Source organism: Ranitomeya variabilis, chromosome 4, assembly GCF_051348905.1.
Source record: "Ranitomeya variabilis isolate aRanVar5 chromosome 4, aRanVar5.hap1, whole genome shotgun sequence".
In the NCBI taxonomy this organism is placed as follows: domain Eukaryota; kingdom Metazoa; phylum Chordata; class Amphibia; order Anura; family Dendrobatidae; genus Ranitomeya; species Ranitomeya variabilis.
In genome coordinates, this window is record NC_135235.1 from 630,357,201 (window position 1) to 630,501,379 (window position 144,179).

The 144,179-nt window shown below is 43.6% G+C and overlaps 3 protein-coding genes across 9 annotated transcripts in view; 2 read left to right on the forward strand and 1 right to left on the reverse strand.

The window, feature by feature from the left end:
- Positions 1-2,032: 2,032 nt before the first annotated feature.
- LOC143767305 (gastrula zinc finger protein XlCGF66.1-like) lies at positions 2,033-62,974 on the forward strand. 4 transcript variants are annotated; one of them, XM_077255538.1, is made up of 8 exons: positions 2,033-2,143; positions 30,586-30,735; positions 30,865-31,044; positions 31,133-31,256; positions 31,340-31,437; positions 32,122-32,157; positions 37,214-37,304; positions 59,962-62,974. In XM_077255538.1, exons 2-8 carry the CDS (start codon positions 30,658-30,660, stop codon positions 60,549-60,551), a joined length of 1,197 nt encoding a protein of 398 aa, XP_077111653.1. In that variant the 5' UTR covers positions 2,033-2,143; positions 30,586-30,657; the 3' UTR covers positions 60,552-62,974. The 4 variants fall into 4 exon arrangements, with proteins under 4 accessions (XP_077111653.1, XP_077111655.1, XP_077111656.1 ...); XM_077255540.1 differs by having other exon boundaries at positions 2,072-2,143; positions 30,581-30,735; XM_077255541.1 differs by having other exon boundaries at positions 2,123-2,248; positions 30,581-30,735.
- LOC143767303 (uncharacterized) lies at positions 20,811-22,797 on the forward strand. The gene is made up of 2 exons (XM_077255536.1): positions 20,811-21,560; positions 21,859-22,797. The coding sequence occupies exons 1-2, from the start codon at positions 20,952-20,954 to the stop codon at positions 22,489-22,491; spliced, it is 1,242 nt and encodes a 413-aa protein (XP_077111651.1). The 5' UTR covers positions 20,811-20,951; the 3' UTR covers positions 22,492-22,797.
- A 42,986-nt stretch (positions 62,975-105,960) lies between the features above and the next one.
- Positions 105,961-144,179, reverse strand: part of LOC143767295 (uncharacterized) — a 50,538-nt gene continuing 12,319 nt past the window's right edge. For 2 of the 4 annotated variants that reach the window (XM_077255517.1, XM_077255518.1), the window contains exons 2-8: positions 137,637-137,783; positions 137,331-137,507; positions 137,116-137,239; positions 136,939-137,036; positions 136,222-136,257; positions 133,530-133,620; positions 105,961-107,342 (exon numbers count right to left, since the gene is read on the reverse strand). In XM_077255517.1, coding sequence (XP_077111632.1) covers positions 106,591-107,342; positions 133,530-133,620; positions 136,222-136,257; positions 136,939-137,036; positions 137,116-137,239; positions 137,331-137,507; positions 137,637-137,714 — 1,356 coding nt within the window. In that variant the 5' untranslated portion in view covers positions 137,715-137,783 and the 3' untranslated portion in view covers positions 105,961-106,590. Of the gene's footprint in view, positions 107,343-133,529; positions 133,621-136,221; positions 136,258-136,938; positions 137,037-137,115; positions 137,240-137,330; positions 137,508-137,564; positions 137,784-144,179 lie in introns of all 4 variants that reach the window. The other 2 variants (XM_077255519.1, XM_077255520.1) reach the window with 2 other exon arrangements.

Genomic DNA, 144,179 nt, shown 5'->3' on the forward strand with positions numbered 1-144,179 from the left:
TGCACATTTAGATCCAGTATCTGGGTTTCCAAATGCACAACGTGCTCACATCTCGCACAGCAGTATGCACCCTCGACCGGCTGATCAAGGACTGCATACATGTGGCAAGATGTGCACTGGATGGCATTAACAATTGTGGAGCACATTTCCTAATGGGGATTGCACCAGACAGAAACGTTAATGGATGGAGAAGTCTGTAATTTTTATCATAGGTACAATTCAACTGTAAAAGACAGAATATAAAAATGAAAAAAAAAAACTGAAAATCACATTGTATGATTTTTAAATAATTAGATTGCATTTTATTGCATGAAATAAGTATTTGATCACCTACCATCAGCAAGAATTCTGGCTCTCACAGACCTGTTAATTTTTCTAAAAGGGAACCTGTCACCCCCAAAATCAAAGGTGAGCTAAGCCCACCGGCATCAGGGGCTTTTGTAATGCTGTAGATAAGCCCCCGATGTATCCTGAAAGATGAGAAAAAGAGGTTAGATTATACTCACCCAGGGACGGTCCAGCTGCGGTCCGGTCCGATGGGCATCGCGGTCCGGGTCCTCCCATCTTCTTACGATGACGTCCTCTTCTTGTCTTCATGCTACGGCTCCGGCGCAGGCGTACTTTGTCTGCCCTGTTGAGGGCAGAGCAAAGTACTGCAATGTGCAGGCGTTGGGAAAGGTCAGAGAGACCCTGCGGCCTGTGCACTGCCGTATGAAGATGGGAGGCCCCGGACTGGACCGTGACGCCCATCGGATTGGACCGCCCCTGGGTGAGTATAATATAACCTCTTTTTCTCATCATTCAGGATACATCGGGGGCTTATCTACAGCAATACAGAAGGCTGTAGATAAGCCCCTGATGCCGGTGGGCTTAGCTCACCTTCGATTTTGGGGGTGACAGGTTCCCTTTAAATGAGCCTCCTACTCTGCACTCATTACCTGTATTAATTATACCTGTTTGAACTGCAAAATCTCACCTTGTGGGGTAAGGATGATTCTGAAAAAGGTCAGGAATCAGCCCAGAACTACATGGAAGGACCTGGTCAGTGACCTGAAGAGAACTGGGACCACAGTCTCAAACATTACCGTAAGTAACACACTATGCCATCATGGATTAAACTCCTGCAGGGCACGTAAGGTAGGTCTGCTCATGCCAGCACATGTGAAGTTCACCAATGACCATCTGGATGATCCGGAGGCATGAGAGAATGTCATGTGGTCAGATGAGGCCTAAATAGAACTTTTTGGTATCAACTCCACTTGTCGTGTTTGGAGGAAGAAGGATGAGGACAACCTCAAGGACACCATCCCAAACCTGAAGAATGGTAGGGAAACATCATACTTCGTGGGTGCTTTTCTGCAAAGGGGGCAGGACGACTGCACTGTATTGAAGGGAGAATAGATGGGTTTATGTACAGCGAGATTTTGGCCAACAACCTCCTTCCCTCAGCAAGAACATTGAAGATGGATTGTGGCTGGGTCTTCCAACATGACAATGACCCAAAACACACAGCCATAGCAACTAAGGAGTGGTTCTGTAAGAATCATTTCAAGGTCTTGGAGTAGCCTAGCCATTCTCCAGACCTGAATTGAATAGAAAATCTTTGGAGGGAGCTGAGACTCAATGTCACCCAGCGACGACACCTGAAATCTGAAAGATCTGGAGAAGATGTGTATGGAGGAGTGGGCCAAAATCCCTGCTGCAGTGTGTGCAAATGTGGTCAAGAACTACAGGAAATATCTGACCTCTGTAATTGCAAACAAAGGTTTCTGTACCAAATATTAAGGTCTGCTTTTCTATTTTATCAAGTATGTATTTCATGCAATAAAATGCAAATTAATTATGTAAGAATCATACAATGTGATTTTCTGGATGATTTTTTTAGATTCTGCCTCTCACAGTTGAAGTGTACCTATGATAAACATTACAGCCCTCTCCATTCTTTGTAGGTGGGAAAACTCGTAAAATCGTTAGTGTATCAAATACTCATTTTCCCCACTGTATGACTGTTTTGTGCTTCCAGGACCTGTGATGATGTCACAGTCATGTGATCAGTCACATGGAGGGGGAGGAGACAGTCTCCATTTTGCAGGAAGTGTAGGACACAGCTCCATGTAAGAGAAGACGTCTGCACTGGTGACAGGTAATGAGGGAGCAGGGAGCGTGTGATGGGGGAACAGGACTAAACCCTAATGGGCTGAAGGTCGGGGTCTCTCTGATCCCTAGAATATACAGCGGAGCCTGAAAGGTCAGGAACTGTTTAGAAATATTTATGAATTAATTTGACCTAAAACTTCATCAGATTCCCACACAAGTCTTAAATGTATTAACCCTTTTACCCCCAAACCTTTTTTCACTTTCCTGACTAGGCCATTTTATGAGGTAATAACTCTTTATGAGGTAATAACTCTGGAACACTTTAACGGATCCCACTGATACTGAGAATGTTTTCTTACGACATAGTGTACTTCATGATAGTTGTAAAATTTGTTCAATATAACTTTTGTTTATTTGTGAAAATATCAGAAATTTGCCGAAAATTAGCATTTTTCAAACTTTTAATCTTTATGCCCTTAAACCAGAGAGTTATGCCACACAACATAGTTAACTAGATGGGTATTTCCTGAAGGAACTACAGATAGTGCTTTGGAATGGTGCCAGGGCTGCCCCTGCAAGACTTTCACACTTCGGTGCCCATCAGGCGCTGGTTTGGTAGTTGTAGCCCCTCAGGGTTGAGGCCACTCTGGGTCCGATTTGGCGGGCGGCGCCACTCTGGGTCCGATTTGGCGGGCGGCGCCACTCTGGGTCCGATTTTGCGGGCGGCGCCACTCTGGGTCCGATTTTGCGGGCGGCGCCACTCTGGGTCCGATTTGGCGGGCGGCGCCACTCTGGGTCCGATTTGGCGGGCCGCGCCACTCTGGGTCCGATTTGGCGGGCGGCGCCACTCTGGGTCCGATTTGGTGAGCGGGGCAATAATTATAATAAGACTACAGATAGTGCTTTGAAATTGTGCTGTGCTATCACTTTAAGAGCTGATATTATCTGGCAAAACTGTGCTGGTCATGTACAGTTCGCAGGCGTTGGCATAGTAACTGGGCCTGACTGCACATATCAATGAGCTAATCAGCCAGGTGGCAAGTGGCAGGTACATTTCAAATTGCCTCAGAAACCCAGCCATTATAACCTATGGGAAAATTTCCCTATTGAAATGCATTAGGCCGGCGTCACACTGGCGAGTTTTACGGACGTAAGAGCGCAGAAACTACGTCCGTAAAACTCGCATTACATACGGCACAATTATTCTCAATGGGGCTGCTCCTATCAGCCGTATATTACGGTTCAGTATTATACGGCTTTCTACGGCCGTACAAAATCGCACCATGCTGCGTTTGTCACCGTATTGCGCAAATAATACGCCAATGAAAGTCTATGGGGGCGAGAAAAATACGGATTCCACACGGACCAGCAGTGTGACCTGCAAGAAATACGCAGCGGTGTTAGTGAAAAGTCGGTAATTCAATTGCCGGCTTTTTCCTTCTCCTTCACAAACCCGACATGATATGAGACATGGTTTACATACAGTAAACCATCTCATATCCCCATTTTTTTTGCATATTCCACACTACTAATGTTAGTAGTGTGTATGTGCAAAATTTGTGCGCTGTAGCTGCTAAAATAAAGGGTTAAATGGCGGAAAAAATTGGCGTGGGCTCCCGCGCAATTTCCTCCGCCAGAATGGTAAAGCCAGTGACTGAGGGCAGATATTAATAGCCAGGAGAGGGTCCATGGTTATTGGCCCCCCCGTGGCTAAAAACATCTGCCCCCAGCCACCCCAGAAAAGGCACATCTGGAAGATGCGCCTATTCTGGCACTTGGCCACTCTCTTCCCACTCCCTGTAGCGGTGGGATATGGGGTAATGAAGGGTTAATGCCACCTTGCTATTGGAAGGTGACATTAAGCCAGATTAATAATGGAGAGGCGTCAATTATGACACCTATCCATTATTAATCCAATTGTAGGAAAGGGTTAAAAAACACACACACACATGATTAAAAAGGATTTTAATGAAATAAACACAGCGGTTGTTGTAATAATTTATTGTTCTCGCAATCCATCAGGAACACCCTCGCTTGGCAAAATAATAAACGCACAAGATACATACCTTCTGATGTCAGATCACGTCCAACGAGGTAATCCATCTGAAGGGGTTAACTAATATTACAGGCACGAGCTGCGATAAACCACTCGCTCGTGCCTGTAATCCCCGGGTGCTGAAAGGAAAGCAGGATCTGTACTTACATTGAGTCGCGGTGAGGCGCCCTCTGGTGGATATTCTCATGAACTGCAGCCTGGGAACTTTTTCCCACGCTCCAGGTCATATGAGGACATCCACCAGGGGGCGCATCACTGCGACTGAAGGAAATGTAGGTCATTGACCTACATTTCATTCATTCGCCGGGGATTACAGGCACGGAGCACAGCTGCATTTAGCAGGGCTCCAGCCTGTAATATTAGTTAACCCCTTCAGATGGATTACCTCGTGGGACGAGACGGTTCACCAGAAGGTATGTATCTTGTGCGTTTATTATTTTTCCAAGCGAGGGTGTTCCTGATGGATTGAGAGAACAATAAATTATTACAACAACCGCTGTTTATTTCATTAAACTACTTTTAAATCATGTGTGTGTGTGTTTTTTAACCCTTTCCAACAATTGGATTAATAATGGATAGGTGTCATAATTGACGCCTCTCCATTATTAATCTGGCTTAATGTCACCTTCCAATAGCAAGGTGGCATTAACCCTTCATTACCCCATATCCCACCGCTACAGGGAGTGGGAAGAGAGTGGCCAAGTGCCAGAATAGGCGCATCTTCCAGATGTGCCTTTTCTGGGGTGGCTGGGGGCAGATGTTTTTAGCCACGGGGGGGCCAATAACCATGGACCCTCTCCTGGCTATTAATATCTGCCCTCAGTCACTGGCTTTACCACTCTGGCGGAGAAAATTGCGCGGGAGCCCACGCCAATTTTTTCCGCAATGTAACGCTTTATTTCAGCAGCTACAGCGCTGAAATTTTGCACATACACACTACTAACATTAGTAGTGTGGAATATGCAAAAAAAATGGGGATATGAGATGGTTTACTGTATGTAAACCATGTCTCATATCATGTCGGGTTTGTGCAGGAGAAATGAGAAGCCGGCAATTGAATTACCGGCTTTTAACACATATCGCGCTGAATGAAATCTAAATACAGAATATATATATATGTGTCTCAATGACATATATATATATATATATATATATATATATATATATATATATATATATATATATATATATATATATATACTGTATATATGTTTTCCCGAACATTTGAGCACATAAATCCATTAGATGTCGGTTTTGCAAGCCTGCGCGAAAATCTCGCAGTACGGATGCCATACGGATTACATACGGAGGATGCCATGCGCAAAATACGCTGACACACCCTGACTACGGATCAATATTTTGGGAACATTTCTCCGTATTACGGCCGTAGTACGGACGTATAATACGTGGCGTATTGTCTTACGCCCAGTGTGAGGCCGGCCTTACAATGAGGGGAAAAAACATTTTCAAACGCAAATTGCGCCAAAACTACAAATCCGATCGACACGAAAAATACTTAGCACACCTCTTGGGGATGCTGGCTTCGAAATGACACCTCACTGGAGTCTGTGAGTGAAGCGGTTCGGGCCGCATTACGTGCGGACTGAATAATAATAAGAAGAACTAGATGGGTATTTCCTGAAGGAACTACAGATAGTGCTTTGGAATGGTGCACGGGCTGCCCCTGCAAGACTTTCACACTTGGGTGCCCCTCAGGCGCTGGTTTGGTAGTTGTAGCCCCTCAGGGTTGAGGCCACTCTGGGTCCGATTTTGCGGGCGGCGCCACTCTGGGTCCGATTTTGCGGGCGGCGCCACTCTGGGTCCGATTTTGCGGGCGGCGCCACTCTGGGTCCGATTTTGCGGGCGGCGCCACTCTGGGTCCGATTTGGCGGGCGGCGCCACTCTGGGTCCGATTTTGCGGGCGGCGCCACTCTGGGTCCGATTTGGCGGGCGGCGCCACTCTGGGTCCGATTTGGCGGGCGGCGCCACTCTGGGTCCGATTTGGCGGGCGGCGCCACTCTGGGTCCGATTTGGCGGGCGGCGCCACTCGGTCCGATTTGGTGAGCGGGGCAATAATTATAATAAGACTACAGATAGTGCTTTGAAATTGTGCTGTGCTATCACTTTAAGAGCTGATATTATCTGGCAAAACTGTGCTGGGGTCATGTACAGTTCGCAGGCGTTGGCATAGTAACTGGGCCTGACTGCACATATCAATGAGCTAATCAGCCAGGTGGCAGGTACATTTCAAATTGCCTCAGAAACCCGGCCATTATAACCTATGGGAAAATTTCCCTATTGAAATGCATTACAATGAGGGGAAAAAACATTTTCAAACGCAAATTGCGCCAAAACTACAAATCCGATCGACACGAAAAATACTTAGCACACCTCTTGGGGACGCTGGCTTCGAAATGACACCTCACTGGAGTCTGTGAGTGAAGCGGTTCGGGCCGCATTACGTGCGGACTGAATAATAATAAGAACTAGATAGGTATTTCCTGAAGGAACTACAGATAGTGCTTTGGAATGGTGCCCGGGCTGCCCCTGCAAGACTTTCACACTTGGGTGCCCCTCAGGCGCTGGTTTGGTAGTTGTAGCCCCTCAGGGTTGAGGCCACTCTGGGTCCGATTTGGTGGGCCGGGTCACTCTGGGCCCGATTTGGTGGCCCGGGTCACTCTGGGTCCGATTTGGTGGCCCGGGTCACTCTGGGTCCGATTTGGTGGCCCGGGTCACTCTGGGTCCGATTTGGTGGCCCGGGTCACTCTGGGTCCGATTTGTTGGCCCGGGTCACTCTGGGTCCGATTTGTTGGCCCGGGTCACTCTGGGTCCGATTTGGTGGGCCGGGTCACTCTGGGTCCGATTTGGTGGGCCGGGTCACTCTGGGTCCGATTTGGTGGCCCGGGTCACTCTGGGTCCGATTTGGTGGGCCGGGTCACTCTGGGTCCGATTTGGTGGGCCGGGTCACTTTGGGTCCGATTTGATGGCCCGGGTCACTCTGGGTCCGATTTGGTGGCCCGGGTCACTCTGGGTCCGATTTGGTGGGCCGGGTCACTCTGGGTCCGACTTGGCGGGCGGCGCCACTCTGGGTCCGACTTGGCGGGCGGTGCCACCCTGGGTTCGATTTGGCGGGCGGCGCCACTCTGGGTCCGATTTGGCGGGCGGCGCCACTCTGGGTCCGATTTGGCGGGCGGCGCCACTCTGGGTCCGATTTGGGGGGCGGCGCCACTCTGGGTCCGATTTGGCAAGAGGGGGCACTCTGGTCCGATTTGGTGGGCTGGGTCCGAATTGGTGAGCGGGGCAATAATTATAAGACTACAGATAGTGTTTTGGAATTGTGCTCTACTGTCACTTTAAGAGCGGACATTATCTGACAAAACTTGTGACCTGGTGGGCTGGTAGAGTTTATAGGCGTTGGCATAGTAACTGGGTCTCACTGCGCATATCAATGAGCTAATCAGCCAGGTGGCAGTTATTTTTAGAAATTGCCTCAGAAATCAGGCCCATTATAAACGTATTGGAAAATTTCCCTATTGAAACGCATTGAGACACTTTTTTCAAACGCAAATTGCGCCAAAATTACAAATCCGATCGACACGAAAAATACTTAGCACACCTCTCAGGGACGCTGGCTTCGAAATGACACCTCACTGGAGTCTGTGAGTTTAGCGGTTCGGGCCGCATTACGTGCGGACTTAATAATAATAAGAATAATAATAACTAGATGGGTATTTCCTGAAGGAACTACAGATAGTGCTTTGGAATGGTGCCCGGGCTGCCCCTGCAAGACTTTCACACTTGGGTGCCCCTCAGGCGCTGGTTTGGTAGTTGTAGCCCCTCAGGGTTGAGGCCACTCTTGGTCCGATTTGGTGGGCCGGGTCACTCTGGGTCCGATTTGGTGGGCCGGGTCACTCTGGGTCCGATTTGGTGGGCCGGGTCACTCTGGGTCCGATTTGGTGGGCCGGGTCACTCTGGGTCCGATTTGGTGGCCCGGGTCACTCTGGGTCCGATTTGGCGGGCGGCGCCACTCTGGGCCCGATTTGGCGGGCGGCGCCACTCTGGGTCCGATTTGGCGGGCGGCGCCACTCTGGGTTCGATTTGGCGGGCGGCGCCACACTGGGTCCGATTTGGCGGGCGGCGCCACTCTGGGTCCGATTTGGCGGGCGGCGCCACTCTGGGTCCGATTTGGCGGGCGGCGCCACTCTGGGTCCGATTTGGCGGGCGGCGCCACTCTGGGTCCGATTTGGCGGGCGGCGCCACTCTGGGTCCGATTTTGCGGGCGGCGCCACTCTGGGTACGATTTGGCGGGCGGCGCCACACTGGGTCCGATTTGGCGGGCGGCGCCACACTGGGTCCGATTTGGCGGGCGGCGCCACTCTGGGTCCGATTTGGCGGGCGGCGCCACTCTGGGTCCGATTTGGCGGGCGGCGCCACTCTGGGTCCGATTTGGCGGGCGGCGCCACTCTGGGTCCGATTTGGTGAGCGGGGCAATAATTATAATAAGACTACAGATAGTGTTTTGAAATTGTGCTGTGCTATCACTTTAAGAGCTGATATTATCTGGCAAAACTGTGCTGGGGTCATGTACAGTTCGCAGGCGTTGGCATAGTAACTGGGCCTGACTGCACATATCAATGAGCTAATCAGCCAGGTGGCAGGTACATTTCAAATTGCCTCAGAAACCCGGCCATTATAACCTATGGGAAAATTTCCCTATTGAAATGCATTCCAATGAGGGGAAAAAACATTTTCAAACGCAAATTGCGCCAAAACTACAAATCCGATCGACACGAAAAATACTTAGCACACCTCTTGGGGACACTGGCTTCGAAATGACACCTCACTGGAGTCTGTGAGTGAAGCGGTTCGGGCCGCATTACGTGCGGACTGAATAATAATAAGAACTAGATGGGTATTTCCTGAAGGAACTACAGATAGTGCTTTGGAATGGTGCCCGGGCTGCCCCTGCAAGACTTTCACACTTGGGTGCCCCTCAGGAGCTGGTTTGGTAGTTGTAGCCCCTCAGGGTTGAGGCCACTCTGGGTCCGATTTGGTGGGCCGGGTCACTCTGGGTCCGATTTGGTGGGCCGGGTCACTCTGGGTCCGATTTGGTGGGCCGGGTCACTCTGGGTCCGATTTGGTGGGCCGGGTCACTCTGGGTCCGATTTGGTGGGCCGGGTCACTCTGGGTCCGATTTGGTGGGCCGGGTCACTCTGGGTCCGATTTGGTGGCCCGGGTCACTCTGGGTCCGATTTGGTGGCCCGGGTCACTCTGGGTCCGAGTTAGGTGGCCCGGGTCACTCTGGGTCCGATTTGGCGGGCGGCGCCACTCTGGGTCCGATTTGGCGGGCGGCGCCACACTGGGTCCGATTTGGCGGGCGGCGCCACTCTGGGTCCGATTTGGCGGGCGGCGCCACTCTGGGTCCGATTTGGCGGGCGGCGCCACTCTGGGTCCGATTTGGCGGGCGGCGCCACTCTGGGTCCGATTTGGCGGGCGGCGCCACTCTGGGTCCGATTTGGCGGGCGGCGCCACTCGGTCCGATTTGGTGAGCGGGGCAATAATTATAATAAGACTACAGATAGTGCTTTGAAATTGTGCTGTGCTATCACTTTAAGAGCTGATATTATCTGGCAAAACTGTGCTGGGGTCATGTACAGTTCGCAGGCGTTGGCATAGTAACTGGGCCTGACTGCACATATCAATGAGCTAATCAGCCAGGTGGCAGGTACATTTCAAATTGCCTCAGAAACCCGGCCATTATAACCTATGGGAAAATTTCCCTATTGAAATGCATTACAATGAGGGGAAAAAACATTTTCAAACGCAAATTGCGCCAAAACTACAAATCCGATCGACACGAAAAATACTTAGCACACCTCTTGGGGACGCTGGCTTCGAAATGACACCTCACTGGAGTCTGTGAGTGAAGCGGTTCGGGCCGCATTACGTGTGGACTGAATAATAATAAGAACTAGATGGGTATTTCCTGAAGGAACTACAGATAGTGCTTTGGAATGGTGCCCGGGCTGCCCCTGCAAGACTTTCACACTTGGGTGCCCCTCAGGCGCTGGTTTGGTAGTTGTAGCCCCTCAGGGTTGAGGCCACTCTGGGTCCGATTTGGTGGGCCGGGTCACTCTGGGTCCGATTTGGTGGGCCGGGTCACTCTGGGTCCGATTTGGTGGGCTGGGTCCGATTTGGTGAGCGGGGCAATAATTATAAGACTACAGATAGTGTTTTGGAATTGTGCTCTACTGTCACTTTAAGAGCGGACATTATCTGACAAAACTTGTGACCTGGTGGGCTGGTAGAGTTTATAGGCGTTGGCATAGTAACTGGGTCTCACTGCGCATATCAATGAGCTAATCAGCCAGGTGGCAGTTATTTTTAGAAATTGCCTCAGAAATCAGGCCCATTATAAACGTATTGGAAAATTTCCCTATTGAAACGCATTGAGACACTTTTTTCAAACGCAAATTGCGCCAAAACTACAAATCCGATCGACACGAAAAATACTTAGCACACCTCTCAGGGACGCTGGCTTCGAAATGACACCTCACTGGAGTCTGTGAGTTTAGCGGTTCAGGCCGCATTACGTGCGGACTGAATAATAATAAGAATAATAATAACTAGATGGGTATTTCCTGAAGGAACTACAGATAGTGCTTTGGAATGGTGCCCGGGCTGCCCCTGCAAGACTTTCACACTTGGGTGCCCCTCAGGCGCTGGTTTGGTAGTTGTAGCCCCTCAGGGTTGAGGCCACTCTGGGTCCGATTTGGTGGGCCGGGTCACTCTGGGTCCGATTTGGTGGGCCGGGTCACTCTGGGTCCGATTTGGTGGGCCGGGTCACTCTGGGTCCGATTTGGTGGGCCGGGTCACTCTGGGTCCGATTTGGTGGCCCGGGTCACTCTGGGTCCGATTTGGTGGCCCGGGTCACTCTGGGTCCGATTTGGTGGCCCGGGTCACTCTGGGCCCGATTTGGTGGCCCGGGTCACTCGGGGTCCGATTTGGTGGCCCGGGTCACTCTGGGTCCGATTTGGTGGCCCGGGTCACTCTGGGTCCGATTTGGTGGCCCGGGTCACTCTGGGTCCGATTTGGTGGCCCGGGTCACTCTGGGTCCGATTTGGTGGCCCGGGTCACTCTGGGTCCGATTTGGTGGCCCGGGTCACTCTGGGTCCGATTTGGTGGCCCGGGTCACTCTGGGTCCGATTTGGTGGCCCGGGTCACTCTGGGTCCGATTTGGTGGCCCGGGTCACTCTGGGTCCGATTTGGAGGCCCGGGTCACTCTGGGTCCGATTTGGCGGCCCGGGTCACTCTGGGTCCGATTTGGCGGCCCGGGTCACTCTGGGTCCGATTTGGCGGCCCGGGTCACTCTGGGTCCGACTTGGCGGGCCGGGTCACTCTGGGTCCGACTTGGCGGGCGGCGCCACTCTGGGTCCGACTTGGCGGGCGGCGCCACCCTGGGTCCGATTTGGCGGGCGGCGCCACTCTGGGTCCGATTTGGCGGGCGGCTCCACTCTGGGTCCGATTTGGCGGGCGGCGCCACTCTGGGTCCGATTTGGCGGGCGGCGCCACTCTGGGTCCGATTTGGCAAGAGGGGGCACTCTGGTCCGATTTGGTGGGCTGGGTCCGATTTGGTGAGCGGGGCAATAATTATAAGACTACAGATAGTGTTTTGGAATTGTGCTCTACTGTCACTTTAAGAGCGGACATTATCTGACAAAACTTGTGACCTGGTGGGCTGGTAGAGTTTATAGGCGTTGGCATAGTACCTGGGTCTCACTGCGCATATCAATGAGCTAATCAGCCAGGTGGCAGTTATTTTTAGAAATTGCCTCAGAAATCAGGCCCATTATAAACGTATTGGAAAATTTCCCTATTGAAACGCATTGAGACACTTTTTTCAAACGCAAATTGCGCCAAAACTACAAATCCGATCGACACGAAAAATACTTAGCACACCTCTCAGGGACGCTGGCTTCGAAATGACACCTCACTGGAGTCTGTGAGTTTAGCGGTTCGGGCCGCATTACGTGCGGACTGAATAATAATAAGAATAATAACTAGATGGGTATTTCCTGAAGGAACTACAGATAGTGCTTTGGAATGGTGCCCGGTTTGCCCCAGCAAGACTTTCACACTTGGGTGCCCCTCAGGCGCTGGTTTGGTAGTTGTAGCCACTCTGGGTCCGATTTGGCGGGCGGCGCCACTCTGGGTCCGATTTGGTGGGCGGCGCCACTCTGGGTCCGATTTGGCGGGCGGCGCTACTCTGGGTCCGATTTGGCGCGCGGTACCACACTGGGTCCGATTTGGCGGGCGGCGCCACCCTGTGTCTGATTTGGTGGGCGGAGCCACCCTGGGTACGATTTGGTGGGCGGCGCCACCCCGGGTACAATTTGGCGGGCGGCGCCACCCTGGGTCCGATTTGGCGGGCAGCGCCACCCTGGGTCCGATTTGGCGGGCAGCGCCACTCTGGGTCCGATTTGGAGGGCGGCGCCACTCTGGGTCCGATTTGGTGGGCGGAGCCACTCTGGGTCCGATTTGGTGGGCGGAGCCACTCTAGGTCTGATTTGGTGGGCGGGGCACCTCAGGTTCCGATTTGGTGGGCGTGGTCACTCGGGGTCCGAATTGGTGAGCGGGGCAATAATTATAATATGACTACAGATAGTGCTTTGGAATTGTGCTGTGCTATCACTTTAAGAGCTGATATTATCTGACAAAACTTGTGTGCTGGGCTCATGTAGAGTTCGTAGGCATTGGCATAGTAACTGGGTCTGTCTGTGCTGTATACTGCGGGGCTCTGCGCTGTATACTGCGCGGCTCTGCGCTGTATAATGCGCGGCTCTGCGCTGTATGCTGCGCGGCTCTGCGCTGTATACTGCGGGGCTCTGCGCTGTATGCTGCGGGGCTCTGCGCTGTATGCTGCGGGGCTCTGCGCTGTATGCTGCGGGGCTCTGCGCTGTATGCTGCGGGGCTCTGCGCTGTATGCTGCGGGGCTCTGCGCTGTATTCTGCGCGGCTCTGCGCTGTATACTGCGGGGCTCTGCGCTGTATACTGCGCGGCTCTGCGCTGTATGCTGCGCGGCTCCGCGCTGTATGCTGCGTGGCTCTGCGCTGTATAATGCGCGGCTCTGCGCTGTATGCTGCGCGGCTCTGCGCTGTATACTGCGGGGCTCTGCGCTGTATGCTGCGGGGCTCTGCGCTGTATGCTGCGGGGCTCTGCGCTGTATGCTGCGGGGCTCTGCGCTGTATGCTGCGGGGCTCTGCGCTGTATGCTGCGGGGCTCTGCGCTGTATGCTTCGGGGCTCTGCGCTGTATGCTGCGGGGCTCTGCGCTGTATTCTGCGCGGCTCTGCGCTGTATACTGCGGGGCTCTGCGCTGTATACTGCGCGGCTCTGCGCTGTATGCTGCGCGGCTCCGCGCTGTATGCTGCGTGGCTCTGCGCTGTATAATGCGCGGCTCTGCGCTGTATGCTGCGCGGCTCCGCGCTGTATGCTGCGCGGCTCCGTGCTGTATAATGCGCGGCTCCGCGCTGTATACTGCGCGACTCTGCGCTGTATGCTGCGCGGCTCTGCGCTGTATGCTGCGCGGCTCTGCGCTGTATGCTGCGGGGCTCTGCGCTGTATACTGTAATAATAATAAGACTACAGATAGTGCTTTGAAATTGTGCTGTGCTGTCACTTTAAGAGCTGATATTATCTGACAAAACTGTGACCTGGTGGAGTTGATAGGCGTTGGCATAGTAACTGTGTCTGACTGCGCATATCAATGAGCTAATCAGCCAGGTGGCATTTGGCAGTTAAGTTATTTTTAGAAATTGCCTCAGAAACCAGCCCATTTTAAACGTATAGGAAAATTTCCCTATTGAAATGCATTGAAACAATGCTTTCCAATGAGGGGGAAACAATTTTCAAATGCAAATTGCACCAAAACTACAAATCCGATCGACATGAAAATAACTTAGCACACCTCTCGTGGACGCTGGCTTCGAAATGACACCTCAATGGAGTCTGTGCGTTCAGCGGTTCGGGCCGCATTAACTGCGAAAAAAAGCCTAATAATAATAATAATAACTAAATGGGTATTTCCTGAAGGAACTACAGATAGTGCTTTGGAATGGTGCCCGGGCTGCCCCTGCAAGACTTTCACACTTGGGTGCCCCTCATGCGCTGGCTTGGTAGTTGTAGCCCCTAAAGGGGTGAGGCCACTCTGGGTCCGATTTGGTGGGCGGGGTCACTCTGGGACCAATTTGGTGGGCGGGGTCACTCTGGGACCGATTTGGCGGGCGGCGCCACTCTGGGTCCGATTTGGCGGGCGGCACCACTCTGGGTCCGATTTGGCGGGCGGCGCCACTCTGGGTCCGATTTGGTGGGCGGCGCCACTCTGGGTCCGATTTGGCGGGCGGCGCCACTCTGGGTCCGATTTGGTGGGTGGCGCCACTCTGGGTCCGATTTGGCTGGCGGCGCCACTCTGGGTCCGATTTGGCGGCCCGGGTCACTCTGGGTCCGATTTGGCGGCCCGGGTCACTCTGGGTCCGATTTGGCGGCCCGGGTCACTCTGGGTCCGATTTGGCGGGCCGGGTCACTCTGGGTCCGATTTGGCGGGCCGGGCCGCTCTGGGTCCGATTTGGTGGGCCGGGCCGCTCTGGGTCCGATTTGGTGGGCCGGGTCGCTCTGGGTCCGATTTGGTGGGCCGGGTCGCTCTGGGTCCGATTTGGTGGCCCGGGTCACTCTGGGTCCGATTTGGTGGCCCGGGTCACTCTGGGTCCGATTTGGTGGCCCGGGTCACTCTGGGTCCGATTTGGTGGCCCGGGTCACTCTGGGTCCGGCTCTGCGCTGTATTCTGCGCGGCTCTGCGCTGTATACTGCGGGGCTCTGCGCTGTATGCTGCGCGGCTCCGCGCTGTATGCTGCGTGGCTCTGCGCTGTATAATGCGCGGCTCTGCGCTGTATGCTGCGCGGCTCCGTGCTGTATGCTGCGCGGCTCCGTGCTGTATAATGCGCGGCTCCGCGCTGTATGCTGCGCGACTCTGCGCTGTATGCTGCGCGGCTCTGCGCTGTATGCTGCGGGGCTCTGCGCTGTATACTGTAATAATAATAAGACTACAGATAGTGCTTTGAAATTGTGCTGTGCTGTCACTTTAAGAGCTGATATTATCTGACAAAACTGTGACCTGGTGGAGTTGATAGGCGTTGACTGGGTCCGATTTGGTGGCCCGGGTCACTCTGGGTCCGATTTGGCGTTCGGCGCCACTCTGGGTCCGATTTGGCGGGCGGTGCCACTCTGGGTCCGATTTGGCGGGCGGCGCCACTCTGGGTCCGATTTGGTGGGCGGCGCCACTCTGGGTCCGATTTGGCGGGCGGCGCCACTCTGGGTCCGATTTGGCGGGCGGCGCCACTCTGGGTCCGATTTGGTGAGCAGGGCAATAATTATAATAAGACTACAGATAGTGCTTTGAAATTGTGCTGTGCTATCACTTTAAGAGCTGATATTATCTGGCAAAACTGTGCTGGTCATGTACAGTTCGCAGGCGTTGGCATAGTAACTGGGCCTGACTGCACATATCAATGAGCTAATCAGCCAGGTGGCAAGTGGCAGGTACATTTCAAATTGCCTCAGAAACCCGGCCATTATAACCTATGGGAAAATTTCCCTATTGAAATGCATTACAATGAGGGGAAAAAACATTTTCAAACGCAAATTGCGCCAAAACTACAAATCCGATCGACACGAAAAATACTTAGCACACCTCTTGGGGATGCTGGCTTCAAAATGACACCTCACTGGAGTCTGTGAGTGAAGCGGTTCGGGCCGCATTACGTGCGGACTGAATAATAATAAGAAGAATAAGAAGAAGTTATCCACGATGGAATAACAGTATAGTGCTTTGTTCCAAAGCACTATAATAATAAGAAGTTTACCACGGTGGAATAACAGTATAGTGCTTTGTTCCAAAGCACTATAATAAGAAGTTTACCACGGTGGAATAACAGTATAGTGCTTTGTTCCAAAGCACTATAATAATAAGAATAAGAAGAAGTTATCCACGATGGAATAACAGTATAGTGCTTTGTTCCAAAGCACTATAATAAATAATGTTTCCCACATGTCTGTTTTATATCAGAACAATTTTTGTAGCATATTTTTTTTTTACTAGGAAGTTATAAGACTTAAAACTGGACCAGCGATTTCTGATTTTTCCAACAAAATTTACAAAACCATTTTTTTAGGGACCACATCACATTTGAAGAGACTTTGAGGGGTCTATATGACAGAAAATACCCAAAAGTGACACCATTCTAAAAAGTGCACCCCTCAAGATCATCAAAACCACATTCAAGAGGTCTTTTAACCCTTCAGGTGCTTCATAGGAATTTTTGAAATGTGGAAGAAAAAGTAAACATTTAAATTTTTTCAAACATTTTTTACTTTAGCTCTGTTTTTTTAATTTTCATAAGGGTAACTGGAGATAATGGACCCTAAAATTTGTTTGCAGTTTCTCTTGAGTACGCCGATGCCCCATATGTGGTGGGAAACTACTGCTTTGGCGCACAGAAGGGCTCGGAAGGGAAGGAGCACCAACTGATTTTTGGAATGCAAAATTGTTTGGAATAATTAGCAGACGTCATGTCGCGTGTGCACAGCCCCCAATGTGCCTAAACAGTGAAAAAAAAACGTGACCCAATTTTGAAAACTAAACCCCTCAGGGAACATATCTAAAGGTGTGATGAGCAGCTTTATCCCACAGGTGCTTCATAGAATTTTATATCGTTGAACCGTGAAAATGGACAAATACACTTTTCCCACAAAAATGTTGCTTTAGGCGCAAATTTTTCATTTTCACACTTTTAACATGAGAAAATTAACCATACAATTTGTGGATCAATTTGTTCTGAGTACAAAGATATCCCATATGTGATGGAAAACTACTGTTTGGGCACACGGCAGACCTTGGAAGGGATCGAGGGCCAATTGAATCCTGGACTGAAATTTTGTCTGGAACAGATTGCGATTGATCCTAACATGCCAAAACCGTAGAAACCCCCAAAGGTCACCCTAATTTGGAAACTACACACATTGAGGAATTCATCTAGCAGTGTAGTGAGCATTTTTAACACTCAAGCAATTCACAGAATTGTATAACATCGGGCTGAGTCAATAGAAAATTAAATTTTTCCTACTAAAATGTTACTTTGGCCTCAAGCTTTCAATTTCAAAAGGGATAATAGGAGAAAATGGACCACAAAATATAAAATGCAATTTCTTCTGGCTGCTCCAATACTTCATATGTGGTCGAAAACTACTTTTAAGGCACAGTGCAAAGCTCCAAAGGGAAGGAGCACCATATTGTAGTGCACATTTTGCTGGAATGATTTGAGGGTGCCATGTGTTAGGCATTGGGATAAATCCCAAGCCTTATCTGCCTCTGCGGTCTCCCATTCAGCTTCGGCTGCTATGAGTGCTGCTGAGCATAGACATTCATCTTGCTCAGGCTCGTTGTGTTCACTTGGTTACTGCTGGCTCTTCAGCCAAGTCTATAATAACCAGCTATAAGCAGCGGCGACCTGATGCTCTGGACTCTTAAGTCCAGAAATCACCTTACTGAGCATGTTCATGATGTGATGTCCTCCTATTAGTGGATGGACGTCAGCTGTTCTGATGATGTGGCAGCTCCGGTTTGGTCCACGAGCAAGGTCCTTTCCGACTGGACATGAGCCTAGTGGATAAAAGGCTCTCAGGGGTGCACACTGGTGCGCTAGTGTCATTTATGTGTGGTCATTGCCAGTGCATACTCTACCACTCTGTCTGCATGTGTTGTGTGTCTGTCTAGCTTGGTAGACTGTACATGTAGGCAGGCAGCTAGTGTCAGTGGTGGCAATTATCCGTTGGCTTAGCAGCTGGTTCCTATATGTGTGCAGTTAGCACAGTGAAGTTCCAGAGCAAGCACAACCCTAGTCAGGGTATTAAGCTCAGAGCATCTGTTCCGTTTCTGTGTGTGAGTGAAACAGCTCAGTTGCAGAGCATCTTTATCGGTCGTCCATGACAGCACTACGGAGAGAGGGGATCCGCCCTTCAGGAACAGGAAACCTACAGATACATAAGGGCGGCACCTCTCCCACGCATCAGTTGGTTTCCTGTTCCTGGAGGACAGGATTCCCTGCAGATACGACTTCGTTTCTCCTATCAATACCCAGGCCGGCTGTCCGACCCAGGTAGCGAGGGGGTCTCCTACCTCGGGCAGTGCGGGTCCCTGGAAGCGCCACGGTGGGTCCGGTAGGGCTCCACGACAGTGAGCGGTGCAGTGTGGAGCGACGTCCGGAGGAGGTCCATCCCCAGTGGTCAGCGAGGTGAGTATGTCCCCCCCCCCCCCCGGGGTCCGCTCGCCCCCCTGGGCCTCGGTCTTCCCCACTCTGATCCCCGTTGGTGCGGTGCGGCGTCCTGTGTGCTCCTTTCGATTCGGGACCGGAGCTGGGGGTCGGACGCCGGCCTCTGCTGCGGTCACCGTTGGGCTGCGGCCGCGAAAGCGGCGGGGGCGTAGCGGGGGGGCGGCTGGGTGGTCCGGCGGCACCGTTCCCCGGCTTCCGGGCACGTTCCTAAGCGCTCTGCCCGAAACCGGAAGTGACGCGCAGGGGGCGGGGCCAGGACCGGAAGTCAAACGCCGGCCAGTTTTTTTCTAAAAACGCCGCTGTCCTGCATGCGACGGGGGCGGGGGGGGGGGGGGAATGGGGCGTTTGGGGGCAGGGGGGGGGGTGGAGCAGTGACCTGCAAGTCGGGGAGGGGGTTGGATTTGGCCGCACACCTGCACTGATTCCGGATCCGGGGGAAGGGCTATTTATAGCCAAACAGAATGCTGCAGCGCTGCTTGTGAGCCCATCTGCAGCTATGGATGAGCCGGAAGCTGCCGTCGGTCTGCTGGAGCAGGAGCAGGACAGATCCTCGGAGAAGTCCCATGTGAACCCCCAGCTGAAGACCCGCGGACGCAGTAACCAGACCAGTCGCAGATCTAAACAGAAGGATCTGGACCGACCCCCCAGTAATCCGGTACCTACCGCTATTACCTGGGTGAGAGATCTTCGTGAATGTACCCTGATGCAGTCTTTTCCTATGTTTATTTCCGTAGGGGAGAAAATGCGCTGGTAAGGCAAAAAACAAGGAGTGCGCGCTATGCGCTTGCCCTTTGCCAGACGCCTACCCTAAGAGACTTTGTCAGTCGTGTGTACGGCAGACGGTAGGAAATAAATTGATGGGAACACTGATAGCGGTAGCGCCAGATAAATTACATAGCCTTTTTCTCCGCTCCCATAGGTGGCGGAAGAATCTCCTGATTTCACATCAAACCTTAGGGAGATTATCAGGAAGGAGGTGAAGGATTCCCTGAAATCCCTGTCCCGGGGGGAGTCTTCCAAAAGAAGAAGGGAGCCTAGCGCCTCAGATTCGGATTTGTCCGCTGGCCCTAGTAGAGAGAATGAGTCAGACGCCTCTGTCTCCTCAGCGTCCTCTTTGGAAGAGGAGTCTAACCGATTCTGTTTCCCATTTTACCAAATGGATAAACTAATTAAATCAGTCAGATCCACCATGGGGGTGGCTGACGAAAGGCCAGAACTCTCAGCACAGGACCTAATGTTTGGCGGTCTAGACCCTAAAAAGCGTAGGTCTTTTCCGCTCAATGACAAGGTCCAGAACCTCATCAAAAGGGAATGGAAAAAAACAGAGAAAAAAGGCTCTTTTCCACCTGCCTTTAAACGCAGATATCCCTTTGAGGACCCCATGGTGAACACATGGGATAAGGCGCCGAAATTGGACGCAGCGGTGTCTAAGGCGTCTAAAAAATCATCTATCCCCTTCGATGACATGGCTTCCCTAAAGGACCCTCTCGATAAGAAGGCTGACTCATTCCTTAAAGGGACATGGGAGATGTCGGCGGGTGCCCTGAGACCTGCTGTAGCTGCGACTTGTGCAGCCAGATCGATGATGGTCTGGCTGGATCAGCTAGGGTCTAAGTTGGAAGGGGGTGTTTCCAGAGATTCTATGTTGAAATTCCTGCCAACAATTCAGAATGCCGCTGCCTTTCTCGCGGACGCATCTGTGGATTCGGCAAGAATGGCGGCTAGGGCGGCCGGACTATCAAACGCAGCACGCAGGGCCCTATGGCTGAAATGTTGGCCGGGTGACCTTCAATCCAGATCCCGTCTGTGCTCTATCCCATGCGAAGGGGAATACCTGTTTGGTCCAGTCCTAGACGAACTGCTGGAGAAAGCCGGAGACGAGAAGAAGAAGTTTCCCAATCTACCAACTACCTCTTACAGGCGTCCCTTCGCAGGGAAGAGGTTCTTTCGGAGGTGACCAGCCAGAGACCAGAGCAGATGGGATGAGAAAAAGAAGAAAGGTACTGGATTTATGTTTGGAGGTGGAGGACGTCAGGAGCCATCCCGTGAGGTAAAAAAACCACCCCAATGACTAGTCGCCCCGGTGGGAGGTAGACTATCTGCCTTCTACCCAGCCTGGTCCAAAATCTCCTGTAGTGATTGGATTTTGGGGTTAATAGCTACGGGTCTGCGGCTAGAGTTCTCTTCTATCCCTCGGAACTTCTTCAGAATTACCCCACTCAGGTCCTCTCCAGCAGAACAGGCGGCCCTGGAAACAGAAGTTCACGACCTGCTCAATAAGAATGTCCTGTCAGAGGTTCCGGAAGGAGAACAGGGTAGAGGATTCTACTCTCCTCTATTCCTAATAAGTAAACCTGATGGCTCCTTCAGAACAATTATTAACCTTAATAATTTCCTGACCGTCCAATCATTTAAGATGGAAACTATTAACACCGCAATAAAGCTGCTGTTTAAAAACTGCTTTATGGTAGTATTGGATTTGAAGGACGCCTATTACCATATCCCTATTTATGCAGGTCACCAACGATACCTGAGGGTGGCGGTAAGGTTGGATGGGGTAATCAGACACTTCCAGTATAGGGCCCTCCCCTTTGGTATATCAGTCGCCCCTCGAGTGTTTACCAAAGTTATGGCGGAAGTTATGGCACACCTGCATGAGTCCAACATTCTAATAATCCCCTACCTGGACGATCTCCTTATCGTAGGTAAAACAGCGGATCACTGTCTGGAACAGTTACATAAAGTGATGTCTGCTCTGGAGCGTCTGGGGTGGATGCTAAATGTTAAAAAATCACGCTTACAGCCCATGACGGTGCAGCGATTTTTAGGCCTGACCCTGGATTCCCAGGTTCAGGAATGCCGGTTGCCTCAAGAGAAAATTGATCGCCTGCACCTTCAGGTGCTGAATGCCTCTAAAAACCCCACCATGTCCCTTAGAAGAGCCATGTCTCTGTTGGGCTCTCTCTCGTCCTGTATTCCAGCGGTCCGATGGGCCCAGTATCATACGAGGATACTTCAGGGCGAGGTGTTGTTACAACAAAAAAGGTTGGGGGGATGTCTGGAGAGCCTGATGACCCTATCCCAAGATGCTATTATGTCCCTCGGATGGTGGCTAGACCAAGAGAACCTGTCCACAGGGGTCCCCTGGGAATATAATGTAACTCGTATAGTCACCTCGGACACTAGCCCTTCTGGGTGGGGGGCTCACATGGGGGATACGTTGGTCCAGGGGCTTTGGGATCGGGATCAGATAGAAATGTCTTCCAACCTAAAGGAGAACGGCTGTGGAACAGGCAGTTAAATCACTCCTTGTCTATCTACAGGGCCACCACGTGCGGGTATTCTCGGACAATCGGGTCACCGTGGCATACATAAATCACCAAGGCGGGACTCGTTCCAAATCCCTAATGTGCGTAGCAGATCGTCTATTCCATCTAGCAGAGCAACATCTTCTCTCATTGACGGCTCTTCACATAAGAGGGGCAGAAAACACTACGGCGGATTTCTTAAGCCGCAACACATTGAGGCAGGGAGAGTGGTCCCTGAACGGCTCCATCTTCAACCTCATCGTGGAAAGATGGGGACAACCAGAGGTAGACCTGTTTGCCACAAAAGAAAACAGGAAAGTGGCACAATTCTGCTCTCTCAACCCCAGAGAAAATCCTCTGTCAGTAGACGCCCTCCTCATAGACTGGAACTTCAGGCTAGCCTACGCCTTTCCTCCCCTGTCTCTACTCCCTCTGGTGGTGAGGAAAATCAGGAAGGACAAAGCCACAGTGATAATAATTGCCCCCTTCTGGCCCAGAAGAACGTGGTTTCCATGCCTGAGGGCTATGTCGATATCCGACCCATGGGTCTTGCCAGACATCCCGGATCTCCTATCCCAGGGCCCAGTCTACCATCCTCGGGCGGTTGGCCTTCATCTGACGGCGTGGATTTTGAGCGGGCGCTGTTAAAGGATAGGAGGTTCTCTCCGGGCCTCATTAACACTCTGCTGAAGAGCAGAAAAATAATCACCACAAAGATTTATGTTAGGATCTGGAAGAAGTTCCTTCAAAACTCGGGGGTAATAGCTGGTCAGTCAATACCAATAGACCAGATTTTAGAATTCTTACAGAAGGGGTTGGATATGGGGTTATCCCCAAATACACTTAAAGTGCAGGTATCAGCCTTAGGGGCCCTCTTTGGCTGCAACATTGCTGAGAATCACTGGGTCAGCAGATTCATCAGAGCGACAAAACGGTCTAGGCCAATGGTGAAGAATAGGGTTATGCCATGGGACCTGAACCTAGTCCTCTCAGCCATGACAGAGGCCCCATTTGAGCCAATTGCATCAGCCTCTTTTAAAAATTTATCCCTTAAAGTAGCCTTCCTGGTGGCCCTAACATTGGAGCCGCGTAGGCTAGGCGACATCCAAGCATTATCCAGGGTTCCCCCTTACATGCAGCTTAGGGATGATAGAGTGATACTATCCCCTGATCCAGCATATCTTCCTAAAGTAGTGTCCAGGTTCCACAGAACACAGGAAATAGTTCTTCCATCTTTCCTCCCCAATCCTACTAACGATAAGGAAAGGAAGCTACACACTTTAGATGTAAAAAGATGTATCCTGGAATATCTGGCAGTAACTGATCCCTGGAAGATAGATAACGCCCTATTCGTGTCCTATCAGGGTAGTAGGAAGGGTCATAGGGCATCGAAATCTACTTTAGCTAGATGGATCAGGGAGGCTATCTCGCTGGCATACATCTCAAAGGGCAAGCCGGGGCCTGAAGGTCTGAAAGCGCATTCCACTAGAGCTATGGCGGCTTCGTGGGCGGAAAGATTGGAGGTGTCGATCGACCAAATTTGTAAGGCTGCTACTTGGTCTTCCCCAAACACATTCTATAATCATTATAGATTGAACTTGGGTGCCTCTTCTGACCTATCTTTTGGTGTAAGGGTGCTGCAAGCTGTAGTCCCTCCCTAGTTAGTTACTCTCTGTAATTCTCTCCGTAGTGCTGTCATGGACGACCGATAAAGTCTTAGTTACTCACCGGTTAATGGTGTTTTTCGGAGTCCATGACAGCACCTGTACATACCCTCCCGTCTTTTTAAGTTCTGGGTGTACACCTCTTCCTTTATTTATATAATTCACGGGTAGTGAATAGTTAGTTATTGTATCATTGTTTATTATGTATGCTATTAACCTTGGTGGTCCTCTTGTGCTCTGTAAACCAACTGATGCGTGGGAGAGGTGCCGCCCTTATGTATCTGTAGGTTTCCTGTTTCTGAAGGGCGGATCCCCTCTCTCCGTAGTGCTGTCATGGACTCCGAAAAACACCGTTAACCGGTGAGTAACAGACTTTCTTTTCTGTGTGAGTGACACAGTTCAGTTGCAGAGCAGCTCTTTCTTTTCTGTGTGCGAATGACACAGCTCATTTGCAGAGCTGCTTTTTCATTTCTGTGTGCGAGTGACACGCTTCTGTTGCAGTGTGAGGTCAGTCCATGTGCTTATTCATTGATGTTTAACTGGACACAGTACTCAGTACTTGTTTGTGCTGTTCTCTGCGGAGTAAAGGTACCTTCACACGAAGCGACGCTGCAGCGATAGCGACAACGATGTCGATCGCTGCAGCGTCGCTGTTTGGTCGCTGGAGAGCTGTCACACAGACCGCTCTCCAGCGATCAACTATGCCGAGGTCCCCTGGTAACCAGGGTAAACATCGGGTAACTAAGCGCAGGGCCGCGCTTAGTAACCCGATGTTTACCCTGGTTACCAGCGTAAAATCTAAAAAAAACAAACAGCACATACTTACATTCACGTCCCCCTGCGTCCACTTCCTGACTGACTGAGCGCCGTACAGTGAGAGCAGAGCGGTGACGTCACCGCTGTGCTGCTTTCACTTTCACTTTGCGGCGCTGAGTCAGAGGAGGAAGCAGACTGCAGGGGACGCAATGTGAGTATGTGCTGTTTGTTTTTTTTACATTTTACGCTAGTAACCAGGGTAAACATCGGGTAACTAAGCGCGGCCCTGCGCTTAGTAACCCGATGTTTACCCTGGTTACCAGTGTAAAATATCGCTGGTATCGTTGCTTTTGCTTTCAAACACAACGATACACAGCGATCGGACGACCAAATAAAGTTCTGGACTTTATTCAGCGACCAGCGACATCACAGCAGGATCCTGATCGCTGCTGCGTGTCAAACGAAACGATATCGCTAGCGAGGACGCTGCAACGTCACGGATTGCTAGCGATATCGTTATAATGTCGTTTCGTGTGAAGGTACCTTAACAGAGCTTGGGAACTCAATCTCCTGTTCACACTGAGTGGCGTTAACTTTGTGTGTACAAGCAATCTCTCGCTGTGTGTTTCATCATTGTTCTCTAGCAGCAGTTATTCATCTCTGCATGGTGGACCCCGAGTTGCGATTGCACCTTTTTATTAATTTTATTTAGTGCAATCCGCCAACCCTAACACCATGTCACATTTGGCAGAGCCCCTATGGTGAACAGCAGAACTCCCCATTTGTCACCTCATTTTACAAACTACTCATCTCAATTAATTAATCTAGGGGTGCAGTAATCACAATGACACCACAGATGTGTCAAAGAACCTTACACCGTTGGGTGGTGAAGAAAAAATAATTACATTTTTACTACAAAAATTTAGTTTAAGCAACATATTTTACATTGTCACACAGGGAAATGGGCAAAAATGGCACCAATATTTGTCACACAATTTCTCCTGAACGTGGCAATACGCCATATGTGGTTTTACAGTATTGCCTAGCCACACGTCAAGGTTTGGGAGGGAAGGAGCGCAATTTGACTCTTGGTGAAAAATTATCATAGAATAGTTTCCGGGCTTCATTTACAGATCCCCTAAGTGCCAGAGGAGCAGAATCCCCCTCAACTGTCCCCACTTTGGAAACTACACCCCTCTGAGAATGTATCTACAGGTGTAGTGATGATTTTGACTCTATGGGTGTTTTCCAAAAACATGCATCAGTGCATGTAGCTGTGTGAAAATTGCAAATCTGCCAGTGTAGTGCCCATATATTGTAGTGCCCAGTATGCTGCAGTCACCAGTACTTTGTTGTGACCGGACATTGCGCCCAGCTCGTTCTTCTGGAGACATGCACCCGTAAATTACGCGGTCACGCTGTCATCACTACAGAAATGCCAAACGTGGATGCTAACGATGATTTATGCACACTTTGGGGCTCAGAAGGGAGGGAGGCATTTGGATTTGAGAACACATCCTAGATATCACTGAATTAAATATTCCAGTTGTAAATCTTTGTTCATTACATAGTGGAATGTATTGAGAACAATAAAACCTAAAAATGATCAACATAAATCACAACTAATATCCCACAGATGTCTGGAGTTGTAATGATGCTCAAAATAAAAGTTACAGAATGAAGTTACAGGCTGATCCAACCAGTGGAAATGCCTCAAGACAAGGAAATGATGCTCAGTAATGTGTGTGGCCTCCACGTGCCTGTTTGATCTTCCTACAACGCCTGGGCATGCTCCTGATGAGGCAGCGGATGGTCTCCTGAAGAATCTCCTCCCAGACCTGGACTAAAGCATTCGCCAACTCCTGGACAGTCTGTAGTGCAACGTGACGTTGGTGGATGGTGCGAGACATTATGTTCCAGATGTGTTCAATCGGATTCAAGTCTGGGGAACAAGTGGGTCAGTTCAAAGCTTCAATGCCTTCATCTTGCAGAAACTGCTGACACATTCCAGCCACATGAGGTCTGGTATTGTCCTGCATTAGGAGGAACCCAGGGCCAACCACACCAGCATATGGTCTCACAAGGGGTCTGAGGATCTCATCTCGGTACCTAATGGCAGTCAAGCTACCTCTGGTGAGCACATGGAGGGCTGTGCGGCCCTTCAAAGAAATGCCACCCCACACCATTACTGACCCACTGCAAAACCGGTCATGCCGAAGGATGTTGCAGGCAGCAGATCGCTCTCCACGGCATCTCCAGACTCTGTCACATCTGTCACATGTACTCAGTGCGAACCTGCTTTTATCTGTGAAGAGCACAGGGTGCCAGTGGCGAATTTGCCAATCCTGGTGTTCTGTGGCAAATGCCAAGCTTCCTGTACGGTGTTGGGCTGTGAGCACAACCCCCATCTGTGGACGTTGGGCACTCAGACCATCCTTATGGAATCAGTTTCTAACCATTTATGCAGACACATGCACATTTGTGGCCTGCTGGAGGTCATTTTGCAGGGCTCTGGCAGTCCTCCTCCTGTTCCTCCTTGCACAAAGGCTAAGGTAGCGGTCCTGCTGCTGGGTTGTTGCCCTCCTTCGGCCCCCTCCACGTCTCCTGGTGTACTGGCCAGTCTCCTGGAAGCGCAACCAGCCTCTGGACACTACGCTGACAGACACAGTAAACCTTGCCACAGGTCGCATTGATGTGCCATCCTGGATGAGCTGCACTACCTGAGCCACTTGTGTAGGTTGTAGAGCCTGTCTCATGCTACCACATGTGTGAAAGCACAACCAACATTCAAAAGTGACCAAAACATCAGCCAGAAAGCATTGATACTGAGATGTGGTCTGTAGTCCCCACCTGCAGAACCACTCCTTTATTGAGTGTGTCTTGATAATTGACAATAATTTCCATCTATTGTCTATTCCATTTCCACAACAGCATGTGAAATTGATTGTCTAACAGTGTTGCTTCCTAAGTGGACAGTTTGATTTCACAGAAGTTTGATTTACTTGGAGTTATATTCTGTTGTTTATGTTCCCTTTATTTTTTTGAGGACTGTATATTTACTTTAACAGATGACGAACCTGAGTGGGGACCCGCTTTGTTTGTGGATTGAGTAGACGCTTTTGTTGGGAACATTTTACATAACATTAGGGATCACATTTATCCTGCGCTATACGCTGAGCACTTACTTTGTGGTTTCCATCTAAATCTACAAGTGATGTGATTCAGATGAAACCCTTGAGGGATCCATTCACTACAATGAGGCACCGACAAAGTACAGAAAACCGAGATATGGTTAAAGAAGTACGTTTCCAGCACTAGTATGAATTTGCTACCCTTTACACTACCTTGGTGTTACATACCCTAAAACACCTTTGCTAGCATTTACCTTTGTATTCTCATGATATATGTCTGTATAATACTTTTTCATCCTTTGTGGATTTCACATGCTCCCTTTGACATCATACTGTATGTGAAGTGATATATCCCCTTTTGCATTACCATTTATACAGTTAGGTCCATATATAATTGGACAGAGACAATATTTTTCTCATTTTGGTTATAGACATTACCACAATGAATTTTAAACAAAACAATTCAGATGCAGTTGAAGTTCAGACTTTCAGCTTTTATTTGAGGGTATCCACATTAAAATTGGATGAAGGGTTTAGGAGTTTCAGCTCCTTAACATGTGCCACTCTGTTTTTAAGGGGACCAAAAATAATTGGACAATTGACTCCAAGGCTATTTCATGGACAGGTGTGGGCAATCCCTTCGTTATGTCATTCTCAATTAAGCAGATAAAAGGCCTGGAGTTGATTTGAGGTGTGGTGTAGCATTTGGAAGGTTTTGCTGTGAAGTAAACATGCGGTCAAAGGAGCTCTCCATGCAAGTGAAACAAGCCATCCTTAAGCTGCGAAAACAAAAAAAAAACATCCGAGAAATTGCTACAATATTAGGAGTGGCAAAATCTACAATTTGGTACATCCTGAGAAAGAAAGAAAGCACTGGTGAACTCATCAGTGCAAAAAGACCTGGGCGCCCACGGAAGACAACAGTGGTGGATGATCGCAGAATAATCTCCATAGTGAAGAGAAACCCCTTCACAACATCCAACCAAGTGAACAACACTCTCCAGGAGGTCGGCGTATCAATATCCAAATCTACCATAAAGAGAAGACTGCATGAAAGTAAATACAGAGGGTTCACTGCACGGTGCAAGCCACTCATAAGCATCAAGAATAAAAAGGCTAGACTTGACTTTGCTAAAAAACATCTAAAAAAGCCAGCACAGTTCTGGAAGAACATTCTTTGGACAGATGAAACCAAGATCAACCTCTACCAGAATGATGGAAAGAGAAAAGTATGGCGAAGGAGTGGTACAGCTCATGATCCAAAGCATACCACATCATCTGTAAAACACGGCGGAGGCAGTGTGATGGCTTGGGCATGCATGGCTGCCAGTGGCACTGGGTCACTAGTGTTTATTGATGATGTGACACAGGACAGAAGCAGCCAAATGATTCTGAGGTATTCAGAGACATACTGTACGCTCAGATCCAGCCAAATGCAGCCAAACTGATTGGTCGTCGTTTCATACTACAGATGGACGATGACCCAAAACATAAAGCCAAAGCAACCCAGGAGTTTATTAAAGCAAAGAAGTGGAATATTCTTGAATGGCCAAGTCAGTCACCTGATCTCAACCCAATTGAGCATGCATTTCACTTGTTAAAGACTAAACTTCAGACAGAAAGGCCCACAAACAAACAGCAGCTGAAAACCACCGCAGTGAAGGCCTGACAGAGCATCAAAAAGGAGGAAACACAGCGTCTGGTGATGTCCATGAGTTCAAGACTTCAGGCAGTCATTGCCAACAAAGGGTTTTCAACCAAGTACTAAAAATTAACATTTTATTTAAAATTATTGAATCTGTCCAATTACTTTTGGTCCCTTTAAAAACAGGGTGGCACATGTTAAGGAGCTGAAACTCCTAAATCCTTCATCCAATTTTAATGTGGATACCCTCAAATGAAAGCTGAAAGTCTGAACTTCAACTGCATCTGAATTGTTTTGTTTAAAATTCATTGTGGTAATGTCTATAACCAAAATTAGAAAAATGTTGTCTCTGTCCAAATATATATGGACTTATCAGTATTTCCTAATCAAAATCGCGTGGGCTAATATTGGCATGCAGGCACACTATCTCACCAAATAAATACTGACTGTTAATTTAGTGACAGGTGACTGACAGGTCTGGGCATAGAGTTGTGAAACAGCGGGATAAAAGCGACAAAATGTACATCCAACATGAGTGGGGAAAAAGCGAGGTCGTGGTGGAAGGGGGAATAAACTTGGTGTTCGACATGTACGTGGGTTAGGTGGTAATGTTTCTGAAAGCTCAGCTGAACAAATAACATCTCATCCTATCCAAAGACAGTTGACAACATCTGTTAAGGGACGGGCAATTCGTCCCCTTTCTTTGGCAGCCACAAAGCGATATGCCTTGTAGATGAGGGCCAGAAAGAGCATGTGCTCCAGAGGATGGCAAGTGCTGAGTCAAATGGCCTCTCCTCATCTTCCCCAACCTTAACATCACACACAACACAATCCTCAGAGGTGGCTCGCCAATTACTATTGTTTCTTCCTACGTCCAAACTCTCCAACTGAACCACTGACTGTGGTGAACCACAGATGGGACCACCAGAGATGATCCAACTTACATTATCTGCCAACTTTGCAAAAAACTATTCAGTAGATGCAAAAATTGCATGCATGAATCGGCACATGCGCAATCAACATACGTCAGTGTGGGAACTTCACTATGCAAAAATGCAGACTAGTGGGCCTCCCCACCCACCGGCCGTCCCATCAACCATATCTGCTGCTTGTTCGTCCTCCGTCACCTTGGCAAGTGTTCTCACACAGGTCTCTAGCCACAGAAACTCCACTTGTTTACTCCCTACAGGATCCTAAATCAAGTGTGATACTGTTTGGACTCCCAATAATCAGGAATTTCTCCCATATAACACAGTTAGGTGATCATTTTCAAACTTGAGAATACCCCTTTGATGGTCGGGATTAGCCTGTGTAAAGAAGACATTATTGAGCTATTTGAGTGGCAGTATTTACTGTAGTTACCATGTGACGTAAGAGGCTAAGTGAGGGACTGACCATGACAGTGATTATAATTTGATTTTGTGTTATACTGGAGGCAGGACAGGCCCATGAGTGTTTGTAGTGATTATGTGAAGCCGGTAAAAGCTCTGGAGATTTCTTACATGGGATCTTTATAATGTTACATTGTCATCTTCTCCCAGTTCAGGTCCTTACAACATCAGACCCTCTCAGTGGAGATCTTCTATATAACAGAATTCTCCCGAGTGACCCTACAAGGATGGAACGGAACAGGGACAAGATGGCGGAGAGGATATTACACCTCACCCTAGAGATCCTCTTCCGGCTTACTGGACAGGTGAGAGATTCTGATGATGTCACAAAACATCATTCTTATCTATGGGAATAACAGATGGACAGAACTGCAGAGGTGAGGACTCTGGGAATGTCTGTAGTGAGATTTATTTGTGTGTCTTTCCATAACCAGGATTACACAGTAGTGAAGAAGACCTCTAGTGAGCGCTGTCAGGACCCTGTGTCTGAGGGATGGGGAAGACCCATGAGCCCAATCACAGGGCCTCCACCTCACCCCCTGATACATGAGGACATCAATGACCAGAAGATCCTAGAACTCGCCTACAAGATGATTGAGCTGCTGACTGGAGAGGTGACACTCCTGGGAATGCTGGGACATTATACAGTAACACTATGAAGAGATATTGTATAAGAGATGACTCTATCATTGTATGTATTAGGTTCCTATAAGGTGTCAGGATGTCACCGTCTATTTCTCCATGGAGGAGTGGGAGTATTTAGAAGGGCACAAAGATCTCTACAAGGACGTCATGATGGAGGTTCCCGATCCCCTCACATCACCAGGTAATATACAGGACTAGATACACACGGCCTATAATTATCTGTATGTAAAGAATGAATTCAGTCCCTGTATGTGTGTCCTACAGATCAATCCAGTGAGAGGACAACACCAGAGAGATGTCCCCATCCTCTTCTTCCACAGGACTGTAAACAAGAAAATTCCAGTGTTCCTCAGGATTATAAGGTAGATGGAGAGAAGGTGTCATGAAATCTTGCCCATGATGTATAGAAGGCTGTGAAGGTCTTGTTTTATCCATCAGTATTATGCAATGAGCGGCCAATTTATTAGAGATATCTGCTCTTTCCCAACTGGAGGTTGAAAGCGTGGAAATTAGGCAGCAGCCCTTTTCCATCGGTGACTTATTAGACACATGACACCGACTTGTAGTATGAAATCAGTTTTTAAAATTTTTCTATTAAGCAATCTGCAGGACTTTGCACAAGGTGATCACTGCTAGATTATGAGGTATTTATGTGTAAGGATGTCAAAAGTATAATGGGGATAATGTGATAAAAGAAAAACTTCTAGTGTTATTAGATCTTATAGATATAAGCAACTCATCAACAAAGACATCAAGAATTGTTCTGAAAACAGGTGCACAGTCAAGCAAATTGCAGATGAATGCTAATGTGTCTGGATGCATTCTTTAGCACAATTGGGCTATAGCAGCAGATGACCAGTTCCAGTGCCATTGCTTTCCAGCAAAACAGTAAGAAAACAAATTTAATTGGGCAAAAGAAAGTAACAGTTATTTCTGAGCAGTGGAAAACATCTTCAGCTCGGATAAGTTTTCTGCTGCACAGTACTGATGGGAGGGTCAGAATTTTATTTATACAGCAGCATGAATCCATGTTTCCTTCTTGTCAGGTGTCAACATTTCTGGCTGATGAAGGTGGATTAAAGGTATGGAAAATATTGTGTGAGCACATCCTTTGTACTCTGACACTTGTGGATGGATGTTTAGATACTAAAGGCTTAGCTGAGTATTGTTTCTGACCAAATTCATCCCTTCATGTCAACTATTGAGTCTACTGTATAAGTACAATGATCCATGTCACAAGGGTCATGTAGTTATGAATTGCTTCCATTACAAGGGTCTTGTAACGTGGAGTGGGCTGGTACCTGTGGACGAGGTACTTGTATCTGACACCTCGGCAAGCTACTTGAAATTGGAGGTCCTGGCTAAGTGTGTGACTAGGGTTATCCCTTGCTGGCCACATGTTATTGATTGCTTTGGTTGGCCAGGAACAGATCGTGGACAGTTCAATGAGGGAGACCACCAGTCAAAAATAAACTTTTTACTAAACAATAATTTGGTGGCGATCATATACAATAGATAGCGGGAATATAACTTTATGAAGTTTTCCTTTGCAATACAGAGCATTTTCCAAACTCAGTTCTAATTCTTTCACTTGTCCTATATCTTCACAGTTCCTCTATACTTCACCACAACCCAGCACAGTATTACGGTCCAGTTAGCAAGAGTCCTATTCTCAACCTGTATTTCCGCGTCTTGTTTCATCTCCAGTATTGACGGTACTTAACTTCTGTCACCGATGCCTTGGCCGGTTGTAGCCTCCGACTCCATCTTCTTTCACCGTCCATCCTCTTTCATTCTCTTGAGAATGCAGAGATGATTCCTCTTCTTTTCTTCCTTGTGCCTGCTCCGGATATGATACTGCCTCTAAGACCCCCGAGTTCCAGACATGTGAACATGAGTCAAGGCTCCAGCCATAACCTGGACGATGATCAGATCCCTCTATGCTCCACCAATGCAATGCTTGTTGTACCCCCAAACTAACTGGCCTCCATTTTTCTTTCACACTCCCACTCTAGTTCTTATATACATACAGAAATGTATGTACCCTCGTGCACCACACTGGCCACAAACCATCCACAGGGGCATCCATCTTGAGTAAGGTCACTCGCGTACCTGGTGTGAGGTCCTGCAACCTCTGTGGAAAGTGACTAGTCTCTAACTTTTTTTCTGCATGTCGATATGATAGCCGATCCCAAATTCATAGATGAACCCATGTTCGCGCTGCAGATCATAGCTATATACTTCCCCTCAGGAGACTAATTCTTCATAACTTTCAGAGAACGGGGCCTACAAACATATTTCCGGCTCAGATTTAGGCCAGCCTCTTCTCCGCAATTGACCATCCCAGGCCTCTCAGGCCACTGACAAGCTGCTGGACCCTCATTCTTCTTTCCTCAGTTCTTGGGAAGCCCGGAGGCGTAGGCCACATCCTTCTTTCAGGCCCCATCCTACTTTTGGAGCCACCTTGCTCCTGTCCAAACCCCCGTAGTAAGATGCTGCTTCACCCGCAGGAGAACTATCCAGCTCTGGGTCCTTGGCACCTCTTTCTGACCCTTGGGCTGAGGAGTCTGGCTCTTTGATTCCATATCTGACTGTATTCTCTTCCACTTCCAACCGATAAATGGCACCATCTCTTTCGACGCTAGTCATCCTACGTCACGGCTCAGACTTTTGCTGGGTGGGGTTCTCTTCAGCTAATTTAAATAAAAAAAGTATACCCAAGGAAATTAAATCAAATGTGTAAACATAAATTCCCTTTAAAATCAATCTTTAATAATTAAAATATTAAAAAAAACCTACCCAGTGGAAAAAAGTTAGATACCAAAAAAATAAACTGACCAACAATAATTTGCCTACAGACACCCTGCAATAGGCCTCAATATGTCCCTACCTGACTGTGGAGGTTTTCACCCTAAAGAACGATCTGGCGCCCCCACTAAATGTGGTCTATCCCTCACTCTCCTATTACAGCCCTATTAATATAGGTGGGAAAACAATATCTCATAGAGCAGGGATGAAGAGAGCCTTTTGATATACACAAATTCTATACAAATTCCTTGCAGGTATCTTGTAAGGCAACTAGATAATATATATCATCCAAAATCATGACTAATACTCCACAATGCAACACATAATATATTCTACTTGGCAAAATGAATTAAATACCAGTCAGATATATAGCTGAATAAACAGTGTTAACCATAGCAGATAGTGGAGTTAAAAGATAGCATGAGTGAGATGCCCCCTGCTAATACTCCACAATACAACACATCATGTAGCATGCTTGGCATATAGATTGGATACAGGCCAAGTAAATACATAATAAAAATTATAGATAGTTAGGAGTAAACTTTACATGAGTCGGATGCATGCTGACGCGTTTCCCTTCAACACGGCTCATCAGGAGGTAATGTAGATGCTAGAGAAGCTGGATGCCATGATGATTGATAACAAGCACCGGCGGTCAAAAAGTGGACTTAAATAACCCCCATAATTATCACTACTACAATGCGCTCCTCCTCAAATGGTCAGCTGATAAAAATATCGGGTCATAACTACATACTTCATAATGCTTAATACCAAGGAAAAAATGGAGTTCTATACAAAATATTAAAACCAATATTTTATTACAACAATATAAAAAGACAATGTTACAAAAAATGTAAAGAAAAAAAGGGGAGACCCTAGTACAAAAACATCCACGTCACAGACACATAATTATGTATATCACCATGGTATAAATATCAAGAGAAATGTCAGTATTAGCACACAATGGTAGAGCATAGTTCTTCGAGAAAGCTACGCGAAACGCGCGTCAGGGGGTCTCCAGAGTCCCAGGCACTGGTCACTTTATTCTACCATGGGTAAGAAACCGTTTATTTAATATGCATTACAAATGGTGTTCCTGCGTACTTTGCATGGAGGACACTGGTCCATATGAATAATTAGAACTATGCTCTACCATTGTGTGCTAATACTGACATTTCTCTAGATATTTATACCATGGTGATATACATAATTATGTGTCTGTGACGTGGATGTTTTTGTACTAGGGTCTCCCCTTTTTTTCTTTACATTTTTTGTAACATTGTCTTTTTATATTGTTGTAATAAAATATTGGTTTTAATATTTCGTATAGAACTCCATTTTTTCCTTGGTATTAATGATTACCCGAAGTATACGGTACTGTCCTTATATATACATGGGTAGAGTTAAACAACTTTCTACAACTACACACGGTGTGTGTGGGATCCATGTTATTTCTGTAGGTGTGTTTTCAATACTTCATAATGCTGATAGAACCTTACCCATCACAGCGTGCGTTCCAGTAAAAGGAAGTGATAGAGCTTCCGGCAGCCAAACAAGATATGCATTCCACTGTATGAAATGCAAACGTTATATCCGGCTGCGCCTCTTGGTTTCCGGCCAGCCAATATATTACAATGTGCGTTCCAGCATATGGAACGCACATGTCGATGATGTATATCCGGCCACGTCCCCACTATGTAAGATATGGCAGCGCTACACTATGTACAAGCAAAGCATCATTTCCGGCTGCACCTCTTGATATCTGGGAAGCCGATATGTTACATAGTGCGTTCCAGCACGTTGACCGCAAATGCCGGTGACGTATATACGGCCACGCCCCCCGCCATACAAAATAAAGCGGCGCTGCGCTTCACGCCCCTGGAACGCACAGAATAGCCATATATGGGAGGTAAATGGCGGAATAAATCCCAGCACACTTTACACCATATCACACAATATGGATATATAGATATACAAATGGGACAATTGCTTTTCTAATTCCACCGTCTATTACATTAAGGCGTTCATAACGGCATTAAAGTAAGATAGAGGGAAGAAGCATGAAATAATAATATAATTCATAACAAAAAAAAATAAGAGAAATAAGACATAGCAATGTATTAGTCCTCAATGTGGACCACGTAGAAACATGTATTAATATGGAGTCTAAACAGCATATCCCAATCAATTATCTTGGCGCCAGATCCAAGAGGTTTTATAGAGGGCCATAGGACCAAATCCATAATTATTAATCAGATAAAGCACGCATAGGACAAACGTTCATTCAGTCCTTTCGGGGAGAGGGATTGTAATCTGAAAATGCACTCTGCCTCCCGTCTCAGAAAACTTTTATGTAAGTCCCCTACTCTAATATCTTCTCTTCAGCTAGCCATCCTAGGAGTTACATCTTACTGGGCAGGGCTTTTCCTTCCACGTCGTTTTACTGCAGTGGCCACTCCTCATTGTAAGCTGGTTCATGGAGTCCTGATATTCCCTCCGATAGGCGTAACCTCTGGAGGGCTGGACCGTTCTTTATGCCCCCTTTTGTTTGTTTTGTGCTAAAACCATACTGGTATTTTATTCCCAAAATCCATAAATATATAGGCAATCCACCTGTACGTCCTGTAATAGCGGGACGGGGTTCAGTTACTTCTTTACAGATGTTTGAACTGGATGTTATGCCAATTGGTTAAGAAAACCCCCTTGTAAATAAAGGACACATGAATTTGTTTACAAATACTGGGCCAGCTTGGTTGGCAAGAAGGATTCCAGATGGCAAGGATTGATATCGAGACCTGTATAAACACATCCTACAGGATTAATGAAGAATAATAACACTGAAGGTTAACTGTTGGGATTTATGTGTAAATGTATATATATTCTTTCAGAACATTATTCCTTTCAATTTGCGGATCACTGGTATACCCAGGCAGCTGGTACCGCAATGGGTACACCAGTGGCCCCGACATTTGCAAATATATTTTTGTGGTATTTTGAAATTTGACCGTATGACCTTGGATAAAAAAAATAAAATAATGCATTATTAGTGAGTGCCACTCATTTTACTTCTACTTTCGTAATTTTTGAAGATTGTATTGCTGTACTGTTGAGCACCTCCATGTCTGCTGTTCTCTTTTAACCAGCATTGCATATCCCAGTGGTATATACTTGCAACATTACTGGTCTCCTGATCTTTTGAATTGGACGTAAAGCTGATCATAGATATGTTATCTTCTCACAATTATCATGTTAAATGATCTTTTCTGTTCTCCTAAATCATTCCACACGTCTTCTCCATCTGTCTGTGACTTTTACAATTTTTTGTTTCAGAGTGAAGATCTGCTCCTTATTAATACTACAGGGACATATGTGGGGGGTGATGAGTTGTGTAAAGAGGAGATTTCTACAGATTTCTATCCAGGCGAGTAGTCAATGGCTTTTAGAATTTGTGTTAAATGTTTTTATGGTTTTTATTCAGAACTTTACATGTGGATCTTACACGTAAAGATTTAGTGTTTAAAAACAAAAATCACCCTTTGACACTATTTTTGCCATAATCACTTCTGAGCTGCTGTAGAGGAGATCGTTCTGTATTCACAGTCCTGGCCATCACAGGACACTGTGCTCAGTGGATGCCTCTAAATATACTTTTGAAGATTTAGTGTTGGGAAGCTCAGAACAATATAGAAGAAAATGGAGGACGGGCGCTGCAGATAATGATCATCCAAAGAATAAAAGATGCAGCCATTAAAGCATAAGACATTCAGTCTACCCATCACAATACCGAATTGGCATCTTCATCAGGCCAAATACCAGTTCAGTATCAAAACATGTAGCCTTAATGTGTTACCAATAAAGGAACCTACTTCATCTTCTATTATTTGGATGGTCGTTATCAGCAGCACCAATGTCTTTCATTTTTTTCCATATCGTTATGTATCCTATGGTGTTGTTTCCTTGACATCACTCTGGAAAGGAGCGGCAGCTGACAGACCATAATTCTACTGTAATGTCAGTAGATGCACAACTCCAGAAGGTGAGCTCTTCCTCCACTAATCTGCCTATGTCTCCACCTATTTTGAGTTTACAGCACGTAGGAGGCACCGTGCCAGTTTAAAAAAAAAAAAACAAATTTAAAGCCTGCACTGTTATATACTAGAGAATATTCTCAGCCGAAAAACCTCAATGGCATTTTTTACAAGCAGAATATATTGGTCTATAATAATAATAATAATAAATATTATTATTAATCATTGCTTATGTAGCGCTATCAGATTCTGTAGCGCTTTACATACATTATCATCACTGTCTCAATGGGGCTCTTAATCTAAATTCCCTATCAGTATGTCTTTGGAATGTGAGTGGAAACTGGAGAACCTGGAGAAAACCCACGCAAACACGGAGAGAACATACAAACTCCTTGAAGATGTTGCCCATGGTGGGATTTGAAACCAGGACCCAGTGCTGCAAAGCAACAGTACTAACCAATGAGCCACCGTGCTGCCCAATCTAATATATAAAGCTGAATGTGTGTATGTATGTGTGTATGTATGTCCGGGATTGGCATCTGAACCGTCGCAGCTACAGCCACAAAATTTTGCACAGTCACACGTCTGGACCCTGAGAGCGTCAAAGCTATGTTGTGAGGTGAAATTTTAACCCCGCGCTTTCCAATTCACCAAACAATTTTGCCCCTATCTACATAATGGGGAAAAAATGAAAGGAAAAGTGTTGGAGGCAAATTAACAGCTGCCAGATGTGAACAAGGGGGACTTAAAGAATGAGAGCGATGGCACCAAAGAGTATATACTGTACAGTTGCTAAGGTGGGGCCTCGACATGGGATAATCACCACACCACCACGGGGATATGAACACACACACAAAATGCGCCACACACTACCACGTGCTCAAACACATATACCACCCTCAGCGCACATTTCACCACACATACACCAACCTCGCCACATAAAAGTTGAAACACAAAAGTCGCCGCTCAAAACTCGCCACACGCAAAACTCTCCACATGTGCAAAACTCACCTCATGGAAAACTCGCCACACGCAAAACTTGCACACGCGGAAAAATTGCCACATGCACAAAAGTTGCAACACATGCAAAAGTTGCCTCATACAAAACTTGCACATACTCAAAAGGCACCACACATAAAACTCGCCACGCGCAAAACTCGCCATGCGCAAAACTTGCTGCACACAACTTGCTACACTAACCTGTCACATGCAACTCGACACACAAAAAGTTGCTACACGCATGTCGCCACACAAAACTCATCTCACAAAAGTCGCTACATGCATGTCGCCACACGCAACTCAACACACACAACTTGACACACGAAACTCGCCCTAAAACACACACAAGTCTGGTATTATCCTTCAAAAATAAAAATCTGATTAATAAGCTGAAAAACTACAAGAGCAACAAATGTACCATATAGGAATCCGGCAGCTGTCAGTCACATGACCAGTCTATTATGTGTATGTGTGAGCTAATATATACTGCCAGGGGGTGGGCTTACTGTTGGCTGGGGATTTATCAGGCTGCCAATTTAGCTTACAAATACTGAGGTAAAAATACTGACCAAATAACGTGTGAACGAGGTCTAATACAGAAGGAGATGACATACAGATATATACTATATACAGGAGGAGATGACACACAGGTATATACTATTTACAGGGGAGATGACACACAGGTATATACTATATGCAGGAGGAGATGACACACAGATATATACTATATACAGGAGAGATGACACACAGGTATATACTATATAGAGGAGGAGATGACATACAGGTACATACTACATACAGCAGGAGATGACATACAGGTATATACTATATACAGAAGGAGATGACACATAGGTATATACTATATACAGGAGCAGATTACTTACAGGTATATAGTATATACAGGAGGAGATGACATACAGGTATATGCTACGTATAGGAGGAGATGACATACAGGTATATACTATATACAGGAGGAGATGACACACAGATATATATATATATGGGAAATGACAAACATGTATATACCGAGGTGAAAATGAGAGGTGTGAGGTGAAAATGAAAAGGTGTGAGCGCAAAATGAGAGGATTGAGGGAAAATAGTGGAGTGATCGGAAAATGACAGATGTGAGGTCGAAATGACAAGTGTTAGGGGGGAATGAGAGGAGTGAGGGGGAAAATAAAAGGAGTGAGGGGGAAAATGAGAGGTGTGAGGGGGAAAATGAAAGATGTGATGGGGAAAATGAGAGGCGTGATGGGAAAATAAGAGAAGTGAGGTGCTATAACTAACCACAGATATTTACTATGCCCAGGCAACGCCGGGCTCTTCAGCTAGCTTAGATTTACAATCTCCATGCTTTTCTCATGGTCAACTTTATGTGGCCTGTTCAAGAGTTGGAACAGCCAAAAATCTGTTTGTCTTTACACCTGAAGGAAAAACTAAGAATGTCGTTTATCAAAAGGCTCTCGAATAAGTAATAGAAGATTACTTCACATTACTTGGCCAATTTAGTTAAATCTGTGTGGAATATCTCTGGTGTTGAAATATATGTTGTAAAATGCTTCTATTAGCTTAGTTTTTGCCTTTTAATAATTACATTTCTATCTATTTGTTTTGTGTTTTTTTTTGTGCAGAATAAATTTTTGTTAACACATTCTATTTTGCTAACAGCAGTTATTACCCCGGGCGAAGCCGGGTAGTACAGCTAGTATCATTATATAGGCCATATATACGATGAAGTAGAGATGCAAAATAATTACAATCACCATGGACATAGTTTGTGCAATCGTAACAACCTGTGCAATATAGTGAGTACATGATTTATGGTGAGGGGTAAATGGTGTGACCATAGTGGATGAATTCTTTTTATCCATGTCCATTGTCATAATGGTAAAAAAAATGCATCAGGCAGAACTTTGCTTTCCGTTCTAAATATGGATATAATTTTGAATACTTACGAACCACATAATAATCAATTGTGCCACTTTGCTTTATTTAACCCCTTTCTGTCATTGGATGTACTATTCCGTCCATGTGGGGTGGGCCCTACTTCCCAAGGACAGAATAGTATGTCCAGCGCGATCGGCCACGCTCACGGGGGAGTGCGGCCGGGTGTCAGCTGACTGTCGCAGCTGACATCCGGCACTATGTGCCAGAAGCAGTCACGGACCGCCCCCAGCACATTAACCCCCGGCACACTGCTATCAAACATGATCGCAGTGTTCCGGCGGTACAGGGAAGTATCGTGCAGGGAGGGGGCTCCCTGCATGCTCCCCTGAGACGAACGGTACAAGGCGATGTGCTCACCTTGTACCGAGCGTCTCCTCCCTGCAAGCCCCGGATCCAAAATGGCCGCGGGGCTGCATCCGGGTCCAGCAGGGAGGTGGCTTCACTGCGCCTGCTCAGAGCAGGCGCCGGGAAGCCTCCCTTCTGTGCACGTCAGATCGCCGATCTGACACAGTGCACAGCAAAGTGTCAGATCGGCGATCTGTCACTTTACTGTGATGCCCCCCCCCCGGGGCAAAGTAAAAATGTAAAAAAAAATAAAAAAAATTTCCTAAATAAATAATAATAAAAAATATATATATTGTTACAATAAATATTTTCCTTTAGCGAAATAAAAAAAAAAAAAACAATAAAAGTACACATATTTAGTATTGCCGCGTCCGTAATGACCCGACCTATAAAACTGTCCCACTAGTTAACCCCTTCAGTGAACACCTAAAAAAAAAAAAAAAAAAAAAGGCAAAAAACAACGCTTTATTCTCATACCGCCGAACAAAAAGTGGAATAACACGCGATCAAACAGACGGAAATAAGTAACCATGGTACCGCTGAAAATGTCATCTTGTCCCGCAAAAAACGAGCTGCCATACAGCATCATCAGCAAAAAAATAAAAAAGTTATAGTCCTCAGAATAAAGCGATGCAAAAATAATTATTTTTTCTATAAAACAGCTTTAATCGTATAAAAGCGCCAAAACATAAAAAAATTATATAAATGAGGTATCGCTGTAATCGTACCGACCCGAAGAATAAAACTGCTTTATCCATTTTACCAAACACGGAACGGTATAAACGCCCCCCCCCCCCCCCCCCCAAAAAAAAAAAAAAAAAAGAAATTCATGAATTGCTGGGTTTTGGTCATTCTGCCTCACAAAAATTGGAATAAAAAGCGATCAAAAAATGTCATGTGCTCGAAAATGTTACAAATAAAAACATCAACTTGTCCCGCAAAAAACAAGACCTCACATGACTCTGTGGACCAAAATATGGAAAAATTATAGCACTCAAAATGTGGTAATGCAAAAAACATTTTTTGCAATAAAAAGCGTCTTTTACTGTGTGACGGCTGCCAATCAAAAATCCACTAGAAAACGCGCTATAAATAGTAAATGAAACCCCCCTTCATCACCCCCTTAGTTATGAAAAATTAAAAAATTGTATTTATTTCCTTTTTCGGGTTAGGGTTAGGGCTAGGATTAGGGCTTGGGTTAGGGTTGGGGCTAAAGTTAGGGTTGAGGCTAAAGCTAGGGTTGGGGCTAAAGTTAGGGTTAGGGTTTGGATTACATTTACAGTTGGGAATAGGGTTGGGATTAGGGTTAGGGGTGTGTCAGGGTTAGGGGCAGGGCCGGACTGGGACTAAAATTCAACCCTGGCATTTGAAGTTACACAGGCCCACTTGTCACACAGTGACTGTATAATATCTTTGTACACTTGTAGGCAGGGCCGGTTTTAGGCAAAGTGGGGCCCTAGGCAAAGTTTAAAATGGGGCCCCAAATGCTAACATATTGCACATCACACAAAAGCATTTCGGTTGTATTTAAACACAACATGGCGTCCCATCTCAATTCCAGTAAATTTTGCATTGAAGAGTCAAACGGCGCTCCTTCCCTTCCGAGCTCTCCCTTGCGCCCAAACAGTGGTTTGCCCCCACATATGGGGTATCAGCGTACTCAGGACAAATTGTACAACAACTTTTGGAGTCCAATTTCTTCTCTTACCCATGGGAAAATAAAAAATTGGGGGCGAAAAGATCATTTTTATGAAAAAATATGATTTTTTGTTTTTATGGCTCTGCATTATAAACTTCTGTGAATCACTTAATAGGTCAAAGTGCTCACCACACATCTAGATAAGTTCGTTAGGGGGTCTACTTTCCAAAATGGTGTCACTTGTGAGGGGTTTCAATGTTTAGGCACATCAGGGGCTCTGCAAACGCAACATGGCGTCCCATCTGAATTCCAGTCAATTTTGCATTGAAAAGTAATGGCGCTCCTTTGCTTCCGAACTCTGCCATGCCCCCAAACAGTGGTTTACCCCCACATATGGGGTATCAGCGTACTCAGGACAAATTGTACAACAACTTTTGAGGTCCATTTTCTCCTGTTACCCTTGGTAAAATAAAACAAATTGGAGCTGAAGTAAATTTTTTGTGTAAAAAAGTTAAATGTTCATTTTTATTTAAACATTATTAAACATTCCAAAAATTCCTGTGAAACACCTGAAGGGTTAATAAACTTCTTGAATGTGGTTTTGAGCACCTTGAGGGGTGCAGTTTTTAGAATGATGTCACACTTGGGTATTTTCCATCATATAGACCCCTCAAACTGACTTCAAATGACATGTGGTTCCTAAAAAAAAAATGGTGTTGTAAAAATGAGAAAATGCTGGTCAACTTTTAACCCTTATAACTCCCTAACAAAAAAATTTTGGTTCCAAAATTGTGCTGATGTAAAGTAGACATGTGGGAAATGTTACTTATTAAGTATTTTGTGTGACATATCTCTGTGATTTAATTGTATAAAAATTCAAAGTTGGAAAATTGCGAAATTTTCAAAATTTTTGCCAAATTTCTGTTTTTTTTCCACAAATAAACGCAGGTAATATCAAAGAAATTTTACCACTATCATGAAGTACAATATGTCACAAGAAAACATTGTCAGAATCACTGGGATCCGTTGAAGCGTTCCAGAGTTATAACCTCATAAAGGGACAGTGGTCAGAATTGTAAAAATTGGCCCGGTCATTAACGTGCAAACCACCCTTGGGGGTAAAGGGGTTAAAGGGAACCTGTCACCAGGTTTGGCCGATACGAGTTACAGCCACCTCCTTTCAGGGCTTATATAAAGTATTCTATAATGCTGTATATAAGCCCCCAACCAGACCTGGAAGAGAAGAAAAATATCTTTTATTATACTCACCTGCAGGGCGGTCTTGTCCGAGGAGTGTCGCTCTTCTTAGTCTAGCGCCTCCCATCTTCTTGCGATACCGTCCTCCTGCTTGCTTCATGTGGATGACGCATCCCAGTCTAATCGGCATTGCACATTTTTTATCTGATTTTCGGATTAACCTCTTAAGGATGAAGCTATTTTTCTTTTTTCTTTGTATTTTCCTCGCCATATTCCAAGAACCATAACTTTTTCATTTTTCCGTCAATATGCTTCTGAGGGCTTATATTTTGCGGGGCAAGTTGTACTTATGAATGACATAACACATTTTATCATATGATGTAGTGGAAAGCAGGTAAAATAAATTTCAGGGGAATGATTAAGCAAAAATAGCGCAATTCCACAATTGTGTTTTGGGTTTATTTACAGCTTCATTTTACTGTAAAATTACCTTCCAATATGATTCTCCAGGTCAGTACTGTTACAGAGATACCAAACATGCATAGTTTTTGTTTAACCCCTTCATGACCGTGGGATTTTTAGTTTTTTCATTTTCGTTTTTCGCTCCCCTCCTTCCCAGAGCTATAACTTCTTTATTTTTCCGTCAATTTGGCCATGTGAGGGCTTATTTTTTGCGGGACGAGTTGTACTTTTGAACGACATCATTGGTTTTACCATGTCGTGTACTAGAAAACGGGAAAAAAATTCCAAGTGCGGTGAAATTGGAAAAAAAGTGCAATCCCACACTTGTTTTTTGCTTGGCTTTTTTGCTAGGTTCACTAAATGCTAAAACTGACCTGCCATTATGATTCTCCAGGTCATTACGAGTTCATAGACACCTAGCATGACTAGGTTATTTTTTTACCTAAGTGGTGAAAAAAAATTCCAAACTTTGCTAAAAAAAAAAAAAAAAAATTGCCCCATTTTCCGATACTCGTAGCGTCTCCATTTTTCATGATCTGGGGTCGGTTGAGGGCTTATTTTTTGCGTGCCGAGCCGGCGTTTTTAATGATACCATTTCAGTGCAGATATGTTCTTTTGATCGCCCGTTATTGCATTTTAATGCAATGTCGCGGCGACCAAAAAAACGTAATTCTGGAGTTTCGATTTTTTTTCTCGTTACGCCGTTTAGCGATCAGGTTAATGCTTTTTTTATTGATAGATCGGGCGATTCTGAATGCGGCGATACCAAATATGTGTAGATTTGATTTTTTTTTATTGATTTATTTTGATTGGGGCGAAAGGGGGGTGATTTAAACTTTTAAATTTTTTTATTTTTTTCACATTTTTTTTAACTTTTTTTTTTTTTACTTTTGCCATGCTTCAGTAGCCTCCATGGGAGGCTAGAAGCAGGCACAACTTGATCGGCTCAGCTACATAGCAGCGATCATCAGATCGCTCCTATGTAGCTGAAATGCAGGTGTGCTGTGAGCGCCGACCACAGGGGGGCGCTCACAGCAGGCCGGCATCAGTAACCATAGAGGTCTCAAGGACCTCTATGGTTACCTTCCTGATGCATCGCCGACCCCCGATCATGTGACGGGGGTCGGCGATGACGTCATTTCCGGCCGCCCGGCCGGATGCGGTAGTTAAATGCCGCTGTCTGCGTTTGACAGCGGCATTTAACTAGTTAATAGCGGCGGGTGAATCGCGATTTCACCCGCCGCTATTGCGGGCACATGTCAGCTGTTCAAAACAGCTGACATGTCCCGGCTTTGATGCGGGCTCACCGCGGAGCCCTGCATCAAAGCAGGGGAGCCGACATCGGACGGGATAGTACGTCCGATGTCGGTAAGGGGTTAAAGGGACACTGTCACCTGAATTTGGAGGGAACAATCTTCAGCCATAGAGGCGGGGTTTTCGGCTGTTTGATTCACCCTTTCCTTACCCGCTGGCTGCATGCTGGCTGCAATATTGGATTGAAGTTCATTCTCTGTCCTCCGTAGTACATGCCTGCACAAGGCAATCTTGCCTTGCGCAGGTGCAGCGCCCCCACTGCCGCAGGGCCGAGGGGTACCCGGTACCGGGCCTCTGAGTCTCTGCTCTGGGGTTGTCACGGTGGCTAGACCTGGTCCGTGACCCTGCTGTGGGGCGCACAATGATAGATGTGGATGGTGGTGGTGATGCAGTGCAGTAACGGTCGCAGTCAATAACGAGGACACAAGGTTGCAGTCTCTTTACCTCTGTACTGAAGGCTTCTGAGTCCTCAGTTCGGAATACGGTTAGCCGAGCTGCGCAAGTCCGGCCGGTCCGATGGCACCTCCAGAGTTCCCTTCGCAGGTGGAAATCTGTGCCTTCCTTCTAGCGCTTATGTGTTGTGGTCCTCCCCTGTTGTGCTTACGGGATAGTACCCACAACTGTTGTGTCTGTTCCTCGTGTTCCCTCACAACAACTCGATTCTGATGTTCTTCTTCTTCTTCTCGTCCCCCAGATCTTATGGTAGGACGCACCCGTATGACGGGAAGGCTCGGAGCTCTTACGGGACCCTAGAGTCGCCCCTCTCCACAAGTTGCCCCCTATGTCTGCGTAGGTGAGACAGCCAGCCTATAGCTCTCTGCCCTGCCGTTGGTTTGAAGTAATGCTTAGAGCTCTGTACTTCCTCGGTGTTCCGGCCACCGGTTATTTACGCCTCAGTAGGATGTTGCCTCGGTCTAACAGCACGACTCCTACTGGTATTTCTCCCTGTTGCGTTGATCTCGTTTCTCACTCAGCACAATAAATCTCGCTTCTTATCCTTTCTTAGGGCACCGCCGCTATGAAGTGCAGGCGCGGTCCCGTAGCTTTCTCTCTGTTTGCCAGGCCTCTGTCAGGATCCCACCCCTGACAGGGACCCTACCGAATCTTCCCCTGCAACACCCTCTGCCACAAGGTGTTGCCTGGTTCCAACCCAGTCAGCGTTCTCTCTAACTTCCTGCCTAACCCCCAGTTTTACCAGACTGTGAGGAGTGGCCTAATGAATAGTACCCTTAGCTCCCCCTGGAGGCCAGACTGTGAAATGTATTGGTGTATGTGATACCTGGTCAGATGAACTCCTTCAGTGCCATCAGACGTACCATAGCCCCCCTTAGCGGCGGAGCCACAGTACTGCAACGACCAGGACTCTGGGGCGCTGCACAGGCGTGTACTACGGAGGACAGAGAATGAACTTCAATCCAATATTGCAGCCAGCATGCAGCCAGTGGGTAAGGAAAGGGTGAATCAAACAGCCCAAAACCCTGCCTCTATGGCTGAAGATTGTTCCCTCCAAATTCAGGTGACAGTGTCCCTTTAACCCCATCACGACAGTTGACGTACATGTACATCATAGTCCGTGTCCCTGCCTTTATTGCGGGCTTCTGACACGGTTCTCCGATGTCAGGATGTGGAGATATATGAGGGCTTGTTTTTGGTGCCTTGAGCCTATGTTTTTATTTTTAAAATTTGGGGGTAGATACAGTGTTTTGATCACCTCTTATTATTTTTATTTTATTTTATTTTTTTTGCAGCAGAAGCCGAAATACCGCTTTTCTGACATTTTGTTTTTTTTCTCATTACGCCATATACTGACGGGATACATTTATTTTATATTTTGATAGATCATTTTTGGAATATTTTTCTAAAACATCTTTTTCACTTTCCACTCCGTTTGTTAGTTCCCTTGAGGACTTGAACCTCTGATCATCCGATTGCTTGTGCTATATACAGCAATAGTACAGTATTGCTGTATATAGCAGAAATCATGGTATTCTCCGAATACCAGCATCAGGCTGACTTTCGCAGAAGTATCGGTGAGACAAGCACAGGTGTCTTCAGCAGACCCCTGGACATCAAGGTAGCCCATCGTCGCCCATGATTACATCACGGGGTCGCCAATGGGTGCATAGAATGATACTGAACAACCTCCTGCCGGCATGCTGTAAATGCCGCTTTCAGAAATTGACAGGCTTTACCAGGTTAGCAGCCACGGCTGCCCGCACCTGTTATGGGCAGATGATGGCTGATTATCACAGCAATCATCTGCTTGCAAAGATGCATGTTCGGCTTGTGAGCCTGCATCAAAGTCACGGAGCCGGCATATGTTATACATGGTACGTCATCTGTCGGTAAGCAGTTACATTCACTTGAATAGGTGAGTTTGTCTGTGGAAAAAAAAACAGATAACACTGTGTGCCACCTGTGTGTCATCTTAGTGCAGCTCATTCTCCACTGAACAGTTGATAGAAGTTTGAAAAACCTCTAGATTTATTTTTTTCCATGAGAAAACAGCTAATGACCACGTGGATTGCCAAAAAACTGATACACGGGATAAAAATGGATCTGGCACACAATTATGTTCAATCTGTTTTATTACACAAATTTTAAAGATATAACATATAAAAGCAGTCAAAACTTGGTTTAGTGATATAGGGAAAACGTATTGGCCACACATGGCGTTTAAATTCGGGAGATACAAGAAGACTTATAAGGATTAAGCCAAATATCAATAAATTATGTTGTGAAGTAATCACACCCATCAGGGTCCATCATTTGGCATTTAAAGGTTTCAAGAAAAATAATAATAAAAGGGAGAAGGAAAGACAAAAGGAGGAATATGGGAGAGAGGTAAGATGTAGAGGAGACAGTTGACGTTATTTGGTTTGAGAGCGTTTCCTAGGCAAACATCTCCTAAGACGACCCATCCCAGGTCGAGTTTCTGAGCCTAGGGCTAGATGTGAGGACCGTATATCTGCTTCCTCACTTTGTGAACTCTGATGATGCCTCTCCCCAGCAAAAGTATCAACTTGTTTTAATGATTGAGTGTAGGAATGAGATGCGCTATGCTTCTCAAGTGAGGATGATGTAGAGCTGCTTCTGGTGTGGGGATCTCTGCTCTATTGTTCTCGACCGAATTACACTCAATAAATGTAGGAATGGGGAAGGACGTCTGCCCTAGGAACTTGATTTGATAAACTGTGGCTCTTCTCCCAGATTCTGCACTCACCTCTGTGTAAGTTTTAAGTCAGTAGGATGAACGAAGTCCCTCAAAACTGAGCTGGTAAGCGATATATTGCTATGATTGTGGAGGATAGCATAGAGTTTAACCACCTTTTCTCTGTGGCCTGTAAGGTAAACTGTGTCAAGACAGATCTTCAAGCAGGATTTATTGCTAAGAACTTCTCCGCAAACTTTAGTACATTGGCGTGACACTTCAGGAGGTGCACTGTCTTTCCACTCCTCACCGTGCTCTGTAGGTTGGTCTATGGGTGAGTCAGTTTGTGGTGCTGGCCCTGGGTGTACAACAGTATTGTGCTCTTGGCTGTTACACTCTAAACAATTAATACTGGCTTTGCAGTCTCTAGCAAAGTGAGATATAGATGCACAACACCTGTAGCATATGTTGTTATCTTTGTGGAAAATTCTATGGTCTTTAAGAGATTTTTCCCTAAAGATCCTGCACTTTTGCAGGTGGTGAGGCCTTTTATGTAGGAGGAACCTCCCTGTTTGGATTTTTCATTAGTGATCTTTCGGTTTCTGCTGTACTACAGGTCTGGTATAACGAATTGTGCACAATAATAGGTGTGCCTCTGGGGTTATGGACTGAAGCAGTCTTACCTGTTCTTGGGTTGGCAGTATCTACAGTGGAAAAGTCGAAGCTGGGATCATGCCTGATCTTAGCCTGCTGGCGTACAAAGTCTACAAAGAAGCAGAATGGAAGGAAGAGCACATTGTGTTGCTGTTTTAATCTGAGCTCCCCCAATTGACCCATTTCTCTTGTAAGCTATAAGGTAGCTTCTGCACAATGGATTTGATACACCTGGCTGTATCTAGGGACATCAGTCTCCTTCAGTCTTGGCGACCTGGAGTTCTACCAAGAAGTCTCTCAATTCTCTTAGCTTGTGAACGCTTTTGTTAAAGATTTTAGGAAAGTCTTCCAACTTTTTAAAGAGGGATTCTTCTATCATCTCTGAGGAGCCATGGCACTCGTCGAGCCTCTCCCATATTATGTACATGCCTCTGCTGGGGTGGTTGATATTGATATCTCTGATGCATTTTGCATGTTCTGCCAATTCATTTCCTAGCCACTTAACCAAGATGTTGATCTCTTTTACTGGCAGAGATGTCTAGGCCGGTGTTAGGGCTGGCGGAAGCACCAAATAATTATAAGGATGGTATAAGGTGCGTTCACAGCCTGAGGTCCACCGTGCAGAGATGACACCTGCTGCTCGGTAATAGCAGACAGTAAATGGCGGTATGATTTGAACACACACAGGTTAGCTCCACCCGGTATGTAGGAAGTAAACCCTGTTGTGTCACAGGGCCACAATACCGTAGAGAGAACGCAAGCATGGGCCAAGGACATGGGGTTAGAGTCCCTCTAGACCACAAGCGCTCGGCTCCGCAACTGCGGTGCCAGGGAGAACCTAAGAGCTCTCCGGGACCTTCCTAGTGGTCTAATCGGAGCCGCTACAGGACCTGCTGAGCATGTGACCCCCGACCTCCAATGAGAGGTCGTCCCATGGGCATGCTCAGTAGAAGAAAAGCAGGACTTAGTCCCTGGAACGTCTGCTCGCCACTGATCAGTCCTGGTTACAAAGGCTGAGCCTGGAAAGGCAGCAGTAACCAAGCGCACAGTTTCTTCTTGAGCTAGACGCTGGGATCGACATCTCTGCTGAGCAGGCTCTACTGTGGTTGGAGGACAATGGGAGACCACAGCGGACATGTTTTGAGATTCCCCCTGTGCAGCGGCTGGAACTCCACACCTAACAGCCGGCAGTGGTGTTTGTGAAGGAAGCTCTCCAGGTCACATTGGTGGTAGTAGGTAAACAGAATAACATTCATGCTTAATGTGGATGAGGGTCGATGGCTGGTATGATTTTTCATTGATTATTGGCAGGTTTTGGTCTTGCTCTTGGAGCTGAATTTAGGTAGTCATCTAATAGGGTGTGCTGTAGCACATAGTCTGAGGTACATAGCATTACGTATGGTACCGGAAACACACATAATTACATAACATAGCAGGTAGTGGAGATAGTTATAATGACAGAAGAGAGACTATTCAATAAGAAAACATGAAGAACACAACACCTGCATCATACAGTATGGTGAGCGCTAACAAGGGGAACATAATAACTCATCGACTGTGCTGTGTTGAGGTAAACAACCAAAAGGGCAGAAAATCAAGAGAGAAATAATCAGCGTGTCAGCTTTCAAGGGGCCAAGATGGCTGCTGAAGAAAGAATGGGTAAGGCTAGTGAAGAGGCTGTTGGGAAACTATGGCAGCCTCAAAAAGAAAAGTTAGACTGCACAGTAACAATGAAGCAGAAATAAACAGGCTTCCATAAGGGAACATGTTAACAGATGGCATTGCTGGAAAAGTTATCACAAGACACTACAATTCAATGATGTTGCAAAGGCATAGGTAAAACTGGTTACATGCATTTCTCTGAAGGCATGACATGGCAGGCGGCGCCGCACTCTTGTTGAGGTTGACACATGGCTACAGTTCTTGTTTTGTGTCTTCTATCAGTGTTAGGCCATGTTCAGACTTTGTGGGTTTTACCGCGGATCCGCAGCGTTTCTGCAGCTGCGGGTCCGCAGCAGTTTCCATTGCGTTTACATTTACATGTAAACCCTATGGAAACCGCAATCCGCTGTGCACATGCGGGAAAAAACGCGCAGAAACGCAGCGGTTTACATACCGCAGCATGTCACTTCTTTGTGCAGAATCACTGCGATTCTGCACACATAGGAATGCATTGATCCGCTAACTTCCCGCATGGGGCTGTGCCCACGATGCGGGAAGTGAGCGGATAATGTGCAGATGATACCTGGGGTGGAGGAGAGGAGACTCTCCTCCAGGCCCTGGGAACCATATTTGTGTAAAAAAAAAAAAAAAAGAATTAAAATAAAAAATAATGATATACTCACCTCTCAGCGCTGCACGCGGCCGTCCGGTGGCAGGGTTGCTGTGCGAGCAGGACCTGCGGTGACGTTGCGGTCACATGACCGTGACGTCGCGGTCACATGACCGTGACGTCATGAAGGTCCTTCTCGCACAGCATCTTTGGAACCATACCGCCGCGTGCAGCGCCGAGGAGATCGGGACGTCAGAGGGTGAGTATATAACCATGTTTTATTATTTTTAACATTACTATTGATGCTGCATATTGCTGCATATGCAGCGTCAATAGTATAGGAGTAAACCCGCAGCGGAAACCGCAAAACTAACCGCGATAAATATGCAGGGATAACCGCAGCGGTTTTGCCCTGCAGATTTATCAAATCCGCTGCGGGAGAACCCGCAAAGTGTGCACATAGCCTTATGCTCCAGAAATCCTGCTGTCCACTGCCAATTATAATCTGACTTGCTTCTGTGTACTTGTGCCTCGCTATTCTCCCAGTGGATATTCCTGTTCTTTGACCTCGGCTCATTTTTTGATAATTATTTTTCTTTACGATTTTGTCCGTACACTGACACTGACCTGGCTACCCAGCCATTCTCTTGCCTCGGGTTTGCTCCTCCAGACAGCAGCGCTTCCGTGTAAGAAATCTATTGGGACCCGTTTTAAGACCAGATCCTTGTACTGAGGTTATAGGGTGAAAACGGGGGTTCCTCTGGAATCTCTGGTAGATGAAGTGGCTTGTACCAAGTTTATCGGAGGTAGTCTTTTTGAGCCTGTGACCTCTGACAGACATAACAATATAACTGGCCATATGGATCCCCTCCATGCTGTCAGGGATAACATGCAAGACCGAGCCAAGATAGTCCGCTATCTTGCTGTATGGTTTCAGCATAATGAAATTGGTTAGTCCCAAGCCTTTGCAGCACGTCCCTTAATTTTTTTCTGAAGTCAAGGTTGACCTCAATTACCAATTATCAGCTGACCATAGGAATTCTCTTTTCTTTAGGGAAAGTTGTTGCCTGCATTTGAGGCTCTGCTCACATTTGTCGCATTCTGAAAGCCAGATTGTTGGATTTATAATTTCCCTCCTGCAGTGTGACCCCTAGGTTTGCATCTTTTTCTCTTTTCTCTGATGCTCCAGAACTCTCCACAGTTGACTCCTAGTTTATAAAATTAGTTCGAAGACCCTATCCATGTAGCTTTGGCAAAAAAGTAAATAGCCTGCTCTCCTTCAGGGGCAAATGAGGGCTTATTTTTTGCGGGACGAGTTGTACTTTTGAACGACACCATTGGTTTTACCATGTCGTGTACTAGGAAACTGGGAAAAAATTCCAAATACAGTGAAAATGCAAAAAAGTGCAATCCCCTGTTGTTTTTTGTTTGGCTTTTTGCTAGGTTCACTAAATGCTAAAACTGACCTGCCATTATGATTCTCCAGGTCATTACGAGTTCATAGGAATATAAACCGTATGCACTACTCCGTGAAGGTGCCAGGGTAGGATCCCACACCATGTGACAATATATAAATAAACCCGGCACTCAACTTAAAGTGGATCTCTTTTGTATTTTATTTCAAAAGAGAAAATAAACATTTCGGCCTTTCATGGCCTTCTTCAGAATGTACATTTTTGTACATAGTTACTGAAGAAGGCCATGAAAGGCCAAAACGTTTATTTTCTCTTTTGAAATAAAATACAAAAGAGATCCACTTTAAGTTGAGTGCCGGGTTTATTTATATATTACGAGTTCATAGACACCAAACATGTCTAGGCTCTTTTTTATCTAAGTGGTGAAAAATTTTTCCAAACTTTGCTAAAAAAAAAATAAAAATAAAAATTGTGCCTTTTTTTATACCCGTAGCATCTCCAATTTTCGTGATCTCGGATCGAGTTAGGGCTTATTTTTGTGTGTCCCCTGCTGATGTTTTTAATGATACTATTTTGGTGCAGATTGCCTGTTATTGCATTTTAATGCAATGTCGCAGCGACCAAAAAACGTAATACTGGCGTTTTCACTTTTTTTTATCGCTATGCCATTTAGCAATCAGTGAATCCTTTTTTTTATTGATAGATCCGGCGATTTTGAACACGGTGATACCAAATGTGTGTATGTTTGATTTTTTTTATTGTATTATTTTGAATTGGGCAAAAGGGGGGTGATTTGAACTTTTTTTTTTTTTTTTTAATATTTTTAAAAACATTTTTCTTTAACTTTTGGCATGCTTCAATTGTCTCCATAGGAGGCTAGAAGCTGCCATAACCTGATCGGCTCTGCTACATAGAGATGATGGTCAGATCACCTCTATGTAGCTGAATTACTGACTTGCTATGAGCGCTGACCACTGAGTGGCACTCATAGCAATCCGGCACTGACAACCATAGAGGTTTCCAGGAGACCTCTGGTTGTTATGCTGATGACCCCCGATCGGTGGGCATATTTCCGGCACGATTGCCAGAAGCACGGTTTAACTCCTTTACCCCCGAGGGTGGTTTGCACGTTAATGACAGGGCCAATTTTTACAATCCTGACCACTGTCCCTTCATGGGGTTATAACTCTTGAACGCTTCAACGGATCCCAATGATTCTGACTGTTTTCTCGTGACATATTGTACTTCATGATAGTGGTAAAATTTCTTTGATATGACTTGCGTTTATTTCTGAAAAAAATGGAAATTTTCTGTAGATTTTCTAAATTTCGCAATTTTCCAAATTTGAATTTTCATGCCATTAAATTACACAGATCTGTCACACAAAATCGTTAATAAATAACATTTCTCACATGTCTACTTTACATCAGCGCAAATTTTTTTTGTTATAAGGGTTAAAAGTTAACCAGCGATTTCTCACTTTTACAACACCATTTTTTTTAGGGACCACATCTCATTTGAAGTCACTTTGAGGGGTCTATATGATAGAAAATACCCAAAAGTGACACCATTCTAAAAACTGCACCCCTCAAGGTGCTCAAAACCACATTCAATAAGTCTATTAACCCTTCTGGTGCTTCACAGGAATTTTTGGAATGTTTTTTTTTTATGTAAATGAACATTTAACTTTTTTTCACAAAAAAATTACTTCAGATCCCAATTCTTTTTATCTTCCCAAGGGTAACAGAAGAAATTGGACCCCAAAAGTTATTGTGCAATTTGTCCTGAGTACGCTGATACCCCTTATGTGGGGGGAACCACTGTTTGGGTGCATGGCAGAGCTCGGAAGGGAAGGAGCGCCGTTTGACTTTTTCAACGCAGAATTGGCTGGAATTGAGATGGGACACCATGTCGTGTTTCGAGAGCCCTTGATGTGCCTAAGCAGTGGAAGCCACCCACAAGTGACACCATTTTGGAAACTAGACCCCCCAAGGAACTTATTTAGTTGTGTGGTGAGAACTTTAAACCAGGTGTTTCGCTAAAGTTTGTAATACCCAGGCGTGAAAATAAAAAAATCACTCTCATAGCAGGCGACTCAGAGTGACAGTTCTAGGTTTATGTCCTCTGGGACTTGTAGTTCTGTGTAGGCTGGGAAATATAGAGTTGGGTTGCCAACCATCAGAATATTTACAGACAGTCCAGGAAAAGCAGGTGTTTTTTTCTGCCATCTGTAATGTTCGGAAAAAAAGCACTGCCCGTGATTTTTTTTTCCTTTAAAGCTTACCACTATGCATGTGCAGACACTCTTCTCCAGACGAAGACGAGATGAGGATCAGTAGATGTCAGCTAATCAGTGGTAAGCATGGGCTTATTTCCTGTGCTTACTCTCTTCACTGCCCTTCATCCTCCTCTGACTGCCTCAGAACAAGAGACACTGTTCTGGCATCTGACGTCCTGCACTTTTGCTGAGCTTCCTCCTGTCTCTGGCTGGGCAGCTCTCTCGTCTCTCTCCCAACAGCTGCTCCACAATTCATTGTGCCCTACCACTGTGATTTCAACTGTATGGTCTGATGACTACCACTGCCAGACATCACACATTACCTGTCCTCCGGCACCATCATCGACTGACTCTCCAGGAAAGTCTGTGAAGAGCACAGGGCGCCAATGTGGAATCTGCCCGTCTTGGTGTTCTCTGGCAAATGCCAATCGCCCTGCATGGTGTTAGGTTGTAAGCACAACACCCACTTGTGGTGTCTGTTTCTGACAGTTTGAGCAGACACATGGATGTTAGTAACTTGCTGGAGGTCATTGTGCAGGGCTCTGGCACTGCTGCTCCTGTTACTCCTTGCACGAAGGAGGAGGTAGTGGTCCTGCTTCTGGGCTGCTGTCCTCCTCCGGCCCCTTCCATGTCTCCTGGTGTTCTTCCCTGTCTCCTGGTATCTGCTCCTTGCTCTGGACACTGTGTTGACAAACACCTCTCATTCTGGATGAGCTGCACTACCTGAGCAACTTCTGTGGGTTGCAGACACCGCTTCATGCTACTGTACAGTACCTCTATGGGTGAGAGCAATGATAAAATGTAAAAGTGATCAAAGCAGCCAAAAAGGATCAGAAAAAAGAAATAGTCTGTGGTCACCACCTGCAGAACCACTCCATTATAGGGGTTTTCTTGCTAATTGCCTATCATTTCTGCCTGTTGTCTGTTCCATTTGCACAACAGCAGGAGAACTTGATTCACAATTGGTATTGCTTCATAACTGGACAGTTGTTTTCACAGAAGTGTGATTGACTTGAAGTTACATTTTGTTTAAGTGTTCCCTTTATATTTTTGAGCAGTGTATATCATAGTAAGCATGGTGATATGATAGCATTACACATTGACTGATATTAACGGGGGTCGGCAGGGGCCCAGGTCCTCTAGTCGGAACCGCATGGACCTGGGATTGTCCCGCCAAATTCCCGCTCTCCCTTTCTACTCAGACAACACAGGGTGAGGGTAAAACAATGTGGTGATGCATTATTGAAATACAAAACAAGCAGATAACACGTAGAACAGTCCCAGCAAAATACCGCAAGATAGTGCACATTACAGAGTCTCACCATTCTGCTGTCTTGCCAGGACAATGGCAGCTATTACGTCAAAGCTCCCAGGGTCGGCTACCACCTGTGGCACGCACTCAGAGAGGAGGTAACGACAAGTGTAGCGGAGATGATAGTCCATTCAGTTACGAAGCCATTTGTCCCGAGGATCACAACCTGGCTTCCCCGAACATCTCTATGGAGCCAGGCCACCGGTGAGTCCTAATCCTGGCTTTCTCCAAACATATTCATGGTTCAGCAATGGTCAATGAATCAGGTCTGTATTCTTCCAACCGGGGCTGAGGTCTCCTAGATTGTTTCCTGTAGAATGACAGATACATGTCCCTCGTGATGGGACCATGATGTATTGGCAGCAGTCCCCTGGATGTTTGAATGCCTTGCCAGAATATCTGGCTGTATCTCTGTCTCTGAGTCTCTCACTGTTTCCTTGAGGCATATCGCCTCTTTTTATGTTTAACCAGTGTCCTTCAGTCCAGCATCACAGATAAGGGGAAGAATGGTTACGACCAAGTCGCCTTGTTTGATTATGTAATCTATTTGCATAGATTTTTCTCCTCTGTTTTAAAAATCAACAAAATTTCTGGGCTACCCAATCCATAATTAGCATATCACTAGTCATCAAGGATAAGAGCACACTATGTTATATCACATATCAGCTTACAAGTCAATATTTCAGGTTTACACAAACAAAAGTCTGTTTTCTTGACCAACCAGAAAGAAATGCTTAAATTCAAAAGCCAACATACAGATAACAGCCTATTCTTCTTGGTTTGCTAAAAATAGACTTCTGGTTAATTAAGATACAATGCTGTGTCTCCACAGGCAGCTCGGTGGTTAGCACTGCAGCCTTTCAGTGGTCCTGGGTTCAAATCCCACCAGGGACAACCTCTGAAAGGAGTTTGTATGTTCTTGCCGTGTTTGCGTGGTTTTCTCCGGGTTCTCCGATTTCCTCTCACACTGCAAATACATAATGATCAGGAATTTAGATTGTGAGCCCAATTGGGGACAGTGCCAATAATGTCTGTAATGTGCTGTGGAATTAATGACACTATATATGTAAGTAAAATAAATAAATATGCAGCTCCAGAGAAGCTATGTAACTGTGTGGTGCACTGTGGTATGCATATACTTCTGCTGCAGTCCAAAAGATTTGTGTTTGTGTGTATATATACAGAGTGTGATTCTAAATATATATCCTCTTATTTTTTACATTTGGGGCATGGTCAAACTCTGACAGTGGCATTTATCAAGTGCTTCCGGCCAGCCGGCCAGAAATGCGCGCACCGGTGACCCACATCACATGATCGGGGTCATCGGTACATTGGCATGACAACCAGAGGACTCCTTGAGACCTCTATGGTTGCTGATGCCAGATTGATGTGAACATCACCCAGTGGTTGGCGTTCATAGCAAGTCTGCAATTCAGCTACATGGAGGCGATCTGAGCATCGTCTTTATGTAGCAATCAAGTTGTGGAAGCTTCTAGCCTCCTATAGAGGCTATTGAAGCATGCCAAAAGTACAAAAAATATGTTTTTGAAAATATGAAAAAAAATATATATAAAAGTTCAAATCACCCCCCTTTCACCCCATTCAAAATAAAAAAATAAAACCTACACATATTTGGTATCGCCGCGTTCAGAATCGCCCGATCTATCAATAAAAAAAGGATTAACCTGATCTCTAAACAGCGTAGCGAGAAAAAAAGTCAAAATGCCAGAATTTCGTTTTTTGGTCGCTGCAACATTGCATTAAAATGCAATAACGGGCGATCAAAAGGACTTAAATGCACCAAAATGGTATCAATAAAACATCAGCTCGGCACACAAAAAATAAGCCATTAACCAACCCCAGATCATGAAAAATGGAGACGCTACAGGTATTGGAAAATTGCACAATTTATTGTATTTATTTTTTTTTAGCAAAGTTTGGAATTTTTTTTCACCACTTAAATAAAAAAGAACCAAGACATGTTTGGTGTCTATGAACTTGTAATGACCTGGAGAATCATAATGGCAGGTCAGTTTTAGTGAACCTAGAAAAAAGCCAAACAAAAAACAAGTGTGGGATCGCACTTTTTTGCAATTTTGCCGCACTTGGAATTTTGTTCCCATTTTCTAGTATACGACATGGTAAAAGCAATGATGTAGTTAAAAAGTACAACTCGTCCCACAAAAAACAAGCCCTCACATGGCCATATTGACGGAAAAACAAAAAAAAGTCATGGCTCTGGGAAGGAGGAAAAAACAAAAAACGCAAAACCGAAAAAAGCTCCGGGGGTTAAGGGGTTAAGCTCCTAAAATCCTGCTGTTCATTTCCAGTTAAGATCTGACTTGCTTCTGTGAAACTGTTGTGGCTTGCTATTTTCCCAGTAAACGTTCCTGTTGCTTTACCTCAGCTCACTTTTATTTTACTATTCTTTTTTTTACAAATTTGTAATTACATTGACTTCCTGGATCTTACCTGAGTTCCCGAACATTCTCTTGCTTCTGGTACGCTTCTCTGAATAGCATCTCTTCCAAGGAAGCATTCCAGTTGACCCAATTGTCAGACCAGATCTCTGTACAGGGGTTAAGAGGTGAAAGTCATAGTTCCTCTGGACTGTGCATGTCGTGGTGGCTTTCAACAAGTCTGCAGCCTCTGACAGACATAACAATGTGTACATGACCAGTCCGCGCCTCCATTGTTGTTTTCCTCCATTCTTGGGTGCTTGTCACTTGTCAGAGATATGATATGGAATCATCTAATTAAACTTATTAGAGTCCTCTTTATGAATCTCTTCTGATAATGTAAATGTAAATGATTGGTGACAGACAAAGTGAAACATGAACCTACAGAGAAGATTTCTACAATAGAGAAGAGAAAATTTGAAAGCTCATAACCTGGTGGACTAACACTATAAACTATCAGCCCCTCTTTGTGCTCTACTGCCTTAGTCTTTTGGTAATTTAATTTTATTATAGTTTTTATGTAAATTATATAAAGTATATAAACATAAATATTAATTAAAATGCAGTGTTATATAAAAATAATAAAATCCATTTTATTCTTGGCAGATGACTTTACCAGGAGCTCCGAGGGACATGTGTTATTCTCAGATTTTGCAGCTGATAATCATAGTAGCACCCCAGATACGTGTGGAGAACGTCTAATTTTTGCAAATACACCTCAAGCTCAACTCAGAAATAATCTGACTCACTTAAGGAGAAAATCACTGACATGTTCAGAATGTGGAAAATATTTCAGGAGTAAATCAAGTCTTGTTATGCATCAGAGAATTCACACTGGGGAGAATCCATTTTTCTGTTCAGAATGTGGAAAATGTTTTAATCAGAAAGCAAATTTTATTAGACATCAATTAACTCACTCAGGAGAGAAGCCATTTTCATGTTCAGAATGTGGGAAAAATTTCATCAGTAAAGCAAGACTTGTTGGACATCAGCAAACTCACAGAGAGCAGAAACCAGTTTCATGTTCGGAATGTGGGAAAGGATATAGGGATAAATCAGAACTTACTGTACATCAGAGAATTCACACAGGGGAGAGGCCATTTTCATGTTCAATTTGCGGAAAATGTTTTATTCGGAATTCAAATCTTGTCTGCCATCAGAGAAAACATCATACTAGGAACAGGGAAAGGGAATAGTGGTGCCTCGCTGGAATCCTGATGAACAGAGGTGCCAGGAACAAGTGGCTGGATACCACTCATTAGCAATAGTAAAAAAGGAGAAAAAAGTTCCAGCACCAGGCGACTCTTCATAAAATCCTTCAATATTTTATTTTCATGTCAAGAAAGAAAACATCATGCGGGGATGCAGCCCCTAAACGCCTGACGCATTTCGAACAAAGTTCTTAGTCATAGGCATATGAACAATACATAAAAGCATCCTTATATATCCATTCCATTAAGTAAAACCATGTACACCTGTTGCTTGACATGATTGGTTTACATTCATTACAAAATCAAATGTGAGACAGCCTACCAGAAATCATGACGCCTACACAGACTATCAACTCCTTGTCCACACAAAATAAGACATCTCTACTTACTCAGTATAGCAACTCTATGTATTATAAAAAACAAAATAACAAAACACACACACAACTAACCCACATATAAGCTCGAACTGCCAACAGCAATTAATAAAAATAGCTAATGTCGCTGCGATAATTTAGCCCTATAGGGAATTTAGCTCCCAACTCCATTATCCAATAAGTTTCATGACATCCCAAAGTACACTCCCAATCCCCACCCTTGGCCGGCTTCCCGACTCTCTCTATGACTTTAACCCTACGGGAACTTACATCTCCATTATATGTAGTACTTATTGCACACCATGCATGTCGCTATGTAAATGTGTGGTGCTGCAATTAATAAATGCTTTAAGCAAATATTTCTTGTTGGTCATACCATTACAATATTCATATGTTCTCTCCATATGCCTACATAGGGTGCACTTCTTTCCCCCACATTTATAAAACCCTTTTTGTGTCAACCAGATAGGTCTTCTTTCTGCACTGACAAAAAGACTTGGGGAAATGATATTACCTAATGCTCTGGCATGTCTGGGAACACAACAATAGCCTTTTTACAAGATTTTGGCCAAAACCACATCCTGATAAAGAATTAAAGAATGCGCAAAAACTTGTGCCTCAGTGCGACAATGTTATTATAATCCACACTATAGGTGGTTGAAAATGTAGGTATATACTGTGCATTAACTCTGTCTGTGCGGTTTCCATCACCAGGTAAGGACTCCCTAGTTCTCTCCTTTACCAAAGGAGCATCCATTTTTTATAACCCCTATTTTTTAACCTCCTTTCAATCCTCTGATTTGCTCTGGTTAGAGCCTGATCTGGGGAACAGTCTTTTAGCCCACACCAACTCCCCTATGGGCAAATTCCGTATCACATGCGGAGGATGACAACTTTATGCATGTAAAATGGAATTGCCACTTATTAGTTTCCTAAATAGGGTAGACTGAATAATGCCCGATTCTGCATTACCAGTCAGGACAACATCCAGATAGGGTGCCGCTTCACCATGGACTTCAAAGGTAAATCTAATGTTTGCCTGATTTCTATTTAAATACTCGATAAGTTCAGACAGGGGAGTGTGGGGGGACACATCGATGGAACCACACCATATAATTATGACGTCATCGATGTATCTCCCTCATCACATCAGATGCTTCAAATATGGATTTGTCAAATTGTGTACAAACTGTCTTTCCCACTGAGCCATATAAGTGTTAGCCAAAGAGGGAGAAAAATTTGTCCCCATTGGACAACCTTGCACCTGTAGGTAATATGAGGCATCAAATTTGAATTAATTTGTGACTAGTAAATGCTGGACTGCCATGATAATAAATCTATTAGTATCTGCTGGATACATATTAGTCTGAAACTAAATATCGCTTCTGGCTGCCACAGCCAGTTTGTGCGGAATGCAGGAGTAGAGAGAGATAATGTTAAATATTACCCATGAGTAGTCATGCAACCAAGTAACATTTCTGATGTTGGACAATAAACCGTATCATACGATTTACTATTGGCTGCAATTTCCTATCTACCCATGTAGAAAGTCTCTCATACAAACTCCCAATTCAGCAACAATCGGACGGAGAGGAGGAGGGAATTGAGCTTTGTGCACCTTGGGGAGGGCATAAAACACAGGACATACAGGTTTCTCTACATATAAATATTCAGATGTCTTCTTAGAAATAGCCCTCAGTGCCAGCTCTTCCCAAGAACACAGCGCAGCTCCTCTTGCATTCTTCCAGCTGTATCGCTGGATAGGGGGCGGTAAGTGGCAGTGTCCGACAACATTGACAAAATTTCTTTCTGATATACAGTCTTGTCTAGCACCACCACTGACCCCCCTTATCATCAGACCTAATGATAATGTGAGGATTATCACTTAACTCCTTGCATGCCTGTTTTTCCTGCTCAGTCATATTATCCATACAAACTGAATCAGATTTCAACAAAGTAATTACCTCAATCTCTATGGCTGTTTGGAACATATCTATAGCTGGAACACGTGATGCTACAGGATAATAAAAAGGTTTAGACACAATGGTATCATCTGATTGCTCCCTGTCAGCCACCTCAGCGTTAGATGTTGTTTCCAGTTCCAATAAAGTAGATAACATAATTTGGTCACTGAAGGTAGCAGACAAAGGAACAACCTCGGTCACTGCAGCAGCTTGGGTTTGATCATCCCAGTATCAAATGTATCTGAACATTCATCTTTGAGGATCAGTATGATTATGACATCATCAGTTGATTATGACATCATCAAAATTTTTATGACATCATCAGTTGATTATGACATCACCAAATCTATATATATAATTGTCTAAGGGTTTTTCTGTCTGTCCTGGAAATCCCGCATCTCTGATTGGTCGAGGCCGCCAGGCCTCGACCAATCAGCGACGAGCACAGTCTCTGATTGGTCGACCAATCAGCGACGGGCATTGTCCTCCACTGCTGTCAAGTGCCGCCATTGTGTTGTCTAAGGGTCTAATTGTCTGTCTGTCTCGGAAATCCCGCCTTGCTGATTGGTCGAGGCCAGCCGGCCTCGACCAATCAGCGACGGGCACAGTCTGCCGCGAATTCTGGAATCGTCATTGTCCTCCACTGCTGTCAAGTGCCGCCATTGTGTAGGGTGTGTGCCTGCGTCTCCCTGTATGGGCGGCATCTCCCTGTGTTTCTATCTTAGAATGGGTCGTAAAGGAAAATACGCCAATGAGGATGACAGAAAAGCAGCAGCAGCAAGAAAACGACAACATCGGGAACAGGAGACACCACAACAAACTGCCGCCAGACAAGCCCAGGATGTGGAATCTCATAGACAACGTCGCCAACAGGAGACACCACAACAAACTGCTGCTAGACAAGCCCAGGATGCGGAATCTCACAGACACCGTCGCCAACCGGAGATACCACAACAAACTGTTGTACGACAGGAACATCATGATCGCCAAATTCATAAAAAACGAATGCTCTACCAACTAAGGCACGACCAGGACAATATTCAACAACTTGCACATTACGTAACAGACAATGAAAGTACAATTCATGAACACTACTGTGGGAATATGAATGCAGTTTGCTCTAAATGCGACTCTCTGAATTTCATTGATGAAAAGCCATCTGACAATCAGTTTACTCAATGCTGCCAAAAAGGAAAAGTTATGCCACCGAGACCTCACTACTCAGATCTGTTTGAGCAGTTAATGAAAGGAATGCATCAACACAGTGGAAATTTCATGGAAAATATCAGAAACATCAACAGTTCTCATGCGTTTGCTTCATTCGGTGCCAACATTGCACCGCCCCCTGGATTCGGACCGTATTGTTTTAAAATTCACGGCCAGATCTACCACCGCACTGGAACACTTCACCCAGAGTCATGACAACCAGCAGAATTTGCACAATTATACATCATTGATACAAATGAGGCTACAGAACAAAGGATGAACCTAAAAGAAAATGAAAAGTGTGATGCTGAACTGATGAACCAAATAGCTGTACATTTACAAAAAATAAGCCCATTTGCTGCCGCATATCGCATGCTAAAAGACGTTCAAGCTGAGGAGGAACAGAGGGCTATACAAAATGGTACTGAAATGCCTTCTATTGTCATGGCCATTAAACAAGAACATAAACAGAATCCTTGACTTTACAACAAACAACGTGTAAGTGAGGTCGCAGTTGTTTTTCAAAACGATGATGGAGAACCTCCTTTTCAAAGGGATATATTAGTCCATCTTAAGCCAGACCAAAACAACCCTTTGGTTCCTAAGACACCACGAATTAGCATTTTGCACAGCAACCTTGATGCTCTTCTGTATCCGCTATTCTTTCCAAGAGGTGAACAAGGGTGGCATGAAAACCTAAACCAACAAGGAACTTCAAGAAGAATTATACAGCTGCAATACTACTGTTTTCGTCTGTCTGTCCGAAATTACTTCAATCCTATTTTAACGGTGGGAAACTGACACAACAGTCCTTAATTGACGCATATGTTAAAATTGAAGCTAATCATCTAAATTTCATAAGAATGAACCAAAAAACAACTTAAAGTTGAAGACTACTGCGTTCTTCAAGAATATTTGCAAAAACAATCAATTGAAAAGGGAATTCCAATTGGAAAAACAGTAATCCTCCCGTCATCGTTTGAAGGTAGCCCCCGCAACATGCAACAGCGTTATCAAGATGCAATGGCAATAGTAACAAAGTTTGGAAGACCTGACATTTTTGTGACAATGACCTGTAATCCTAAATGGCCGGAAATTACAAAAAATCTAGAACCCTGGCAAAAAGTTGAACACAGGCCGGACTTAGTCGCACGTGTATTTCGACTGAAACTCATCAGCCTTTTGAAAGACATCAAAAATGGGCTTTTTGGAACAGTCGTAGCAATGGTACACATCATAGAGTTTCAGAAACGAGGTCTCCCACATGTGCATATACTAATTATCTTAGACACGGATTCCAAGATTCGTACGGAGGAAGAAATTGACAATATAGTGTGGGCTGAAATTCCTAACCAAGAAAAGTTTCCTGAACTGTATAATATTGTAGTCTCTCATATGGTTCATGGCCCATGCGGTGTAGCAAATCCAAAAAGTCCATGCATGGAAAACGGAAAGTGTACAAAAGGGTTTCCAAAGGAGTTGAAACAGCACACTGTTAAAGACTTGGATGGCTACCCAACCTACCGGCGACAACACATTGATAACATTGCTTGCAACAAGCAAAATTATAAATAACTCATGGATAGTCCCATACAACCCGTACTTATCAAAATGCTACAACTGTCACATCAACGTAGAAATCTGTGCTTCAATAAAAAGTGTAAAATATCTCTTCAAGTACATCTACAAGGGGCATGACAAAGCTAACATCGAAATACAACAGAAAACAGTCAATCACGATGAATCATCAACTTTTGTTGACTCAAGATATGTCAGTGCTCCAGAAGCTGCTTGGAGGATATTTGCGTTTCCAATGCATTCACAGTCCCATGCCATTATACGTATTGTTAGAACACAGCAATACCACTAATATAGGGGACATATATATCTATTTTATTCCCAATACTAAAATTCACCAAATTGTGGTATGCTATGTAAGTTGGTGACACACGCCACCTAGTGGAGAGAGAAACCCAATCACCTTACCTACAGATCACCCAAGAGTAACCACAGCAAGAACTTATATTGCAATATATTTTTATTTACCATATGCGGCAACAACAATACATATAAATATTCATCAATAAAACTGTATAATTAAAACATTAACTGTACGCAACACAGGACAAATTACATATATAATAAGACGGCTGTCCCACTGCTATATAAAGGGGTCCCAACCAGGAGCAGGCTATATTAAGCCTATTGCTCCTATAGCAATAACTCAAAGTGCAAACAGTGCTAAAAAATCATAAAACACCGTGCAAAATACTGAAACTGTAATTTATTATAAATTACTGAAAGGTGCAAGTAGTGTAATCAAAATACTAAAAGTGCAAATGTGCTAATATCCTCAGGCTGCACTCAGGCAGCTAACCTCCATACATAAAGTGCAGCAATGTGCAAAAAGAGCCGGCAGGGACCATATATATTTAAAATGCAGATGTATACCTTGGGATAGCCGTGTCCTGTGGCGCCGCGCCCCAACGCGCGTTTCGGACTATTTCCTTCGTCAGGGGTCCCACTGACGAAGGAAATAGTCCGAAACGCGCGTTGGGGCGCGGCGCCACAGGACACGGCTATCCCAAGGTATACATCTGCATTTTTATATATATATATATATATGGTCCCTGCCGGCTCTTTTTGCACATTGCTGCACTTTATGTATGGAGGTTAGCTGCCTGAGTGCAGCCTGAGGATATTAGCACATTTGCACTTTTAGTATTTTGATTACACTACTTGCACCTTTCAGTAATTTATAATGAATTACAGTTTCAGTATTTTGCACGGTGTTTTATGATTTTTTAGCACTGTTTGCACTTTGAGTTATTGCTATAGGAGCAATAGGCTTAATATAGCCTGCTCCTGGTTGGGACCCCTTTATATAGCAGTGGGACAGCCGTCTTATTATATATATTGTCATTTGTCCTGTGTTGCGTACAGTTAATGTTTTAATTATACAGTTTTATTGATGAATATTTATATGTATTGTTGCCGCATATGGTAAATAAAAATATATTGCAATATAAGTTCTTGCTGTGGTTACTCTTGGGTGATCTGTAGGTAAGGTGATTGGGTTTCTCTCCCGATGCCATTATACGTTTAGCTATTCATTTACCAAATCAACAGCAGCTTTATTTCTTTGAAGATGCTGAAGTCAAAGATGTCTCAAAAACTTTAAGCACGACATCAACATTAATGAAATGGTTTTTGCTGATCTAACATGACGAAAACGCAAGTCACTATTTGTACCGAGAGATTCCAGAGCATTACATTTGGAATAAAACTTGGAATCCAAGACAACGAGGAGTTAGCAGAATAATTGGACGCATGTATACTGTTAGTGTCAAGGATCAAGAAAGATATTGCCTTCGGCTGTTACTACTACATATCAAAGGAGCTAAAACTTATGACGATTTGAAAACCGTTAACGGAGTATTGCACGATACATTTAAAGCTGCAGCTTTGGCTTTAGGACTTCTATTGGATGATACTGTGTGGAAACTTACTTTAGAAGATGCAGTTACCCTACATATGCCTAAGCAACTTCGTCAATTGTTTGCCTACATCTGTGTATTTGGACCGCCTACAAATCCAGCTCAACTTTGTACAAATTTTAAAGAACATCTAATCGAGGACTACTGCTTACGTCTTCACAACAGAAGTGGAAGTTGTCAAAATTGCGAATCTTATGCCATGCAAGATGTCCAAAATATCTTACTACTACATGGAAAAAAGTTTTCAGACTTTAATTTGCCCCAGCCTGCCATTCAAGTTCCACAAGTTCCAGAGTATGACGAAGCTTACAAATTATTGTTGGCAACAGAGAAGACAAACTCCTTAAATGAACAACAACGGATTGCATATGACACTATTGTGAGCGCTATAGAAAACCAAGCAGATGCAAGGCCAAAATGTTTCTTTATTGATGGTCCAGGAGGGAGCGGTAAAACATACCTCTATGAAGTTATAATGCATCACGTTAGAGGGTTGGGAAAAGTCGTATTGCTGTCGGCTACAACAGGGATTGCAGCAAACCTTTTACGAGGAGGTCACACTATCCATTCACTCTTTGGGATACCAGTTCCAGTCAATGAAATCTCTATTTCCAGAATAAAACAAGACACATTTGCAGGAAGACTGTTAAAAAATGCACATGTTTTCATACTTGACGAGTGCACCATGGCACCCAAATATGCTTTGAGCTTAATTGACAGACTTCTGCGTGAAGTAATGACTACAAATGTTGCTGAAAAAAATAAAATTCCGTTTGGAGGTAAAGTTTTTGTCATTGGCGGAGATTTTAGGCCATGCCTTCCAGTCATACCAAATGGAACAAGAACACATGTTATCGAGTCCAGCTTTAAAATGGCTGACCTTTGGAAACAGTTCAATAAACTCCAACTAATTAACAATATGCGATCTTCGGACCCAGAGTATAGCAACTGACTTCTTAAACTTGGCAACGGTGAACTTAGCAACGAATACAACCTTGGAGAAGATATTATTGAAATACCAGAAGACATGTTGTGCACTGACTGCATCGTAACTGATGTTTTTGGACAATGCATTGAAATTGATGTGAACAACCAAAGCATTGTTGAGAGGGCCTCTTCTCATGCAATTCTCTGTCCCAAGAATGATGACGTGGCTCTGCTAAATTCCCAGGTGATGGATAGAATGCCTGGTGAGTATAAGTTGTATAAAAGTGATGATTCAGTGGATGTAGACAATGAAGATGAACGAGAGCATTATCCAGTTGAATTTTTAAATAGTATTACGCCATCAGGAATGCCATCCCACAGACTTCAACTGAAAGTTGGAACAATCATAATGTTGCTGTGGAATCTAAATACGAGAAATGGTGTATGTAATGGAACTCGCCTTATTGTTACTGGACTCCATTCTCACGTCATTCAAGCAAGAGTGATCACTGGATCAGCAAAAGGAGATGAAGTGTTCATTCCACGCATTGATTTATGTCCTTCAGGCACGGGTCTTCCATTTAGGCTTCGGCGTCGACAGTTTCCAATAAAACCAGCTTTTGCCATGACAATAAACAAGTCACAAGGTCAAACTCTACACCGTGTTGGCATATATCTACCGTAGACCGTTTTTGGTCATGGACAACTCTACGTTGCATTTTCAAGAGTTAAAATGAGATCCAACATCAAAGTGCAAGTTCTTCCTACCCCTTTACAAGGAAAGTTGCTTATAGGTAGTCAAAAGGTATTCACAAGAAATGTGGTGTACAAAAATATTTTGGCTTGATATTGTTAATAAATATATTATAGTGTCAATGTCCTTTTGTCCGATGATTTATTTAAATACAGTTACAGTTCATGTAATGTGGTTTATATATTTTGATGATCTGTTTCATAATTTCATTCAATTGTATTAAGTTCTATGACTAATAAAATTTAATGATAATAAATATATTTTACCCATTATTGCATTATTCTTCAATCTTCATAAATAAACTACATACATATTCTAGAATACTACGCTATATACTACGTGGTCGTCCGCGAACAATCAGCGACAGGGATATGGTGCCCACACTGCTAAATACTGCGTGGGCTGTGTGATATACTGCAGGGGCTGCTATATACTACGTGGCCAGTGTTATATACTGCGTGGGCTGTGTGACATACTGCGGGGGCTGTGCTATATACTACATGGGCAGTGTTATATACTACGTGGGCTGTGTGATATACTGCAGGGGCTGTGCTATACTACATGGGCAGTGTTATATACTACGTGAGGTGTGTGATATACTGCAGGGCTGTGCTATATACTACATGGGCAGTGTTATATACTTAGTATATAGGAGGCATGTAGTATATAGCAGACAAATAGTACGTGGCCTGTGCTATATACTATGTGGCTGCTATATGCATACATACATATTCTAGAATACCAGATGCGTTAATACAGGCCACGCACTATATATAACACAGCCCACTTACTATATAACACAGCCCACGCAGTATATAGCAGCCACGCAGTATATAACACAGGCCACGCAGTATATAACACAGGGCACATAGTATATAGCACAGCCCACGCAGTATATAACTGCGCCGTCCTCTGCCTGAACAGTCAGTGCAGAGAGACGGGACGCTGAGGAGCAGCGACGAGAGGTATGTGATATTTTGTTTTTATTGCCTCAGCAGCAGCATTACATGTGGCACAATGCTGTATGGAGCGTCTATGGGGCCATAAAGAACTGCATGGAGCATTACATGGGGCATCTACGGGGCCATAACTGCATGGAGCATTATATGAGCCATCTATGGGGCCATAACTGCATGGAGCATTATATGGGCCATCTATGGGGCCATAACTGCATGGAGCATTATATAGAGCATCTATGGGGCCATAACTGCATGGAGCAATATATGGGGCATTATATGAGGCATCTATGGGGCCATAAAGAACTGCATGGAGCATTATATGGGGCATCTATTGGGCTATAACTGCATGGAGCATTATATGGGGCATCTATGGGGCCATAACTGCATGGAGCATTATATGGGGCATCTATGGGGCCATAAAGAACTGCATGGAGCATTATATGGGGCATCTATGGGGCCATAACTGCTTGAAGCATTATACTACGTGACTGGGCAAAATATATGCAATATATATACATGCAATGTACTGCGTGGGCTGCGCAATGTACTGCTTGGCTGCGCAATGTACTGCGTGGGCTGCGCAATGTACTACGTGGGCTGCGCAATGTACTGCGTGGGCTGCGCAATGTACTGCGTGGCTGTGCAATATACTACGTGGACTGTGCAATATACTACGCATACATATTCTAGAATATGATTATGACATCATAAAAATGATTGACATCATCAGTTGATGATGACATAATCAAAATAATTATGACATCATCAGTTAATTATGTCACCATCAAAATGATAATGACATCATCAAAATGATTATGACATCATCAAGTGATTTTGATATCAAAATAATTATGGCATCATCAAAATGATTATGACTTCATCAGTTGATTGTGACATCATCAAATTATTATGACATCATCAGTTGATTATGACATCATCAAATGATTATGACATCAACAAAATGATTATGACATCAACAAATGATTGACATCATCAAAATTATGATACCACTAGTTGATTGACATCATCAAATGATCATGACATCATCAAAATGATTGTGACAATCAGTTGATTATGACATCATCAAATGATTGTGACATCATCAAATGTTTGACATCATCAAAATGATTATGACATAATCAGTTGATTATATCATCAAAATAATTAAAACATCATCAGTTGATTATGACATAATCAGTTGATTATGACATCATCAAAATAATTATGACATCATCAGTTGATTATGATATCAAAATGATTATGACATCATCAAAATGATTGACATCATCAGTTGATTATGACATCCTCAAAATGATTATGACATAATCAGTTGATTATATCATCAAAATAATTAAAACATCATCAGTTGATTATGACATAATCAGTTGGTTATGACATCTTCAAAATAATTATGACATCATCAGTTGATTATGATATTATCAAAATGATTATGACATCATCAAAATGATTGACATCATGAGTTGATTATGACATCATCAAAATGATTATATCATCCAACTGATTATGACATCAAATGATTATGGCATCATCAGTTGATTTTGACATAATCAAATAATTATGACATCATCAGTTGATTATGACATCATCAAAATGATTGACATCATCAGTTGATTATGACATCACCAAATGATTGACATCAAATGATTTACATCATCAAAATGATTATGACATCAATTGATTGTGACATCATCAAATGATTGACATCAATATGATTATGACATCCGTTGAATATGACATAATCAAATGATTATGACATCATCAGTTGATTATGATATTACCAAATGATTATGACATCATCAGTTGTTTATAACATCATCAAATGATTATGACATCATCAGTTGACTGACACCATCAAATGATTGACTTCATCAAAATGATTGACATCATCATTTGATTATGACATCATCAAATGATTGTGACATCATCAAAATTATGACATCATCAGTTGACTGACATCATCAAAATTATTATGATGTCATCAGTTGATTATGAAATCATCAAAATGATTATTACATAATCAAATGATTATGACATCATCAAACTGATTGACATCATCAGCTGACTATGACATAATCAAAATAATTATAACATCATCAGTTGATTATGACATCATCAAAATGATTCTGACCAGTAAAATGATTACGAAATCATCAGTTGATTATAAATTCATCAAAAATGATTATGACATCATAAAAATGATTGACATCATCAGTTGATGACATAATCAAAATAATTATGACATCATCAGTTAATTATGTCATCATCAAAATGATAATGACATCATCAAAATGATTATGACATCAAGTGATTGTGATATCAAAATAATTATGGCATCATCAAAATGATTATGACGTCATCAGTTGATTGTGACATCAACAAATTATTATGACATCATCAGTTGATTATGACATCATCAAATGATTATGACATCAACAAAATGATTATGACATCAACAAATGATTGACATCATCAAAATTATGACACCATTAGTTGATTATGACATCATCAAATGATCATGACATCATCAAAATGATTGTGACAATCAGTTGATTGACATCATCAAATGATTGTGACATCATCAAATGTTTGACATCATCAAAATGATTGACATAATCAGTTGATTATATCATCAAAATAATTAAAACATCATCAGTTGATTGACATAATCAGTTGATTATCACATCATCAAAATAATTATGACATCATCAGTTGATTATGATATTATCAAAATGATTATGACATCATCAAAATGATTGACATCATCAGTTGATTATGACATCATCAAAATGATTATATCATCCAATTGATTATGACATCAAATGATTATGGCATCATCAGTTGATTGTGACATAATCAAATAATTATGACATTAAAATGATTATGACATCATCAGTTGATTATGATATTATCAAAATGATTATGACATCATCAAAATGATTGACATCATCAGTTGATTATGACATAATCAAAATTATTATCATCCAATTCATTATGACATCAAATGATTATGGCATCATCAGTTGATTATGACATCATCAGTTGATTATGACATCACCAAATGATTATGACATCAAATGATTTACATAATCAGAATGATTGTGACATCAATTGATTGTGACATCATCAAATGATTGACATCAATATGATTATGACATCAGTTGAATATGACATAAATGATTATGACATCATCAGTTGATTATGATATTACCAAATGATTATGACATCATCAGTTGTTTATAACATCATCAGTTGACTATGACATCATCAAAATGATTATGACATCAAATGATTATGACATCATCAATATGATTGTCATCATCAAATGACTGACATTATAAAAATGATTATGACATCATCAGTTGATTATGACAGCGAACTGATTATTACATCATCAAAATGATTATGACATCATCAAAATGATTATGACATCAGTTGATTATGACATCATAAAATTATCGTGACATCATCAAAATTATTATGACATCGTCAGTTGATTGACATCATCGAAAATTATTATGACATTATCGAATTGATTATGACATCAAATGATTATGACAATCAAAATGATTATGACATCAGTTGATTATGACATCAAATGATTTTGACATCATCAGAATAATTATGACAACATCACTTCATTATGACATCATCAAAATGATTATGACTTCATCCGTTGGTTATGACATCGTCAAAATGATTTATATCAGTTGACTATGACATCATAAAAATGGTTATGACATCATCAAAATATTATGACATCGTCAGTTGATCATGACATCATCAAAATGATTATGACATTATCAAAATTATTATGACATCATCAAATTATGACATCATCAGTTGATTGTGACATAATCAAATGATTATGACATCCTCAAAAATTATTATGACATCATCAGTTGACTATGACATCATCAAAATTATTATATCATCAGTTGACTAAGAAATCATCAAAATGATTGACATAATCAAAATGATTACGAAATCATTAGTTGATTATGAATTCATCAAAATGATTATGACATCATAAAAATGATTTTGACATCATCAGTTGATTATGACATCATCAAAATGATTATGACATCATCAAATAATTGTGATATCATCAAAATAATTATGGCATCATCAAAATGATTATGACATCAACAATTAATTGACATCTTCAAAATGATTATGATATCATCAAATGATTATGACATCTTTAGTTGATTGTGACATCATCAAATGATTTACATAATCAAAATGATTATTACATCATCAAAATGATTGACATCATTTTTTTAAGACATCAAAAATGATTATGACATCATCAGTTGATTGTGACATCATGAAATGATTATGACATTAGCAAAATGATTATGACATCATCAAAATGATTATGACATCATTAGTTGATTGACAAGCAGGGGCTGGCTGGCACTTTTCAGCCTGGGGGGCAATCACAAGGCGGTGGCCCTCCATTTCCCTGCTTATATCTGGCCACTGCATTAAAGTAGCAGAGATAACAGGCTTTAAAAACAGGCTGGTACACAGATATGGGAACAGAATGGAGCTTGCTGCATAGATATGGTAGCAGAATCAAGCTTACTCCAGAGATATGGGAGCAGAACCGAGCTTTCTCCAGAGATATGGGAACAGAACAGAGCTTACTCCGGAGATATGGGAGCAGAACCAAGCTTACTACAGAAATAAGGGAACTGAACAGAGCTTACTATAGAGATATGGGAGCAGAACCGAGCTTACTGTAGAGATATGGGAACAGAACCGAGCTTACTGCAGAGATACGGGAACAGAACCGAGCTTACTGCAGAGATATGGCAGCAGAACCGAGCTTATTACAGAGAAATGGGAGCAGAACAGAGCTTACTGCAGAGATAAGGGAGCAGAAAGGCGCTTATTGCAGAGATATGGGAACAGAACCGAGCTTACTACAGAGATATGGGAGCAGAACCGAGCTTACTGCACAGATATGGGAGCAGAACCGAGCTTACTACGGAGATATGGGAGCAGAACTGAGCTTACTACAGAGATATGGGAGCAGAACCGAGCTTACTCCTGAGATATGGGAGCAGAACCGAGCTTACTCCAGAGATAGTGAAGCAGAACCGGGCTTACTACAGAGATATGGGAGCAGAACCGAGTTTACTACAAAGATGTGGAAGCAGAACCGAGCTTACTGCAGAGATATGGGAGCAGAACCGAGCTTACTACAGAGATATGGGAGCAGAACCGAGCTTACTGCACAGATATGGGAGCAGAACCGAGCTTACTACGGAGATATGGGAGCAGAACTGAGCTTACTACAGAGATATGGGAGCAGAACCGAGCTTACTCCTGAGATATGGGAGCAGAACCGAGCTTACTCCAGAGATATTGAAGCAGAACCGGGCTTACTACAGAGATATGGGAGCAGAACCGAGTTTACTACAAAGATGTGGAAGCAGAACCGAGCTTACTGCAGAGATATGGGAGCAGAACCGAGCTTACTCCAGAGATATACGATACGATACGATACACTTTATTGATCCCGTGGGAAATTATGGTATCACAGCAGCACAACTTAAATCATAAAAATCATAAAATGAATTACATAATTGACATGACAGTGGAGTTGACAGAAGAACATTATACATTATACATTAGAATAGGACATACACAACGAGTGAACTGAAATGTAGAGAAATAAAGTAGACATTCACCTTGATGATTTAACCCTAATGTTATTGTTGTACAATCCCATAGCAGTTGGCACAAATGATTTCCTATATTTTTCCTTCTTACACCTCAGAAGTATTAGCCGGTTACTGAAGGTGCTCTTCTGTCTCATGAATAGCTCATATAATGGATGTGCATTATTGTTCATAATTGCCATACACTTTTTCAGAGTTCTTCTCTCCACTACCTCCTCAAAAGAGTCCAGATTGCAGCCAACAGCAGAACTTGCCTTCTTGATAATCTTATTCAGCTTGTACATTTAACAAATTGATAGAATTTAGGTAAGGCAGTAGAAATTTTAGCCCCAGAGATACTTCCGGTTCCGGCGCCGCCATGTGCAGACGTGTGTGAAGGAGCTCCTGTTGCCTCCGCAGCAATCTTGCAATTACACAGAGCCCTGACACAAACCAGACATCGGGGGAGTCTCAGGATTGATCGTAAAGCTGTCACAACATGGACCGCTTTGTTATCAGAGGCACGGGGAAAGAGCAGGAGGATGAGGAGACCGGAGGAGACTTGCAGAGCGGGAAAGAGATAATGGTGTCGGAGTCACAGACAGGTCAGATGCTGGAAGAGATAGAACAGGGGAAGGAGACCCCAGTGATAGAAGAGAGCTGTAGCCAGCAAAGCACTGCAGAGCTGGGAGACACATTAGAAAAGCAGCTACATGCCCATAGCTCACTGAACTTTAAGCAGTTGGCAAAAGAAAGAAATGGCATTATATCTAGCTGAAGACTTTAAACAGGCTGTAGCTGACATGGTACAAGCTACCACTAAGGATCTGCAGAACAAGGTGATTCACCAGGAAAAGCAATTACATGAGGCAGAGCAAAGGATATTTGAGGCTGAAGACAAAGTTAATCAGCTAGAGAAGCAAGTTAATGATTTAAAGAAACATCCTCATACACTATGGATAAACTAGAGGATCTGGAAAACAGGTCCCGCAGAAATAACCTGAAATTAATAGGTCTCCCAGAGTCAATAAATGCACAGCAGCTAAATGACATCTTTGAGGTGGAATTGCCGAAGGAATTGGGACTACCATATAAATGCAGAGTGGAGCGTTCTCACAGGATAGGCCCCCCCAGAGAGTCTCCAGAACCTGGTGGAGGCAGAAATAAGCAAAACAACAAGGAAACACAGAGACCACGTCAGTCAGTGGCAAAGTACCTGAATTTCAAAGATAAGGAGGAAATACTCAGGGCTTATAAAGGGAGACGAGGACCACTGATAATCCAGGGACATAAAATTCTGTTGTTTGGAGACTTTTCGGCTGAGGTGACACGAAAAAGGAGGGCATTCAGCGAAATATGTACTCTGCTGTTCAGGCGCAATATCAGATTCCAACTAAGTTACCCAGCAACTTTGCGATTTAAAACAAGAGAAGGCATGATGTGTTCATATACAGACCCCAAGGAGGCCATGAGATGTATATCCCAGCAACGGTCAGCATCTGGTCAACCCTCACCAGGGAATGTAAGTCCCCCGAGAGAGGTAGGGGGAGATGATGCTGAAGAAGAGAGGGGGATGACCTGCCCTTATAGACTGCGATCGGAGATACTGACAGAGGGAGGTAGTGGAAAAAACACAATGGCTAAGGAACAGAGAACCCCTGTGACAAGATTATTTAAAAAGAACCAGGCAAGTGAATAATCAACAATTGAGAGGCGGCTTTCATGGCCAGCAAGTGTTCAGCTAAAGCTGGAACCTCCCACACGGCAATATGAATATGAGGACGGTGGTGGGGAGCGTCTCCGAAAACCTCCCCCTATTTTTTTTTTTTTTTTTTTTTTTTTAATATATATTTTTTTTCCTATATATTTTTTTTTTTTCTCTTCTTTTTTTCTCTCTTCTTTTTCTTTCTCTCTCTCTCTCTCTCTCTCTCTCTCACTTTTCACAGGTACAACAAGACCGAATAGAGAATCTGGGGTGATGATCTCATCAATCAACGGTATGGGATGTGGCAGCTGGTAGAGAATCTGTGACTTCCGGTTTTACTGGTACTGAGTGATTTTCACAAAAGAGAGACTTATGTGAAATTTGGACATTGATGACCAGTTTTGATTCACACATCGGGTGGATGCATAATGTTCACATTGAATATATTGTTATGTCTCATACTAAGACCCCTTTTGGGGGAGATTTACCCCGTAACTGTTAATCTTGAATGAGGAGATTTTTGAGAGGGGGGGGGGACGAGCCTCATATCCCTCTAGTTTCAACGTGGGAGAGGTGGAAGGAAACTGTTACTGCTATAGATATTGAAAACGTCAAAATTTCTATGAGAATTTAGAAAAAATATAAGGCGCTTTATGTTTTTGAAGTTTCAGGGTTGCAAGAAGTTCAGGGCTCAGGTATTAAATGTATATAACATTAGATGTTATTGTTAAATTTTAAAAAGTAGGCGGACGGGAGTATGATTGGTTTGGTTTGGTTTAGTTAATGGCGGAAAAAAGAGAAGTCAATGAAGAGGTTAATGTGTGGGGAGGGGGAGGTGGGGGAGGGAGAGAAAGAAGGGGAGGGAGGGAAGTAAATGTTCATGAGTCCACTACTATTATACTAATAAGCTTATTACCAGCTGAGATGACATTGTTTGACAGATCATATCCGAACGGGAAAAACTCCACTAGACCTCGCAGAAGAAAATGCTTTGTAGTCAAAAATGGTTAGGTTAATAACTTGGAATATAAAAGGGCTGCGTTCACCGAACAAAAGGCTGATGATACTCCGTCACCTGAAAAGATTAAAAGTAGATATAGCCTTGCTTCAAGAGACACATCTGGGTAAAGAAGATTTTTTTAGGATGAAGAAGTTATGGGTGGGTGAAGTCTATGGCTCTAGTTCATTAGATAGGAAAGCGGGGGTCTTAATACTTATACATAAAGCGCTGGCGCATAAAGTAACATCTGTAGAAACGGACCAGGAGGGCAGGTTGATTCATTTGAAACTCCAGATACACAATGACAGTATTAGTTTATATAACATATATGCTCCTAACGCAAACCAAAAGAAATTCTTTATGTCCCTACAGAATAAAGTGCTGACTGATAATGGTGACAACATAATTATAGGAGGAGACTGTAACGAGGTGCTTAGGGAGGAGGAAGACAGACAGGGGAGTTTAATGAGACTGAGTTTAGGTGGTGGAAATAGACTTACAGGGAAAAAAGGCTATTTAGAAGACATGATAACGAATTGGCAGCTGAAAGACGCGTGGAGAACAACACATCCTATGGATCGGGAGTACACACATTACTCTCACGCACACAAGACATGGTCAAGATTAGACATGTTCTTTATTTCAGACAAGGTATTACATAAAATGCTGGATACTAATATTGAGGACATGGTGATCTCGGATCATAGCCCTGTTACTCTAGATTTGGCTGACACACATCGGAAAGGGACAGACTATTTATGGCGTTTCCCAGAAACCATGACAAAAGATCATGACTTTGTGAAACGGATGAGGGAATGGTGGACGGAATTTGCATCTCATAACGGGGAACATAAATCAAATTCTAGACTATATAGGGAAACTGCAAAGGCGATACTAAGGGGAAACATTATAGCTCACACACAGAGGTTAAAGAAGCGCATAAAAGACCAGTTCTTAATGGCAAGCAACGAAGTTAGGACCACGTATATAACGTATAAAAACTCACTGTTAGATGAGGATAAAAATAATTGGATACGAGCCAAAAAAAATTTTGAAGAGTGGGCGGAAAAAAGGGAACAATTATATAAAAATAACTTGGAAATAGAGCTGAATAGATATGGTGATAAAGCAGGGAAAATATTGGCTAATCTAGCTAGGGGAAGATACGCTTATGCATCTATAATGGCAATTAGAGACTCAAGAGGGCAACGCCTGACGGACCCCAAAGATATAAATAAGGAATTGGGCAAATTTTACACTAAGTTGTACAAAGAGGAGGGACGACAGGACGTAGCAGGGGTTGTATGGCTAGACAAAATTAAAATTCCGGGATTGACAGATGAGGAACTACAAGAATTGAATGGGTGCATCACGGAAGAAGAAATTAGTATGGCAATAAAGGGGATGGGAGCCAATAAGGCACCTGGACCCGATGGATTTAATGGTTCCTTCTATAAAGCAATGAGTGAGCAAATAACTCCCACACTTAAAGATTTATATAATCGTATTTTACAAGGAGAAACTATGTCAGAAGTCATGAATACGGCTTACATAAAACTTCTCCCAAAGGGAGGGAAAGACTTAGAGGACCCCTCGGGTTATAGACCGATATCACTGATAAATCAAGATGTCAAACTCCTCTCAAAAATTATGGCAGATAGGTTGGCTAAAATACTGCCAAGATTAATATCGAAACATCAAACAGGCTTTGTAAAGGGAAGGTCAGCCGTTGCTAATATAAGAAAAGCCATGTTATTGTTAGACATGGTTAGGAACAAACAATTGGAAAAGGGGGAGGATCCAGCCATGGTCACATTAGATGCAGAAAAAGCATTCGATAATGTGAGGTGGCCATGGCTGGGTCAAGTACTAGACAAAATAAATCTAGTAGGCCCGTTTAGGCAATTTCTGGAGGTATTGTACCATAACCCCAAGGCAAAGGTATATACAACGGGGTTTCTTTCCGATGCCTTTGAGCTGCAGAAGGGAACAAGGCAGGGATGCCCTTTATCCCCTTTATTATTTAATCTAGCAATCGAACCCTTGTCAAGGTACCTAACTGATCATAGCTCTTACAAAGGGATAAAGGTGGGAAAGGAGATGGTCAAAACTGCTTTGTTTGCAGATGACATAATTTTGTTCATGAGAAATCCAGAAGAAGATCTCCCTAGGTTACTATTAGAGATTGAAAAATTTGGAGAATTCTCGGGCTTTCGATTAAACAAGACTAAATGTGAAATTTTGTTCATGAGAAATAATGTGAAACGTGGTCAGGAAAATAATATAATGGGCATCCCGAAAGCGACAACATCTATAAAATATTTGGGAATACATTTGGGGAGTTCGCCGAAACAGATGTATGACCTTAATTATAAGCCTATTATAGACAAAATAGAGAAAGAATTGGAAAGATGGGGTAATCTACCCCTCTCACTACTAGGCCGCTGTCATCTAATTAAGATGACAAGCTTTGCGAGATTATTATATCCAATGCAGACTATTCCAATGCTAATCCGACACGTAGATGTTCTCAAATTGAATAGGGCTTTCTCTAAATTTATTTGGAGGGGGAGAAGAGCGAGACTTGTTATGAGAACACTAATGCGTCCAAAAGAGGGAGGAGGAGTAGGGTTGCCGAATATTAGAGGGTATAATCTCTCGTGCTTAATGAGGAATGTAGTTGATTGGATTAAAAAGACAGGACGCTATACAGATTATACACTAGAAACAGAATTCTGTGGCTCATGGGATTTGACAGCATTGCTTCACACGCCACTGTCATACTTACCACCAAATATTAAACACTCGGTTATTTGTAAAGACACTATTGCTACATGGAAAGCAGTAAGGAAAAAACTGAAAATGTAATGGAGAGTATCAAAGCACCTGAATCCTTGGTCATTTCCAGCCTTTAAATTGGGAAGGGAAAATAAATTATTCATAGAATGGTCTAGAAAAGGAGTACAGACACTAGATGATTTACTACATTTACAGGAAGGTCGTTGGCTGACGGGATCTGAGGTATTAGACAAATATGAGCTACCGGGATTCCATTTGATGCTATATAGTCAATTAAAGCATTATGTACTAGATTTCTTACAAGATGTAAGGAAGGAGCTTGACTCAGGTGTGTGGGGAGACTTAGTCACTAAAGACATTAAGGAAATATCGATCTCCTCGATATATGGGACGTTGAGAGATGTATTACGACCATCAGGGGCAGACAAAGTGTTTTGCAAATGGGAAAAATACATGCAAGATGAAGAACTTGAGCATAAAATACTACATGGATGGAAATTGGTAAGGGAACATATCATAAATGAACAATGGAGGGATAGCCAATTTAGAATAATGCATAAAATAATATGTGGCTTTAATATACCGCCAACTCCACAGAACCCTGATAGACAGATGAGTTGCCCCAAATGTAGCACATCAAAAACAGATATGGAGCATGGCATGTGGTCGTGTCCCAAGACACAAGAGCTTTGGACCATGGTTCAAGATATGTATCTACAGATGTGTGGGATCTGGGTGGACTCTAACCCGTTGTGCTGGTTGTTTCATTATACGACAGGCAAAACAAGAGGGGGACGGTTACATGACTTGTTCCATACTATTGCATTGGTGACAAAACTTTTAATTTTGCAATATTGGTTGGCCAGTACACTTCCAGGGATAAAAGAGATTAAAGCAGGACTAATGTCTGTCCTATATTTAGAAAAAAGAGAAGCAGAAAGGAATAAAGATAGGATGACGAAAAGATTTTTTTAAAAATGGAGAGTGTTCATAGAATCCTTATTGTCGACGGGAAATTCAAGAGATAATGAGGTCCTTTGTTAATTCAGATTGGTATTTGTTAGAAGACTTAAGTGGTAGTTTGGATAAATTAAAATTTGTCACATGATAAATGCATCAGATGCTGTATGTTCTGGATTTGATTGTCGGATTCCAATCATCGAAGCTGGTTAGATGTGGACATTAGGGGATATGTTAATATTATGTGTGTTACAAAGATTAACGATTGTTTTGTTTCTGTGTAATAATTTAAAGCAACACTTGCAATATGTATTGTGCTTATTTGTTTTAAAAAAAAAAAAAAAACAACCAATAAAAATGATGTTTAAAAAAAAAAAAAATCCCCAGAGATTACAGTAAGCGAGTTGGGGTGTTTCAACTGGAGCCGAGCAATGACTCCCGACAGCACTTCACCTGCAGCCTCATGGTTTGCAGTTGGTGGTATGTACAACACTATTGCAATAACAAGCGAGAATTCTCTAGGAATATAGTAAGGCCTGAGGCCAACAGCTAGCAATTCAATGTTAGGGCAACAATGGCGCTCCCTTACTGTCACATGCCCCTGATTGCACCATCCATTGTTTATGTAGAGTATAACTCCTCCGCCCTTTTTTTGCCGCTCTTATGGGAGCAGAACCGAGCTTACTACAGAGATATGGGAGCAGAACCGAACTTACTGCAGAGATATGTGAGCAGAACCGAGCTTACTCCAGAGATATGGGAGCAGAACCGAGCTTACTACAGAGATATGGGAGCAGAACCGAGCTTACTGCAGAGATATGTGAGCAGAACCGAGCTTACTCCAGAGATATGGGAGCAGAGCAGAGCTTACTACAGAGATATGGGAGCAGAACAGAGTTTACTACAAAGATGTGGAAGCAGAACCGAGCTTACTGCAGAGATATGGGAGCAGAACCGAGCTTACTCCAGAGATACAGGAGCAGAACTGAGCTTACTACAGAGATATGGGAGCAGAACCGAGCTTACTGCAGAGATATGGGAGCAGAACCGAGCTTACTCCAGAGATATGGGAGCAGAACCGAGCTTACTACAGAGATATGGGTGCAGAACTGAGCTTACTGCAGAGATATGGGAGAAGAACCGAGCTTACTACAGAGATATGGGTGCAGAACTGAGCTTACTGCAGAGATATGGGAGCAGAACCGAGCTTACTGCAGAGATATGGGAGCAGAACCGAGCTTACTGCAGAGATATGGGAGCAGAACCGAGCTTACTACAGTGATATGTGAGCAGAACCGAGCTTACTACAGAGATATGGAAGCAGAACCGGGCTTACTGCAGAGATATGGAAGCAGAACTGAGCTTACTGCAGAGGTATGGGAGCAGAACCGAGCTTACTACAGAGATATGTGAGCAGAACAGAGCTTACTACACAGATATGGGAGCAGAACCGAGCTTACTACAGAGATATGTGAGCAGAACAGAGCTTACTACAGAGATATGGGAGCAGAACCGAGCTTACTACAGAGATATGGGAGCAGAACCGAGCTTACTGCAGAGATATGGCAGCAGAACCGAGCTTACTCCAGAGATATGGGAGCAGAACCGAGCTTAATAAATCTACTACATGGAACCAAGCCTGCTACATAGAAACTGGAGCATAACCGAGATTACGACACACATACAGTACCATAATCTAGATTACTACATTGATACAGTACCAGAACCAAGCTTACGTAGATATGGTGCTATAACTGAGCTTACTTACAAACATACATACAACAATACAGCTACACAGTGCCTAGTACTATCACCACTACACAGCGAATACATAATATTAGAATATCACCATTACCTCTACATGAAACTACATTCTATACAAAGACCAATGATGCCACCATACACTCCCTGACAGAAGTAATGTCGCTTATCCATGTTATGTAAATAAAAGCTTATAACCTGACGTTAAGTTCATCCATTGGTTGTATAAATTATTCTTTTGAAAGCTGAAACACTCCAAAATGTGGTTTAGGTTAAGAAAATAAATTGTCATTGTTAAATATGCTCATTTTGCACATTTATTTAATCAGGACTATTCACCAGGTGCTTACTCTTAAAGAAAAATGTTATGGTATTCTCATAAAAAGTATAGTGGTTTATTGAATTGTCCACAGAAAAAACACATTGCAGCAAAACATAAAAGTAGATGAAATAGTTATGAACAGATTGTCCATGTGTAAATATCAGCGCTTGTCTTGTTACTCATCTTTCCCAAAGTCCTGAATGGTAAAACCCGTCTGTCTGTGTGAACTCTGAAGTCATCATGCTTACCGGCTAGTCCTTCTTTTTGTCGTGTCTTGTCTGATGTCCATGAAGAATGATGGTGAAGGCAGGAGGTGGCAGCTCCCACGTGACAAAAGCCCCCACCCTCCTAAGAGACGTTATTTATATGTCCCACAGACCACATGTCCTCTGTATATGGCATTGACTTATATTCTGAGCTACATACACAGAAATAGCTGTTTGTAATGTCAGCAAGAAGCAATGTGCTCAATACAGAATAAGAATAACTCAATAATTAATATTTAACAGTCATCAATGCAGAAATATTGATCAGTTAATGGACCCAGAATGGTCAGATTTTGGCAAGACAAAAGTTTTGACGCCCACAGAAAGTAATGTGATATTCAAACAATTAACTTAAAATACAAATATAAGTTGCATAACATTGGTGAATGAAGTTGTGGTGCTATTAGAGTCATATTTAATATTTTATTTGACTTCCATGAGCTTGAAGGACTGCATCCATGCAGTTCAACAATGATTCATACAATTTATTAATGAAGTAATCAGGAATAGCAAAGAATGCAGTCTTACATGCCTCCCAGAGTTCACCTAGATTCTTTGGTTTTGTCTTCCAAGCTTCCTCTTTCATCCTACCCCAAACATGCTCAATGATGTTCATGTCTGGTGACTGGGCTGGCCAGTCCTTGTGCACCTTGATCTTTTTTGCCTGGAGGAACTTTGTTGTAGAGATGGATGTATGAGATGGAGCACCATCCTGCTGCAGAATTTGACCCCTTTTATGATTTGGAATATAAGAGGTACCTAATACTTCTTGATATTTTAGGCTATTGATATTGCCTTCCACCTTGCAAACATTTCTCACACAACCATACTGAATGGAGCCCCAGACCATGATCTTTCCACCACCAAATGTAACTGTTTTCTGGGTGTATTTTGGATCCATACGGGCTCCAGTAGGTCTCCTGCAGTATTTGCAGCGGCTGTGGTGTAATTATACTGAAGATTCATCAGAGAAATCCACCTTCTGCCACTTTTCCAGTGTTAATCTGTTTAGCAGGCTGTGGGACTTTGCAAATGTCACACGGTTTTTTATTTGCCTTTTGTTTAGTGCTGGCTTCTGGGCACTGATTCGACCATGGAGGCCATTTCGAGACAGAATCCTACAAACTGTTCTAGTTGACACAGTGACTTGAGGTGACCAGGCCTGTTGGAGCTCTGCTGCAGTGGAAGAGGGGCGTGCTTTGGATTTTCTAACCAAAAAACATTCCTCCTGAGCAGTTGTCTTGCGGGGTCTGCCGGACCTGGGCTTATCAAACACATCTCCAGTCTCTTCAAATCTTTTTCTAATTCTTTGTACTTGACGCTGAGACACATTAAAGGTGCCCGCAACCTCTGCAGTGGATCTGGTCTCTTGATAATCCAGGCTATAGTCGCAGGGTGGATTTTTGGCATGTTGTCAGAGCCTAAGTTGCAGTTCAAGTGAAGGTCTGGGATGCTGGGTTTCTATTTATACACACATACTAATTAACCGATCATTTACTGAGCACAGGTGAGGATGTAAACTAGGATTGGGTGCATTATATGACCGACAATAAAACTTTTGTATTGCTAAAATCTGTCCATTCTGTGTCCATTAACTGATCAATATTTCTGCATTGATGACAATTTATTTTCTTAACCTAAACCACATTTTGGAGGGTTTCAGCTTTCAAAAGAATAATTTATACAACCATACTACAATATTGATCATTAATTTGAAAAAAAGCACAATACTAAGTGCCATTGTATACAGGAACTCTGTATTTACTGTCAGTGTAAAGATAATACAGTGATCACTGGTGACATTATACACAGGAGATCTGTATAAGGTGTCGGTGTACAGGTAATACAGTGATCACCACTGCCAGTGACATTATACACAGGAGCTTTGTATATAATATACAGTGTATAGTGTCAGTGTATAGGTAATACACTGACTCACTAGTGATGTCTCTAGCTGAAGTCCTTCATCTTTGCTTTTCATTTTCATCCAGCACAGACCACCATCACTTCTTCCAGCCAGGACTCGTCTCTGCACAAAATAACACAGTTACCTAAAGCACGGCTTCCAGAGCACATTCCCCACTTTTTCCCTTTCTTCTACACTACACATCTGAATACAGAGGAGCACCCACAATCAATATATAATTGGTAATTATGCAACCTCATAGATTGTAAACTTGCGAGAGGGGCCCTCATTCCTTTTGGTATCTGTTGATCTATGTGTTTATTGTTATGCTTAATGTCCATTGTCTGTACAAGTCCCCTCTAAAATGTAAAGTGTTGCAGAATATGTTGGCACTATAGAAATAAATTATAATTATTATCCCATCATTCAAAATATAAATTATAATCCACCACTGTGCACCCACTAACTATAAATAGCCACTTTCCCCATTTAATATATAAATTAATTAGCACCTGTACTCTTTCCCCCAATTCATTACCAGTCACTTCATCCTCAACGCCCCCCACTATGTACCTACCACTCTAACCCTAACCCCGATTCATTATAGTTACATGCCCCTCCCCCCCAATTCATTGTCATGTCTTTCTCTCCCACCCTCTATACATTATCAACTGCTCTACCCCACATTCAATACAGCATTTACTCCCCCACCCTTAAAATTCATTATTTGTTCTTCCCCTAGATCATCATTTGCTCTCCCCACCCCCTCTTCAATTGATCATTTGCTCTCCACACCTTCAATTAAATTGCTGTCCCCTGTCCCTCACACTGAATTCATCATTTGCAGTCCCCCCACTTTAATTTGAAGTCCCCTTACTTCATTCATTGCAGTCCCCTATCACCCCCTCACTTCACCTGCAGTGCCCGTTCATCATTTGCAGCCCCCTATCCCCCTTCCATTTAATCATGAGCAGTCCCACCTCAGACACACTTCATCATGTGCAGTCTTGCAGTCCCCTTCCCCCCACTTCATCATGTGCAGTCCCCATTACCCACCCACTTCATCATGTGCAGTACCCTTACCCCCCACTTCATCATGTGCAGTCTCCCTTACCCCCCACTTCATGTGCAGTCCATCTTACCCCCCACTTTATCATGAGCAGTCCCCATTACCCCCACTTCATGTGCAGTTCACCTTACCCCCCACTTCATCATGTGCAGTCCCCCTTAACCCCCAATTCATCATATGCAGTCCCCCTTACCCCCACTTCATCATGTGCAGCCCCACTCCCCCATTTCATCATGTGCAGTCCCCCTTACTCCCTCCCACTTCATCATGTGCAGTCCCCCTTACTCCCCACTTCATGTGCAGCCCCACTCTCCCTTCATTATGCGCAATCCCCCTTACGCCCACATCATCATGTGCGGCCCCATTCCACAATGTACAGCCCCACTCTCCCCACTTCATCATGTGCAGTCTCCTTTATCTACTAAACTCCATCATGTCCAGCCCCACTCCCCCTTCATCATGTGCATCCCCACTTACCCCCTCACTCCATCATGTGCAGTCTCCTTTAACCCCCAAATTCCATCATGTGCAGTCTCCTTACACACCCCACTTAATCACTTGCAGTTACCCACCATTAAATTTATTTTATAAAGAAAACAAAAAAGTTTTTCATACTTACCTCACCAGTCGCTCCCCTGCAGCACCTCTCTGCTTCTAGCATTTGGGACATGTCGGCGCGTGCGTGAGGATGCCATCGCGCATGCCCGACACCTAACCTGGAAGTATAGAGAACATGAAGGGAGCAGAAGCTGTGCAGCTGTCAAGGTGACAGCCAAGCATAGCTCCCAGCCCCAGCGCAGACGTGTGTGCTGTTATGCGGCTGTGTCTGCTGCCGGCCGCGTCACAGTACAGCAGACATGGCTGCGCACAATTTGCTGTGTGGCTGTAGCCACCACCAGGCAGCCGGCCCTGAACAGCTGCTGGGGGAGTGGCCCGGGGGGCATTTGCCTCTTTGCCACCTGGGCCAGTCAGCCCCTGGTCCTAATAAAACAGATGCAGCAGAGGCAGAAGGGTTCTCACAGTACAAGTCTTCTAACAGTAGGAAGGCGAATTCTAAGCTTTATGTGGATGTCGGGTCAGTTTTGGGCCTTGGTCCCAGAGGAGACATTATGTTGTGTCTCTGTCTCCCTTGTCAACAGGGGCTGACTGGCCCAGGTGGCAAAGAGGCAAATGCCCCCCGGGCCACTCCCCCAGCAGCTGTTCAGGGCCGGCTGCCTGGTGGTGGCTACAGCCACACAGCAAATTGTGCGCAGCCATGTCCGCTGTACTGTGACGCGGCCGGCAGCAGACACAGCCGCATAACAGCGCACACGTCTGCGCTGGGGCTGGGAGCTATGCTTGGCTGTCACCTTGACAGCTGCACAGCTTCTGCTCCCTTCATGTTCTCTATACTTCCAGGTTAGGTGTCGGGCATGCGCGATGGCATCCTCACGCACGCGCCGACATGTCCCAAATGCTAGAAGCAGAGAGGTGCTGCAGGGGAGCGACTGGTGAGGTAAGTATGAAAAACTTTTTTGTTTTCTTTATAAAATAAATTTAATGGTGGGTAACTGCAAGTGATTAAGTGGGGTGTGTAAGGAGACTGCACATGATGGAATTTGGGGGTTAAAGGAGACTGCACATGATGGAGTGAGGGGGTAAGTGGGGATGCACATGATGAAGGGGGAGTGGGGCTGGACATGATGGAGTTTAGTAGATAAAGGAGACTGCACATGATGAAGTGGGGAGAGTGGGGCTGTACATTGTGGAATGGGGCCGCACATGATGATGTGGGCGTAAGGGGGATTGCGCATAATGAAGGGAGAGTGGGGCTGCACATGAAGTGGGGAGTAAGGGGGACTGCACATGATGAAGTGGGAGGGAGTAAGGGGGACTGCACATGATGAAATGGGGGAGTGGGGCTGCACATGATGAAGTGGGGGTAAGGGGGACTGCATATGATGAATTGGGGGTTAAGGGGGACTGCACATGATGAAGTGGGGGGTAAGGTGAACTGCACATGAAGTGGGGGTAATGGGGACTGCTCATGATAAAGTGGGGGGTAAGATGGACTGCACATGAAGTGGGGGGTAAGGGTACTGCACATGATGAAGTGGGTGGGTAATGGGGACTGCACATGATGAAGTGGGGGGAAGGGGACTGCAAGACTGCACATGATGAAGTGTGTCTGAGGTGGGACTGCTCATGATTAAATGGAAGGGGGATAGGGGGCTGCAAATGATGAACGGGCACTGCAGGTGAAGTGAGGGGGTGATAGGGGACTGCAATGAATGAAGTAAGGGGACTTCAAATTAAAGTGGGGGGACTGCAAATGATGAATTCAGTGTGAGGGACAGGGGACAGCAATTTAATTGAAGGTGTGGAGAGCAAATGATCAATTGAAGAGGGGGTGGGGAGAGCAAATGATGATCTAGGGGAAGAACAAATAATGAATTTTAAGGGTGGGGGAGTAAATGCTGTATTGAATGTGGGGTAGAGCAGTTGATAATGTATAGAGGGTGGGAGAGAAAGACATGACAATGAATTGGGGGGGAGGGGCATGTAACTATAATGAATCGGGGTTAGGGTTAGAGTGGTAGGTACATAGTGGGGGGCGTTGAGGATGAAGTGACTGGTAATGAATTGGGGGAAAGAGTACAGGTGCTAATTAATTTATATATTAAATGGGGAAAGTGGCTATTTATAGTTAGTGGGTGCACAGTGGTGGATTATAATTTATATTTTGAATGATGGGATAATAATTATAATTTATTTCTATAGTGCCAACATATTCTGCAACACTTTACATTTTAGAGGGGACTTGTACAGACAATGGACATTAAGCATAACAATAAACACATAGATCAACAGATACCAAAAGGAATGAGGGCCCCTCTCGCAAGTTTACAATCTATGAGGTTGCATAATTACCAATTATATATTGATTGTGGGTGCTCCTCTGTATTCAGATGTGTAGTGTAGAAGAAAGGGAAAAAGTGGGGAATGTGCTCTGGAAGCCGTGCTTTAGGTAACTGTGTTATTTTGTGCAGAGACGAGTCCTGGCTGGAAGAAGTGATGGTGGTCTGTGCTGGATGAAAATGAAAAGCAAAGATGAAGGACTTCAGCTAGAGACATCACTAGTGAGTCAGTGTATTACCTATACACTGACACTATACACTGTATATTATATACAAAGCTCCTGTGTATAATGTCACTGGCAGTGGTGATCACTGTATTACCTGTACACCGACACCTTATACAGATCTCCTGTGTATAATGTCACCAGTGATCACTGTATTATCTTTACACTGACAGTAAATACAGAGTTCCTGTATACAATGGCACTTAGTATTGTGCTTTTTTTCAAATTAATGATCAATATTGTAGTATGGTTGTATAAATTATTCTTTTGAAAGCTGAAACCCTCCAAAATGTGGTTTAGGTTAAGAAAATAAATTGTCATCAATGCAGAAATATTGATCAGTTAATGGACACAGAATGGACAGATTTTAGCAATACAAAAGTTTTATTGTCGGTCATATAATGCACCCAATCCTAGTTTACATCCTCACCTGTGCTCAGTAAATGATCGGTTAATTAGTATGTGTGTATAAAAAGAAACCCAGCATCCCAGACCTTCACTTGAACTGCAACTTAAGCTCTGACAACATGCCAAAAATCCACCCTGCGACCAAAGCCTGGATTATCAAGAGACCAGATCCACTGCAGAGGTTGCGGGCACCTTTAATGTGTCTCAGCGTCAAGTACAAAGAATTAGAAAAAGATTTGAAGAGACTGGAGATGTGTTTGATAAGCCCAGGTCCGGCAGACCCCGCAAGACAACTGCTCAGGAGGAATGTTTTTTGGTTAGAAAATCCAAAGCACGCCCCTCTTCCACTGCAGCAGAGCTCCAACAGGCCTGGTCACCTCAAGTCACTGTGTCAACTAGAACAGTTTGTAGGATTCTGTCTCGAAATGGCCTCCATGGTCGAATCAGTGCCCAGAAGCCAGCACTAAACAAAAGGCAAATAAAAAACCGTGTGACATTTGCAAAGTCCCACAGCCTGCTAAACAGATTAACACTGGAAAAGTGGCAGAAGGTGGATTTCTCTGATGAATCTTCAGTATAATTACACCACAGCCGCTGCAAATACTGCAGGAGACCTACTGGAGCCCGTATGGATCCAAAATACACCCAGAAAACAGTTACATTTGGTGGTGGAAAGATCATGGTCTGGGGCTCCATTCAGTATGGTTGTGTGAGAAATGTTTGCAAGGTGGAAGGCAATATCAATAGCCTAAAATATCAAGAAGTATTAGGTACATCTTATATTCCAAATCATAAAAGGGGTCAAATTCTGCAGCAGGATGGTGCTCCATCTCATACATCCATCTCTACAACAAAGTTCCTCCAGGCAAAAAAGATCAAGGTGCACAAGGACTGGCCAGCCCAGTCACCAGACATGAACATCATTGAGCATGTTTGGGGTAGGATGAAAGAGGAAGCTTGGAAGACAAAACCAAAGAATCTAGGTGAACTCTGGGAGGCATGTAAGACTGCATTCTTTGCTATTCCTGATTACTTCATTAATAAATTGTATGAATCATTGTTGAACTGCATGGATGCAGTCCTTCAAGCTCATGGAAGTCAAATAAAATATTAAATATGACTCTAATAGCACCACAACTTCATTCACCAATGTTATGCAACTTATATTTGTATTTTAAGTTAATTGTTTGAATATCACATTACTTTCTGTGTGCGTCAAAACTTTTGTCTTGCCAAAATCTGACCATTCTGGGTCCATTAACTGATCAATATTTCTGCATTGATGACTGTTAAATATTAATTATTGAGTTATTCTTATTCTGCATTGAGCACATTGCTTCTTGCTGACATTACAAACAGCTATTTCTGTGTATGTAGCTCAGAATATAAGTCAATGCCATATACAGAGGACATGTGGTCTGTGGGACATATAAATAACGTCTCTTAGGAGGGTGGGGGCTTTTGTCACGTGGGAGCTGCCACCTCCTGCCTTCACCATCATTCTTCATGGACATCAGACAAGACACGACAAAAAGAAGGACTAGCCGGTAAGCATGATGACTTCAGAGTTCACACAGACAGACGGGTTTTACCATTCAGGACTTTGGGAAAGATGAGTAACAAGACAAGCGCTGATATTTACACATGGACAATCTGTTCATAACTATTTCATCTACTTTTGTTTTGCTGCAATGTGTTTTTTCTGTGGACAATTCAATAAACCACTATACTTTTTATGAGAATACCATAACATTTTTCTTTAAGAGTAAGCACCTGGTGAATAGTCCTGATTAAATAAATGTGCAAAATGAGCATATTTAACAATGACAATTTATTTTCTTAACCTAAACCACATTTTGGAGTGTTTCAGCTTTCAAAAGAATAATTTATACAACCAATGGATGAACTTAACGTCAGGTTATAAGCTTTTATTTACATAACATGGATAAGCGACATAACTTTTGTCAGGGAGTGTATGGTGGCATCATTGGTCTTTGTATAGAATGTAGTTTCATGTAGAGGTAATGGTGATATTCTAATATTATGTATTCGCTGTGTAGTGGTGATAGTACTAGGCACTGTGTAGCTGTATTGTTGTATGTATGTTTGTAAGTAAGCTCAGTTATAGCACCATATCTAAGTAAGCTTGGTTCTGGTACTGTATCAATGTAGTAATCTAGATTATGGTACTGTATGTGTGTCGTAATCTCGGTTCTGCTCCAGTTTCTATGTAGCAGGCTTGGTTCCATGTAGTAGATTTATTAAGCTCGGTTCTGCTCCCATATCTCTGGAGTAAGCTCGGTTCTGCTGCCATTTCTCTGCAGTAAGCTCGGTTCTGCTCCCATATCTCTGTAGTAAGCTCGGTTCTGCTCCCATATCTCTGTAGTAAGCTCTGTTCTGCTCACATATCTCTGTAGTAAGCTCGGTTCTGCTCCCATATCTGTGTAGTAAGCTCTGTTCTGCTCACATATCTCTGTAGTAAGCTCGGTTCTGCTCCCATACCTCTGCAGTAAGCTCAGTTCTGTTTCCATATCTCTGCAGTAAGCCCGGTTCTGCTTCCATATCTCTGTAGTAAGCTCGGTTCTGCTCACATATCACTGTAGTAAGCTCGGTTCTGCTCCCATATCTCTGCAGTAAGCTCGGTTCTGCTCCCATATCTCTGCAGTAAGCTCGGTTCTGCTCCCATATCTCTGCAGTAAGCTCAGTTCTGCACCCATATCTCTGTAGTAAGCTCGGTTCTTCTCCCATATCTCTGCAGTAAGCTCAGTTCTGCTCCCATATCTCTGTAGTAAGCTCGGTTCTGCTCCCATATCTCCCATATCTCTGGAGTAAGCTCGGTTCTGCTCCCATATCTCTGCAGTAAGCTCGGTTCTGCTCCCATATCTCTGTAGTAAGCTCAGTTCTGCTCCCGTATCTCTGGAGTAAGCTCGGTTCTGCTCCCATATCTCTGCAGTAAGCTCGGTTCTGCTTCCACATCTTTGTAGTAAACTCTGTTCTGCTCCCATATCTCTGTAGTAAGCTCTGCTCTGCTCCCATATCTCTGGAGTAAGCTCGGTTCTGCTCACATATCTCTGCAGTAAGCTCGGTTCTGCTCCCATATCTCTGTAGTAAGCTCGGTTCTGCTCCCATATCTCTGGAGTAAGCTCGGTTCTGCTCCCATATCTCTGCAGTAAGCTCGGTTCTGCTCCCATATCTCTGTAGTAAGCTCGGTTCTGCTCCCGTATCTCTGTAGTAAGCTCGGTTCTGCTCCCGTATCCCTGGAGTAAGCTCGGTTCTGCTCCCATATCTCTGCAGTAAGCTCGGTTCTGCTTCCACATCTTTGTAGTAAACTCAGTTCTGCTCCCATATCTCTGTAGTAAGCTCGGCTCTGCTCCCATATCTCTGGAGTAAGCTCGGTTCTGCTCACATATCTCTGCAGTAAGTTCGGTTCTGCTCCCATATCTCTGTAGTAAGCTCGGTTCTGCTCCCATAAGAGCGGCAAAAAAAAGGGCGGAGGAGTTATACTCTACATAAACAATGGATGGTGCAATCAGGGGCATGTGACAGTAAGGGAGCGCCATTGTTGCCCTAACATTGAATTGCTAGCTGTTGGCCTCAGACCTTACTATATTCCTAGAGAATTCTCGCTTGTTATTGCAATAGTGTTGTACATACCACCAACTGCAAACCATGAGGCTGCAGGTGAAGTGCTGTCGGGAGTCATTGCTCGGCTCCAGTTGAAACACCCCAACTCGCTTACTGTAATCTCTGGGGATTTTAATCGGGCTAAAATTTCTACTGCCTTACCTAAATTCTATCAATTTGTTAAATGTACAAGCTGAATAAGATTATCAAAAAGGCAAGTTCTGCTGTTGGCTGCAATCTGGACTCTTTTGAGGAGGTAGTGGATAGAAGAACTCTGAAAAAGTGTATGGCAATTATGAACAATAATGCACATCCATTATATGAGCTATTCATGAGACAGAAGAGCACCTTCAGTAACCGGCTAATACTTCTGAGGTGTAAGAAGGAAAAATATAGGAAATCATTTGTGCCAACTGCTATGGGATTGTACAACAATAACATTAGGGTTAAATCATCAAGGTGAATGTCTACTTTATTTCTCTACATTTCAGTTCACTCGTTGTGTATGTCCTATTTCTAATGTATAATGTATAATGTTCTTCTGTCAACTCCACTGTCATGTCAATTATGTAATTCATTTTATGATTTTTATGATTTAAGTTGTGCTGCTGTGATACCATAATTTCCCACGGGATCAATAAAGTGTATCGTATCGTATCGTATATCTCTGGAGTAAGCTCGGTTCTGCTCCCATATCTCTGCAGTAAGCTCGGTTCTGCTTCCACATCTTTGTAGTAAACTCGGTTCTGCTCCCATATCTCTGTAGTAAGCCCGGTTCTGCTTCAATATCTCTGGAGTAAGCTCGGTTCTGCTCCCATATCTCAGGAGTAAGCTCGGTTCTGCTCCCATATCTCTGTAGTAAGCTCAGTTCTGCTCCCATATCTCCGTAGTAAGCTCGGTTCTGCTCCCATATCTGTGCAGTAAGCTCGGTTCTGCTCCCATATCTCTGTAGTAAGCTCGGTTCTGCTCCCATATCTCTGCAGTAAGCTCGGTTCTGCTTCCACATCTTTGTAGTAAACTCGGTTCTGCTCCCATATCTCTGTAGTAAGCCCGGTTCTGCTTCAATATCTCTGGAGTAAGCTCGGTTCTGCTCCCATATCTCAGGAGTAAGCTCGGTTCTGCTCCCATATCTCTGTAGTAAGCTCAGTTCTGCTCCCATATCTCCGTAGTAAGCTCGGTTCTGCTCCCATATCTGTGCAGTAAGCTTGGTTCTGCTCCCATATCTCTGTAGTAAGCTCGGTTCTGTTCCCATATCTCTGCAATAAGCACCTTTCTGCTCCCTTATCTCTGCAGTAAGCTCTGTTCTGCTCCCATTTCTCTGTAATAAGCTCGGTTCTGCTGCCATATCTCTGCAGTAAGCTCGGTTCTGTTCCCGTATCTCTGCAGTAAGCTCGGTTCTGTTCCCATATCTCTACAGTAAGCTCGGTTCTGCTCCCATATCTCTATAGTAAGCTCTGTTCAGTTCCCTTATTTCTGTAGTAAGCTTGGTTCTGCTCCCATATCTCCGGAGTAAGCTCTGTTCTGTTCCCATATCTCTGGAGAAAGCTCGGTTCTGCTCCCATATCTCTGGAGTAAGCTTGATTCTGCTACCATATCTATGCAGCAAGCTCCGTTCTGTTCCCATATCTGTGTACTAGCCTGTTTTTAAAGCCTGTTATCTCTGCTACTTTAATGCAGTGGCCAGATATAAGCAGGGAAATGGAGGGCCACCGCCTTGTGATTGCCCCCCAGGCTGAAAAGTGCCAGCCAGCCCCTGATTAGGACCCTTTGGCACCGTCATTATCTAGCACTTCCTAGAACTACCTCACACACTTGACTCTCCTAGACTCATCTCTACTTCTCCTTTACTCTTAACTGCTTCTTAACTAAGAAGTACTTCCCTTATAAATTAAACTAACCAATCCCAATCAGTGGGCTAATCCCAAGAATTAGCTATGTTTTCCTGTGTAGAACAAACTTTATCCCTATGCTGTTAATGATGCCCCTAGTGGACAGACCTCCCCCCATTTCCAGGGACGGCCTTGAGGTAGAGCCTCCAGGAAAACCGAGACATAAAACCGGACATAAAGATAAAAAACCTCTTTTATCACACACAGATAAACAGCACATAACCCTCTTGTTGCCAGAATGTCTTCCAGTCACTCCCCTTAAAATTTCACAGTTTGAAATATTTGTTGTTTATGAAAAAAATTCTAATAAACACAATTGTGAAGAAATGCAAGTCCTGAGAGGAAATCTCTGCAACTAAATTTTTGCAGTTTTATTCAATGTTGATCTCCCTTCATGTTCCCCAGCCAAATAACTGTTCTGAAGTTAATTTTCAGTGGAGTTCTTGTGATGTGGTGCAATATCTCTGTATTTACTTTTCTAGAACCCCCTTAAAAAAATAAAAATTAAATAAAATAATGGAAAAATTCTAAAAATATATTAGTGCCACTGCTAAAGAAAGTAATTTGGAGGGTTACACTTCAGCAATCCAATAGTCTTTTTCTAGGCATAGAATCTCACCCTGATGTATTCCTGTATACTACTTAACCGTATTTTTCAGAATTTATGACGCACTTTTTCCCCAAAATTTTTTTGGGAAAATGGGGGTGCATCTTATAATGCAGATATACCTTACCGATACCATTGCTGCAGGCTGGGATGAGGGGGTGTCCAGCACTGCTGTGAGTGCCCGGCGCTGCTGTGCATGTCTCCGGTGCTGCATGGGGCTCTGCCGACATTTTGTTAAAGGCCAGAGCCCCCGCAGTTCCATGGTTTCCTGTGCAGTGGACTCTGGGAAAATGGCCGTTGTGGGGCGGCACGGAGATCTCGGCACCAAGATCTCGGGAGATGAGATCTCAGCTAAATTATTAACACCTAAACAAGTGGTTTAAAGGAGTTTTAAATTTTGACTTTTCTTTTGACACCTCAGGAAATCTAGGTCTCATCTATACGTGACACTTTTAATTGGATCATAGAATCATAGAATTAAAAGGGACCTCCAAGATCATCATGTCCAACCACCTGCTCAATGCAGGATTCACTAAACCATCTCAGATGGATATCTGTCCAGCCTGTTTGAAGAATTCCTTTGAAGGAGAATGCACCACCTCTCTGTAAGGATTCCGGACTTCCCTTGTTCCTGTTCGCCCTGATCCAAGATGGAGTCTTGAATCTCACCCTGTCATGGAACTTCCTGTCTGTCCTGATTATTTAAGTCCAAGTCATGTGGTGTTCTGTGCCTGAGTATTTTGTGCTGCTGGCTCCTGAGCTTCTGCCTGTGGTCTGGTGAACTCCCTGCTTCAGCTGCTCACTACTCGGTGGTCTGCCTCGCTCCTTTCAGCTGCATCTCACCTATGGAACTGCTGTGATGGGCAGCACTCCCTAGTTTGCTAAACTTTTCCCAGTGTTGTGCCTCTTTGCACAACCACACCAGGTGAGCAAGATTCTAGTGTTGCTTTTCTCACCAAGGGAGTTTACTCATCTACTATACTTAGATAGTGCTCTCCCTCTTTTTCCCTTCATCCTCTTTCTCAGGACCTCATGCTCAACGCACCACCTGCATATTTTTGAACTTCCACAAACAAGTGCTGTGCGCACGTAAGATCAAGTTCTGCTGGACTTCCTCATTTAAGTACTGTGTGCATTTCTACTACACTTCTGCTGGATTCCCAAGTTTAAGTACTGTGTACATTTTCACTAATAACCTACTGGACTTCCTTGTCAAGTGTCTTGTTTGCTCCCTTGTCATATCCTTGCTGGACTGGTTAATATTAGCTGTCGCGTTCCGCTATTCACTGTGCTGTGATTTACCATATCGTGCTGAGCACCTCGTTACAATTGCAGGAATTTCTGTGTTAGTTGTTTGCATTTTTGTTTTGTTTAAATACATCATTTACTACAGCTTTGCTCTCAGACTGGTTTTATCCCACTCTATCAAATTCCTTAGTAGCTATATATTGTTACAGACTATTGCACTCATTGGTCACCCTCACTATCAAAAAGTATTTTCTAATATTTGTATCTTCTTCCTTTCAGTTTCATTCCATTGCTTCTTGTGTTTCCATGTACAAATGAGAATAATGATGATCCCTCTACAATGTGACATCATCAAGTGATTGTGATATCATCAAAATAATTATGGCGTCATCAAAATGATTATGACGTCATCAGTTGATTGTGACATCAACAAATAATTATGACATGATCAGTTGATTATGACATCATCAAATGATTATGACATCATCAAAATGATTATGACATCAACAAAAAGATTATGACATCTACAAAATGATTATGACATCATCAAAATGATTATGATAAAATCAGTTGATTATGACATCATCAAATAATTGTGACATCATCAAATGTTTATGACATCATCAAAATGATTATGACATAATCAGTTGATTATATCATCAAAATAATTATGACATCATCAGTTGATTATGACAATCAGTTGATTATGACATCATTAAAATAATTATGACATCATCAGTTTTTATGATATCAAAATGATTATGACATCATCAAAATGATTGACATCATCAGTTGATTATGACATCATCAAAATGATTATATCAGCCAATTTATTATGACATCAAATGATTATGGCATTATCAGTTGATTGTGACATAATCAAATAATTATGACATCATCAAAATTATTATGACATCATCAGTTGATAATGACATCATCAAAATGATTATAACACAATTGATTATGACATCAAATGATTAGGACATCATCAGTTGATTATGACATCATCAGTTGATTATGACATCATCAAATGATTGACATCATCAAATGATTATGACATAATGAAAAATGATTATGACATCAATTGATTGTGACAGCATCAAATGATTTACATCATCAATATAATTATGACATCATCAGTTGATTTTAACATCATCAAATGATTATGACATCATCAAAATGATTATGACATCATCAGTTATATAAACCAATCAGTGTAATCAAAAAGCTACAAACAGCAATGAGACTGACAAAAGCACTACATGCTCATGATATAAAAATAATTATTTTATTTATCCCACATATAAAAACACTTACAAAATAACAAACAAACCAAACTATCTCAGATTGTGAGGGACTCACAAGGTTACTATTCACTCACAGCCAATAATGCAGGCATTGTGCACATATTATACAGCTGGACTCATATAGATCCAATATCAAACCACTCAGTATCAAACGCTAAAAAGCCTGGTGAGGGTAGTGGATCCAATGACTAGCATTATTCCAGGCAAGGAACTATAGCAACAAATATCCCCCTCTCGGACCCATTTGTACTAAATCAATGCCCTTCACTTTTAAAAAGCTGGAATCGCTTTTATGACATTGAAAGAAATGTCGTGGTATGGTATTCTTAGAAATATATAATCCGGGGTCTATTTTCAGCCATTAAAACATACACATCATGGGTGGGGTATTAATAGGGTATAATATGTATTGAGTTTTATTGTATTTATGCTCATTATATGGAAATATGTAATTTTTAGGATTCCTCTTATTGCTATTTATGATTCATTATGAGTAACACATATATGCTTTACGGCATAATAATATAGGCACTGTTTGTATACTAATTTTATGATGATTACATCTAGTAGAATAATTGTAGATATTGGGCACTGTTATTTTGTGTTGGTCTAATTTAAAAAAAAAATAATAATATTTGCTTCACATAAATATACACTTTTTTATAATCACTTTTTTATAATTATTGGAGTATGTTGATATTTCTGATGGCTGTATTCAAATCTGTAGTTTTGCTCTGTAAGTGCGGTGATCTTGCAGCGCTCACTGAAGTTTTGGTTGTGCGCGCTGTTTCGGTTCTTTCCGGCCGCAGACTCGGAAACCTTCGGTCTTCTGAGTCAGCTGTTGTACACGTGGGCAGCTACTGCTGCTACGTGTATTTTCAGCGCTTTTGACCGAGGACGATGAGTCATTTCGATGTGGCTGTGGAATGGGCCGGCGCGCCGAGTTACTATGATGACCATTGAGCTCTGCAGGATCGCAGGCGGCTTGTTGATTGGTCTGAGGGCAGTATAAGAGACCGGACTTCCCTCTACCCCGGCACGCCCCCTGAAGAAGTGTTCACGAAACGCGCGTCGGGGTTGGAGGGACCGGGACTCTTCACCTAGCTATGTAAGCATGGCATTTTTTTTTATATTTTCAGCATATAGTTTTCATGATTCTATTTGAATGAGGACAGATAGCAAGCCTTTATATTTATCTACTTAGAGACAGTTTGGAAGGCGTTATATTTGTTGCTATAGTTCCTTGCCTGGAATAATGCTAGTCATTGGATCCACTACCCTCACCAGGCTTTTTAGCGGTTGATACTGAGTGGTTTGATATTGGATCTATATGAGTCCAGCTGTATAATATGTGCACAATGCCAGCATTATTGGCTGTGAGTGAATAGTAACCTTGTGAGTCCCTCACAATCTGAGATAGTTTGGTTTGTTTATTATTTTGTAAGTGTTTTTATATGTGGGATAAATAAAATAATTATTTTTATATCATGAGCATGTTGTGCTTTTGTCAGTCTCATTGCTGTTTGTAGCTTTTTGATGACACTGATTGGTTTATATAATATGGTCAGCACATATTGATTTTGGATCATAAAATTGACTACATGACATCATCAGTTGCTTATAACATCATCAGTTGACTGACATCATCAAAATGATTGACATCATCAGTTGATTTTGACATCATTAAAATGATAATGACATCATCGGTTGATTGTGACATCATCATTTGATTATGTCATCGAAATGATTATTACATCATCAAAATGATTATGACATCATCAGTTGATTATGACATCAAATGATCGTAACATCATCACAATTATTATGACATCATCAGAATAATTATGACATCATCAGTTCATTATGACACCATCAAAATGATTATGACATCATCAGTTGACTATAACATAAAAATGATTATGACATCATCAGTTGATCATGACATCATCAAATTATGACATTATCAGTTGATTGTGACATAATCAAATGATTATGACATCATCAAAATTATGACATCAGTTGACTATGACATCATCAAAATTATTATATCATCAGTTGATTATGAAATCATCAAAATGATTGACATCAACAAAATGATTACGAAATCATTAGTTGATTATGAATTCATCAAAATGATTTTGACATCTTCAAAATTATTATGACATCATCAGTTGATTATGATATCATCAAAATGATAATGACATCAAAATGATTGACATCATCAAATGATTATGACATCATCAAAATGATTATGACATTATTAGTTGATTATGACAAGGGAGACAGACACAGCACAATGTCTCCTCTGGGACCAAGGCCTAAACTGACCCGACATCCACATGAAGCATAGAATTTGCCTTCCTACTGTTAGAAGACTTGTACTGTGAGAACCCTTCTGCCTCTGCTACATCTGTTTTCTTAGAACCCATTGGCACAGTCATTATCTAGCACTTCCTAGAACTACCTCCCACTCTTTACTCTCCTAGACTCATCTCTACTTCTCCTTTACTCTTAACTGCTTCTTAACTAAGAAGTACTTCCCTTATAAATTAATCTAACCAATCCCAATCAGTGGGCTAATCCCAAGAATTAGCTATATGTTTTCCTGTGTAGTACAAACTTTATCCCTATGCTGTTAATGATGCCCCTAGTGGACAGACCTCCCCCCATTGCCAGGGACGGCCTTGAGGTAGAGCCTCCAGGAAAACCGAGACATAAAACCGGACATAAAGATAAAAAACCTCTTTTATCACACACAGATAAACAGCAACCATTAGCACATAACCCTCTTGTTGCCAGAATGTCTTCCAGTCACTCCCCTTAAAATTTCACAGCTTGAAATATTTGTTGTTTATGAAAAAAATTCTAATAAACACAATTGTGAAGAAATTCAAGTCCTGAGAGGAAATCTCTGCAACTACATTTTTGCAATGTTATTCAATGTTGATCAATGTTGATGTTGAACACCTAAACAAGTGGTTTAAAGGAGTTTTCAATTTTGACTTTTCTTTTGACACCTCAGGAAATCTAGGTCTCATCTATACGTGACATTTTTAATTGGATCATAGAATGTTAGAATTGGAAGGGACCAAGATCATCATGTCCAACCACCTGCTCAATGCAGGATTCACTAAACCATCTCAGACGGATATCTGTCCAGCCTGTTTGAAGAATTCCATTAAAGGAGAACTCACCACCTTTCGTGGCAGACTATTGCACTTATTGGTCACCCTCGCTATCAAAAAGTTTTTTCTAATATTTGTATCTTCTTCCTTTCAGTTTCATTCCATTGCTTCTTGGGTTTCCATATACAAATGAGAATAATGATGATCCCTCTACAATGTGACATCCCCCGTATATTTGTAGACAGCTATTGAGTCTCCTCTTAACCTTCCTTTTTGCAAGCTAAATATTCCCAGATCCTTCAACTGTTCCTCGAAGGACATACTTTACAGTCCTCTCACCATCCTGGTAGCTCTTCTCTAAACTTGCTTCAGTTTTCAATGTCTTTTTTTAAAATGTAAATGCATGTAGAAAAGCCGCGGAGACACCATCATGTGTTTCTCAACGCAAGCAATGAATAGCCAGGTCTTTCACCGGGAAGGAACAACCACGGGAAGGGCAGCATCCAATAAAGGAAAACCACCTATGCCAAAACATGGTATCCATCCACAGACAGCTGTTTCGGAGTGTTTGCCCCTCATCAGTGTGGAGTAGGAAACTGGCTATTAGGAGCAGTGCCTGGTAAAAAGACTATAAACATAAGGGTGAATGACCTCGGGGAGATCAAAACATCCAACACTGCGGAGACACCATCACGTGTTTCTCAACGCAGTGATCCAGAACACTACCTCCATCCCTAATGGGAAATATGCAAATGCATGTAGAAAAGCCGCGGAGACAACATCACGTGTTTCTCAACGCAAGCAATGAATAGCCAGGTCTTTCACCAGGAAGGAACAACCACGGGAAGGGCAGCATCCGATAAAGGAAAACCACCTATGCCAAAACATGGTATCCATCCACAGACAGCTGTTTCGGGGTGTTTGCCCCTCATCAGTGTGGAGTAGGAAACTGGCTATTAGGAGCAGTGCCTGGTAAAAAGACTATAAACATAAGAGTTTTTTGGATGCTTTTTCACATATGCTGTTTCTTTGTTCTATTCCTCCTGTTCTGTAGACGTAATTTTCACTTTTATTGCCCAGATGTAGAATCTTGCATTTCACTCTGTAAAATTCTATTAGTCACTGCCCATTGTTCGAGCTTATCTAGATCCTTCTGAATCCTTTCTGTCTTCTCTCGTGTTAAGGTACCTTCACACTGAGCAACTTAACGATAGCGATCCGTGACGTTGCAGCGTCCTGGATAGCGATATCGTTGTGTTTGACACGCAGCAGCGATCAGGATCCTGCTGTGATATAATTGGTCGGAGCTAGAAGGCCAGCACCTTATTTCGTCGCTGGATCACCCGCTGACATCGTCTTCACTGGTAACCAGGGTAAACATCGGGCTACTAAGCGCAGGGCCGCGCTTAGTAACCTGATATTTACCCTGGTTACCATTGCAAATGTAAAAAAAACCAAACACTACATACTCACCTTCTGATGTCTGTCGCGTCCCCCGGCGTCCGCTTCCCTGCACTGTGTCAGCACCGGCCGGCCGTTAAGCAGAGCACAGCGGTGACATCACCGCTCTGCTTTAGGGCCGGCGCTTACACAGTGCAGGGAAGCAGACGCCGGGGGACGCGACAGACACCGGAATGTAAGTATATAGTGTTTGGGTTTTTTTACATTTACACTGGTAACCAGGGTAAACATTGGGTTACTAAGCACAGCTCTGCGCTTAGTAACCTGATGTTTACCCTGGTTACCCGGGGACTTCGGCATAGTTGGTCGCTGGAGAGCTGTCTGTGTGATAGCTCTCCAGCGACCACACGACGAAACAGCGACGCTGCAGCGATCGGCATCGTTGTCTATATCGCTGCAGCGTCGCTTAATGTGACAGTACCTTTAGATATCCGTCCTAGTTATGCATTGTCTGTAAATTTGGTTTGTTTACTTTCAGTTCCCTTATCTAGATCACGTATAAAAATGTTGAACAACCCTGGGTCCAGGACAGAGCTTTCTGGTACCCACTTGAAACACTTTTCCAATTGGATGTGCAGCCATTTATTACCACACTTTGAGTACAATCACTGAGCCAGGTATGAATCCACCTAACATTAGCCTTGTCAATCCCATACTTGGTCATTTTTTTAATACGGATAGTATGAGATTTTTTATCATATGCTTTGCTATAGTCGAGATATAGTATATATCCCATGTCCTGGATGCACCCAGTCAGTGATTCCAACTAAGGCTACGTTCACATTAGCGGCGGGCGCCGCAGCGGCGGGGGCCGCATGCGTCATGCGCCCCTATATTTAACATGGGGGCGCATGGACATGCGTCGCACTTGCGTTTTGCGCCGCATGCGTCGCTGCGGCGCCCGCGTTCGGGCGCAGAGGACGCAGCAAGTTGCATTTTTGCTGCGTCCAAAATCAATTAAAAAAAGGACGCATGCGGCGCAAAACGCAGCGTTGTGCATGCGTTTTGCTGCGTTTTTGTTTGCGTTGTGCGCTGCGGCGCCGACGCTGCGGCGCACAACACAAATGTGAACGTAGCCTAAGAAGGAAATTAGATTAGTCTGGCATGACTTGTTTCCTATAAACTGGCTCTGGTTAATTACTGTATTCTTATCAAAGTACTTACATACATGCTGTTTAATAATTTGTTTAAATATATTTCCTGGTATTGAAGTAAGGCTCACTAGTCTGTAATTTTCTGGCTCTGTCTTCTTTCAAGATAGGGAAAACATTTTGTCTTCTCCAATCTTCTAAGACTTCTCCCATTTTCCAGGATGTTTCAAAGATTCTGGCTAGCGGTTCTGCAATTTCCTCCACTAACTCTTTCAGTACCCTAGGATGTAATTAATCTGAACCAAGAGACTTAAATTCATGTTAATTAGCTAAGTGTTCCCTCACCATCTCTCTGTTTATGGATAGTGTGGATTCTTTTATTCGTTCAATGGCAACGTGAAGATAAGTTGATGTTACAATTGCTTTTTTAGAGAGTACAAATGCAAAATAGAAATTTAAAAGTTCGGCCTTCTCAACATAATTTTTGACCACTTCATCCTTTCCATCCTGTAAAACTCCTAAAGCATCTTTGACTTTTCTTTTGATTTTAACATACACTCAAAAAACATTTTTTACTGCTTTTGGTCTCCCTTGCAAGCCTTACTTCACTACTGGCTTTAGCTCTTCTAACACTTGCCCTGCATTGGATGAGACAAGCGGGCATTAAATGGTTACCTTGGCAACTGATCATGTATAGCACAATCTCTCCATGGTCAATGTCAAATAGGATGGAAGCAAGCGTCAGACAACTATTTTATACTGTAGTTATACAAATGTAAAATACATTCTTTGTTCAAATATAGCTTTATTATTTTATACTTATTATTTTTCAATAACAAATGGTCATTGGTAATTGTATACATTTTCTAATAATCATTTAGTGCACTAAATTGCTTCCCCTTTCTTTTGTAGACAAGTGACTTTACTATAACTTATGTTTTTCCATTACATGTTGTCAATAAATCAATTAAAAATATAAAATGGCTATTTCTCTGTGTGAGTTCTCTGATGGCTGACAAGATTTGTTTTCCGATTAAAACCTTTCCCACAATTTGAACATGAAAATTGTTTTTCCCCTGTGTGAGTTCTCTGATGTGTGACAAGATTTGATTTCCGATTAAAGCATTTTCCGCAAATTGAACATGAAAATGGCTTCTCCCCTGTGTGAGTTCTCTGATGTATAGCAAGTTCTGATTTATCCCTATATCCTTTCCCACATTCTGAACATGAAAATGGTTTCTGCTCTGTGTGAGTTTTCTGATGTACAACAAGTCTTGCTTTACTAATGAAATTTTTCCCACATTCTAAACATGAAAATGGCTTCTCTCCTGAGTGAGTTAATTGATGTCTAATAAAATTTGCTTTCTGATTAAAACATTTTCCACATTCTGAACAGAAAAATGGATTCTCCCCTGTGTGAATTCTCTGATGCATAACAAGACTTGATTTACTCCTGCAATATTTTCCACATTCTGAACATTTCAGTGATTTCCTCCCTATGTAATCTATTTCATATTCAACAGCACTTCTCTGACTTTCATTTTTCATATTTGTCTTTGATGAAGCAGAAGTGAGAACATTTTCAAAAATATTAAATGACAGATTATTTATGAGTTGAGCTTGAGGTGTATTTGTGAAAATTGCAGGCTCTTCACATGTATCTGGTGTGCTACTATGATTATCAGCTGCAAAATCTGAGAATTCCACATGTCCCTCGGAGCTCCTGGTAAAGTCATCTGCAAAGATTAAAAATGATTTTATTATTTATATATTACACTGCGTTTTAATTAATATTTATTTTTTGTTTATATCATTTCCATAAAAACTATAATAAAATTCAATTACCGAAAGACTTAAGGTAGTAGAGCACACAGATAGGCTGATAGTTTATGGTGTTAGTCCACCAGGTTATGAGCTTTCAAATTTTCTCTTCTCTATTGTAGCAATCTTCTCTGTAGGTTCATGTTTCACTGTGTCTGTCACCAATAATTTCCAGCTACATTTTCAAAAGAGATTCATAAAGAGGACTCTAATAAGGCACAGGACTGGTCATGTACACATTGTTATGTCTGTCAGAGGCTGCAGACTTGTCAAAAGCCACCACGACTAGCACATTCCAGAGGAACTATGAGTTTCATCTCTTAACCCCTGTCCAGGGATCTTGTCTTACAATTGGGTCAAATAGAAGAGATGCTATCCAGAGAAGCGTACCAAAGCCAAGAGAATGTTTGGGTAGTCGGATAAGATCCAGGAGGTCAATGTAATGAAAAATTTGTAAAATAAAGAATAGTAAAAAAAAGTGAGCTGAGGTAAAACAGGAACATTCTGTTCTAAATAAAATACAAGAAAAAAGTGCTATGCAAGAATTGCCTATGTTCCAGTTAGCATCTGGCTACATGCCGATATTTTTATGGCCTGATGGTTTTTCTTACAATTCCCAGAAATTGGCCAAGGGCATTGTTTTTTCCAAATTCTATGGACTCATCCCAAATTCTCTTGAGAACTTTAACTTTTGAACCAGGACACATTGACATGCGGGAAGTACCCCTACATTTTCTCATGTAAGTTATCTCATATCCCAGGATGTGTTTGACAAACCATTGCATAACTCATATTTCTGCCAGATTATTGTGTAATTCCTAATTTCCCTTTGCTATTGTCATATAAAAGAACACCCTAACCACCCATTAAAAGGAGACTATTTGGAAAGTCAACAAGCAGTCTGTCTCTATGATTATTGCTTCAGTATGGGTACCTATTCAGGGTACCTGAGGAGATACATAAATCCCTCCTCTAACAATAGCAAGCCACACCAGTTTCACAGAAGCAAGTCAGATCTTCACTGGAAGTGGAGAGCAGGATTTTCGGAGCTTAAATAGCTTGCAGACCCACCCAGACCATACAGCAGAGAAAAACAGTGACAGAAGTTAATTCTATATTCAGGGTTGCCAACCTATTATTACATTTTATCTGAACAACTGGACCAAAATTCACTCAAATTGGGTAACCCAGAAATGCTGTTGATTTTTAAAACAGAGGATAAAAATCTATGCAAATAGATTACATAATCAAACAAGGCGACTTGGTCGTAACCATTCTTCCCCTTATCTGTGATGCTGGACTGAATGACACTAGTTAAACATAAAAAGAGGTTATAGGCCTCAAAGAGACAGAGACTCAGAGACAGAGAGAAAGAGACAGACAGATATTCTGCCAAGACATCCAAACATCCAGGGGACCCTTCCAATACATCATGGCCTCATCATGAGGGACAAGTATCAAACATTCTACAGGAAACAACCTAGGAGACCTCGGCCCCGGTTGGAAGAATACAGACCTGTTCCATTGACCATTGCTGAACCATGGATATGTTTAGAGAAAGACAGGATTGGGACACGCCGGTCACCTGGCTCCAGGGAGATGTTTGGAGAAGCCAGGCTGTGACCCTCAGGTCAACTGACTTGGCACCTGAGTGTACTGTCTTCTCCACTATGCTTGTCGTTACCTCTTCTCTGTGTGCATGCCACAGGTGAGGTAGCCGACCCTGGGAGCTCTGAAGTAACAGCTGCCAGTATCCTGGCGAGACAGCGGAAGGGTGAGACTCTGTCATGTGCACCATCTTGCGGTATTTTGCTGGGACTGTTCTGTGTTATCTACCTGTTTTGTGGTTCAGTCAAACATTGCCACACTGTTTTACCCACACCCTGTGTTGTCTGAGTAGAAATGGAGAGTGGTCATTCGGTGGGACAATCCCTGGTCCATATGGTTCCAGCTAGCGGAGCCTGGGCCGACCCCCCGTGTCTCTACACTGCTCAAAAATATAAATGGAACACTTAAAAAACACAATGTAACTTCAAGTCAATCACACTTCTGTGAAAATAACCTGTCCAGTTATGAAGCATTACCAATTGTGAATCATGTTCTCCTGCTGTTGTGCAAATGGAACAGACAACAGATAGAAATGATAGGCAATTAGCAAGAAAACCCCTATAACGGAGTGGTTCTGCAGGTGGTGACCACAGACTATTTCTTTTTCTGATCCTTTTTGGCTGCTTTGGTCACTTTTACATTTTGTCATAGCTCTCACCCCTAGAGGTACTGTACAGTAGTATGAAGCAGTGTCTACAACCCACAAAAGTTGCTCAGGTAGTGCAGCTCATCCAGAATGGCACATCAATGTAAGCTGTGGCAAGATGGGTAGAGGTGTTTGTCAGCACAGTGTCCAGAGCAAGGAGCAGATACTTTGAGACAGGCCAGAACACCAGGAGACATGGAGGGGGCAGTAGGAGAGCAACAGCACAGCAGCAGGACCGCTACCTCCTCCTTTGTGCAAGGAGTAACAGGAGGATCAGTGCCAGAGCCCTGAAAAATGACCTCCAGCAAGTCACTAACATCCATGTGTCTGCTCAAACTGTCAGAAACAGATTTCACAAGTGAGTGTTGTGCTTACAACCTAACACCATGTAGGGCGATTGGCATTTGCCAGAGAACACTAAGATTGACAGATTTCACATTGACGCCCTGTGCTCTTCTCAGACTTTCCTGCAGAATCAGTCGATGATGGCGCTGCTGGATTGCTAATGTGTGATGTCTGGCGGTGGGAGTCATCAGATCATAAGATTGGAATCACAGTGGTAGGGCACAATCGTGGAGTAGCTGTGGGGAGAGAGGGAGAGAGACATGAGAGCTGACCAGCCAAAGACAGGAGGAAGCTCAGCAAAAGTGCAGGATGTCAGATGCCAGAATGGTGTCTCTTGTTCTGAGGCAGCCAGAGGAGGATGAAGGGCGGTGAAGAGAGTAAGCACGGGAAAGAAGCCCACGCTTACCACTGAGTAGCTGACGTCTACTGATCCTCATCTCGTCTTCGTCTGGAGAGGAGTGTCTGCACATGCATAGTGGTAAGCTTTGGAGGAAAAAAAAATCACGGGCGGTGCTTTATCTTCTGGACACTACAGATGGCACCTGTAAATATTCTGATGGTTGGCAACCCAGTCTATATCTCCCAGCCTAGACAGAACTACAAGTCCCAAAGGACATAAACCTAGAACTGTCACTCCGAGTCGCCCGCTAAGAGAGCGAGGTGCTGCCTGGCAGAAGAAGCAACGGCTGGAGGAGCAGGCACTGTACAAATGTCACAGTACCCCCCCATCTTATTAAGGTCCTCTGGATCAGCAGGAAAAAGCTGATCTGGAAAGGATTGGTGGAACCTTTTGATCAGGTTATCAGCATTAATGTTAGTAGCTGACACCCACGATTTCTCCTCTGGTCCATAACCCTTCCAATGAGTGAGATATTAAAGAGATCTTCTTATAAACCGATAGTGAAGGATCTTTTCTAGCACGTACTCAAGACTGTTCCTGACCAGGATGGAAGCAGGAGGATTACTGACAGGGTGAACAGGCGAACATATAATAATAATAACTTTATTTCTATTGTACCAACATATTTTGCAGCACTTTACAATTATGCAAAAAAATATACAAATCATAAAGACAATACAAAGTAACCCATAGTTGAACAGATACAGGAGGAGTGAAGGCCTTTATCACAAACTTACAATTTATAAGGAAATAGGTGGGTCACATTAGATAAAAAGCACTTTCATGTATGGGGATGCTATCATTATAATAAATTAGGGATTACGATATAAAGCAGCATGACCCATCATCAGTCAGTATCTGTACAGTTACCAAGTGCTAATGGGTGAACGGAGGATGTGGAGACAGATGAATAAATGGACCCAGATTCTGAGGAAATTTTTAGAAAGGGTGAACATTGAAAAGTTAAATAAGTGGAATGAGGTTATAAGAGATGTGTTTTTCAAGCATGCTTACTAATGTGGGAACTAGATATTTATTGGATGATCTGGGGTAGTACATTCCAGAAAACCGACACAGCACAAGAAGAGTTTTTGAGATGGAAGTGGGAAGTTTAGATTTTGGAGGATGTGAGTCCTAGGTCAGTTGCAGAATGGAAAGCACAGGAAGTGTGATACCCAGAGGGAGGAGATGTATAGTGGTGCCGAATTGTGGAGAGCTTTGTGGGTGAAAGAAATGTTTATATTGTACTCTGCAGTGGAAGTGTAAGGCTGCTTTCACACATCAGTTTTTTGCCATCAGGCACAATTCGGCGAATTTTGAAAAAAAACGGATCCGGCAAAAGTTGCCGCCAGATCCGTTTTTTTCTCATAGACTTGTATTAGGGATGGCCTCACTTTTCATCCATTTTTCAGCGGATCCGTTGAAAATTGTCTTTCTGGCGGCAGGAGAAAACGGACGTTGTAACGTTTTTTGTGTCCGTCGAAAAAATGGACAGCGACAGATCCATTGCCGTCCGTCGTTTGCTATAATGGAACCCTATGGCACCGGAGCCGTCAAGTGATGGAATTTGGCGACGGATTCCGTTTTTTTTAACTGAGCATGCTCTGATTTTTTTTTAGGATCCAATTAGCTTGATCAGTTAGTCGGATCCGTCGAAAAAAGCAATCAGTTTTTCACAATCTGCGACGGATCAGTTTATTTCAACATTCGACGGATTATGCCTGATGGCTAAAAACTGATGTGTGAAAGCAGCCTAAGCAATGCAATAAGTGGCATAAGTTGGAGGCATCGGTGTAGCTGTTGGACAGAAATACAACTCTGGCTGCCGCGCATTCAGGATGAATTGGAGAGCAGAAAGTTTGGTAAGATCCGATCAGTAGTGAGTTGCACTAGTCTCGTTGAAAATGAATAAGAGCGACAGTAAAAGATTTTGCAGTTTCAATGGTGAGAAAAGGCCGGATTTTGGAGATGTTTTTAAGATACAGATATCATGAACAAGTGAGGGATTGGATATAGGGAAAGAAGAAAAGTTTTGTGCCAAATATGACCTCAAAACAGAGAGAATGCTGCTTGGGTGGTATGGTTGAACCACCCAAGGCAATTTCAACATCAAGTAAAAGATAGGTTCATAGAGGGATGGAACGTGAGGTCTATTTTTTAGAGATTCAGTTCAGTTTCATCGTAGAGACAGACTGTTTGTGCTTCAGGGCGGCCTGTGGGTAGGTCTTTCCTTGGTTTCTCTGGCTTAGAGCATGATAGAGCAGGAAGATAAGACTCTGCCTACAGTCCCACCCCAGAGCACGACCATATCATTAGCTGCAAACTCCTAACACTGATTATGGAACAAGGGCAACCGGGGTGGTAGTCCGGAGTGAGCTCACCCACTAGACACAGTCTGTAGACACCCCTGCCCCTTGGACATGCAATCAGGGATGGATTCATTCTTTCCCCCAAACAGAGTTACCTTCACCCTCGGGTCACAGCAGTCCAGGCAATTAAAATTCCAGAGACGCAGCTGTATTCCAACAGGGAAAATTGTTTAATGTAACAGGATATAAGGAGTAAAATGACAAAAATACATCACTGGATTCCTGATCTCTCCCTGACGCTGGCTACAGCCGTACCCACAACGGTTGCTTAAGCCGGAGATCACAAAAGTCCACACGCTGGAATCTGGGCACTTGTAACTCAATCAGCGTAGTGCCCTCTCGAAGTCCTGGAGACCCTTTAGTCCTTATTTCGTAGTTCTTCAAAGTTCAGGGCAAGTTTCCAGAGGCCTGGCAGTGCTCTGTGTATAATGTCCGTCTGCCCTGGCCAGTGATCTGGGCAGAACTGAGGAAGCAGCAGATTCCACTCTTCTTGTGGCTGTTGATCCAACCCCCTTATTTAATTACTTCTGTCCTTCACTAGACAGGCATTAAAGGGGAAACATCCACATTGTATTACAGTACACTACAGAGCATGAAACACATATGTAACATTACAGGTACACAACATATGTACATAAGAAGTGCACAGGGAGTCACACGGCAGACGGAGAGGGTGCAACTGAGGGGACCTGCCACCCCCTTACACTTACACAAGAACAAGACAGATTTCTTCACCCCAGGTATCATTTTAATCAGTTTAAGGGCTTGTTTCCATTTGCGAGAATCACGTCCGTGTCTCACATGTGGAAACCAAGCTGTGGCGCCGGCACTCCAGAGCGGAGCGTGTGGCTCCATGTGTTCCTATGCGGCCGCATGCTCCGCTCCCAAGTACCGGCACCAGAGCTTGGTTTCCACATGCGAGACACGGACGTGTTTCTCGCAAATGGAAACAAGCCCTAACACTGCCAACCTGACAGTGTCTGTAGGTTACTTAGCAAAATCCTGCTGACAGGTTCATTTTAAGTGGAAGCTTAGAGGAAGAAGAGTTGACAAATTATATAGTAAAGGAGTTCTCAGAAAGGTAGGCGGAAAACCAAGAGAGAACGGTCTCTGTGATGCTAATAGAGCAGAGCATAGTGGGGATGAGCTGATAGTCCACAGTGTCAAATGTTGCCGAGAGAAAGATAATCGTCAAGGAGTATTGACCATTGGATTTGGCTGTTAATAGTCAGAGACTTTGGTAAGAGCAATTTTAGTGTAGTGCATAGAATGGAAACCTGATTGTAAATGGTCAAGAGGAGAATTCTTTTTTTTTTTAATTCTTTTTTTTATTTTTATTTTTTTATTATTTATTCATATAGCACCATTGATTCCATGGTGCTGTACATGAGAAGGGGTTAGGGTATGTGCACACGTCCGGATTTCTTGCAGAAATTTCCTGAAGAAAACCGGAAATTTTCTGCAAGAAATCCGCTTTTTTTTTTTGCGGTTTTTTTCGCGATTTTTTTAGCATTCTGCAAGCGTAATTAGCTTGCAGAACGCTAAAGTTTTCCAAGCGATCTGTAGCATCGCTTGGAAAACTGACTGACAGGTTGGTCACACTTGTCAAACATAGCGTTTGACAAGTGTGACCATCTTTTTACTATAGATGCTGCCTATGCAGCATCTATAGTAAAAGACAGAATGTTTAAAAATAATTAAAAAAAAATAAAAATGGTTATACTCACCTGCAGGCGTCCGTTCCTATAGATGCCGGTGTGGTTCAGGACCTTCCATGACGTCGCGGTCACGTGAGCGGTCACATGACCGGTCTCGACCAATCACAAGACCGCGACGTCATCGCAGGTCCTTCACCGCACACCAGCTATAGAAACCGAAGCGGCAGCATGCAGCGGAGAGGCAGGAAGACATTGAAGGTGAGTATATGACTATTTTTTATTTTAATTCTTTATTTTTGACCAATTATATGGTGCCCAGTCCGTGGAGGAGAGTCTCCTCTCCTCCACCCTGGGTACCAACCGCATATAATCTGCTTACTTCCCGCATGGTGTGCACAGCCCCGTGCGGGAAGTAAGCAGATCAATGCACTCCCCTGCAATTCCGCATTTTTATGAACATGTTGCTTTTTTTTCCGCGATGCGATTTTTTCGTGGAAAAAAAGGCTACATTTGCACAAAAAATGCGGAATACACTGAAAATAATGGTAGGCATATGTTAGCGTTTTTTTCGCGTTTTTATCACGTTTTTATAGCGAAAAAACGCGAAAAAAACGCGAAAAATACTGAACGTGTGCACATGGCCTTACATCAAAATACAGATATCACTTACAGTAAACAAACTAACAATGACAGACTGATACAGAGGGGAGAGGACCCTGCCCTTGCAGGCTTACTTTCTACAGGATTTATTTATAAATTTAAAACATACAATGAAGGTAAACTCACAGCTCGATAGATCACAGAGAATGGTGTCTCCTGTATAAACATAGTTATACACGTGAGCTTGTACAAACAACAAGGGGAATGTAAAACAATAAACAATAATACCCCGAAGAATGTAAGTCCACAAGGACAGGGTCCTCTCCCCTCTGTACCAGTCTGTCATTGTAAATTTGTTTACTGTTAACGATATCTATAACCCTGTATGTAACCCCTTTCTCATGTACAGCACCATGGAATTAATGGTGCTATATAAATAAAAATTAATAATAATAATAAACCGAATAAAAAGGAACAAGACATATACCAGGTGTATCCATAAACTTACAGATGGCGTAGATTCATCGAGTAAACAATTATTTGTGATTAATATGTTAATAGAACCAAACTTGTAATCCTAGAAGAGATATTGTGGCTAAAATCAAGAGTCGAGTAAGCTATAGAGGGAACCACCGGGTCACCCGAAGGGGCCCTTCCCTCAAGGGAGCTCGACCACAGTGGTGTCCAGGTGGAAACTAGTGACCCTAACCATTTCCAGACCATTCAGTCCAGGGATCCCAAATCTTAAGAAAGTGGTCATGAGAGAAGGTCTCCCAACTCGAGAGTTCCTCCAGTCTGTAGATATCCTTAATTTTCTCTAACCATTCCCCTATAGTTGGTGGGGTTTGTTGCTTCCATTTTAAGGCAATTAGGTGTTTTGCAGCTCCTAACATCAAAGGGAGAAGGTCATGTTTTTTGGGTTTGAAATTGGGTGTGGGGAGGGGCAGAAGCACTTCTGGGGCAGTAAGTTCCGATTTTATCACCCCTAGGGCTTTCAAGGTACCATTAACTTTAGACCAGAAATGTTGAAGTTCTGACATGTCCAGAATATGTGAGTTAATGTACCTCTCGACGTCCCTCATCTGCAGCATAGAGGGGACTCGGCTAAGCCCAGATGAAAGAGCTTCTCCGGAGTGTAATACCACCTTGATAGAATTTTGTATGCAGTTTCCTGAAGCAGGATGCATCTAGAGAAGCCATGTGAGTTGGAACACACCATTTTCTTTCTTGTGGTGATAGGGTGGTGTTAAGTTCAACTTCCCAAGAATGGATAAATAGTGGGGTAATGTTTAGTTTAGAATTTATAAGATTAATGTAGATTTTCGAGATGAGTCTCGGGATAGGTGGGTGTATTTTTGTTAGTAAGTCCAGCCAAAGCCACTGGGGAGGGGGAGTGGTCAGTTTTTTGATCTGCTTCATAAAATGTGTTGCATGTATTTTTTGAAGATAATTAGCTGGGCGTTTTGTAGCTTCCAAGGGCCCAAGAGGAGAAATATATGAGAGATAGTAGATTAGACTAGAATGTACCAAGCATTCCAGGAGTTTAAAGATGACAAGGAGATTAGAGACCCATCTGTAATTAGCAGTGCGTGTTGGTGGAGGTATGTTTTTTTTTTTAAGTAAAAGGGTTATGACTGCATGTTTGAATGAGGAAGGAAAAAACCCTTAAGAAATAGAGTGGTTAAATATTTTAGATAGGTAGGTATTCACAGTTGGGGAGAGGGACTGAAGCAAAGGTGAGGGAATAGGGCTATTGGTGCAGATTCAAGGGCAAAAAGAAGCAAAGAGCAAGGTAAATTCTTCTTCTATGACAAGCTCAACGGTGGAAAGTGAACTAGAAGTGCAGCATGGTAGGGGATCCAAGCTCAGAGGGGATTCTGTGAAAGTGTCTTGACGGATATGGTTGATCTTGGAAATATTTGGTCAGATCGACAGTACTGAAGTTGGTGGAGAGGCCTTGTATTTCTAGACTCAAGAGGGAGTGGAAAGTTTTGAAGCTATGTTTTGGATTGTTGAATAGTGATGTGATGAGAGTGGTGAAGCATGCTTGCTAGGATTATGGAGAGGAGAGCTATAAGTTTTGAGCATGAACTTATAGTGAATGAAGTCTTCTGCTGAAAGCGATTTTCTCCACTGATGCTCGGCACACCTTAACCACTACTGTTGAAAATGTGTTTGCAGCATGTACCAAGGTTGCTGTTGTTTGTTTCATGTTGTTCTGTGTTTAACTGGTGCTATCTTGAATGTAGAGTCGGATTGCCAGGGACATGGCAGAGTCAAAATGAGGTTAACGGAGTGGGAACTGAACTAACATGTCTTCTATTTGGTCTGAATGTCCAGTACAAAAACCAAGGGCGTAGGGCTTGGTCATTCTACTGTGAGTCTATGGTACTTTGCCCCTGAAGGAGGGCAGGCAATTTACTTTTTTGCCAAAGCTACATGGATAGGGTCATCGAATTGGAGCACTAATTTTACAAAATAGGAGTCAAATGTGGAGAGGTCTGGAGCATGAGGGAAAAAAGAAAAAGGTCACACTGCAGGAGGGAAATTATTAGTGATGAGCGAGTGCGCTCGTTACTCGAGTTTTCCGAGCATGCTCGGGTGTTCTGCATTATTTGCAGGTGCTAGACAGCCTGAAAACTTGTGGAGATTCCCTAACAAACAGGCAATCCCTGCATGTGTTCAGGTTGTCTAACAGCTGCAAATCATGCAGCTGCGGGGACACAAACATAATCTATGAGCACGCCCAAGATACTGCTTGAGGCTGCCTTAGTTTCCCAACAGCCTCTGCACTAGCCTTGCCCATTCTTTCTTCAGCAGCCATCTTGGCCCCTTGAAAGCTGACACACTGATTATTTCTCTCTGGATTTTCTGCCCTTTTGGTTGTTTACCTCAACACAGCACAATCGATGAGTTATTATGTTCCCCTTGTTAGCGCTCACCATACTGTATGATGCAGGTGTTGTGTTCTTCATGTTTTCATATCGAATAGTCTCTCTTCTGTCATTATAACTATCTCCACTACCTGCTATGTTATGTAATTATGTTGTGTGTGTACTGGACCCTACGTAATGCTATGTACCTCAGATATACTGTATGCTTTGTACTGAGTCATTTCATTTTTGTTGTAGTTTTACACTGGTTCTATCAATAAAAGTTGTAAAGGACCCCCTGTGTCAATCTCAATCCATCTATCGAAAGAGTTTAGCTGTCTGTCAACTCAATCTCCCTGAACAGAGTGAAGGTGCCAGAACAGTAAAACGACTACTATAGAACGGGGTTGAAGCACAGACACTGGCTTCTATTAGAGAGCAGTCCAGCTGCATACAGACACGATGTCAGATAGAGGCTCTGAAGATTACCACCCATGTAAGCTCATTAGCTTCAAGGAAGTATGCGAGCAGTCCGGCAATTGCAACTGCTAGGGCGAAGCCAGAAGCCAACGAAGTGAGAGCTGCCTTTGTTGAAGAGTTAAAATTAAAGATGAAAAACGCACATCTTGAAGCCTACCTTGCAAAACTCACAATGGACAAGGAAACAGGCAGCAGCAGAAGCCAAGGCTCAAGTTCCAGCTGAACACTTGGATCCAAATGTAGTCATTGCGATATCTCATGACACAGTTGAGATTGTGTGCTACAGCACACCCCATTAGATGACTACCTAAATTCAGATCAAAGAGCAAGACCAAACCCTGCCAATCATTAATGAAAAATCCTACCAGTCATTGACCCTCACCCACCAATCATCCCACATTAAGCATGAAGGTTATTATGTTGACATACTAGCACCGGTGTGACCTGGAGAGCTTCCTTCACAAACAACACCACTGTTGCCCTAGACATCTCTGCCAGTAAAGAGATCGACATCTTGGTTAATTGGCTAGGAAATGCATTGGCAGAACATGCAAAATGCATCAGAGATATCAATATCAACCACCCAAGCAGAGGCTTGTACATAATATGGGAGAGCCTCGACGAGTGCTATGGCTCCTCAGAGATGATAGAAGAATCTCTATTTAAAAAGTTGGAAGACTTTCCTAAAATCTTTAACAAAAGCTTTCACAAGGTAAAAGAATTAAGAGACCTCTTGGTAGAATTCCAAGTCACCAAGACTGAAGGACAATTGCTAGGCCTCACATCCCTAGACACAGCCAGGGGTGTCAAATCCATTGTGCAGAGAAATGGGTCAACGGGGGGGGGGGGGGGGGGAGCTCAGATTACAAATAGCAACACAACGTGCTGTGTCTTCCATTCTGCTTCTTTGTAGACTTCGTGCGCCAGCAGGCTAAGATCAGGAATGATCCCAGCTTCTACTTTTACAGCGTAGATACTGCCAACCCAAGAACAGGTAAGACTGTTTCAGTCCATAACCCCAGAGGCACACCTATCATTGTGCACAAAACAAATGTTTCTTCTACAGATTCGTTACACAAGACCTGTAGTACAGCAGAAACCGAAGAATCACTAATGAAAAATCGCAACAGGGAGTGCCTCCTGCATAAAAGGCCTCACTACCTGCAAAAGTGCAGGAGCTTTAAGGAAAAATCTCTTATTAAAGACCGTAGAATCTTCCACAAAGAGAACAACATATACTACAGGTGTTGTGCATCTATTTTATTATCCAAAGTACATGAAGCAAAAATTAAAATTGTGACAAAGAGCGCATGTCGCTCGAAATGTGTCAAAAGAAGCCTGCATTCCCTTTTTTGTGAACATAATTTTAATCATTGCTTCATGTACCTTGCATAATAAAATGCATTTTTTATTTCATCTGTGAGCTGGATTTGTTTGCTTTTTCCATTGGATGTTGCACCCTGCCCAGGTGCTATCCGAGCTCCAGAAGTGTGGAATCGCAGGTGGTGAGCGGGAATTTCTTCTGTGGTTGTGCATCTATATCTCACTTTGCTAGAGACTGCAACGCCAGTATTAATTGTTTAGAGTGTATAGCCAAGAGCACAATACTGCTCTACACACAGGGCCATCATCACAAACTCACTCACCCATAGACCAACCTACAGGGCACGGCGAGGAGTGGAAAGACAGTGCGCCTCCTGAAGTGTCACGCCACGCCAGTGTACTAAAATTTGCAGAGAAGTTCTTAGTAGCAAATCCTGCTTGAAGATCTGTCTTATCACAGTTTACCTTATAGGCCACAGAGAAAAGGTGGTTAAACTCTATGTTGTGGATTCGGGAAGGAATTTTTTTCCCCAAGTGGAGCTTACTCTTTGCCACATGGGTTTTTGTTTGCCTTCCTCTGGATCAACATGTTAGGGCATGTTAGGTTAGGCTATGGGTTGAACTAGATGGACTTACAGTCTTCCATCAACCTTAATAACTATGTTACTATGTTATCCTCCATGATAAAAGAAATATATCGCTTACCAGCTCAGTTTTGAGGGACTTAGTTCATTCTACTCACTTAAAACATACGCAGGGGTGAGTGCAGAATCTGGGATTAGAGCCACAGGTTATCAAATCAAGTCCCTAGGGCAGACATCCTTACCCCTTGGTACTTTTGCTGGGGAGAGACATCATCAGAGTTCACAAAGAGAGGAAGAAGATAAACGGTCCTCACATCTAGCCCTATGCTCAGAAACTAGACATGGGATGGAACGTCTTAGGAGATGTTTGCCTAGGAAACGCTCACAAACCAAATAACGTCAATTGTCTCCTCTACATCTTACCTCCCTCGCTCGTTCCTCCTTTTGTCTTTCCTTCTTCCCCTTTTTATTATTATTTTTCTTGAAACCTCTAAGTGCAAAATGAAGGACTCTGATGGGTGTGATTCCTTCACAACATAATTTATTTTTATTTTGCTTAATCCTTATAAGTCTTCTTGTATCTCCTGAATCTAAAAGGCCATGTGTGGCCAATACGTTTTGCTTATATCACTACACCAAGTTTTGACTGCTTTAACCCCCGAGGGTGGTTTGCACGTTAATGACCGGGCCAATTTTTACAATTCTGACCACTGTCCCTTTAATAATCTTTATTTTTATATAGCGCTAACATATTACGCAGCGCTTTACAGTTTGTACACATTATCATTGCTGTCCCCGATGGGGCTCACAATCTAAATTCCCTATCAGTATGTTTTTGGAATGTGGGAGGAAACCGGAGTGCCCGGAGGTAATCCACGCAAACACGGAGAAAACATACAAACTCTTTGCAGATGTTGTCCAAGGTGGGATTAGAACCCAGGACTCCAGCGCTGCAAGGCTGCTGTGCTAACCACTGCGCCACCGTGCTGCCTGGAACGCTTCAACGGATCTTGGCGATTCTGACATTGTTTTCTCGTGAGATATTGTACTTCATGTTAGTGGTAAAATTTATTCGAAATAACTTGCATTTATTTGTGAAAAAAACGGAAATTTGAATTTTTATGCCCTTAAATCACAGAGATATGTCACGCAAAATACTTAATAAGTAACATTTCCCACATGTCTACTTTACATCAGCACAATTTAGGAACCCAAATTTTTTTTTGTTAGGGAGTTATAAGGGTTAAAAGTTGACCAGAAATTTCTAATTTTTACAACACCATTTTATTTTAGGGACCACATCTCATTTTAAGTCATTTTGAGGGGTCTATATGATAGAAAATACCCAAGTGTGACACCATTCTAAAAACTGCACCCCTCAAGGTGCTCAAAACCACATTCAAGAAGTTTATTAACCCTTTAGGTGTTTCACAGGAATTTTTGGAATGTTTAAATAAAAATGAACATTTAACTTTTTTTCACACAAAATTCATTTCAGCTCCAAATTGTTTTATTTTACCAAGGGTAACAGGAGAAAATGGACCCCAAAGTTGTTGTACAATTTGTCCTGAGTACGCTGATACCCCATATGTGGGGGTAAACCACTGTTTGGGCGCATGGCAGAGCTCGGAAGGAAAGGAGCGCCATTTGGAAAGCAGACTTAGATGGATTGGTCTGCTGGCATCACATTGCATTTGCAGAGCCCCTGATGTACCCAAACAGTAGAAACCCCCCACAAGTGACGCCATATTGGAAACTAGACCTCTCAAGGAACTTATCTAGATGTGTTGTGAGACCTTTGAACCCCCAAGTGTTTCACTACAGTTTACAACGCAGAGCCGTGAAAATAAAAAATCTTTTTTTCCCACAAAAATGATTTTTAGCCCCCCAAATTTTTATTTTACCAAGGATAACAAGAGAACTTGGACCTCAAAAGTTATTGTCCAATTTGTCCCGAGTACGCTGATATCCCATATGTTGGGGTAAACCCCTGTTTGGGCACACGGGAGAGCTCGGAAGGGAAGGAGCACTGTTTTACTTTTTCAACGCAGAATTGGCTGGAATTGAGATCGGATGCCATGTCGCGTTTGGAGAGCCCCTGATGTGTCTGAACAGTGGAAACTCCCCAATTCTACCTGAAACCCTAATCAAAACACACCCCTAACCCTAATCCCGACGGTAAACCTAACCACACCCCTAACCCTGACACATCCCTAATTCTAATCCCAACCCTAATCCCAACCGTAAATGTAATCCAAACCCTAACTTTAGCCTCAACCCTAACCCTAACTTTAGCCCCAACCCTAACCCTAACCTTAGCTGCAACCCTAACCCTAACTTTAGCCCCAACCCTGTTATGACCCCAATGGCAGAGGGTCTCAAAAGTACATACCAAGTCTGCAAACATAAAAAACCAGCTCATAGGGCAGTGGTAACTGGGCTAACCGTATATCTAATCCTAGCACCACAAATAGCAGCAGCCGGGGAACGTGCCTACGTTGGTTCTAGACGTCTCGCGCCAGCCGGAGAACTAACTAACCCTAGAAGGGAAAAGATAGACCTTTCTTGCCTCCAGAGAAAAGACCCCAAAAGTTGGATACAAGCCCCCCACAAATAATAACGGTGAGGTAAGGAGAAAAGACAAACGTAAGAATGAACTAGATATTTAGCAAAGAGAGGCCCACTGACTAATAGCAGAATATAGTAAGATGACTTATACGGTCAGCAAAAACCCTATCAAAATTTCCACGCTGGATATTCAAGAACCCCCGAACCGTCTAACGGCCCGGGGGGAGAATTCCAGCCCCCTAGAGCTTCCAGCAAGAACAGGAATCACATTTAGTACAAGCTGGACAGAAAATAAGAGCAATACAGATAACCAAAAAACAAGGAAGCAGGACTTAGCTTAATTATGCAATAACCCGGACCAGCAGACAGGAGCAAACAGAAAGGACTGATTACAACGATGCAAGGCACTGGACTGAGGATCCAGGAAGTTTATATAGCAACACCCCTGGACTAACGACCCAGGTGGGTGCCAAACTGAGGAAAGACAATCCCAGAGTCATATCACTAGTGACCACAAGAGGGAGCCAAAAAAGTCTAACTCACAACAGTACCCCCCCTTTAAGGAGGGGTCACCGAACCCTCACCAGGACCACCAGGGCGATCAGGATGAGCAGCGTGAAAGGCACGAACTAAATCGGCCGCATGCACATCAGAGGCAACCACCCAGGAATTATCCTCCTGGCCATAGCCCTTCCACTTGACCAGATACTGAAGCCTCCGTCTGGAGAGACGAGAATCCAAGATCTTCTCCACCACGTACGCCAACTCGCCCTCAACCAACACCGGAGCAGGAGGCTCAACAGAAGGAACCACAGGCACAACGTACCGCCGCAACAAAGACCTATGGAACACGTTGTGAATGGCAAACGACACCGGAAGATCCAAGCGAAAGGACACAGGATTAAGGATTTCCAATATCTTGTAAGGACTGATGAAGCGAGGCTTAAATTTAGGAGAGGAGACCTTCATAGGAACAAATCGAGAAGACAGCCATACCAAATCCCCAACACGAAGTCGGGGACCCACACCGCGGCGGCGGTTGGCAAAACGCTGAGCCTTTTCCTGTGACAACTTTAAGTTGTCCACCACATGATTCCAGATCTGCTGCAACCTATCCACCACGGAATCTACCCCAGGACAGTCAGAAGGCTCCACATGTCCCGAGGAAAAACGAGGATGGAAACCAGAGTTGCAAAAAAAAGGCGAAACCAAAGTAGCGGAACTAGCCCGATTATTAAGGGCAAACTCAGCCAACGGCAAGAAGGTCACCCAATCATCCTGATCTGCAGAAACAAAACACCTCAAATAAGCCTCCAGAGTCTGATTAGTTCGCTCCGTTTGTCCATTAGTCTGAGGATGAAAGGCAGACGAAAACGACAAATCAATGCCCATCTTAGCACAAAAGGATCGCCAGAACCTAGAAACAAACTGGGATCCTCTGTCAGACACAATATTCTCAGGAATGCCGTGTAAACGAACCACATTCTGAAAGAACAAAGGAACCAGATCGGAAGAGGAAGGCAGCTTAGGCAAAGATACCAAATGGACCATCTTGGAAAAGCGATCACATACCACCCAGATGACAGACATGCCCTGAGACACCGGAAGATCTGAAATGAAATCCATGGAAATGTGTGTCCAAGGCCTCTTCGGGACAGGCAAGGGCAAGAGCAACCCGCTGGCACGAGAACAGCAAGGCTTAGCTCGAGCACAAGTCCCACAGGACTGCACAAATGACCGCACATCCCGTGACAAGGAAGGCCACCAAAAGGACCTAGCCACCAGATCTCTGGTGCCAAAAATTCCCGGATGCCCTGCCAACACCGAGGAATGAACCTCGGAAATGACTCTGCTGGTCCATTTATCAGGAACAAACAGTCTGTCAGGTGGACAAGAGTCAGGTCTACCAGCCTGAAATCTCTGCAACACACGTCGCAAATCCGGAGAAATGGCTGACAAGATAACTCCCTCTTTAAGAATACCAACTGGTTCTACGACTCCAGGAGAGTCAGGCACAAAGCTCCTTGAAAGAGCATCAGCCTTCACATTCTTTGAACCTGGTAAATACGAGACCACAAAGTCAAAACGGGAGAAAAACAATGACCAGCGGGCCTGTCTAGGATTCAGGCGTTTAGCAGACTCGAGATACATCAGATTTTTGTGATCAGTCAAGACCACCACACGATGCTTAGCACCCTCGAGCCAATGACGCCACTCCTCAAATGCCCACTTCATGGCCAACAACTCCCGATTGCCAACATCATAATTCCGCTCAGCAGGCGAAAACTTCCTAGAGAAAAAGGCACATGGTCTCATCACAGAGCAACCAGGGCCTCTCTGCGACAAAACGGCCCCTGCCCCAATCTCAGAAGCATCCACTTCAACCTGAAAGGGCAGTGAGACATCAGGCTGGCACAAAACAGGCGCCGAAGTGAACCGGCGCTTCAACTCTTGGAAAGCTTCCACGGCTGCAGGAGCCCAGTTAGCAACATCAGAACCTTTCTTGGTCATATCCGTCAAAGGTTTAACAACGCTAGAAAAATTAGCGATAAAACGACGGTAGAAGTTAGCAAAACCCAAGAACTTCTGAAGACTTTTAACTGACGTGGGCTGAGTCCAATCATGAATAGCTCGGACCTTGACTGGGTCCATCTCCACCGCAGAAAGGGAAAAAATAAAACCCAAAAAGGGAACCTTCTGTACTCCAAAGAGACACTTTGAGCCCTTAACAAACAAAGCATGCTCACGCAAAACCTGAAACACCATCCTGACCTGCTCTACATGCGAGTCCCAATCATCAGAAAAAAACAGAATATCATCCAGATAAACAGTCATAAATTTATCCAGATACTTCCGGAAAATATCATGCATAAAGGACTGAAACACTGAAGGAGCATTAGAGAGCCCAAAAGGCATCACCAAGTACTCAAAATGACCTTCGGGCGTATTAAATGCAGTTTTCCATTCATCTCCTTGCTTAATGCGCACAAGGTTGTACGCACCACGAAGATCTATCTTGGTGAACCACTTGGCACCTTTAATCCGGGCAAACAAGTCCGACAACAGAGGCAAAGGATACTGAAATTTAACAGTGATTTTATTCAGAAGCCGATAGTCAATACAAGGTCTCAAAGATCCGTCCTTCTTGGCCACAAAAAAGAATCCCGCACCAAGAGGGGAAGAGGATGGACGGATATGCCCCTTCTCCAGAGACTCCTTTATATACGAACGCATTGCGGTATGCTCAGGTACAGACAGATTAAATAGTCTTCCCTTAGGAAATTTACTACCTGGAATCAAATCTATGGCGCAGTCACAGTCCCTATGAGGAGGCAGAGCACTGGACCTGGACTCGCTGAATACATCCTGATAATCAGACAAATACTCAGGAACTTCCGAAGGAGTAGAGGAAGCAATAGACACCGGCGGGGAATCACCATGAATTCCCTGACAGCCCCAACTTGACACAGACATTGCCTTCCAATCCAAGACTGGATTATGGGTCTGTAACCATGGCAGACCCAAAACGACCAAATCATGCATTTTATGCAGAACAAGAAAACGAATCACCTCCCGATGTTCAGGAGTCATGCACATGGTCACCCGTGTCCAAAACTGCGGTTTATTTTCCGCCAATGGCGTAGCATCAATACCTCTAAGAGGGATAGGATTTACCAAAGGCTCAAGAACAAAACCACAGCGCTTGGCAAATGACAGATCCATAAGACTCAGGGCAGCACCTGAATCCACAAACGCCATAACAGGGTAGGAAGACAATGAGCAAATTAAAGTCACAGACAAAATAAATTTAGGTTGCAAATTACCAATGGCGACAGGGCTAACAACCCTTGTTAGGCGTTTAGAGCATGCTGATATAACATGTGTAGAATCACCACAGTAAAAACACAACCCATTCTGACGTCTATGATTTTTCTGTTCATTTCTAGTCTGAATTCTATCACATTGCATTAAATCAGGTGTTTGTTCAGACAACACCACCAGAGGATTAGCAGTTTTGCGCTCCCGCAAACGCCGGTCAATTTGAATAGCCAGCGCCATGGAATCATTCAGACTTGTAGGAATGGAGAAACCCACCATCACATTCTTAATGGCTTCAGAAAGGCCATTTCTGAAATTTGCGGCCAGAGCACACTCATTCCACTGAGTAAGCACGGACCATTTCCGAAATTTTTGGCAATACACTTCAGCTTCATCCTGGCCCTGAGAAATAGCCAGCAAGGCTTTTTCTGCCTGAATTTCAAGATTGGGTTCCTCGTAAAGCAATCCGAGCGCCAGAAAAAACGCATCAATATTTGCCAATGCCGGATCTCCTGGCGCTAGAGAGAAGGCCCAATCCTGAGGGTCGCCCCGTAAGAAAGAGATAACAATTTTAACTTGCTGAGCTGAGTCTCCAGATGAACGGGGTCTCAGAGATAGAAACAATTTACAATTATTCCTAAAATTCCTAAACTTGAATCGGTCTCCAGAGAACAGTTCAGGAATAGGTATTTTAGGTTCAGACATTGGACTACTGGTAACAAAATCTTGTATGCCCTGCACACGAGCAGCAAGTTAATCCACACTTGTAATCAAGGTCTGGACATTCATGTCTGCAGCAAGCACAAGCCACTCAGAGGTAAAGGGGAGGAACAAAGAGAGGAAAAAAAAAAACTCAGAATTTCCTTTCTTATTATCCCACTTCTGCAATGCATTAAACATTCAACTTAGGCCTTGCATACTGTTATGACCCCAATGGCAGAGGGTCTCAAAAGTACATACCAAGTCTGCAAACATAAAAAACCAGCTCATAGGGCAGTGGTAACTGGGCTAACCGTATATCTAATCCTAGCACCACAAATAGCAGCAGCCGGGGAACGTGCCTACGTTGGTTCTAGACGTCTCGCGCCAGCCGGAGAACTAACTAACCCTAGAAGGGAAAAGATAGACCTTTCTTGCCTCCAGAGAAAAGACCCCAAAAGTTGGATACAAGCCCCCCACAAATAATAACGGTGAGGTAAGGAGAAAAGACAAACGTAAGAATGAACTAGATATTTAGCAAAGAGAGGCCCACTGACTAATAGTAGAATATAGTAAGATGACTTATACGGTCAGCAAAAACCCTATCAAAATTTCCACGCTGGATATTCAAGAACCCCCGAACCGTCTAATGGCCCGGGGGGAGAATACCAGCCCCCTAGAGCTTCCAGCAAGAACAGGAATCACATTTAGTACAAGCTGGACAGAAAATAAGAGCAATACAGATAACCAAAAAACAAGGAAGCAGGACTTAGCTTAATTATGCAATAACCCGGACCAGCAGACAGGAGCAAACAGAAAGGACTGATTACAACGATGCAAGGCACTGGACTGAGGATCCAGGAAGTTTATATAGCAACACCCCTGGACTAACGACCCAGGTGGGTGCCAAACTGAGGAAAGACAATCCCAGAGTCATATCACTAGTGACCACAAGAGGGAGCCAAAAAAGTATAATTCACAACACAACCCTAACCCTAACTTTAGCCCCAACCCTAACCCTAACTTTAGCTGCAACTCTAACTTTAGCCCCAACCCTAACCCTAACTTTAGCCCCAACCCTAACCCTAACTTTAGCTCCAACCCTAACCCTAGCCCTAACCCTAGCCCTAATGGAAATAAATACATTTTTTTAATTTTATTATTTTTCCCTAATTAAGGGGGTGATGAAGGGGGGTTTGATTTACTTTTATAGCGTTTTTTATATCGGATTTTTATGATTGGCAGCTGTCACACACTAAAAGACGCTTTTTAAAGCAAAAAAGTTTTTGCGTCTCCACATTTTGAGATCTATAATTTTTCCATATTTTGGTCCACAGATGCATGTGAGGTCTTGTTTTTTGCGGGACGAGTTGACATTTTTATTGGTAACATTTTCGGACATGTCACATTTTTTGATCACTTTTTATTCTGATTTATGTGAGGCAGAATGACCAAAAACCAGCTATTCATGAATTTCTTTTGGGGGAGGCGTTTATACCATTCCACGTTTGGTAAAATTGATAAAGCAGTTTTATTCTTTGGGTCAGTACGATTACAGCGATACCTCATTTATATCATTTTTTTATGTTTTGGCGCTTTTATACGATAAAAGCTATTTTTTTATATTATAGTTATTTATATCCGTCTTTTTGATCGCGTGTTATTCCACTTTTTGTTTGGCGGTATGATAATAAAGCGTTGTTTTTTGGCTCGTTTTTTTTTTTTCTTACGGTGTTCACTGAAGGGGTTAGTGCAGCGCCCCAGAGTCCTGGTCGTTGCAGTACTGATGCTCCGCCGCTAAGGGGGGCTATGGTACGTCTGATGGCACTGAAGGAGTTCTTCTGACCAGGTATCACAGTCACCAATACACTTCACAGTCTGGCCTCTAGGGGGAGCTAAGGGTTCTATGTATTAGGCCACTCCTCACAATCTGGTAAAACTGGGGGTTAGGCAGAAAGTTAGACAGAAGCTGACTGGGAATTGAACAGGCAACACCCTGTGGCAGAGGGTGTTGCCGGGAGAGACTCAGGGGGGTCCCTGTCAGGGGTGGGATCCTGACAGAGGCCTAGCGAACAGAGAGAACGTTACGGGACCGCGCCTGCACGAGATAGCGGCGGTACCCCAAGAAAGGACAAGAAGCAAGGTTCATTGTGCTGAGTGAGAAACGAGATCAACACAACAAGGAGAGTTACCAGTAGGAGTCGTGCTGTAAGACGAGGCAACATCCTACTGAGGCGCGTAGCCGGTGGCCGGAACGCCGAGGAAGTACTAGGCTCCAAGCAATACTTCAAACCTACGGCAGGACAGTCAGCTATAGGCGGGCTGTCTCACACAAATCACCTACGAAGACACAGGTGGCAACAATAGGAGAGGGGCGACACTAGGGTCCCGGAAGAACTCCGAGCCTACCCGTCATACGGGTGCGTCCTAGCCATATCATCTGGGGGACGAAGCAGAACATCATAATCGAGTTGTGAGGGAACTTCAGAAACAGACACAACAGTTGTGGGGACTATCCCGTAAGCACAGCAGGGGAGGACCACAACACACAAGCGCTAGAAGGTAGGCACAGATTTCCACCTGCAAAGGGAACTCTGGAGGTGCCATCGGACCGGCCGGACTTGCGCAGCCCGGTTAACCGTATTCCGGACTGAGGATCCTGGAACCTTCAGTAAAGAGGTAAAGAGACTGCAACCTGGTGTCCTCGTTATTTACTGTGACCTGCACCGCACCACTACATCATCATCACCATTCCCTCCACCTTCACTGTACGCAGGGTCACGGGTCGGGTCTAGCCACCGTGACAACCCCAGAACAGAGATTCAGAGGCCCGGTACCGGGTACCCCTCGGCCCTGCGAAAGTGGGGGCGCTACATTAACTAGTGGGACAGTTTTATAGGCTGGGTCGTTACGGACACGGCAATACTAAATATGTGTACTTTTATTGTTTTGTGGGGTTTTTTTAGATAAAGAAATGTATTTATGGGAATAATATTTTTTTTTCTTTATTTAGTATTTATTTATTTATTTATTTATTTTTTACACTTGTGGACATTTTTTTTTTTGCTTTTTTACTTTGTCCCAGGGGGGGACATCACAGATCGCCGATCTGACAGTTTGCATAGCACTCTGTCAGATCGGCGATCTGACATACAGCAGTGCAGGCTTACCAGAGCCTGGTCTGCACCAGGAAGTACTCCCTGCAGTACCCGGATGCAGCCCCGCGGCCATTTTGGTTCCGGGGGATCATGTTCGATCGCAGTGTGTCGGGGGTTAATGTGCCGGGGGCGGTCCGTGACCGCTCCTGGCACATAGTGCCGGATGTCAGCTGTGATAGTCAGCTGACACCCGGCCGCGCTTCCCCCGTGAGCGCGGCCGATCACATATGACGTACTATCCCGTCACTGGGAATTAAGTCCAAGGTCATCTTGACGGGATAGTACGTCAAATGGGATTAAGGGGTTAATATGTTATATCTCTAAAATGTGATTAATAAAACACATTGAACATAATTGTGTGATTATCAGCCATCATCTGCCCATAACAGGTGCGGGCAGCCGTGGCTGTTGACCTGGTAAACCCTGTCAATTTTTGAAAGCAGCATTTAAAGCATGCCGGCAGGAGGTCGTATCATTCTATGCATCCATTGGCGATCCCGTAATGTAATCATGGGCGACGGTGGGTTACCTTGATGTCCAGGGGTCTGCTGAAGATGCCTGTGCTCGTGTCACCGGTGCTCCTGTGAAAGTCAGCCCGATGCTGGCATTCAGAGGATACCATGATTTTTCCTATATACAGCAATACTGTACTATTGCTGTATATAATAGCACAAGCAATCGAATGATCAGATGTTCAAGTTCTCCAAAGGAACTAACAAACGGAGTGGAAAGTGAAAAGGAGATTTTAAAAAAATATTCCAAAAATGATCAAAATATAAAATAAATGTATCCCGTCGGGAAATGGCGTAATGAGAAAAAAAACTAAATATCAGAATTGCGGTATTTCGGCTTCTGCTGCTGCAAAAAAATAATAATAAGAGGTGATCAAAACATCTTATCTACCCCATAATTATGTAATTAAAAACGTAGGCTCAATGTGCAAAAAACAAGCCCTCATATAGCTCCACATCCTGAAAATTAAAGATGTTACGGCTCTCGGAGAACAGTGTCAGAAGCCCGCAATAAAGACAGGGACATGGACTATGATGTACATGTACGTCAACTGTCGTGATGGGGTTAAATGAAACAAAAACTATGCATGTTTGGTATCTCTGTAACTGTACTGACCTGGAGAATCATATTGGAAGGTAATTTTTACAGTAAAATGAATGATGTAAAAAAACTCAAAACACAGCTGTGGAATTGCGCTATTTTTGCTTAATCACTACACTTGGAATTTTGTTCCTGCTTTCCACTACATCATATGATAAAATGGGTTATGTCATTCATAAGTACAACTTGCCCCGCAAAATATAAGCCCTCAGACGCATATTGACGGAAAAATGAAAAAATATATGGTTTTTAGAATATGGGGTGGAAAATACAAATTAAAAAAAAAAGCTCCATCCTTAACAGGTTAATCCAAAAATAAGATAAAAAATGTGCGTCTCACTTTTTTTCTCAGTTATAGGCTGTGTTCACATTTGTGTTTTGCGGTCTTGTTTCCCGGTTTCTGTTAGTTTTTCGAACAGAAAAAAAGAATTCATGTCCCAAATTGATCTGCTGCCCAACTGATTAAAGGGAACCTGTCACCAGGTTTGGCAGATACGAGTTACAGCCACCTCCTTTTAGGGCTTATATACAGTATTCTATAATGCTGTATATAAGTCCCCAACCTGACCTGGAAGAGAAGAAAAATAACTTTTATTATACTCACCTGCGGGGCAGTCCGGCCCGGGGGGTGTCGCTCTTCTTGGTCCGGTGCCTCCCATCTTCTTGCGATGCCGCCCTCCTTCTTGGATCTTGTGGATGACGCGTCCCTGCATCATCCACACAGGTTCCCCTGCATTGCGCTCCTGCGCAGGCTTACTTATCCGCCCTGGACAGAGCAAAATCCTGCAGTGCGCAGGCACTGGGCCACTCTGACCTTACCCAAAGCCTGCGCACTGCAGTACTTTGCTCTGCCCTCATCAGTGCAGATAAGTATGCCTGCCCAGGAGCGGATTCCTCCCACACTACAAAGATATACTGATAGGAAATTTAGATTAAGAGCCTATTGGGGACAGTGATGATAATGTATGTAAATCACTACGAAATCTGATAGCGCTATATAAGCAATGATTAATAATAATAATAATAATAATAATAATAATTATTATTATTATTATTATTATTATAGACCATTATATTCTGCTAGTAAAAAATACCATTGAGGTTTTTCAGCTGAGAATATTCTCTAGTATATAACAGTGCAGCCTTTGAACTTGTTTTTAAAATAACAGACACAGTGCCTCCTACGTGCTGTAAACTCAAAATAGGTGGCGACATAGGCAGATTAGTGGAGGAAGAGCTCACCTTCTGGAGTTGTGCATCTACTGACATTACAGTAGAATTATGGTCTGTCAGCTGCTGCTCCTTTCCAGAGTGATGTCAAGGAAACAACACCGTAGGATACATAACAATATAGAAAAAAATGAAAGACATTGGCGCTGCCGATTACGACCATCCAAATAATAGAAGATGAAGTAGGTTCTTTATTGGTAACACATTAAGGCTACGCATTTTGATACTGAACTGGTATTTGGCCTGATGAAGATGCCAATTGGGTATTGTGATGTGTAGACTGAATGTCTTATGCTTTAATGACTGCATCTTTTATTCTTTGGATGATCATTATCAGCAGCGCCTCTGTCCGCCATTTTCTTCTATATTGTTATGAGGTTCCCAACACTAACAATCTTCAAAAGTATAATTAGAGGCATCCACTGAGCACAGTGTCCTGTGATGGCCAGCACTGTGAATACAGAAGGATCTCCTCTACAGCTGCTCAGAAGTAATTATGGCAAAAATAGTGTCAAAAGGTGATTTTTGTTTTTAACACTAAATCTTTACGTGTAAGATCCACAAGTAAAGTTCCGAATAACAACCATAAAAACATTCGACACAAATTCTAAAAGCCATTGACTACTCACCTGGATAGAAATCTGTAGAAATCTCCTCTTTACACCACTCATCACCCCCCACATATGTCTCTGTAGTACTAATATGGGGCAGATCTTTACGCTGAAATAAAATTTTTTAAAAGTCACCGACAGATGGAGAAGATGTGTGGAAAGATTTAGAAGACCAGAAAAGATCATTTAACATGATGTGAGAAGATCCACACAACATCTAGTGTCTATGATCAGCTTTATATCCAATTCAAGAGATCAGGAGATCAGTAATGCTGCAAGTATATACCACTGGGATATGCAATGCTGGTTAAAAGAGAATATCAGACATGGAGGTGCTCAACTGTACAGCAATACAATCTTCAAAAATTACAAAAGTAGAATAAAAATGAGTGGCACTCGCTAATGTTGCATTATTTTATATTTTTTTTATCCAAGGTCATACGGTCAAATTTGAAAATACCACAAAAATATATTTGCAAATGTCGGGGCCACTGGTGTACCCATTGCGGTACCAGTTGACTGGGTATACCAGTGATCCGCAAATTTAAAGGAATTATGTTCTGAAAGAATGTATAAACATTTACACATAAATTCCAATTATTATTATAACAATTGTTATTATTCTTCAGTCAATGTCTTATAGCCTGTATTCCAGCATCCTGTAGCATGTACAGGCCTCGATATCGATCGTTCTCAGCTGGAATCCTTCTTGCCAACCAAGCTGGCCCAGTATTTGTAAACGAATTCATGTGTCCTTTATTTACAAGGGAGTTTTCTTAACCAATTGGCATAACATACAGTCCAAATATCTGTAAAGAAGTAACTGAACCCCGTCCCGCTATTACAGTACGTACAGGTGGATTGCCTATATATTTCTGGATTTTGGGAATAAAATACCAGTATGTTTTAAGCATATTATACCACTAGTTTGTTTTCAAGAAGAAACAAAAGGGGGCGTGAAGAACTGTCCAGCCCTCCAGAGGTTATACCTATGAGAGGGAGTATCAGGACTTCAAGTACCAGCATACAATAAGGATTCACCACAGCAGTAAAACGAAGTGTTAGGAAATGCCTCGCCCAGTACAGTGTAACTCAAGAAAACGGGCAGAGGAGGGGGAGAAATAGGATGGTTAGCTGAATAGAACCCCACCCAGCAAAAGTCTGAGCTGTGACGTAGGATGACGAGCGTCAAACGAGATGGTGCCATTTATCGGTTGGAAGTGGAAGAGAATACAGTCAGAGATAGAAGCGAAGAGTCAGACTGCTCAGCCAAGGGTCAGAAGGATGTGCCCAGGGCCCAGAGCTGGATAGCTCTCCTGTGGGTGAATCAGCATCTTGCTGCGGTCATCCGGAGAGGATCAAGGTGGCTCCACAATAGTAGGATGGGGCCTGAAGTAAGGATGTGGCCTACGCCTCAGGGCTTCCCAAGAACTGAGGAAGGAAGAACGAGGCCAGGGATGGTCAATTGCAGAGAGGAGGTTGGCCTAGCCCAAACCTGGCCAGAAATATGTTGGTAGGCCCCTTGGCTAAAAGTTATGGAGAATTAGACTCCCGAAGGGAAGTACATAGCTATGATCTGCAGCACGAACATGGGTTCATCTAGACACTGTTTGTAATACCTGCAGTGCAGCCTGCAGGACAAGGACTTTGAGAGACTTTACCTTTGTTTTACCTTTTTGCCAGAAAGGCTTTGCTTGTTTTCATGAACCCTGCAAAGGTTTATGCTGTCTAAAATAAACCAGCAGGTGAATTTCTACTATGACTGTTCCTGTGTCTACCTTTGTGAAGCAGCGGAGTGAGTCAACCCCTCACAGGGGGTACAACAAGCATTGCATCGTTCAGGTTATGGCTGGAGCCTTGGCTCATGTTTACATGTCTGGGACTCGGGGGCCTTCGAGGCAGTATCATACCCGCAGCAGGCGCGAGGAAGGTTAGGAGAGGAATCGTCTCTGCATTCCCAAGAGAGAGAGAGAGAGAAGATGGTCGGTGAAGGAAGATGGAGTCGGAGGCTGAAACAGGCCAAGGCAATGGTGACAGAAGTTAAGTACCATCCATACTGGCAATATAGTGCCCTGGAGCTGAAACAAGATGCGGAACCGCAGGTTAAGAATGGGACTCTTGCTAACTACTAGACAGTAATACTATGCTGGGTTGTGATGAAGTAAAGAGGAACGGTGAAGATATAGGACAAGTGACTAAAGATGAAGGAATTAGAATTGTTGTTGGAAAATGCTCTGTATTGCAAAGGAAACGTTCATAAAGTTGTATTCCCGCTATCTACTGTATATGATCTCCACCAAATTATTGCTTAGTAAAAAGTTTATTTTTGACTGGTGGTGTCCCTCATTGAACTGTCAACCATCTGTCCCTGGCCAACCAAAGTCATCGATAACATGCAGCCTGCAAGGGCTAGCCCTAGTCCACACACTTAGCCAGGATCCCCACTTTCATGTAGCCTTCCAAGGTGTCAGATACGAGTACCTCGCCTGCAGCTACCACCCCACTCCACGTTACAAGACCCTTATAATGGAAGCAATTCATAACTACAAGACCTTTGTGACATGGATCATTGTACTTATACAGAAGACTCAACAGTTGACATGAAGGGGTGAATTTGGTCAGACACAATACTCAGGTAAGCCGTAGTATCTAAATATCCATTCACAGTCAGCAGAGTACCCAGGATGTGCTCACACTATATTTTCCATACCTTTAATCCATCTCCACCAGCCATTAATGTTGACACCTGAAAAGAAGGGAACATGAATTCATGCTGCTGCTTAAATAAAATTCTGACCCTCCCACCAATACTGTGCAACAGAAAACTTATCCAAGCAGAAGATGTTTTCCACTGCTCTGAAATAACTGTTACTTTCTTTTGCCCAATTAAGTTTTTTCTTACTGTTTTGCTGGAAAGCAATGGCACTGGAACTGTTCATCTGCTGCTATAGCCCAATTGTGTTAAGGAATGATCAGTACACACATTAGTATTCATCTGCAATTTACATGATTGTGCACCTGTTTTCAGAATAATTCTTGATGTCTTTGTTGATGAGTTGCTTATTTCTATAAGATCTAATAACACTGGAAGTTTTTCTTTTATCTTACTATTCTCATTATACTTTTGACATCCTTGCACATAAATACCTCCTAATCTAGCAGTGATGACTTTGTGCAAGGTCGTTCATATTGCTTAATTGTCAAATTTTGAAAAATAATTTCATACTGCAAGTCGGTGTCGTGTCTAATAAGTCACAGATAGAAAAGGGCTGCTGCTTAATTTCCATGCTTTGAACCTCCAGTTGGGAAACAGCAGAGGTCTCTAATAAATTGGCCATTCATTGCATAATACTGATGGATAAAACAAGACCTTCACAGCCTGCTATACATTATGGGGAAGATTTCATGACACCTTCTCTCCATCTACCTTATAATCCTGAGGAACATTGGGATCTTCTTGTTTACAGTCCTGTGGAGGAAGAGGACGGAGACATCTCTCTGGTGTTGTCCTCTCACTGGATAGAACTGGAGGAAACACATACAGGGACTGAATTCTTCACATACAAATAATTTTAGGCCGTGTGTATCTAGTTCTGTCTATTACCTGGTGATGTGAGGGACTTCGGAACATCCATCATGACGTCCTTGTACAGATCTTTGTGCCCTTCGAAATACTCCCACTCCTCCATGGAGAAATAGACGGCGACATCCTGACACCTTATAGGAGCCTAATACATACAATGATAGTCATCTCTTATACAATATCTCTTCATAGTGTTACTGTACAGTATAATGTCCCAGCATTCCCAGCAGTGTCACCTCTCCAGTCAGCAGCTCAATCATCTTGTAGGTGAGTTCTAGGATCTTCTGGTCATTGATGTCCTCATGTATCAGGGAGTGAGGTGGAGGCCCCGTGATTGAGCTTGGGGGTCTTCCACCTCCCTCAGACACAGGCGCCTGACTGTGCTCACTGGAGGTCTTTACTAATATGTAATCCTGGTTATGGAAAGACACACAAATAAATCTCACTACAGACATTTCCAGAGTCCTCACCTCTCCAGTTCTGTCCATCTGTTATTCCCATAGATAAGAATGATGTTTTGTGACGTCATCAGAATCTCTCACCTCCCCAGTAAGCCGAAAGAGGATCTCTAGGGTGAGGTATAATATTCTCTCCGCCATCTTGTCCCTGTCCCTATCCATCCTTGTAGGGTCACTCAGGAGAATTCTCTTATATAGATCTCCACGGAGAGGATCCAATATTGTTAGAACCTGAGTGGGGAGAAGATGAAATTGTAACATCATAAAGATCCAATGTAAGAAATCTCCGGAGCTTTTAATGGCTTCACATGATCACTACACACACTCATAGGCCTGTCCTGCCGTATAACACAAAATCAAATTATAATCACTGTCATGGTCAGTCCCTCACTTAGCCTCTTAAGTCACATGGTAACTACAGTAAATACTGACACTCAAATAGCTCAATATTGGCTTCTTTACACAGGCTGATCCCGACCATCAAAGGGATATTCTCAAGCTTGAATATGATCACCTATCTGTGGGATATGGGAGAAATTCCAGATTATTTGGAGTCAAAACAGTATCATCCTTGATTTAGGATCCTGTAGGGAGTAAATAAGTGGAGTTTCTGTGGCTAGAGACCTGTGTGAGAACACTTGCCACGGTGACGGAGGAGGAACAAGCAGCAGATATGGGTGATGGGATGACCGGTGGTTGGTGAGGCCCGCTAGTCTGCATTTTTGCTTAGTGAGATTCCCACACTACCACATGTTGATTGCGAATGTGTCGGTTCATGCATGTAGTAGTTAAATTATTGCAATTTTTGCATCTACTGAGTTGTTTTTTTGCAAAGTGGGCAGATAATGTAAGTTGGGTCATCTTTGGAGGTCACAAAAAAGGCCCAGTCTAGGCAACCCTTGCCGACTCTGCGAACTTCAGACTCATGACTGCTGCTGGCCAAAGCCAGAGTTGTGGCTGAGGATGCAGTGCTTCTCATGGTTGCATCACTCCATATCTATTCTGCAAGCTGCAAAGTAACGTCCTCTCCTTTGTCCTCCACCTCCTCTGCTGAGCTACTCAGCTGCATGCCTCTGGGCTCACACCATGTGGGATCTACAATCTCATCGTCATTTTCTCTGTTCTCCCATTCCTCCCCCTGAGAGTCACCCTCCCCCTCATCCTGCCCTGACAGAACAGTACAGTCCACATGTGCCTCCAGTATCTGAGTCTCATCAGGACCTCCTCCACCCCTGAAAAAAACATATGGTGATGAGGATCTGGATTCTGCTGTGACCTTACTTCGTCGAGCCCTGGATCCAGCAGGAAAAAAAATTAGGCATTGGTGCAGATGTTTTCCTCCTCCTGATTCTGTGAATCTTTGGAGCAGACCTCTGATGCCCATGGAATAGAACAGCACTGCAGAATGGTCTATCTGTGGTTCCCCACAGTCAATTGGCTGGTTGGAGAGTTTGGACTTAGAAAGAAACAATGGTAATTGGCTAGCCACCTCTGAGGATTGTGCTGTGTGTGATGTTAAGGTGAGGAAGAGGAAAAGGAGGAGAGGCCACTTAATTCAGCACTTGCCATCCACTGGACCACATGCTCTTTCTGGCCCTCATCTACAAGGCATTCCGCTGTGTGGCTGCCAAAGAAAGGGGTTGAGTTGCCCGTCCAGTAATAGATGTTGCCAGCTGTCATTGGATAGGATGAGACAGTATTTGTTCAGTTGAGCTTTCAGTAACATTACCACCATTACATGTTGAACACAAGTCTTTTTCCTTTCCACCACGACCTTGATTTTTCCCCACTCATGTTGGATGTACCTTTCCTCACTTTTAACCCACTGTTTCACAACCCTATGTCCAGATCTGTCAGTCACCTGTCACTAAATTAACAGTCAGTATTTATTTGATGAGATAGTGTGCCTGCACGCCAATATTAGCCCACACGATTCTGATTAGGAAATGTGGCCTGGTGCCTGCACACCAATATTAGCCCAAATGATTTCAATTAGGAATTGTTGCCTTGTGCCTGCACCCAATATTATCCCAAATGATTTTGATTAGAAAATGTGGCCTTGTGCCTGCACAACAATATTATCCCAAACAATTTTGATTAGGAAATTTTGGCTCGTGCCTGCCTCTCAATATTAGTCCAAACCATTTTTATTAGGAAATGTGGCCTCATGCTTCAACGACAATATTAGCCCAGACAATTTTGATTAGGAAATGTGTCCTGCTGCTTGAACAACAATATTAGCCCAAATGATTTTGATTAGGAAATGTGGCCTGCTGCCTGCACCCCAATTTTAGTCCAAATGATTATGAAATGTGGCCTCGTGAATGAACCACAATATTAGCCCAGACAGTTTTGATTAGGAAATGTATCCTGCTGCCTTCACAACAATATTAGCCCAAATGATAATGATTTTGATTAGGACATGTGACCTCCTGATTGCAGCACAGTATTAGCCCAAATGATTTAGATTAGGAAATGTGGTTGTGGTGACAAGTGGGGTCGGCGGGCTCCCTGGTACGCTAGCCAAAACTGCATGGACCAGGGATTGTCACGCCGAACGCCCACTCTCCCTTTAACGTGGGCATAATGCTACTCAGACAACATAGGGTGAGGGTAACAGTATGGCAATAACATAGTAACATAGTAACATAGTTAGTAAGGCCGAAAAAAGACATTTGTCCATCTAGTTCAGCCTATATCCCATCATAATAAATCCCCAGATCTACGTCCTTCTACAGAACCTAATAATTGTATGATACAATATTGTTCTGCTCCAGGAAGACATCCAGGCCTATCTTGAACCCCTCGACTGAGTTCGCCATCACCACCTCCTCAGGAAAGCAATTCCAGATTCTCACTGCCCTAACAGTAAAGAATCCTCTTCTATGTTGGTGGAAAAACCTTCTCTCCTCCAGACACAAAGAATGCCCCCTTGTGCCCGTCACCTTCCTTGGTATAAACAGATCCTCAGCGAGATATTTGTATTGTCCCCTTATATACTTATACATGGTTATTAGATTGCCCCTCAGTCGTCTTTTTTCTAGACTAAATAATCCTAATTTCACTAATCTATCTGGGTATTGTAGTTCTCCCATCCCCTTTATTAATTTTGTTGCCCTCCTTTGTACTCTCTCTAGTTCCATTATATCCTTCCTGAGCACCGGTGCCCAAAACTGGACACAGTACTCCATGTGCGGTCTAACTAGGGATTTGTACAGAGGCAGTATAATGCTCTCATCATGTGTATCCAGACCTCTTTTAATGCACCCCATGATCCTGCTTGCCTTGGCAGCTGCTGCCTGGCACTGGCTGCTCCAGCTAAGTTTATCATTAACTAGGATCCCCAAGTCCTTCTCCCTGTCAGATTTACCCAGTGGTTTCCCGTTCAGTGTGTAATGGTGATATTGATTCCTTCTTCCCATGTGTATAACCTTACATTTATCATTGTTAAACCTCATCTGCCACCTTTCAGCCCAAGTTTCCAACTTATCCAGATCCATCTGTAGCAGAATACTATCTTCTCTTGTATTAACTGCTTTACATAGTTTTGTATCATCTGCAAATATCAATATTCAATATTTATTGAACTACAGAACAGGCAGATAACTTGTAGAAGAGTCCCAGCACAATACCTCCAAGATGGTGCACATTACAAACTCTCACCCTTCCGCTGACTTGCCCTGATAATGGCAGCTGTTACTTCAGAGCTCCCAGGGTTGGCTACCCCAACTGTGTCATGCATGCAGAGAGGAGGTAATGACAAGTGTAGGAAGTTGACAGTCCATTCAGGTACAAGGTCAGTTAATTAGAGGGTCACAATCTGGCTTCTCCGAACATCTACATGGAGCCAGGCGACCGACGGGTCCCAATCCTGGCTTTCTCCAAACTTATCCTTGGTTCAATGGAGAAGATCTGTATTCTTCCCACTGGGACCAAGGTACCCTTGGTTGTCCCTCTAGAATGATAGATCTTTGTCCCTCATGATAGGGCCATGATATATTGGCTGCAATCCTGTAGGGTCCCCTGGACATTTGGATGTCTAGGCAGAATCTTTTGCTGTCTCTCTCTGTTAGACTATATAGAAATTCTGGTTAGGATATTCAAGATGCTGACAATTTTGCACTCCTCCAAAATCAGGCAATGGAATCACAGAGTTCAGAAGAGTTGCATACTTTATTCAGGGCCAATCTATTGGCTATGTACCTGAGGACGTGGACAGGATGTCCACAAAATGCGTAGTTTTATAGCCCTGAATAAAGTATGCAACTCTTCTGAACTCTGTGATTTTCTTGCCTGATTTTGGAGGAGCGCGGAATTGTCGGCATCTTGAATATCCTATCCAGAATTTGTTGAAGATCTGTTGCAGGTCCGGTGCCATCTGCAGCCCTCCTATCATACTTACTATATGTGTTGTGCATACTCACAATGTGTAAAGGTGAGAATTTTACCTTACAGTAAACGAATTGTTATTTTGGTAACTGCGCTATTGCGACCCCCTTCCTCTTTACTGTTTCAGACTATACAGGGGCACATCACCTCTTTTTATATTTAACAAGTGTCCCTCAGTCCAGCATCACAGATAAGGGGAAGAATGGTGATGACCAAGTCGCCTTGCTTGATTATGCACCGTATTTATCAGATTATAAAATGCTCCAGATTATAAGACGCATCCCAACTTTTCAGGAAAAAAATAGGAATTTTTTTTTATAAAATGGTGGTGCTTCTTATAATCCATGCATGTTATTACTTACTGGGGGTGGTGGCTGCGGTGAAGTGGGGTCCCAGGGTCGCTGCTGGAGGAGGCAGGTGTGGGGTGATGCTGCAGGCCGCAGGTGGGATGAGGGGGGTGTTCCGATGTGCGATGCGTCGCTGCGGGTGTCCGGTGCTGCTTCGGGTGTCCGGTGCTACGGGATTGTCCGGTGCTGCTGCGGGGATCTCTGGTGCTGCTTCGAGTGTTCAGTGCTGCGGGGATCTCCGGTGCTGCGGGGGCCCTGCTGACATTTTGTGAATCTCAGAGCTAAGATCTCATCTACTGAGATCTTGGTGCTGAGATCTCCATCTGCGCATGTGCCACCCCCGATGGCCCCTTTTCCCAGGGTCCAACACACAGGAAACCATGGAACTGCGGGCTCTAGCCTTTCACAAAATGTCAGCAGGACCCGCGCAACAGCACCCGAAACAACCGAAGCACTGCCGGATACCCCTGCAGCATCGCCGGGCACCCCTTCATCTCAGCCTACAGCAATGGTAGCAGTAAGGTATATCAGGTATAATTTCTGCAGTACTCAATGTTCCTAAGAGCACAGTGGCCTCCATAATCCCTAAATGGAACAAGTTTGGGACCACCAGAAGTTTTCCTAGACCTGGCCGTCCAGCCAAACTGAGCAATGGTAGGAGAAGAGCCTTGGTGGGAAAGGTAAAGAAGAACCCCAATATGCAGTAGGGAGCTGGGAGAAAGTTCTACAAAGTCACCTATCACTGCAGCCCTCCAACAGTAGGGTCTTTTTGGCAGAGTGGACAGAAGGAAGCCTCCCCTCAGTGCAAGACATATGAAAGCCTGCATAGAGTTTGCTAAACAACACATAAAGGACTCCCAGACTATGCCAAATAAGATTCTCTGGTCTGATGAGATGAAGAAAGACCTTTTTGGTGATAATTCTAAGTGGTATGTGAAGAGAAAACCAGACACTGCTCATCACCTACCCAATACAATCCCAACAGTGAAACATGGTGGTGGCAGCATCATGCTATGGGGGTGTTTTTCAGCTGCAGGGACAGGATGCCTGGTTTTTATTGAAGGAAACATGAATGCGGCCAAGTACAGAGATATCCTGGATGAAAATCTCCTCCCGAGTGCTCTGGACTTCAGACTTGGCTGAAGGTTCACCTTCCAACAAGACAATGGCCCTAAGCACACAGCTAAAATAACAAAGGAGTGGCTTCAGAACAACTCTGTGACCATTCTTGATGGGCCCAGCCAGAGCCCTGACCTAAACCCAATTGAGCATCTCTGGAGAGACCTGAAATGGCTGTCCACCAATATTCACCATGCAACCTGATAGAACTGGAGAGAATCTGCAAGGAAGAATGGCAGAGGATTCCCAAATCCAGGTGTGAAAATCTTGTTGCATCATTCCAAAGAAGACTTATGGCTCTACTACTGTAGCTCAAAAGGATGCTTCTACTCAACGCTGAGCAAAGGGTCTGAATACTTGTGACCATGTGATATTTCGCCTTTTCGTTTTTAATATATTTGCAAAAATTACTACATTTGTTTTTGTCAGTCAAGATTGTGTGCAGAGTGTACATTAATGAGAAAAAATAAACTTTTTTGAATTTACCAAATGGCAGAAATGAAACAAAGAGTGAAAAATTTAAAGGGCTTTGACTACTTTCCGTACAAACTGTATATCACACATCAGCTTACTAGTCTAAGTCTTGGTATCTATGCTTTATAACTCCATAATGCAAGGTTCTGGAGGTGGCTGCATGGTATGGGCGTGTGAGGAAAGGAATGCCGATTCCGATTATGTGCTCGGTTAGGCTCAGAGATATTGCATTCTGTTATTATAGGTCATTTTCCAGATTCAATAGCTCAGAGCCTTGCTGTGACCTGTGGTGCCAGAG

Bases quoted from the DNA above. Each gene is read 5' to 3' on its own strand.
- LOC143767303 (XM_077255536.1), top strand. From the start codon at position 20,952: ATGGAAACTATTAACACCGCAATAAAGCTGCTGTTTAAAAACTGCTTT. The intron at 21,561-21,858 runs GTGTTGTTACAA...GTCTATCTACAG, and splicing joins CGAGGATACTTCAGGGCGAG to GGCCACCACGTGCGGGTATT.
- LOC143767305 (XM_077255538.1), top strand. From the start codon at position 30,658: ATGGAACGGAACAGGGACAAGATGGCGGAGAGGATATTACACCTCACC. The intron at 30,736-30,864 runs GTGAGAGATTCT...TTCCATAACCAG, and splicing joins TCTTCCGGCTTACTGGACAG to GATTACACAGTAGTGAAGAA. The intron at 32,158-37,213 runs GTATGGAAAATA...TTTTTGTTTCAG, and splicing joins CTGATGAAGGTGGATTAAAG to AGTGAAGATCTGCTCCTTAT.